The 120040-nt window shown below is 49.1% G+C and overlaps 7 protein-coding genes, 1 long non-coding RNA gene and 1 other non-coding gene across 27 annotated transcripts in view; 4 read left to right on the top strand and 5 right to left on the bottom strand.

Annotated features, from left to right (window-relative positions):
* Window positions 1-4437: 4437 nt before the first annotated feature.
* On the bottom strand, window positions 4438-4544 carry LOC118597551. Its single transcript, XR_004946852.1, has one exon. It is a non-coding gene; the product is annotated as a U6 spliceosomal RNA (small nuclear RNA).
* A 3218-nt stretch (window positions 4545-7762) lies between these two features.
* Ndufa6 (NADH:ubiquinone oxidoreductase subunit A6) lies at window positions 7763-12060 on the top strand. The gene is made up of 3 exons (XM_036208216.1): window positions 7763-7960; window positions 10788-10903; window positions 11856-12060. The coding sequence occupies exons 1-3, from the start codon at window positions 7786-7788 to the stop codon at window positions 11985-11987; spliced, it is 423 nt and encodes a 140-aa protein (XP_036064109.1). The 5' UTR covers window positions 7763-7785; the 3' UTR covers window positions 11988-12060.
* A 1167-nt stretch (window positions 12061-13227) lies between these two features.
* Window positions 13228-17089, bottom strand: Smdt1 (single-pass membrane protein with aspartate rich tail 1). Its single transcript, XM_036208217.1, has 3 exons — window positions 16826-17089; window positions 15218-15358; window positions 13228-13438 (listed from the first exon to the last, which is right to left on the bottom strand). Exons 1-2 carry the CDS (start codon window positions 17009-17011, stop codon window positions 15221-15223), a joined length of 324 nt encoding a protein of 107 aa, XP_036064110.1. The 5' UTR covers window positions 17012-17089; the 3' UTR covers window positions 13228-13438; window positions 15218-15220.
* A 252-nt stretch (window positions 17090-17341) lies between these two features.
* On the bottom strand, window positions 17342-19681 carry Pheta2 (PH domain containing endocytic trafficking adaptor 2). Its single transcript, XM_036208215.1, has one exon. The coding sequence runs from the start codon at window positions 19492-19494 to the stop codon at window positions 18715-18717; it is 780 nt and encodes a 259-aa protein (XP_036064108.1). The 5' UTR covers window positions 19495-19681; the 3' UTR covers window positions 17342-18714.
* A 631-nt stretch (window positions 19682-20312) lies between these two features.
* Naga (alpha-N-acetylgalactosaminidase) lies at window positions 20313-49759 on the top strand. Of its 4 annotated transcripts, XM_036207990.1 has the most exons (11): window positions 20315-23933; window positions 24459-24540; window positions 24630-24775; window positions 25294-25429; window positions 26067-26238; window positions 27403-27580; window positions 27822-27916; window positions 28522-28683; window positions 30566-30763; window positions 32772-32915; window positions 33374-34040. In XM_036207990.1, the coding sequence occupies exons 4-11, from the start codon at window positions 25326-25328 to the stop codon at window positions 33518-33520; spliced, it is 1200 nt and encodes a 399-aa protein (XP_036063883.1). In that variant the 5' UTR covers window positions 20315-23933; window positions 24459-24540; window positions 24630-24775; window positions 25294-25325; the 3' UTR covers window positions 33521-34040. The 4 variants fall into 4 exon arrangements, with proteins under 4 accessions (XP_036063884.1, XP_036063883.1, XP_036063882.1 ...); XM_036207991.1 differs by lacking the exons at window positions 24630-24775; window positions 33374-34040 and adding an exon at window positions 49693-49759 and having other exon boundaries at window positions 20313-23933; XM_036207989.1 differs by lacking the exon at window positions 24630-24775 and having other exon boundaries at window positions 20315-23861.
* Window positions 49760-51694: 1935 nt separating this feature from the next.
* On the bottom strand, window positions 51695-69508 carry Wbp2nl (WBP2 N-terminal like). Of its 6 annotated transcripts, none has more exons than XM_036207983.1 (6): window positions 69447-69508; window positions 59589-59697; window positions 59191-59332; window positions 58722-58814; window positions 56982-57086; window positions 51695-53566 (listed from the first exon to the last, which is right to left on the bottom strand). In XM_036207983.1, the coding sequence occupies exons 1-6, from the start codon at window positions 69506-69508 to the stop codon at window positions 53103-53105; spliced, it is 975 nt and encodes a 324-aa protein (XP_036063876.1). In that variant the 3' UTR covers window positions 51695-53102. The 6 variants fall into 6 exon arrangements, with proteins under 6 accessions (XP_036063876.1, XP_036063880.1, XP_036063875.1 ...); XM_036207987.1 differs by having other exon boundaries at window positions 59191-59303; window positions 69447-69504; XM_036207982.1 differs by lacking the exon at window positions 69447-69508 and adding an exon at window positions 69211-69435.
* A 2525-nt stretch (window positions 69509-72033) lies between these two features.
* Window positions 72034-95002, bottom strand: Septin3 (septin 3). Of its 9 annotated transcripts, none has more exons than XM_036207686.1 (12): window positions 91537-91604; window positions 86673-86864; window positions 84359-84487; window positions 83851-83932; window positions 83388-83525; window positions 81111-81228; window positions 80412-80507; window positions 77760-77859; window positions 76128-76179; window positions 75747-75840; window positions 75356-75421; window positions 72034-73418 (listed from the first exon to the last, which is right to left on the bottom strand). In XM_036207686.1, the coding sequence occupies exons 2-12, from the start codon at window positions 86833-86835 to the stop codon at window positions 73353-73355; spliced, it is 1104 nt and encodes a 367-aa protein (XP_036063579.1). In that variant the 5' UTR covers window positions 86836-86864; window positions 91537-91604; the 3' UTR covers window positions 72034-73352. The 9 variants fall into 9 exon arrangements, with proteins under 9 accessions (XP_036063579.1, XP_036063576.1, XP_036063584.1 ...); XM_036207683.1 differs by lacking the exon at window positions 91537-91604 and adding an exon at window positions 91100-91378; XM_036207692.1 differs by lacking the exon at window positions 91537-91604 and adding an exon at window positions 93592-95002 and having other exon boundaries at window positions 72936-73418.
* On the top strand, window positions 91449-106566 carry LOC118596796. 2 transcript variants are annotated; one of them, XR_004946748.1, is made up of 4 exons: window positions 91449-91950; window positions 101193-101275; window positions 103008-103237; window positions 106450-106566. It is a non-coding gene; the product is annotated as an uncharacterized LOC118596796 (long non-coding RNA). The 2 variants fall into 2 exon arrangements; XR_004946747.1 differs by lacking the exon at window positions 106450-106566 and having other exon boundaries at window positions 103008-103502.
* Window positions 106567-119863: 13297 nt separating this feature from the next.
* The window catches only part of Cenpm (centromere protein M), an 11827-nt gene continuing 11650 nt past the window's right edge, over window positions 119864-120040 (top strand). The window contains exon 1 of one of the 2 annotated variants that reach the window (XM_036208775.1): window positions 119864-119977. In XM_036208775.1, coding sequence (XP_036064668.1) covers window positions 119921-119977 — 57 coding nt within the window. In that variant the 5' untranslated portion in view covers window positions 119864-119920. The remainder of the gene's footprint in view (window positions 119978-120040) is intronic. The other variant, XM_036208776.1, reaches the window with a different exon arrangement.

Below are 120040 nucleotides of genomic sequence, written 5' to 3'. Positions count from 1 at the left end.
ACACCTCCACCTCAAAAAGGAAACAAATTCTGAAGTCACCTGGTCCGTTACCTGTGGAGGTAAGTTTGGTTAAGGTGCCTTCTGTTAGAGTATAAAGGAGCATTGATGATCCAGTGTCCGGGATCCATGTGAGGTATCACCAGATTCCCCTGGGCTGCTTAGGTGGATGAATGAGTATTGGCTACCCCTGGTTGTCTTTCTTTGTGTTTCTGTCAGGCCTGTTGACTACCCCAGTCCTCCTTCCATGGCCCCCAACCTCCCAAAGGCTCACAGGCAATGCTGGCAGTAATGGCGTTCATGAGGTCCACCTAAATCTAGGTTCTTGGCCTCCCCATGCACAACAAGCTGTCCCCATTCCTCTCTTTGTGGGGGTAAGTACCATGGGCTCCCCTGTAATTGAAACTTTAGCCCTAGTTATGGGGAATGAAAACTTTTTAAGGGTTGGGGATTTAGCTCAGTGGTAGAGCGCTTGCCTAGCAAGTGCAAGGCCCTGGGTTCGATCCTCAGCTCAAAAAAAAAAAAAAGAAAACTTTTTAAAAGCTCAGTACTCAATTAAACATAGACTCGAGCCATCTAAAAATTCTGCTTCCAATCTGGAAGCCCAGTTAGATTCTTTAGCCGAGGTTGTTCTTCAGAATGAAGAGGAACTGGACCTTCTCTTTATGAGACAAGGAGGGCTCTATATAACACAAATAAATACATACATACATACATACATACATACATAAATAAAACCAGAAAACCAAACAACAAAAAAACTTGTTACTTCTATGCCAACCAATCAGAAATAATTAAAAAGATTTAGCCACTGTCAAAAATAACCTTTAAAAAAATCAACTGGTACTAGTATTTGTTCTTGACCCCTGGCTAACTACTACACTTAAGGTCATGGCTGGTCATTAATCCTTTTGCTCCTAGCTCTCACTATAGGATCCTGATTCTTCAACTGCCTACTTAGAACACAAATTCTGTTAAACTATTCATGCTAATGAGACAATACAACCCCGTCCCCAGATGAGTCCACAATTTGACTCATGCTCATAGAACAGTGGGAAATGTAACAGCCTCCAGGCCTTAGCACAACTGACACCATGATGGAAGTGCCATTCAGGCCTTGGAACCCAGCCCATAGACAGCAATCCCTGCCACAAAGACCCTCTGCAGCAGGAAACAGCTATAACACCCTGCCCTGCATTTTTCATATCCTCTCAGAGTTTGGAATGAAAGTTTCCTGCTGAAAGACTACACTTCCCAGCTTCCCTTGCAGACTATGGAAGTCATTTCCACCCCCGTAAGAGATCAAATCCCTTCTGTGGACATTTTGGCCATCCACACATGTGGATGACAAGATGCCTCCTCTCTGTGAATAAACATGGTCCCACCTAAGGTCAGAACCTAGATTTAGGTGGGCCTCATGATCGCCATTGCTGCCAGAATTGCCATAGCAACAGTAGCAGCCGCTGCCTGTGAGCTTTCAGGAAGTTGTGGGCCATGGAAGGAAGACTGGGGTAGCCTAAGGTCAGACCAAGCTCGCCTGCCTTCCTTCCTTCCTTCCTTCCTTTTCTCTCCCTCCAGCTGTTTTTAAATAATCTAACACTTGGGAAGACAGGAATGAGCCCCGATACCTACAGGCCTGCCATAGGAAGAGAAGTCAAGCTCTAGAATCACCCAGGAGACAAATCACCAGGCATGTCTGAGGAGTTTCTAGATTAACTGTGGTGGGAGGGACCACCCTCAATGTGGTCCTTCCATAGGCTTGGGTGCAGGGCTGAATCAAAAAGGAGAAAGGGAGTAGAGAACCAGCAATCCATCTCTCTCTGCTTCCTGGTTATAGAGGCAATGTGAGCAGCTACTCCATGCTTCTGCTGCTGGGCCTTCCCCGCCAAGTTGAACTACACCCTGAAACCAAGAGGCAAAGAAAGCCTTCCTTCTTGCTGTTTCTGTTGCCGGGTATTTTGTCCTGGCACCCACTGTGACAGAGTAACTAGTGCACCTGCCGAGAGCCGGCTCTGCCGCCTGTCACACCTCCTCATCACACAGCAACTGTGCTGAGCCGAGCACAGGGTTCGCGCCCAAGAGTGCCTGAGCATCATCTGCTTCCCTGACACGTTAGTGCATTGAGTCACATTCTGAGACAGAAAATGCACAGACATTTAGAGTAGAGAGCCTGAGGCGTATTCCCCCCAGAGGGGCCAGCAGTACTCCAGCTAGGGTCCCTGCCACTGTTCCCCTTGGGAGTGGTACAGCTCATATTTCAGCAACATCTGGACTCTAGTACTGTGTCAAAGGGCTGGCCTGGGCCCCTGTGGATCACTGAAGAATGCCCGCTAGGTTAGAGAGCAGGAGGTATGGCCCTGCAGTTGGTGGGGAGAGCGTGAATATCCCAAGGCAGCTTTGGGACCCTGAAAATAAGACAGTTGGGCTTTCAGAAGCAGCAGATACAGGCTTTACTGGGTCCTTTCTCATTTGTGGTTCTTCGCTTTGGGGGTGTCAGAGGCTGCAAGCCACCCCAGCCAGAACTTTCTCAGGAAATGCAAGACCCAGCCCCTGAACCTTTCATCCTTGCTCTCTACCACAGAAGCCCCTAAAACACAGACAGGTGGGCCCTGTGGGTCACTTGCTGAGAGAAAAATTCACTCAGCACCAAGGACCCCCTAATGCCTGGGGACTGGTCATTAGTGCTAAAAGGTTAGGTATGTAGCCAGCTAAGGCAAGTGGCCTAGAGTTCCAGACAACACACAAGAAAGTAGGAGGTCAAGGGAGGCTCACTCAGGTAGGTCAAGCCTTCTAGCTACCTGGAATTTCTCCCTCTCCTTGCCAGTTCAGGAGGGTCTGGGAGGGAAGGACCTGTATCCCTGACAGGTCAGACAGGTGTCACAGATGGGGAACAAGGAGAGACTTGTTACAACAGGATTGGGCAGCTACCCCGCCAGATGGATATACACCAACTTCCTGTTCCACATTTCCCCTTTCCTGGGATGAGGAAGAGGGGCCCAGCAATGGGAGGAGTCAGAGCTGGTACAGATGGGGAAACCGTAGCCTGGCTCCCAGAAATTTGGGGGAGCCAGGATTCAGACCCATTCCCTGATTATGCTAAGTTTGCTATCTCTCAGCCCCACACAGAGCTCCCTGGCCTACCAGGATGACAACTCAAGCTAGGAGTTTTGGATTGAGCCAGTCCCCAGGGCCTCCTTGTCCCATAATCCCCCATCTATATCCTGCAGTGGTCCACGGCATCTCAAGAGAATCCATGATGGTGATATTCTGGTAGAGACCTCAGATCTCCTTATTTTCCAGCCTAGGGTCCCTGACAATAATCTCTCCCCCTACCTCCCCTCTTCCTCCTTTCCCTTCAGAAAAGGGCAGGCCTCCCAGGGATATCAACCAAACATGGCATATCAAGTTATAATAAGACAGGGCACATCCCCTCATATTAAGGCTGGATAAAGCAACCCAGCAGGAGGAAAAGGATCCCAAAAGCAGGAGGAAAAAAAAGTCAGAGACAGCCCCCATTCCCATCGTTAGCAATCTCACATTACACCACACTACACAACTGTAACATAAGTACACAGGACCTAGGTCAAACCGATACAGGCTCCCTGGTTGTCCATTCAGTCTCTGTGAGCCCTTAAGAGCCCTGGTTAGGAGACTCTGGGCTACTTTCCTGTGGTGTCATTAACACCTCTGGCTCCTACAATCCTTCCTCACCTCTCCCATAGGATTCCCCGAGCTCCACCTAATGTTTGGCTGTGGGTCTCTGCACCTGCTCCCATCAGTTGCTGGATGAAACTCTCTGATGACAGTTACGCTAGGCTCTAGTCTACAAGTATAGCAGAGTATCTTTTTGTTCCCCCCTGGCTGTGTTTGGTTCTATCCAAGACTCCAGTTCCCGGCCCTCCAGGCAGTGTCAGGCATGGGCTCCCTCTTGTGGAATGGGCCTCAAGTTAGACCAGTCATTGGTTGGCCACTCCCACAAGTTCTGTGCCATCTTTAGCCCAGCACATCTTGCAGGCAGGATAAATTGTGGGTTTTGTGGCTGAGTTAGTGCCCCAGTCCCTCCACTGGAAGCCTTGTCTGGTTATAGAAGATGGCCGGGTCAGGCTCTGCATTCCCCAATACTAGGAGTCTTTCCTAGGGTCACCCTCGTGGATTTCTGGGAGTTTCCATTGCACTAGGTTTCTAGCTCACCCTTGAAATGCCCCCCAGTTCCAGTCATCTCTCCCAGGACACCTTCACCCTGCCACCTGATCCCTCCTGTTCATATCCCCTCCTGTTCATATCCCCACCTGCCCCCAGTCCACCCTTGAAATTATTCTATTTCCCCTTCCCAGGGAGATCCATGTGCTGAACCCCCTTAGGCCTTCCTTGTTATTTAGTCTCCCTGGGTCTGAGTAGTATAGCATGATTGCCCTTTAGAATTTGTGGGTTCGCTTATATAAAAATATAAAATGCTTCAGGAATTTGTGTGTCATCTTCGCACAGGGGCCATGCCAATCTTCTCTGTATCGTTCCAATTTTACTTTATATGCTACTGAAGCAAGCACAAGTCTCGATAAATTTTAGAGATTTTTTTTTAATTGGGGGGGGGCACACAGGGGGGAGCACATGTGTTCAGATGCTCAACAGGGACCAGAAAAGGGTACTGGATCCCTTCAAGCTAGAGCTGAGTTATGGTGGTTTGTGAACCACCCAACATGGGACTCTACCAAATGTTCCAGGTTAGCCACGTTAAAAAATAAAGGAAGGGGAAGAAAAGAGAAGGAAAGAAAAAAAATTCATAAAACAAAGCTCATCAGTCATGTGTTAGTTTGGCCCCCACAGGCTCATCCCTAGTTGGTGGAACTGTTCTGGGAAGGATTAGGAGGTGTGGCCTTGTTGGAAGAGATGTGGCCCTTGTTGGAGAAGATATGTCACTAGAGGTGGGCTTTGAGGTTTCAAAGTCCCAGGCCATGCCCAGTGTCTGTCTGTCTGTCTGCAACCTGTGGATAAGATATAAGCTCTCAGCTACTGCTTCAGGGCCATGCCTGCGTGCCTGCTGCCATGCTCCCCGCCATGATGGCCATGAACTAACTCCCTGAAACTGTACATAAGCCCCCAGTTAAATGCTTTCTTTTATAGGCTGCCTTGTTATGGTGTCTTCACAACAGAACAGTGACTAGCACAAGTAGTGAATAGACAAACCAATAATTATTAAATGCTGTGTGCTGAGCATAGTTGTGCATGTTGTACTTCGACTGGAAGTACTGTAAGTTTGTTTACACCACCACAAAGATATCCATAATGCATGGTGCAGTTACTAGATAAGGAAGTCATGAGGCAGTAATTCATCAGCTCTATCATACAGCATGGAATTACAGTTATATATATGGAACACTACTGTACAGATTTGTGTGTGTGTGTTTGTGTATATGAGGGTATGTATGAAAGCAAAGGCCAGTCTCTGATGTCCCTGCTTGGGAACCATCCACTTTTTTTTGAGACAGGGTCTCTCACTGGGACCTGAGACTTCCTGATTAGTCTCCATTAAATGACAATCAAACTCCATGGATCTTTGTCTCCACATTCCCTGCAGACCATCATTTTCAGCCTTTTACACTGGGGAATGGGTTTGAAATCAGTTCCTCATGCTTGGATAGTGTGCTGGCTGGTTTTTATGTCAACTCAACACAAGCTAGAGTCATCAGAGAAGGAGCCTCCACTGAGAAAATGCCTCCATGAGATCCAGCTGTAAGGAATTTTTTAGTTCATCTATTTATTTTACATCCTGGCTGCATAAGGCATTTTTTAAAATTAGTGATCAATGGGGGAGGGCCTAGCCCATTGTGGGTGGTGCCATCCCTGGGCTGCTGGTCCTGGGTTCTATAAGAAAGCAGGCTGAGCAAGCCATGGGAAGCAAGCCAGTAAGCAGTACCCCTCCATGGCCTCTACATCAGCTCCTGCCTCCAGGTTCCTGCCCTGTTTGAGTTCCTGCCCTGACTTCCTTTGGTGATGAACAGCAGCAATGTGGAAGTGTAAGCTGAATAAACCCTTTCCTCCCCAACTTGCACTTTCATTATGGTGTTTCATCGCAGCAATAAAAACCCTAACTGAGACACATAACAAGTCCTCTGCTGACTGAACTATCTCTTCCAGTTCCCGGATACAAGGATTGTATATCCATTAAAATATACAAATACGTGCTGGCAGGATAGCTCCATGAGCAAAGGCATTTGCCACCAAGCCTGATGACCTGAATTCGACCCCTGGGACCCCAGGGAAAACTCTTGAAAGTTGTCTTCTGACCTCTACACACACACACACACACACACACACACACACACACACACAAATACAATATACAAATGTGTTTCAAAAATAGTAAATGAAAAAATATCCCCTATCCCTTGACAAGATAAAGAGATCAAGAAAGACTGGGTGATTGATATAGGGCCATCCCTACACCAGCTGGAGTCACACTCAAGGTCAGCACTCACCTGCTCAACCTGTGCCTTGCTTTTCCTCAATGCTTTCAAAGCTCCTGTCAACTGTACTTTCAGGAAAAGACAGTGGCTTCTACTCAGGAGTCAGGCAAGGAGATGATCTATGTGGCAAGTGACTGAGATTCTGTACTGTTTCCTTGCCTGGAAAATAAGAATGCTAACAATACCTACCTCTGCTATGAGATTAAACTCCATTAAACACTAAGGGCACCACTTGTCGTGGTAGCCATCTTTTTTCTTTATACTTAATGTCCAGTGATAACCTTAATGAGACAAGCCAGCAAAGCCAGAGGTGCTCAGAATAGATGACTTAAGGATCCTTTCAGCTTCCACAGTTTGGGATGGAAAATTCCTCGTCTAAAACAGAGCTGATTAAGCTAGGTGTAATGGCACCCAGTACCGAGGAAGTTGAGGCATCGGGCATCAGCAGTGTAAGCCAACCTAGACTACACAGCAAGTTCCTGTCTTAAAAAAACTTAACCACAGGGGCTGGAGAGAGGGCTCAGAGGTTAAGCACCCTGACTTCTCCTCCAGAGGATCTGGGTTCCATTCCCAGCTCCACAAAGTATCTCACAACCATCAGTTCCAGGGGACTCCATTGCCGCCTTCTGGCCTCCGCGGGCACCAAAAACACACGTGGTGCACAGACATACAAGCATGCAAAACACCCATACACACCACACACACACACACACAAAGACAACCACAGCCAGGCGCAGTGGGCACAAACCTGCAAAGGCAGAGAAGTCACTGCAAGTTCTGAGGCCAGCTGCGAGTTCCAATCAGACGACAATGAACAGCAATGACAATAAGTAAAACTTAAAAATAAACAAATAACCAGAAATGGAGCTATTACTATAATCTGCCTCCGGGGGCTGAGAAACGCCAAAGGGTTCCATCCAGATGGCGCTTTACCTTCGCCACGTCTGGAAGAAACGGTTTTTCGAAAACACATACACAATCCTTGCAGGAGTAGATACTGTTACTGCGGGAAAACGACCGCGGCCGCCAGGCGCCTTTTAGCTCCTCCGAGCCTGCGGCCTGCGGGGCTGAAGGAACAAACTTTTGCGAAGGCCTGGGCGTTCCGCCGACGGAAGCCTCGATCCTGCGCCCCCTGGTGGCTCCGTGAGCCCTCAGCGCCACCCTCGAACGCCCCAACCCCTGGTCCGCCTGGCCGCGGAGGAGCACGCCCTTCGCGGGGCCGGTCTGCCGTGGAGGCTTCCAGCCAATCCGAGGGCCCCCGTCCAGCCAACGCACCGCCCACTCGTCCCGCAGAAGGCGGGGCGTCGCGCACGTAGCACAGCGCATGCGCGCGTTGAGGGGGCGGGGCTCCCTCGGCAAGATGGCGGCCAGCGGCTTGCGGCAGGCTGCGGTCGCAGCCAGCACCACCGTGAAGCCTATTTTCAGCCGCGACCTGAACGAAGCCAAGCGGAGGGTGCGCGAGCTCTACCGCGCTTGGTATCGGGAGGTGCCGAACACTGGTGAGAGGCAGGGGGTGCATCCAGGGCCCTGAGGCACCTGCCCAAGGTCTCACGGCCGAGCTGAGGTCACCGACCAGGGCAGAAACGACTCCTGGGCTTCGAGGGACGAGGGTCGGTCACTCGAGGCAGAAGTGCCCCATACCAGAGCTTCCGAGCGAGCTAGTCGCCTTGGTGGCTTTGGTTCCTGTATTTCTTACCAAGCCCCTGGGAGGGGAGAGCAGGGACTGTGAGTGGCTCTCCATTGTAGCTGAGGACGCCGAGAGACGGATTGACAGGTCCGGGGTCCAGAGCTAGCCCGGAGCTTCTGGAACCCAGGGTCAACTCACAGTTCCAGAATATGTCCCAGATGCCCATTGGATTTTGTAACCAAACTGACGAAGGACTTGAAGTTATCCAATCCCCATTCTGGAAAACAAACCTGGACATAGGAGGGAAACGACTTGGCCAAGGTCATCCAGTAGCTTCCTGGTGCCTTTGGAAGCCTCCAGGCGAAATGGCCTCTCGAGTCCCCTCTCTTCCTAACTCAGCTTGCGCTAGTATTTTGAAGTCTAATCCCTACTGCTAAGGACACTTTTCCCGTAGATGGCGGAGAGTCTCATCTGTTCACACCTGATGTGGGTCCTTGAATGCAGACTGTTACCTTGTTATCCCCGTCAGTGCTGAATTCTAATAGGGGCGAGAGTTCAGATGTCAGGGACATCTTTTGTTGTTGAGTAGACATGTATTTAACTTGGACCACCACAGCTGATCTGAGGGGGAAGGCATTTTCCAGTGAGTGACAGACAGCACCATGGCACACACCTCAGAGCTGCTGAGAAGCAGCAGCTGCACTTTCCTCAGATTCTGCCCTTTATTAGCTGTGTGACCTTGGATAAGATTCTCCATTTGTGCTGCTTGCTCATCTGTGAAAAGGGTATGATACTGTCTTCTTCAGGGAGTTACTTTATTAAATAGGTTACTATAGTAACTGACATAAAGCTTGGAGAAGGCACTGATGGGTGTGTGTGTGTGTGTGTTCCTCACAGTTCTTAGAACAGATTGGAATGAAACACCAAAACCAACCTCAGGCCCGCGTTAACAGAAAGCAGCTATACACCATTGATCACTTCAGTCTCTCTAGGTCTGATGCCTCACAAATAGTAAGATTCTAAATTCCAGGTTCTGTGATCACTGAATTTGAGTATAATGAAGGATTTGAACTTGATTTAGACACAGCATGACCCTAATTAATGGTTTTCAGAGAGTATTATGATGTTTTGGGGGGGGTTATTATTATTTTTTGGTGTTTTTTTGTGACTTTTTGTTGTTTTGTTTTGCTGAGACAGGGTCTCACTTTGTAGCCTCGGCTGTCCTGGAACTTGCTGTGTAGATCAAGCAGGCCTTAAATTCAGAGAGATCCATCTGCCTCCATGTGCCACCACACTGGGCTTGTTTTTGTTTTTGTTAGGATTTTCCCTAAACCATCAGGTCCATCAGCCTGAGTTCCCAATGCTAGAATTACAGGCATGTGCTACCATTGCTGGCTGGTTGCAGTAATTCTATAGATCAGGGTGAATATGTCACAAGAATGCCAGAGCACAAGGTATCCTCATTAACTGAATATACTGATCTCCTTAACCATGTATCTGTAAACCCTTGATATTCTGTCTCAGCCTTGTATGCCTCGATCACTCTGCCCTTTCATCCAACACTTAATAATCCTTTTGTATCCTTGATGACAGCAGCAAATCTGCTAAAGGCTGCATGTCAGGGGATGAAAGTGACTAAAATCTGATTTTCTTTTGAAACAGTATCTTTCTGTGTATCCATGGGACCATACAGGCCTAGGCTAACTTCCAGTTTACAGGCTGGGTATACGGGCATGTTACCACTCAGTAAGTCCAGTTTACAACCTATTTTCCAAAGGACACCCATGTGACACGTTAAGTTCAGTCACTAAGTTTGTGCTGCTGTTTTAGGCACTGATGTAATGGATTGCTGGATATTGTGACTTATAAAATATATATTATTTTTTAAATTGTGTGTGTGTGTGTATATGTGTACATGGGTACAGGTAAATGCAGTATTGGCAGAGGCCAGAGGCATGGATCCCCTGAAGCTGGAGTTACAGGTGTTTTTGAGTTGCCTCATATGGGTGCTGGAAATTAGAACTCAGGTCCTCTGGAAAAGCAATATGTGCTGTTAACAGCTGGGCCACTTCTTCAGGCCACCACTACCCCTTTTAAGGGGAGAGAGGTTTATTTTGACATTTCAGTCCATTCTATTGAGGGGTAGGGGATACAGTGGCTCATGGCTCCATGATGTGTATGGCAGAGCTGAGTATCTTTGCAGTCGGAAATGACTATCTCAATCTCAACAAAGGACTAGAGATGTGAAGCTCATAGTCTTAATTATTTGATTAAAGCCTTCCTCCCTGTACAAACCCTTAGCAATACCCCTCAACTCTCAAATTCATGTAGTACTTACGGCCTACACTACATTATTTTGTGTAAATTTCAACTCTGGCATCTTATTTTGCTGGTTATTCTATAAAGTAATATGGCAGGAATATTCCTCAGTGATAGGGCTCTCACTTAACATATGAGAGGCCCTAGATTCTATCCCAAAACCCCCCGCACACACACATACACAGCACATGGGCACATTTGTACTTCCAGCTTCACTGGAGGCGGAGTCAAGAGCACTGAGCTGCAGGCTGGGCAGTTTAGCCTGCCCTGTGTCTGGGCTGAGGGTTGGGCTATGTGGGAGCCCCTTGTACGTGTTCAGTGACCATCTACTGAAAGCATGTTTAAATGGTCTAATGTCTGGAGTCATGTTTTCTTTTTAGTGCACTTCTACCAACTGGACATCACCGTGAAACAGGGACGGGATAAAGTCCGAGAAATGTTCATGAAGAATGCTCATGTCACAGACCCCAGAGTGGTTGATCTACTGGTCATTAAGGTAACTGACCCTCTCTGATGAAATTAAAAGATCCGCCAGGTTGTCTTGTACTTCTGAGTCCATTAACAAACAGCTGCTGCCAGGCAGTGATGGCACATGCCTTTAATTCCAGCACTCAGAGGCAGAGGCAGGTTGATCTCTGAGTTCGAGGCCAGCCTGGTCTCCAGAGAGAAATCCTGTCTTGAACCCCCCACTCAGAAAAAAAAAAAAAAAAGACAGCTGCTGACTTAGCAGCTGTCGCTGCTTCCCAGTTCAACTGGATCAACTGGAGGTCACCATCTCTTTTATTTTTAAAGCCAGGGTCTTACAGTGTAATTCTGGCTGGTCCTGAGACCCACCTGCCTCTGCCTCCCAAGTACCAGAATTAAAGCCATGGAGGTCTCCACTTTTGAGACACTCATTATGTAGCCTGGGCTGGAATCAGACATCCTCTTGCCTCAGCCTCCAAATAAGCTTGTGAGATTGCTGAAGGGGAAATCCACCAGGGCCTTGCATTTTGTGACTTTAACGATGGCAAGCAGGAAGGATGCCACCCTTGGAAGTCACTGTCTCACCTCTATGCCAACCACCAGAAGAGGAAGGCAGGCTGGCTTTGGGTACAGTACAAAGGAAGTCCAACTGTGGCCCTCATGTTTCCCTGGCCAGTCATGCTCCGTCAGTAGTAGCTCTGTGGTAGACCAGGAAATACCACAGAACTGTCATATGAAAGCAGGAAGTTAAACCAATCATATTGCACAGTCCCGGGGACCTGGAGGCTCCTGGAACCTGTTAGTTGCTTCCGATTGAAAGGCCTCAGGTCATGGAGTCCCACTACCCTGCCAATGCAGACACTTGCCTTAGAAGAGTTACTCACCTAAGGTCAGTAAGAGTCCATGCCACACAGAGTACTGACCTTCAGTATATGCTCTTCATCTGACGGCTTGAACTCACCACCTTCCCTTCACATGCACAGGGAAAGATGGAGCTCCAGGAAACCATCAAGGTGTGGAAGCAGCGGACACACATAATGCGGTTTTTCCATGAAACAGAAACACCGAGGCCAAAGGACTTCCTGTCTAAGTTCTATGTTGGCCATGACCCATGAGGTCACCCCAGGGGAAGGTGCATGTTAATATTTAATTATTTTAGAGTACAAATAAACTCATTATTTGATGGTTGTTTTGTGGTAAACTTGCACTGGTAAACCCATTTCCTGTGGCCTCTCACTTCTTGCCTAAGTATGTGTGGCCTTAGTCTGCATGCCATGTTTACTCCCTTTTCCTGGAGTGTGGTGCTTGCTGTCAACTCTATCAGTTCCTTGCATGGGGAAGCAGGAAGGGGTAAGGCTTCTTCTCTGTCCAGATTCTCTATTATTATTGTTATTGTAGTTGTACTTACTATGTATGTACTTACTTAGGTTGTTGTAGTTGCACTTCCAAGATTGGGCATCTTGGTGTCAAGGCTCTTCCTATCAGAGGCGACAGAGCCCACACTAGGGGACAGCAGTAGGGCCGACAAGATAATCTCTTTTCCCCTGGAAAATGGATGCTCAAGGCCTAGACCTTCTACTTAGAAGCACTGGTCCTTAAAACTGAAATGAACGTCCTACTCATTGTACTCAATGCAAACAGAGAACAGAGTCATCCTACTACTCTGCACTTTTTCCCCCAAACAGGATCTCATGTAGCCAAGGATAGCAACATACCCACTCTATAGCCAGGGATGACCTTGAACTACTGATGTTCTTCTACCTCCTTCCCTGGACAGTCCTGAACGCTGGAGAAAGGTACTCAAGAGTCTTTAGATACAATTACTGAGTGATCCCAAGCACCAAGGATCCCTACCCCCGGAGCCCAAGTTTTACAAAATATTCTAACTATTAAGAAGTAACAAAACTCCACATTTAGCACATGGCAACCCCTCCAGGCTAAGAGGCTGTGTTGGCCTAAGTGGCTTTGAGGAAAGTTTCTGCTGGACTTTTGTAAAGTAAAAAAATGTTTAAAAATCTCAGGGTAGGGGTGGAAAGATGGCTCAGTGGCTAAGAGCATTTGCTGCTCTTGCAGAGGACCAGAGTTGGTTCCCAGCACCTACATGAGGCAACTCATAACCACCTTTCACTCCAGCTCCAGGAGGGCCATATGCCTTCGGCCTCCAAGAGTACCACAAACAGATACAGTTAAAAATAATTAGAAGGAAAAGGTTCTCAGTCCCCCTTGATGACATCTGTGGTTGTGTAGCAGCCAGGATGTCCTGACTCTTAGTAATAAGTAAGATGCTTCTTGGATATAGAAGAGAAAAAACAAAGTGCAGCTGAGACTACTGGGAATGAGAAACGGAAACAGCCATTCAATCATACACCACTCATATTTATTATGTTACTCATAGTTGGCTTGCTTGTTATTTCCAGTGCTCTGTGGACAGCACATTGAGGGATTCTGGGCTCTTGTCACAAACCGTGAGGTAAGGCTGAGGGCTCACTGACCCCTCTGCCCAGGGGAGGGGCTGAGCATGCCACCACCACGTTAGTGCTTTCTCCTTCCTGTGCTTCTCCACGCCCTGTAAGAAAGGCAAGCATCGGTCACTCTTTTTAAAGACAGTCTCATGTAGCCCAGAGTAGTCTCAAACTCACTGTAGCCAAGGATGATCTTGAACTTGTTCCTGCCTCCACCTCCCCACTGCTAGGATTACTGGTGAGTGCCACTAGGCCTGGGACATTTTCCTCTTCTGCTTTCTGAGATAAGGTCTCCTTTTACCCAGGCTATCCTTGAGCTCTGCCTCTACTTGGGACGGGGATCAGAAAACCTGGCAATACCACACCAGGCTTTAGCAACAGTCATTTTTAAATAGGAGGTAAAGGGAGATGTAGCAAAGACAACGAAGAATGGGTGGAGTTAAGACAGGGTAGAACAATGGGCCTATACTTGGAGATGGGTTAGGATGAGGGCAACTCAAGAAATGACTCCTGGGGCTGGAGAGGTGACTCAGCCAATCAGAGCACAGACTGCTCTGGCAGAAGACCAGAGTTCAGTTCTACAAGAAATGGCCCACAGCTACCTGTAACTCCAGCTGCAAGGGACCCAACAGTCTCCTGACCTCCATGAGTACTGTATTCGTACACATAGGCACATAAGTGAATGCTAGTAATAATAAAGTGATGGCTCCTGCAGAGAGCCCACTCTGAAACAACCACAGAAGACATGACCCTCTCAAGGTTACTTCCTCCTATGGTTGGGAATATGGAAGATAAAAATGAGCTAGACGGTATGACCAGATCATGCCAAGAATGCCAGGCAGAAAGGCAGAGTGTCCTGCCTGTGACAGTCTAGCCATGCAGTACACATTAGAACACAGGAAGGCTGAATAGGAAGAGCACTGGGGCCTAAAGGGTTTGTGAGCAGCACACTAGCTAGGCCAGAGCACAGTGGTAGACGGACAGCAGTAACATAGCACAGAGGCAGGCCAATCTGTGGGTTTGAAGCCAGCCTGGTCTATATAGTGAGTTGTAGGACAGCCAGAGCTAACTATCTCAAACAAACAAACAAACCTGACGGCACTGAGGATTTGCTAGTTGCCTTTTAAAAATCACTTATATATGTGTTTGCTATGTGTGTGGGTGCCCACAGAGGCCAGAAGAAGGTGGGTGTATCCCCTGGAGCTGGAGTTACAGGTGGTTGTGAGCTGCTCAAAGTGTGTGCTGGGACTAGAACTCGGGTCCTCTGCAAAGGCTAATGGCTGAGCCATCTCTCCCATCCCCTGCCAGTTTCTAAATTTCAGTATGAAGCTGCTGGCCTCACTATCTTGGTCAAGAACTCTGGATGCCAAGACCTAACTTTGCTGTCAGCCTCAGACACCAGTTTCAGAGCTCTGTCCTGTTCATCTGTGAAAATCCCACAAGATTCCTTGCATCTATCTCAGGACTGAAGGTCCTGCTCTGCATCCCCCCACCCTTTTCCCCATTGTCCCTTTTTATGTGTATTACTTCATTCCCTTTAACCCCTTCATAATTTACTGTTTACTCCTTCATCTCTGAGGCAGAGATTACATGACTTGTATAAAGCATATTAAATCAAGAAAATGTTGGCTGACTGAATGATGGTACATCAAGGACAACAGAAAAGCTAGCTAGGATATTAACCTAGTTGTAAGAGGTAACAGTGAATCTGTTAGTCAAGTTATCTCCATCCAACATAGGAGAAAGACAAAATGTCTGAAGTGGGTGAACTCATTGAGTCTTCAGCCCTGAACGTCCAAACGCTGCTGCAGGCCAGACTGTCACAGATCAGACGATTCACCCTACTCTTGTTCCTGTCCAATTAGAGGAAAGGCAGGTCTTACCCGTTAATCGTCATCGTCGTCATCCTCTGGAACAAAAATGTCATGCTCCTCAAGTAAAGCAGCAAAGTTCTTGCTAATGAGTGTCCCAACATAGAGAAAGGGGATCACAATGGAGAAGACACGGAGGAGGCCAAAGGACATCTGCAGAGAGAGGCCTGCCGTGAGCACTCGAGACCAGCGGCTGCATCTCAAGCCCTGGCTCTCAGTGGCATGTCCTCCAATGACCCCAGATCCAGACATCAACTGAATTTTAAAGTCTTTGGAAAAACTCAGAGCAACAAAGAGATAAAGTGAGTTTTGTGGCCATCAAAATCGATACCAGAAACAAAAGCATAAAACTAAACTAAATTTACTAAGTAACTAAAAATTAGGGCACAACCAATCCCTTGCAAACCCATAAACAACTGGGTGTACACTAGCATGGCTAGACTGATCAGATCTACCCCATAAAAGTGAGTTTCGGGGGCTGGAGAGACGGCTCAGTGGTTAAGAGCACTGGCTGCTCTTCCAGAGGACCTGGGTTTGATTCTCAGCACCCACATAGACTTTCATAAGCAAGTAGCTCCAGTTGCACGGAACACCACACCCTCTTCTGGCCTCTGTAGACATCTGGCACTTAAGTGCTGCACAGACATACATACAGGCAAAACACCCATACACATAAAAAATGAGTTACAAAAGATGTGCAGTGAAGGGTCCTTCCATACAGTTCTCTTTTAAGTAACTGGTTCCTGCTGCCTGAGAAACTGCCACATTAAACTTTAAAAACACGAAAAGACAGAATGGACTGGAGGGAAGCCGGTGACATTTCACTGGCATTTGCTTTCTGGTTCCTAGCTGTGCCTTTTTATAAAGCAGCTGCACCTTCCTGCTTCTTCTGTGGACCCCGATTGTGGTCAGACCACCTCTAAAAGATTTCGTTTCCCCTTCAACGCTACACGGCCCTGCGGTCAAAAAAAGCACACCTTTGGTCTACGAGACTTTCCATTTTCCTTAGGGGCACTGAGGGCAAATGACAGCGTTCAGTGTGGGGAAAAAAAAAAACAAAAAAACGAGACGTGGCCCCTGGTTGTCAAGACCTAACTCTGCTACCAGCTTCGGACGCCAGCTCTGCCCCGATTCACCTGTTAAAAACCCTTCTGCAAGATTCTCTGCACACTTCTCAGGATAGAAGGGCCTGCTCCGCGTCTCCCCGCCCCCATCCTTTTTCCTTTTTTACTAAGTATATTAATTACTTCCGCATTTCCTCTTCTCTTCTTCAGGATGGTTTTATCCCATCACCTCTGAGGCAGAGATTGCCTGACCTGTATAAGTCGACACAATCGACTCTTCTTCTGGCCCTAGAAGATGGGTCATTGCGCCCCTCAAGATAAGACAGTGCACATCCCGCTGCGGCCTTCCAGCTTGTGTCCAGGCACCCAGCTTAACATCTTCCTCCACCTGTCAAAGTCCGCAACCCAACTGCGCAAAGTTGTGTCTTAGGGCCACAACCCCAATCCATGCCAATACTGTGATTGGCCTGTGCGCCTGTCAATCAGCACAGGCCACACTCATTTCCCCCAGTGAGTGGCCTCGACCCCTTTGCCCCGCCTCTAGTCAGACACTCACTTTCACCGGCTTGGGCAAAATGGCTCCGCTGCGAGTCACGATGACCGACCTCGACGGTACCAGGCTGCGACCTGAGCTCCCCAGTACGGCGGAAACATCGCCACCTCTCGTCCCCCTCGGCCCGCTCCACAGAGGCCCTGGTCGGACTGCGACCCAGGCCAGCCGGCAAGCCGCTGCGGACGCCATCTCCAGCTCCGCCCCTCGCAGGGATCCACACCCCGCACGTCCTGCGCGACCCTCTCGCAGAAGACCCGCCTCCAAGCCTCGCGAGACTCTGGACACACACGGGAAACGCAGCCCTCACGCCTGCGCAGTGCCCGCGTTCCTGCCGCGGTGGGAAAGCCCTGGGCGCCCGCCTGGCGGGATGACGTCAGAAGGACAACGACCCCCCCCCCCTCCCCGCCTCCCGGCCGTCCTTCTGGAGCTGACTTTGTAAAGGTATTAGTGACCTTCACCACTTAAAGCCTTGAATTAATTAAGAAACCGAAATGTATAGTGAAAAACTTTACTTGGTATTTGAATTTATAAAAAGAAACTGTAACAATAAAAAGTTAACAAGAGCCCATAGTGTCTGCGAACACTCGAACCACAGGTGCAGTGGGCAGCAAGCTTCTCAGACAGGGCTAGGGAGCAATCAAGCCGCGGGACTGGCCTGCTGGAGGTTGTACCAGCAAGACAGGTTCCCGGACTCACGCTAGCCTCGGACACCCGTCTCGCAGCTCTAACTCCTGACTCTTCATTTGTAAACACAGATTATAATAACTAAAACGAATAATTTTATGAGAGGGAGACCAGTCTAGTCAAAAACCCACTGTGCAGTCAAGGATGTCTTAGAATTCCTCCTGGCCCTCCTCTTCCTCCTTTGCTACCACATCCTGCAAACTTTGCTGTTCTGATTATAAAGAACACAACAAAACTGAAGCCAGATGTGCTAGCACAAGGGGCTAGGCTGGCAGGCCTTCCCACCAGGTCCTGCTACAAAACAAATAACAAAAACAAGTTGGGCGTGACCAGCACTGGCAAAGCTAAGAACGAGTTCCAGGCCTGTATGGGCTACAAAGTGGGACCCGGTCTCCAAAAACCGAACTATTTAAAGGACGAACACTAACTACTGTAGTAAAGAAGTCAGCAAAGGCACAGTACCTGTGCGTACAATCAAGGGCAGCTGGCTATAATGCTACAAGCGGGCCTGAGAAACATGGCTGGCACCACGGGAACTGGCCCTGGCCAAGAAGACCATGAAACTCAGTCTCCTAGAGGCCAAAGTTTGGCCTTTAGGCCTGGATAAATTTTGATCAGGCTGCCCCAAGGCCCCAGATAGGGAAAGAAGGGAGGTCAGGAAGAGGCAGACTTTGTTTGGGAAGTGGGTATGAGGGTTCTTGGCAGACAAGCCTTGGAAACAAGCGATAGGTGACAGGACCCCTAGGAGTGGCCCTGAACAACAGATCGGGAAGGGGGTTGCTCCTGCTTTAAGGCTGTCTGCCTCTCCCAGGGCAATGTCCATCCAGCACTCTACATTGACAAGGGGCCAGGGGAGAGAGGAAGCCCCCCCCCCCCCGTTAGCACCTGAAGAGCCTCTCCTACAGAGACCCCTGCCCAAACCATGTCAATATCAGCCACCTCTGGTGTTTAGATGCCCAAGACTTCGTGTTGGAAATGAGGGCTAGAGTGTCCTGCAGGGGCGGGGGAGCACAGCCCCCTTCCTGCATTACCTTATGTTCCCATCAGCCACCTGGCCTTTCCAGGCCTCAGAACACACACACACACACACACACACACACACACACACACACACACACACCACGGGAAATGAGTAAACATTTAACTCCTGAAGTACTGACCCCGGCATCCCAACCAGCAGGACAGGGCCACAGCTCAAAGGTCCTGGCTCAGGGGCTGTTCTGTGGCTTGCTCCCTGGCTGGCTCCCGCTGGCCCTCTGCTGCCATCCTCGCCTCAGCTCCATAATCTCCTTCCCATACCAGTCATGCAGGGTAGAGAAACAGGAGGTCTCAGGGGACACAGGGCTCTGTCCCCTGCTTAGGAGGAGGCTGGCAGGGCCCTGTAACTCCCACTCAGTCAAATCCCGACCCATTGGCCTGCTCCCCCTTTCTTCCACAGAACCATTGGAGTTTTGGTCCCTGGGGAGAAAGTGGCCATTCTCAGGGCCTGGAGCCCGTCGGTCAGGAGCCTGAGGCTTACTGCAGCTGACAACAGACTTCTGGGACGCACAGCGATGCAAGGCCAGGCTCTGACGGGCATTCTGCAACTGGCTCTCCAGTTCTCGTACCACAAGTCGCATGTAGCCGAAGCTGGCTCGGGACAGTGCCTTCACCCAGGCCTCCTGGGCAACCTGCCCATCCGCGGCCAGCAGGTGTGGGCGCACTCCAGGGGCATCAAAGCGAATGGCGAAGGCAAATTCCTCGGGCACAGGAGCCTCAGCCAGCTCCACCGTGCAGCCCTCCAATACCACCAGGCTCAGAGGGGCCCGGCTCTCTCTACTCTCGAAACAGAATAGCAGGTTGCCCTTGAGGACAAACCAGCATCTTCGGCCAGCACCACTGGAAGTAGGGGGGGTCCCTGGTCCTCCCCAAGTACGAAGGAAGCCAGTGTGGTCTGCTGGAGAATCGCTCAGAGCATAGTGGGCCACGCTCCTCTTGTTTAGCTTCATGGTCCCCACAAGAATGCCGAGATAGAGAGACAGTAGCTCAGAAGACCTGCAGCCCAGTCCTGTGGCTCCTACTGCAGCTCTCAGACTTCATCTGTGAAGGAGACTGACTAGTCTTCCTTGCCATTCATCTCGAAGGTCATGTACAGGTCATCAAAAACAAACAAACAAAAAAACCCTAGATATCAAAAAACTGTAATAGAAAAGACAGTAATTGTATCAGAAGAATAAGAATGAAATATTGTTTTTGCTCTTTGGGGGAACCCACCACCCAGCTCCCAAATAAATCACACATGGAGGCTTATTCTTAATTATAAATGCCCAGCCTTAGCTTGGCTTGTTTCTTGCCAGCTTTCCTTAACTTAAATTATCCCGTCTATCTTTTGCCTCTGGGCTTTTCCTGTTCTCTTACTTCTGTAAATCTTACCCTTACTCCGTGGCTTGCTGTGTGGCTGGGTGGCTGGCCCCACAGGTCCTCCTCCTTCTCTGGCTCCTAGATCTCTTCTCCTCCCAGATTCTCCTTCTATATATTCTCTCTGCCTGCCAGCCCCACCTATTCTTTCTCCTGCCTTGCCATTGGCCATTCAGTTCTTTATTAGACCGTCAAGTGTTCTAGACAGACACAGTAACACAGCTTCACATGGTTAAACAAAAGTAACATAAACAAAAGTAACACACGTTAAAATAACATTCTACAACAATGGCAGGACATTGGCATGGTTAGTTTGTTTGTTTGTTAAAGACAGGGTTTCAGGTAGCCCAGGCTGCTCTCTAACTCACTATGTATCCAAGGATGATCTCGAGCCGGTCCAACTGTCTCCACCTCCCCTGTCCTGAGACTACACACCTGCTGCCAAGCTCAGGTCCTATGACCTTCCTAGGCCCCTACCAGTCTCTCAGTGGTGTCCAGCCCACCTTAATAAGAGCCTGTGATTTCAGAGCCACATGGAGGCAGGGGAAGGGCCAGCCAGTGACGGGTCAAAGGGGACCTGCTCTATAAACTCCAGTGGCACTGGGGACACGGAAGACATACCCACCAAATTCTCTTGCACCAAGGCTCCTTATAGGGCGGCTGAACCGACACGGGTCATAAAATGAAGGAGAAGCAGCACACGGTCTCACACTTTCTAGGTGGGGTCTTGTTGGTGACACACTTATCAGAAAAGCCTACAGAGGGGACAGGGTGGCGTCTTATCTAACCGCACAGCTCAGCCACATGTTTCCCACCCAGGGACCTTGCAACACAGTTCTCAAAGAACGTGAGAATCGCTGTCCTAACGCCAGGGCCCACTGAAAGGGCAGCCTCTTGCAGGAAGCCCTGCCTCCCTGTTTGAATGCCCCACTCATCCCCAGGGCAACTGAACTTCCCTTTGCTTCTCGGCCCACTGTCTCTTGACTTGTAGCTATGGGGCCCCTGAGGCCAGCCAAGGCTTTCCCTTCTAGCACTTGTGACCACAGTAAGGCAGAAACCTCTCCTGGTTGCTGCTGTATCCAAAGTGTTTTGTTCTAAGGTCAGCTGGCCAGCAGTCCTCCATTTCTGGCTTTGCCCCTTTCTCCAACTCCCCCCACCCCCTGCCGCCGTGGCCAATGTTCTCATTTATCGCTGTCCCCATTTGCAAGATGTCTACGGTGGCTTCAGCTTGATTGCCCAGTAACCTCCAATAATCAGCCCTGTGCAGACTTGTTGACTTCGTGGGAATACATCAGTGAACAAAACTAGGTCCCTGTCCTCCTGAAATCTACTTTGCAGCTGGAGAGACACACAGTAAGCAAATACAGTTAAATAAATAATGACTTAATCAAGTAGTGAGTGATGAAATCGCAGCCAGGATGGGCGAGGGGAAGGAGAAGGACTCCAAAGAGAAGCAAGCAGGCCCGGAATAGAGGAAGAGGCCGTTTCAGCCGCAGCCCTTCGTGGGCCCCATCAAGCGGCCGAGCCCATGAGCGCCTGGAAATGAAGCCTCGCCCTGGGACGGCCCTGGTGCCTGGGTCCCTGGATCCCGCCGGGGCTCTCCAGCCACGTCCACAGCCACGCCCTCCAGGTCACCTCCTCCCGGAGCCCGCCCGGCCCTCCTCTCTCACCTGCAGAACCCGAGCCTGGCTCGTAGGATGCGATGCGGTCGCCCCCTGCTCCGAATCCCGAGCCAGCCTCCGCCCGGGCGGCGAACGTGGCCGCAGGAGCCGGGAGACCCCGCCCGTGAAGCTCGTGTTACCGCCCCGGCCTCTCCCCGCCCAGTACCCACCAGGCCTTGGGATCTGCAAAGTCCTCAGCACTCACACCGGAGGGAAACTGAGGCCCTGGAGGGTGGGGACCCGCCTGAGCCTCAGGACTTGTCGGTGAAGGATGACCTCGAACTCCGAGCACAAACCTCAGGCTACCCACAGGCCTGCAGCCCACCACCGAAGGAGAATTAGGGTGTCCTTTTTTTCCCACAAAAGTTCTCCCTTACCGGCCATCCAGTCCCACCCCACCCCGGCAGAGCCAAGCCTGGCAAGTCTTTGGTAGGGCGCTTCCTAGGGCGAGCTCCTACAGAGCCTGCAAAACCTGCCGAGTTTCTCAACCGAGTCCTTGGGTCAGCCCCATCTCTGCCTCTCGAAATTGGCCATTAGGGCTCCTATCACCCGCCGGTGGGGATCTGCAGTCCACATGTGGTCCCGAGGCTCTACCTGGTTGTCTGTCCATCCACAGGCTTGCAGGGAGGACTGCGGGAAAGCAGACAGGATTCCCAGAAGCCCTGAAGGCAAATGCGTTCAAATGCCTGCCCGAGAGCTTGTGGGTTCCCACCTCAACCTCCGCTTTGCAGTTCTTGAAGTCCAGAGGGCCCTTTCTTCTCACCCTACCCCCACCGCTAGCCTCAGGGCTCCTTGACATTTAGGTCTCAGCTGCCTGACCTCACAATGTAGAGAAAGAAGCATACGCTACACCCTGCTTTGAGTTGCGCTGGATGGATTTTTGTGGGGTGCAGTGGGTGTTTGTTATTGTTGTTTACGAACTTTTCTTCAGTTAATAGAAGTGAATATGTTACAAGGTGGAAACTGCCTGGGGAAATAGAGCATGGGCTTCTCAGGGTGGGAAGCTTGTGGTTTAAATAGAATGATCGGAGCAGACCTCACTTTGACAAATAATTAAGGGATATGAGTGTGTCAGCATTCTAGGCAGAGAGGACAGCTAATCCAAACGACCCCCACCCCACCCCCAGGGCTGCTGTATTTGAAGAGCTACAAGCATAATGAGGAAGGTGACCGCAGGAAATCGGGCCAAAAGGTAGAGGGTGGGGCTTAAAAAAGCCATTGCTCCAGACTAAGAGGGTAGACAAAGATGGGCTTGAGAGAGGCATGGCCACGACTGGCTGGGGTTCTCTTTGGGTTTTTTTTTATGTGTATGAGTGTTTTTGCCTGCGCGTATGTCTCTGTGCACCCTGTGCATGCCTCGTGGCCTCGGAAGAGGGTGTCAGATCCCCTGGATCACCACGTGAGTCCAGACACCGAACCCATGTCCTCTTCAAGAGCGACAAGTGCCCTTAAGCACTGAGCCATCTCTCCAGCCCACAGAGCTGAGTTTTCAAGGTTTGCCTTGGCTGCTGTGGAGAAAGTAACCTTAGCTAGAAGAAGCAGGAGGTCACTGAGGGGCTTCTGTGTGAATCATCCAGACAATATGTGAGGAGCCCAGCCTTGCTGTGTGAGACAAGGGGTAAAGTCCCAAGGTGGCGAGCACAGGATTTGGGGAGAATTACACGTGAGGGCTGAGGAAAAGAAGAGGTAGAATGTACTGAGCTTTGGGCTGCAGCACAGAGAAGTAAGTTTGCCTGAGATGCACTGTTGAGTTAGGGACCGGTTATGATTACCATCAGTGTGAAGGCATCCAGAGATAGCATTTGGCACCAACATATGTTCCATAAGTAATTGAATGGATGAATGAGTTTGGGGAGTGGGTGGGCGAATAACCCTTTGGTTGTCAGATGGAGGGGAGGGGACAGCCTCCTAACCTTCGAGGGCTGAAATACCGCCTCTTCACTACGGGTTTTTGAGCAGTTAAGGGCCAGGTTTCTGGGCTGTCTCCTTTCGCCCTCAGTATTAATTCACTGCACCGCCACTTACTGAGAGCGGGCAGTACGGGCCACCACCCGCGCCCTCTGGGGCGGAGCACAGGGGATACCAGTCAGACCTGCGCGTAGCCGAGCGCGCGCAGAGTCCTGGAGCCGATTCCCACGGGGACGCGCCTCGGGAGCGCGCAGAACGTGAGTTTAAATGGGCGGAGCTTATGGAGGCTGGCCTCTGGGCATAGAGGGAGGGCACGGCGTTGCTAAGGGATTCTGATTGGTTGCTCTGGGAGGGTTGCCCCGCGATGCTCCGCCTCCGGGTCGCTATAGGTACGTGTGGCAGCGGCTGGGGGCTCTTGAGGGTGAGCGCACAGCGGACCGAGCGAGCGAGCGAGCGAGAGGGTAAGGACCAAGGGCGACCCTGGACCTGGGATCTTGAGGGTTGAGGCCGAGAACCGGGATCCCACATGGGGATCCGGAGCCTGGCAGGGCCCAACGTCTCCCTTCTTCCGGAGCTTCCTGGAACCAGTCGCTGCCACTTTGGGCACTGATCTGGTAAATGGACGGCGCCCTAGGTTCAGTGTAGTTCTAAAGGAAGAGCCCGGGCTCCAGGAAGTGATGGCTGGGAAGGAGTGACGGTGATGACAGGGACTTGGTACCACAACTGTCCTAGAACTCATTGTGCAGACAAGGTTGTCCTCAAACTTACAGAGTGCTGAGATTAAAGGTGTGCTCCTCAACACCCGGCCATAACGTCTTCTTTTTGAGACAGTGTCTCTCTGTGTAACCCTGGCTGGCCTGAAACTCGCTATGTGGACCAGGCTGGCCTGGAACTCACAGAGAGATCCACTTGCCTCTACCTCCCAAGTGCCAGGATTAAAGGCACGCTGGCGCCCGATGAGACATTTAACATGTTGTCTTCCACAGTTCAACATATTAAGCTGATTTGAGCAGAGAAGATTCGGTTGGGTCCTGAGAGTTGATTCCAAAGCAATGTTGCAGAAGACAGGTACCCACAACCTCCTAGGGTGGCTTTTGGGGGAGATTTGCAGAGGGGGAAGCTCCAGGTCTGGTACTTATTCCTCTTTCTTGATGTAGGTATGTGGGGAGAACACTTCCTCTCTTCTTCTTGGAACTGGGTCAGGAAAAGCAAGGAGATGCTCCCCACCCAGGAATTGTTTCCCCTCCAAAGAGGGGCACTTCCTTTCTCAGCCCTGCTCCAGTGTAGAGGCCCATCCTACCGGGTACCAGCCTGCCATAGCATCCCTGTAAAGTGGGTACAGTAACTTCCATGTAGGGATACTGAACTCCCAAGAGGAAAGGGCTCCTGTAGGTGAGCAGCTGGGTGTGAGTCCATCCTGACCAACCTCTTTAGGCCCTTCCGAGGCTTTGTGAGGTGGAAAGCAAAGAACCCCAAGGCCTCAGAAACCTAGAGTCTGTCCACAATGTGCTGCCACTTCTGTGTAGGAAGAGAAGGGGGGGATCTGGTCTCACATATATTAAGGACATGACTTCTGGGGTCAGTTATGTTGATTCCCAGCCTATGGCAACAGCAAGTGGGCCACCCAGCTTTCTGAGCACATTGCCTTGGCCCACATACCTTCCCCACAACTGCAGGCTGACTCAACTCTAACCTGAACTGGATAGTCTTAGTTCCCACTGGGCTGTGCAAGGTGGGAGGGCCGTGTGGGGTGAGGTAATGATAAGGATGAGAGGCTGTGGGAGCCACTTACATACAAGTCACTGTCCACCTTCCCTCCAGTGCCCTTACTGGCCCTGGTGACCCAGGTGCTGATGCTGGAGAATGGGCTCCTGCGAACACCACCTATGGGCTGGCTGGCCTGGGAACGTTTCCGATGTAACATTGATTGTGACCAGGACCCAAAGAATTGCATCAGGTGAGTAAGATCTATACACCTGGGGCAACCAAAAGGGGGGGGGGGCGGTAGGGGATGGAGGGCACTCACCAGCTAAAAGTGCAAAGTCAGAATCGCCAAGCCTGCAGAGACTGCAGGCTGAAGCCTAACCCCGTGACCTACCTGGGGCCTCAGTGGGGCCTCAGTGGGTAGGGACCCTGAGGTGGACCTGGCCCCTGAAGTAACTGAGAAGAGATAAAAAGTCAATCAGGCCTCACATGCTTCCCTTGGTCTAGTCCTGCCCTTTGGCCTAGGGGCCAGACCACCCCTCTCACCCCACCCTGACACAATCCTGGGAGTCATTTACTCTTTTTATCTGGCCTAGTCCTCAGCTGATAGCAGAGACATGATTTTTTTTTTCCTTTTGGTTTTGCAAGGCAGGGTTTCTCTTTGTAGCCCTGGCTGTCCTGGAACTCACTCTGTAGACCAGGCTGGCCTCAAACTCACAGAGATCCACCTGCCTCTGCCTCCCAAGTGCTGGGATTAAAGGTGTGAGCCACCACTGACTGGCTAGAGGTATGATTTTTATAGCCAGAATTCACACTCAGAGCAGAGGAGAGAGCAGGAATGAGGGGCAGCCTGGGCTACTGAGCAACAGCATCCTCCTATCCCTTGTTAGTGAACAGCTCTTCATGGAGATGGCTGATCGGCTGGCCCAGGATGGCTGGCGGGACCTTGGTTATGTATACCTCAACATCGATGACTGCTGGATTGGTGGGCGTGATGCCAGTGGCCGCCTGATCCCTGATCCCCAGCGCTTCCCTCATGGGATTGCTTTCCTGGCTGACTATGTAAGTCCTACTCCAGCCCTGCCCCTTGGTGTGAAGGCCACACCTCTCCATTCCCCTGGAGGAGGCATCGGGCTGAATTGATCCCAGAGATGAGGCTTTGGGGGCAATAAAATGCCTCAAGGCAAGAGACAGCTAGAAGAAAATGGCCACAGCTGGCACAAGCCAGCGATCTGGGACCTGTCTTTCGGTCCCAGGGTGTCTACTTTAGTTCATTGAGGCGGGGTCTTATGTAGCCCAGGATGACCTCCAACACTCTGTAGCTGGGGATAACCTTAAATGTCTGGTGCTAGCTGGTTGTGGTTGTATGTGCCAGAGGAAGGCAGATCTATGAGTTCAAGGCCAGCCTGGTCTACATAGAGAGAGGTCCAGGACAGCCTGGGCTACATAGAGAGGTCCTGTCTCAAACAAACACAAATGTTTGATGCTCTGGGATTTTAGGTGTATGCCACTATGCACAGTTCATGCAGTGTTTGGGACTAGAACCCAGGGCTTTGTGCAGGTTAGGTATGCACTCTGCCAGCTGAGCTACATCCCCAGCCCTGGGAGCCATTGAAGTGTTTGTTTGTTTGGTTGTTTTTTTTTTTAATGTCTTTATTGATTCTTTGAGAGTTTCACATCATGTACCCCAATTCCTCTCACCTCCTGGTCCCCTCATATCTTCCCCCCAACCAAGGAAAACAAAACACAGTGAGCAAGCAAGCAAGCAAACAAAAATAAAAACAAAAACAAACAAAAAAACAAACAAGAAAAACCTCTTCACTTCTCCTTTTCCGCCTCTCCAACACTTCTTCCTTCGTCCTGGTGGCGTCGGGGGCCTTGGTATGTCATATAGCATACCCTTTTGTCCTGTCAGCTTTCCTAGCAAATGTTCACTGTAATGAGTCACTGGTCTGGTTCTAAGCTTCCCGCTTCTGGTACACCATCACCTCAATGAGTCCGGACCAGAGCTGCAGCTGAGGGCCTTGTCTGGGTCTGTGGCCCTACTGCAGCCAGGGTCTGTGCTGATGTCCGAGGCTCCTGTTACCATCAAAGGCCGTGCAGACCCCCGAGATCGGCAGCCATGTTGGTGTCTGAGGAGCTGTTGGAGGTTTCTAATGGCCTTTGTCAAGATGCCTATGCAGAGGGTCTCCCTTGAGCCACTCCATGTCTCTCCAACCCCCACAGGCTCATTCTCTGGGTCTAAAGCTGGGCATCTATGAGGACATGGGCAAAATGACCTGCATGGGTTACCCTGGCACCACTCTAGACAAAGTGGAGCTGGATGCCGAAACCTTCGCCGAGTGGAAGGTGGACATGCTGAAGCTGGATGGCTGTTACTCCACAGACAGAGAACGTGAAGAGGGTGAGTTCATGCCTGGCTGGACCAGCATGTGAACAGGAACAGCAGCTGTGGAGCTCAATCTGCCCCCACCCAGCAGTGGTAGTCTTCCCATATCCCTCACCCTGCTTACAGCTCCCAGGCCCCCTGACACCATAGTTACCACCTAAAGCTTGGCACCCAGGAAGTAAATCTTTAGGTACGGGGAGGCATTTCCTAGACTATCCCCTGTACCTGCTCAGTCACCAAATTGGGGTTTCTGCAGGGTATCCCAAGATGGCTGCTGCCCTGAATGCCACAGGCCGTCCCATCGCCTTTTCTTGTAGCTGGCCAGCCTATGAAGGGGGCTTACCCCCCAAGGTAAGCCATTCTGTGTACCTGGCTTCTCCCTCCCAGGCCCCCCATCACCTCTTACACGCCAGGCCAGAGACAGGTTACCACTATAACCAGAGTTATTCTCATCATAGTTAGCCAACACACCCATTTGTAGGTGTCTAGAGATGGGGGTTGTTGCACCATAGAGGAGGCCTCAGCCAGCTCATCAAGTAGGTTGTTGGTGTTGGCATCCAAGGCAGGCAAGCAAGCCACAGGTACAATGTTCAGCAAGTGATCAGAATCCTGGGTGGTTCCACGTGGGCCAGAAGACCCAGAAGGTGGCTGAGGCCAGGCAGAGCCTCAGAAGGGCTCACACCTCCAAACCTGAAGAAGGCAAGTGGCGTCACCATCACCGAAGAAATGAGAGTGCACCTCATCTACATGGCACATGGCAGGGAGGGTGACAGCACATCCCCTGTATGGAGGGAAGGCCTGGGCAGCCCCCGAGTGGGGCCGCCTTCCCCGACTACACCCCCCTCCCCCGAGGACCCACACTCTGCCTTATTCAAAGCCTCCATCTGCTAGCTTGCCCAGCTGGTAAGTGGTCCCTGGGCATCAAGGTGACTTGTGCTGGCTTCCCCCACATCCAGGTGAACTACACTCTGATGGCCAACATCTGCAATCTTTGGCGCAACTATGATGATATCCAGGACTCCTGGAAGAGCGTGGTCTCCATTCTGGACTGGTTTGTGAAATACCAGGACATACTGCAGCCAGTGGCAGGCCCTGGACACTGGAATGACCCAGACATGGTACCAGCATGGGGGGGGGTCTCTAGCCCCACCCTCCATCCATCCCGGCAACCCAACCACCCTGTGCTCTCTTCCTTATAGGGCAGGGGTTCTCATCCTTCCTCAGGTTTCGACCCTTTAATACAGTTCCTCATGTTGTGGGGACACCCCCTCCACACACACACACACACACACATACCATAAAATTATTTTCAATGCTACTTTGCAACTATAATTTTGTTACTGTTATGAATCATAATGCAAATATCCGATATGTGACCCCCCACACCTTGGGGTCGTGACCCACAGATTGAGAACCGCTGTTCTAGACAGGGCCTAAATCAACACTAAACTGTGTCCCCGGGTTGGGTGCGTTGGGGGTCTTCTAAGCCCCTCCCTGTACCCCTCTTTCACATCAGAATGTTCAAGGGCATGGTCTGGGAATACCTATTGTTAAGCACCTCCCAGGACATTCCGATGTCCCAGAGAGCTCTGAGAGCCCATCTGTAGCAGCCATCCATCTGGCCTTCCTGTGCTCTGTGTCCCTTTCCCCCTCTGCCTCTGGCTCCTTTGATGCTGTGCCCTCTCACCCTGCAAAGCCCCCAGCCCTGCTGTCCCGCCCCCCCCCATCCTGCTTCTAGTTATTCGAATCTCGATCCTCACCCTAGTGACTGGCACAGATACTTTGGGGATTATTGGTTGTTCAGTGAGTCGGGAAGCATCTCCGATCAATGACAATGATTGATAAGGCAGGAGGAGGGCCAGCCGGGAGAGCTGAGCTCACCTGCCTTGGTGGGTGCTCCTGCTCCGCATCTCAGCGGCACCTGGCCAGTTCCAGCTCCATGGTTTCCCTCTCTCTCTCTCCCTCTCTCTCTCTCTCTCTCTCTCTCCCTCTCTCTCTCCTGTATTTTTCTCCCTCCCTCCCCCACTCCTTTTTTAGACAGGGTCTCACTGTGTCACTATGGAATCCTGGTTGGCCTGGAAGTCACAGATCCTCCTGCCTCCGCCTCAGTGCTGGAATTAAAGGCGTGTGCCCACCCTGGCTTGGATGGCCCAGATCCTCACTATCTTCAATGCTCCGTCTTGTCACTGGGAAAGTGAGAATAATAACAGTGACCACAGCGTTAGCCATGAGTATTTGCATCTTGACGATGGACTGGTTGGTTGCCATGGAGTCAGCATCCCGTGGTCCATCCAGCTGTGGCGGAGGGTGGCCAGCGGCAGTTACAGGCGCTCGCCCTACGCTGGCTTCTGCCCTTCTCCCTAGCATTTCTTCTTTTCACTCCTCCCTCGTCTGTCCTTCCTTCTCTTTTTCTTTTTTTATCGTTCTGTTTAAGACAGAAGTCTCTGATTAGCCCCGGTTGGCTATGTAGACCTTGCTGCCCTTGAACTCATGGAAATTCACCTGCCTCTACCTCCCAAGTGCTAACTAAGATTACAGGCGGGAGCCACAGAGCCTAGCCTCTTCTCTGTTGTTTGTTTGTTTGTTTTCTTCTCCCAGTACTAAGGTTGAACCCAGGCTATATACATCCTAAGCAAGCATCCTACACTGAGCTATATAACTCACCCTTTTTCTATTATTTACTTTGAGACTAACCTCACTGAATTGCTCAGGCTAACTCCGAACTCCCTCTGGCCCAGAGCAAGCCCTGAACTTGTGTTTATTAACCTGCGTCTCCCCACTCACAAACTTTCTGTATCTATCACAGGGGAAACTGATGCCAGATGGGTGGTGACTTGCCCCAGTGCCCCTTGGCTGTGTGTGCTAAGCCATGCCTCCACATGGGTGGTGACTTCTCCCCAGTCCCTGTCTGCTCTTGCCTTGACCACATGTTTGGCAAAGGCCCCGGTGCCCACCTCCCTGAGGAGGCCTGCACTGATTACTCCTTTCCAATGTCCACAGCTGATCATCGGGAACTTCGGCCTCAGCTTTGAGGAATCCCGGGCCCAGATGGCCCTGTGGACAATACTGGCAGCCCCCCTCTTCATGTCCACAGACCTGCGTACCATCTCCCCCCAGAACATGGACATTCTTCAGAATCCACTCATGATCAAAATCAATCAGGACCCCTTAGGCATCCCAGGACTCAGGATCTTCAAGGTATTGGAATCGGGGTGAGAAGAGGAGGAGGCTAAGGAGCTGGGCTCCCCTGAGAGCAGCAGAGCTGGGGGCTGGGTCTCCCTCCTGGTGGCATGGGGTTAGGGATGCTGCTGGGAGCTGCTGGCTTCTTGCCTGGGTCAGAGCAATTCCTGAGAGTCAGGGTGGGGATACATGACGAGCACAGAGATGCAGTGAGTCACAGCAGCCGCACTCAGGTGATGTCCTGCAGACAATGAGTACTTTTCTCCAGAGTCTCAAGAATGTTTTAGCCAAAGAACACTGTATACTGTTGCTACTGCGAGTGACTACTGTATACTGTTGCTACTGCGAGTGACTACTGTATACTGTTGCTACTGCGAGTGACTACTGTATACTGTTGCTACTGTAAGTATCTACTATATACTGTTGATACTGCCAGTGACTGCTGTATACTGTTGATACTGCCAGTGACTGCTGTATACTGTTGATACTGCCAGTGACTACTGTATACTGTTGCTACTGCCAGTGACTACTGTATACTGTTGCTACTGCCAGTGACTACTGTATACTGTTGATACTGCCAGTGTCTACTGTATACTGTTGCTACTGCCGGTGTCTACTGTATACTGTGACTCCTGCTGGTGTCTACTGTATACTGTTACTCCTGCCGGTGACTACTGTATACTGTTACTCCTGTCAGTGACTACTGTATACTGTTGATATTGCCGGTGTCTACTGTTGAGAACCACTGAGGGCTGGGCATCCTGAATGCATTTTCTCAGCAACTCTGTTTTACTGAAATTAGAACTTCCAGAATCTTTCTCCCAAGGCCATGCATTTGTACTTGAATTCAATAGCATCTCCCCGAAGCCTTAGTTCTGCGCATAAATCCCTGCCTCTGATGAAAAGAAATATATCAAACTATAGAGGGGACTTGTAGAGACCCAGCAAGATGGCTCATCTGGTAAAGCCGCAGACCCTGATGGCCTGGGTTCAGTCCTGAGACCCCCCACACACACACACACACGCACACGTACATATACACATGTTAATAGTTAATAAAAGTTGGCACTGGAAAAATGGCCTAGTAGTTAAGAATACTATCCTCTTCTGGAGGACTCAGTGTTCCATTCCCAGAATGCATGTGGTGTGTGTAGCTCCAATTCCAGGAATCTGACACTCTTTTCTGGCCTCAGGCATCGCATGCATGCAGTAAGTTTACATACATGCAGGGAAAACACTCATACATATAAGTATAATAATCTTAGAAGAAGAAGAAGAGGAGGAGGAGGAGGAGGAGGAGGAGGAGGAGGAGGAGGAGAAGAAGAAGAAGAAGAAGAAGAAGAAGAAGAAGAAGAAGAAGAAGAAGAAGAAGAAGAAGAAGCAGCAGCAGTGGTGGTGGCGCACGCCTTTAATCTCAGCACTCGGGAGGCAGAGGCTGGTGGATATCTGAGTTCAAGGCCAGCCTGGTCTACAGAGGGAGTTCCAGGACAGCCAGGACTGATATATAGTGAAACTTTGTCTCCGAAACCAAAAAGAAAAAAAAACAAACAAACAAACAAAAAAAACCAGAAGGCCCTTGTTGAGTTCATGATGTCCTAAGGAGATAACTAGTCCCTGCCAGAGGTGCCAATGGTGGAGCTGTGCCTGGGGATTGTTCTGGATATGAAGCGCTCTCTACATGAGGCTGGCTGCATACCTCCCCTTATGCATTGTCTGCTCTTGGTAGAGTCCCCAGCTGCAGCTCTGGAGTGGTCTCAGCAGTGTGCCTCGGGTGCGCCCCCAGTCCTCTGTGTCCATACCTCTTGTCATCCTGTGCCGGGCCTGGCACACAATTAGTGAGCATCTGCTGAGTCAGGAAGGAAGGGAGAGAAAAGACTGTGATACCACGTTGGCCTCAAGTCTCTGTGACACAGCTGTGGGATGAGATTAAAGAGAGAGCTTGGGAGGGGGGGGGGGTATGGACGGCAGGGATGGCAGGACCAGACTGAACACGGGACTCTAGCCAGTGGTTCTCTTTCATGCCCAGAGTGAATCCCAAATTGAAGTGTACAAGCGGCACCTGTCCAATGAGGCCAGTGCCCTGGTCTTCTTCAGCCGCAGGACAGACATGCCTTACCACTTCCATTCCTCCCTCTTGGACCTGAGATACCCCAGATCCAGAGTGTATGAGGTGAGTGCCCTGTCCCCTGCAGTCCCTGGCCCAGCCTTCTGGCATCCAGGTGGCCCTTGGAGGCCTGGAAAGTGCCTGGGGGTGGGGGTGGGGGGCAGTGGGGGGCTGTGGCTGGTGCTGTTCTTTGCACTGTTTTAGCCATGGAGATGGAGCTGCTGGGTGCGAACGAGCACCCTTGCCATCCCAAGCGGGTCCTCACTCACTGGTCAGCTTTCATGCTTTTCACTGTTCTTACAGTTTTCCACAGGGTGGGGCTCTTTCTATTGTCTGCTCAGACATCTGTCAGCCTTGCTTAATAAGTGAGGGGGACATTCCCACTCCTGTGGGAGTGGGGTTAACTGGAGGTCTAGCACAGACAGGCGCAAGTACAAGCTTCTAGGCATTCTGAGGGCGGATTCTCTGCATAGCTGTTCTCCTGTGAGCCTTGATAATGATGAATCCCTACCTCCTCAACACAGGGCCAGAATGTCTTCACAGGGGGCATCATCAGTGGCCTCAAGAGTGAAAGCAGCTTCAGTGTGGTCATCAATCCTTCCGGGGTTGTGATGTGGTACCTTTATCCCATCAAGAGCCAGGGGCTCTCCTCGAAGATGTCCCGGTTGTGAGGACCCAAGAATGACAGGCTATGGCAGCCCCACTGAGCCCGGACCATGGAGCTTTGGCATGGCCAAGGACATGGCAGGGTTCTGTCCTCCCCAGGCTGCTTGGCGATGTGAACCCCCCATCATACCCAAAGTACATTTTCAGGGGCAGTTTCCATGTCCTGCCAGAGCAGGGGCCCTCTTGGAAACTAATCTTGGGGCAGTTTCCTGTGGCCTTCTAGCCTCTGCAGATACTCCACAGCTCTGCAGATATTGCGGAACAACTTGGCCAGCCTCCTGAGGCCCCCATAGGCAGGGCACTGATGCCCATGGGATTCTAGCCTCTGACTTTGCTGACTCAGAAATCAGGATTTGGAATTTTTCGAATTAAGAGTAGAGAGCCGATTCGGTGCCAGGAACTCTCACAAATCATGTGACTGGCCTCTGGAGAAGGCCTTTACAATTGACACCTTGGGGGCAACGGGTGGATTGGAGACCTTAGCTCCCTTGGGTCACCAATAAAGCTGTTTATTTTTTAACTGTTCTCTAATCAAGTGGTGGTATTATAGACTTGGGGCAAAGGGGTTTGGGTGAGGGTTGGGGCTCAGTGAGGAACTTTGGGTGGCACTACCGGGGTGCTGGCTTCGAGTCTCATCCCACACGGAAGGTGTATAGCACCTTCTACTCCATCGTTTTCCAGAGTGACATTTGGACCTGATTCCTTTTAAGGATCCTTTTCCTGCATTTTCTACTTCCTGGAGATGCCAGGCTTGCCTCCCAACAGGGGGCCGTCCCTGGTGTGCTTGGCTCTGGTGAGGTGGTGGTCACATAGTCAGGTGGGGTGGTAATATGCCGAGGCCCAGCATAAGCTCCACCCAGCAGTGTCCCTTGGTCCCCTAGCTCCTCAGCCTGGTGGCTCTACCACCCCTACTTTATCTCCCAGTCTGGCAGCAGAGATTCGAATTTCCCTGCTGTGTTCACAAGTCTGGGGGTTCTTTCTGTCTGGGGGCCTAGTGTCTCTTTCTTCGACTAAGGAAAGCAGCAGCGGACAAAAATGATGAGCTCTGGACTGCCCATTACTGGTTCTCATTTCCAAGCCCCATGCCTTTATTTAGCTCTGGGACACCTCTTTTACCTGGTGGTTCTAGTTCTTCGCCATTCACAGGGCTGGTGGCAGAGCAGGCTAGCTAGGTCCTCCTCGTGTCTTAAATGCAGGGTGCCCTGTGCTTCAGGCCTTGTATTGGCTCTTGTATTGGTCCTTCCTCTGGGTAAATCTCTACTCCACCTTCAGGGTGTGAGGTCCTTGAATCTACAGTAAGGTGTGAAAAACCTAGAACAACACATTTGACAGTGTCATGTGTGGGTTCTCTAGAGGAACTGGCGTGTGTGTGTGTGTGTGTGTGTGTGTGTGTGTGTGTATTAAAAGGATCTATTAAGCCGGGCGGTGGTGGCACACGCCTTTGATCCCAGCACTCAGGAGGCAGAGGCAGGTGGATCTCTGTGAGTTCAAGGCCAGCCTGGGCTACAGAGTGAGTTCCAGGACAGGTTCCAAAGCTACACAGAGAAACTCTTGTCTCAAAAAACAAAACAAAACAAAACAAAAACAAAAAAACAAAACAAAACAAAAGGATCTATTAAATTGGTTTAGGAAATATGGTCAAAATAGTCTCAGCAGTAGCTGTCTCACACCTGGAATGTCAAGAATCCAGTTGCTAGGGTCCTGAGTCTGAATGCCTCTACAGGCATAATCCAACAGTGGCTGTCTCACATCCTAGAGGCTGACAGCCCTGCAGTTGCTCAGTCCGTGAGGCTGAGTGCCTAGGCAGTCCCAGCCTGGTATGGAAGGCCCGGAGGTTTCTGGAGAGCCACTCTAGTCTATGTTGAAAGCCCAGAAAAGTTGATTCTGATATCAAAGAACTCATCAGCAGTAAATTAACTTGAAATTGATAGGAAAAGCCAATCATCTTCTGTCCATGTCCTTCTGTAGCTGGGCTGCCTTCAAAAGGTACTGCCCGAATTTGGATTGGGTTCTCCCATATGGATGAAGGCGATTGGAGTAGTCAGGATTTCTATTGCTGTGAAGAAACACCATGACCATGCATCTCAGAAAGGAAAACATTTCATTGGGGTAGCTTACCGTTTCAAGGTTTCGTCCTTATCATGGTGGGACATGGCAGGGTGCAGGCAGACATGGTGCTGGAGAAGTTGCAGAGAGTTTCACATCCAGATCAGCAGGCAGCAGGAAAAGAATGCCACATTGGGGGTGGCTTGAGCTTCTGAGACCTCAGAGCCCACCCCCTAGTGACACAGGTCCTCCAACAAGGCCACACCCACTCTCACAAGGCCACACCCACTCTCACAAGGCCACACCCACTCTCACAAGGCCACGCCCACTCTCACGAGGCCACACCCACTCTCACGAGGCCACACCCACTCCCACAGGCCACGCCCACTCTCACAAGGCCACACCCACTCTCACAAGGCCACGCCCACTCTCACGAGGCCACACCCACTCTCACGAGGCCACACCTCCTAATAGTGCCACTCCCTATGGCCAAACATTCAAACACAGGAGTCTCTGGGGGCCATTCTATTTCAAATCACCACAGCCATCAAGACAACGCCCCACAGACAAGCCCACAGGCCAAGCTGAGTGTAAACAATGCCTCAGTTGAGGCCAGGTGATCAGATGACTGCAGGTTCTGGAATGTCCACATTTAAAAGGAACACATCGGGGGCTGGAGAGATGGCTCAGAGGTTAAGAGCACCGACTGTTCTTCCAGAGGTCCTGAGTTCAATTCCCAGCACCCACATGGTGGCTCACAACTGTCTGTAATGAGATCTGACACCCTCTTCTGTATACATAATAAATATAAATAAATCTTTAAAAAAAATAAAATGAACACATCATGCTAAGGTAACTGGAACTTTGCTGAATGAGGCCACCATCTCTGACCAATTGCTGAGTTACAAGAGAAAGCTGCTCTTTCCCCAAAGGCTCTACCAAGGGCCAATTCAATGTTTGTGTGAGAAAATATGGCTCCTTTGTTTCCAGGATAAGATTTTACTGAATATGGCATTTTAGCTACTTCACCACACTCTGTGAGTGGTTTCGGGGGGCAGCTTGTGTTCTTGCCCTTGTTCTAAGGGAGGAGTTCCTTCATCCCACCCCTGAAAGATGCCCCTTTGTTCTGTGAGGGTCTCTTTCTTCCTTGTACTCCTACTATACGTGTCCTACATATTTTGTGACTCTTGCACAGTTTACCTTTCATCTCCTCTTCACCTTTTAGTCTTGGCGGTTACTGTTGTGTGTATGTGTGTGCCCGGGTGCACACTGTCAGGATATATTATTGGGGGAGGGGGGGACTGTTGGTTAAGGCGGCGGCACTGGTGGCTGGCCACTGGCAGAGAGTGCTGGACAGAAGAGTCAGTGCAACATAGTTACCTTTTAGAGCTTTATTGGGAGAGAAAGGGAGAGAGAGAGACAGAGAGACGGTGAGGAGGGAAGAGAGAGGAAAGAGAAAAGGAATGTACAGAGGGCCCACTTTTTAGGCCAGGCCGCTGTTGCAGGCTGATGATGTAATTAAGGACAGAATCCTTACAGGGACGAGAGTATCCTGGGTGTACAGGGAACCATGCTGGCTTGGAGTGCTGCACAGATGCAGGGCGTGGCGACAGCCAGTGATACACAACCCAGACAATATATCCACGTGAAGAGTTTATTATAATAGAGAGATGAAGAGGCAGAAAAAAAAAAAGACAGAAAGAGGGAGACAAGGAGGGGGTCAAGGGATGCACACCTCATGGGAGTGGAGGAAGAGAGAGAGAGAGAGAGAGAGAGATGGGCGGAGTTTCTCCTTAAGAAGAGGCTCATAGGTGGATACTAGATGTAAAGCAAAGGATAACCAGACTACACCCCACAGCTCCAGAAAGCCAGCTAGCAAGGAGGACCCTAAGAGGGACACATGGATTGCCCTGGGAAGGGGAAATAGATGAGCTTTCCAGGAGTAAACTGGGGATGGGTGGGGGGCAATGGAGGGTAGGGGATGGGGGATGAGAGCATAAGGGAACAGGATGGTCAAGCTGGAACAGGGATGGAGTGGGAGAGCAAGGAAAGAGACACCATGATAGAGGGAGACATCATGGGGTCAGGGAAAAACCTGGTGCTAGGGAAGTTCCCAGGAATCCACAAGGATGACCCCAGCTTAGACTACTGGCAATAGTGGAGAGGGTGCCTGAGCTGGCCTACCCTGGTTATCAGATTGGTGAATACAATAACTGTCATCATAGAGACTTCATCCAGTAACTGATGGAAGCAGATGCAGAGATCCACAGCCAAACACCAGGTCAAGCTCCAGGAGTTCAGTCGAAGAGAAAGAAGTGGGACTCTATGAGCAAGGGGCAATCAAGATCATGATGGGGAAACACACAGAGACAACCGAACCAAACTAGTGGGAACTCATGAACTTTAGACCAACACCTGTGGCGCCTTTACGGGACTGGACTAGGCCCTCTGTATAAGCGAGACAGTTGTGTAGCTTGATCTGCTTAAGGGGCCCCCAGGCAGTCGGATCAGGATCCATCTCTGAAGCATGAGCTAGCTTTTTGGAGCCCACAACCTATGGTGGGACAACCTTGAGTCAGAGGCAAGGGCTTGGACCTGCTTCTACTGAATGTACAGACTGTGCTGACTCCCCGTGGGAAGCCTCACCTTCTTGTAGGAGGGAATGGGGGGTGGGTGAAGGGGGAAGCTGGAAGGGCAGGAGGAAAGAAGAGAAGGATCTGTGATTAATATGTAAAAGGAATTTTAAAATTTCTTAATAATTAAAAAAAGGAGAGGCTTCTACATCAGGACACTGAGTGGCCCCAAGGGGTGGGATCAGAATATTAACATGCACACTTTGTTAATGCCACCAGTCGAGAATATTTTAAGTTTATAAAATTTTTATATTATATCTTTAGTAATATGAAATCTTAAAAAATAGCCAGGCAGTGGTGGCACATGCTTTTAATCCCAGCACTGAGGCAGAGGCAGGCAGATCTCTGTAAGTTTCAGGACAGTCTGGTCTACAAAGAGAGTTCCAGGACAGCCAGGGCTGTTACACAGAGAAACCCTGTCTTGAAAATCAAATAAATAAATAAATAAATAAACAAACAAACAAATACCTGGCTAAAGAGTTAGGGTCACAGATATGAGCACCAAACATTAAACATCAGAAATTAGGATATCCCTATCTTATGATGGCGCAAGACAATGGCCTAAGCAGTCTGGCAGAGCCTGTGCAGTGTGTCTCCTTACCCAAGGTGTACTCAGGTTACCACATACTGACATAGAGATATGTGTCCAACTACGTATGCCTTTGCCAACTGTGTTTAACACCAGGCTGCTAGAAATTTTCAAATAAGGAACAACATAGATATGTTTGATAAATAAAGTTTATAAATTCTTGCCGGGCAGTGTGGGCACACGCCTTTAATCCCAGCACTCGGGAGGCAGAGCCAGGCGGATCTCTGTGAGTTTGAGGCCAGCCTGGTCTACAGAGTGAGTTCAAGGAAAGGCGCAAAGTGACACAGAGAAACCCTGTCTCGGAAAACCAAAAAAAAAAAAATATATATATATATATATATATATATATATATATATATATATATATATATATATATATATGTATGTATTCTTAAAGTCTACTTATGATCACAGCAATATATGTCTAGCCTCTTTGTCTTTGCTAACTTTGTTAAGGTTAAGCTATATGGATAAACAACTGTAGTATTTTGTAATGGTACACTATAAAAGGATCAGGAAAGTTTCCAGTCTCTGTGGACTGTATTTATGGTTTAAAGCTTTATTTTAATGCTAAAAGATCTCCAATTAAATCTTCAACTAAAATTAAGCATCAAACTTAACAGAGACAAAGCTGTAAAATCCTAATCTTATAAAAGCTACTAACTTCTTATAAATTGATACATATGAGTTAATACTCAGTCACCTGGTAAATAATCAAAATCTTTTGGATTTTTTATTTTTTATTTTTTATTTATTTATTTATTTTGGTTTTTCGAGACAGGGTTTCTCTGTGTAGCTTTGTGCCTTTCCTGGAACTCACTGTGTAGACCAGGCTGGCCTCGAACTCACAGAGATCCACCTGCCTCTGCCTCCCAAGCGCTGGGATTATAGGCGTGTGCCACCACCGCCCGACTGGATTTTTTGAGATAGGGTTTCACTGTATAGCCCTGGCTATCTTGGAACTCTCTCTGTACAGGACTGACCTTGAACTCACAGAGATCTGCCTGCCTCTGCTTCCCAAGTGCTGGGATTAAAGGTATGCACCATCACCTCCTGGCACTATAATCTAATTCTATTTTTTTGTTGTTTTTGTTTTTCTTTTTGTTTTGAGACAAGGTTTCTCTGTGTAGCTTTGCACCTTTCCTGGATCTCACTCTGTAGACCAGGCTGGCCTCGAACTCACAGAGATCCACCTGCCTCTGCCTCCCGAGTGCTGGGATTAAAAGTGTGCACCACCACCGCCCAGCCTAATTCTTTAATGTTTTCAGTGTTGGTTAAATTGGCGCTGCTCCTGGCTGGCTGCCACCTGTGGCAGCCATGCTGATGGAGGAGCATACTGGAGGAAAGTCACGAGCCATAGTTACCTTTTTAGAGCTTTATTGAGAGAGAGAGGGAGAGAGGGAAAGAGAGAGAGAGACAGAGAGACAGAGAGAGAGGAAGAGAGAGAGAGACAGAGAGACCATACAGAGGGCAGAAAGAGAGAAAGGAACACAGAGGGTCTGCCCGCTTTTTAGGCTGGCCCTTGTCCCAGGATGATGACATAATTAAGGACAAAACCCTTACATCCCAGACTTTCAATTATAAAAAAAAAAAAAAAAAAAAGCAGGTGGATGGGAATAGGGGCATTGTTCCTCTCAAAAACTGCTTCCAGCTGATTTGTTGGGCGTCAGTTGGCTCTTGGAGGGAATGGAGAAGGGGAGTCTTCTGAGGTAGACAGGTGTTGTGGGATACTGTCTGTCATCCATTTGCTTTGGAGACATGTATCCCTCTTGGCCGTGGCTGGGAACAAGATGCTGGTGATATAGAAAAAAGCTGAGAGAGAAAACAATCATTATTATTTTATGTTGGTAGATCCGGCCTGTCCAGATGGATTTTGAAACATGTTAAGCTTTATCAGAGATTATCAGATTATTTTAAAGCACCTGTTTCCTTTACTAGTTTGGCATCCAGGAGACAGGTGATCAATTGTTAAAAGCATCTCACAGTAATAGATGTTTACATTAAAGTTTTTTTGTAGTGCCCAGACACTTTTGGGCCTGGGGGTGTAAATACCTTTTAGCTGTTACAGTTTCTTACTTGATGATCTTTGGACTCTGGTTCTGTGGTGGTCCTGTATCATTGGCTGAACAGTAACTTAGAACAGGGAACTGGGAAGAGAAAAGCTTGTGGTGCATGAGAACTTTTTTTGGAATTAGGGACAAGGCAAAAATCATGGCCCTGTCTGTATGCACATGAGAAACACAGGCAGTAACTTTGAAGTCAGACAATGAGCTCTTATCTTAGTTGGAAATCTTTCTCATTAAGTAACTCTGAAAGTGCAATTAAATCTGGTGAGGTAAGTAAGGCTGTCCTCTGTACCTGACGATAGAAAGGAGAAGTGACATCCTAAAACTCCCAGGACTGAGTCAGTGGCTCTGGTGTCCAGAAGGAAAGAAACTGATCGCTTCCCTGCTGTGTTCTGGGTTCCCTGCTGTGTCTGTAGCCAAGCCTAGGTCTGCTGGAGGTCTTAGCTTGATGTACCCATGCATCTTGGCACCTAGGGGCAGTCAGCTGACTGGTTGTCTTTCTAGGAGGCACTTTTAACAAGGCTGTTGATGGCCTGGCAGGGCATTCGCTAGCCCATGGACTTTTTCACTTAAAACAGGGACCCAACAGCTTTCAGGAGTCAGTGAGTGCCAGCACTTGGCAATTTTGTTTTTGGGCTTTTATCTCTTCCCTGGTACACCTTAAATGCCACAGATGACTCTTTTGCCCGTGGGGTCATGAGCCTTGCTCTCCAGATGCTTAAGTTTTAGTCAGGGAGGTCTGAGGAACAAGAGACGCATTTTACTCTGTGTCCTGAATTTTTTTTTCCTGATGGTTGGTGGCTTAAGGACAGCTTTTGGAAGATCTGCCAGTAGGCAGACTATAAACTGATCCTTTTGGAAGACTTGCCTAAGGCTATAAGCTGATTTTTGGGTTTAGGAGCCATCCTGACTACTGTAAACTTATTTGTTTAGATCTCAGCCGCTTTCAGACCTGTCCGTGTCTCTCAAGGCAGTTTGAGAATGAGTGGGTGGAGTTAAGGTGAGTTAGGGCAAGTGTCTTAGAAGCTGCCCAAGCCCACCCACTGCCGGTGGAAGTCAGACAGAAAAGATTGCACATGGCAGATGCAGAAGTGGGAAGGGAGAAGGGTTTAGAGTTTTAACAGAAAGCTTGGAGATAATGTAACTTTTTATTTGGCCGTTTGCTAGCAGAAGTTCCTGTGACTCTGTTATGCAGCCAGATTTACTGGTACCTGCCCCATCCACCAATGTAAGTGGGTGGTATCTGCCCCTTTGTCCCATGGCTGTAGCTGAGACAAAAATTAAAATAACAAACTGGGATCAGACTTCAACTTGGACATCCCCGAGAGTGGAGTAAGATCTAAGAACCAGCTCAAGTCCACCATCCTCTTTGTCAAGGGATGGGAGAGCTGCAACTACGCTGCCGTTGGTCCACCTGGTAGACCCGAGAGACATTTTTCTCCTTGTCAGGAGCAAAAATGTGCCTGCTGTTGCCAGCACTGACCGAGGACAACTGCCGGGGTGTCCATCCCAAAGAATATAGCTCAGACTACAGCCGCGAGAATGGCAGACTCACTGTGAAGAATCATGGCAGTGCAGTATAGGGGTCCAGCGGAGGTGAGGGACACACGCGTGTGCTCACGGTCTCCTGGTCTCGCTGCACGGGGAAGGAGGCGGCAAGCAGCAGCAGTCAGCAGTTCCTCGGTGGTCTATCCGAGTCACGGCACCAAATGTTGGTTAAAGCTGCTCGTGGCTGGCCACCACCCGTGGCAGCCATGCCAACAGAGGGGCATGCTGGAGGAAAGTCACGAGCCATAGTTACCTTTTTAGAGCTTTATTTAAAGAGAGAGGGAGAGGGAAAGAGAGGGAGAGAGAAAGAGAGAGACACCACACAAAGGGCAGAAAGAGAGAAGGGGGGAACACAGAGAGTCCGCCCACTTTTTAGGCTAGCCCTTGTCCCAGGATGATGAGGTAATTAAGAACAAAACCCTTACACTCAGAACTACGCTTGTAGCCATGCTACGTTCAAATGTAATTCATTTACAATGAAAAGCATTGTATGTGTTTTCAAGATTAAGCCTAAAGCCAGTGTAATGACACTGGGGGCGGGGCCTTGGCAGGTTGGGCCAAGGTGCCCCATGGGTGAGGGAGACACGTCATGCAGACATGGCAGGTAGTGGCATGGCAGAGTGGAAAGTCACTCATACCATGTAGACACAGCATCCACATGGAGAGTTTATAATGGGAGAGAGGGGGAGGGGGAGGGAGGGGAGAGGGGGGGAAAGTGGAGGTGTGCACACCTCACAGCAAGAAGAAAGAGAGGAATGGAAGAGGAAGAAGGGAGGGGTTTTCCCTTAAAGGAGATTTTGCATCAGGACGAAGGGTGGGTCCCCAAGGGGTGGGCCAGAATGCCAACAGCCAGTAACTAAAACAAAGTTTGTTTGGTTCTGATGTGTTTAACAGATTATGGTCCTCAAAGTCTTCAAAGATCTACTGAATATGTCATTTAAAATGTTTAATGAAAAAAGTTTTCCATGATAGACATAAATGCAAACACTTAGCAGTGACCCTAAGGCCTCCAAAGAAGATTATGGGGCACAGACAACGCTACCTGATTTGTGGCAGCACTAACCACTGGACTATGCTGCCCCATGCCTCACCCACTGCCAGGACCCTTGCCCAAACTGCGGACAAGCCAGACGCTGGAGAATTGATTGCTCCACTCTAGCTACACAAGGTGGGCCAGATCTCCAAGTTCCTCCTCCACAGGAAAGTCTCTCAGATCTTCTGGGCCTATGATGGGCTGGGACATTTGTTCCTGAGAAAGCCATTGAGACCATGGGATCTTAGGGTAACAGTCTAGGTAGTGGGTAAGTCTCTGTCATTTTAATTGACACATATGTGTTTGGGTTATACTACCTGCTATAATTTATCCCTCTCAGATCTCCGGTGGCATTGATGGCTAGGCTAACTACAGCTTTGTCAGTTTAACAGCAACAGACAACCAGCTCCTTCCCCCAAGGCTACAGCTACCTCGTTAGTTCATTTCATATGTGAAAACCGGGCCTTGCTTGCTTGTTCTGGAGCTCCTAGGTCTCCTGTTGAGAAAAGGCAGACAGGTTTGCCTTGCTAACAGGCGTCATATGGAATATGAAGGGTGAGCATAAACAGGATAAACAGATTTCAGATATAGATTTTTACTATTCCTTTATTTAAAAAAAAACTTGCTTTGCAATTGACTGCTTTCGGTATTAACTACTTGCATCTCTGGTAAATGATTAAATGGAAAGAAAAAAGTTTAAAGTTTATGTATGTTCTGAGGGTCTAAGGAAGTGCTCTAAGGTAAATACAAGTTGTAAAGGTCTGAGGATGGGAAAGCTTAAGTATTAGAGTCTAAAATGTATAAATTTGAGTTCTAAAGGTCTAAGGAAGTGATTTAAGGTATATTTTATAAAATGAGAAGTGTTTCAGATTTCTTTCCTCTATGCTATTGTGATAATAGGATTTCAAAAGTTCAAGGTTTTGGTTTTTTGGTTTTTTGGTTTTTCGAGACAGGGTTTCTCTGTGTAGCTTTGTGCCTTTCCTGGAACTCACTTGGTAGCCCAGGCTGGCCTCAAACTCACAGAGATCTGCCTGCCTCTGCCTCCCGAGTGCTGGGATTAAAGGCGTGCGCCACCACCGCCCGGCAAGTTCAAGGTTTTCACATTGATCAACGGAACTATGATAACTTGGTAAAGCACTGATTACTATTATTAATCACAGTTCACAATTTCAGATTTGCTTTGGTTGTGTACTGGCTGGTTTGTGTCAACTTGACACAAGCTAGAGTCATCAGAGAGGAAGGAGCCTCAGCTGAGGAAATGCCTCCTTGAGCTCCAGCATCTTCTTATTAGTGATCAATGGGGGAGGGCCCAGCCCATGGTGGGTGGTTCCATCTCTGGGCTGCTGGTCCTGGGGTCTGTAAGAAAGTGAGGTGAGAAAGCTAGAGGAAGTAAGCAGTGCACACACACACACACACACACACACACACACACACCCATGACCTGGGCATCAGCTCGTGCCTCCAAGTTCCTGCCCTGTTTCAGTTCCTGTCCTGACCTCCTTCAGTGATGAACAGCAATGTGGAAGGGTAAGCCAAATAAACCCTTTTCTCCTCAACTTGGTTTTTGGCTATGGTGTTTCATCAAAGCAGTGGAAATCCTAAGACAGTTGTTTTCTAAGTATAGACTTAAATATTCTCCTCACTGGGCTAAAAACATCTCTGTCCAGTCTATACATCCAGCCCTCAGGACAGAGAAAAGAATGTTCATGCTTTTTGACCCAAAGCCATAACTTCTGCTACAGCTCAAAGGTGAGTCTAATCCAGCTGTTCTACAGACACTTGTTGGCTGCTTTTTCTACAGTGTGAATTTCAGTACAGACTACAAACAAATGGTAATGCTAATATACCCAAAACTTCCATCTCTTCTGGTAAACTAAAAATATTCACGTACACTTTAGTGAGTTAAGGAAGTCATAAGACTTGGATCCACTTCTCCAGATAAGTAGCCTAAGTGTTGTGGGGTATTTGTACACTGTGTGAAAATGTATCGCTGTGATTGGTGTAATGAAGAGCTGAACAGCCAGCGGCTAGGCAGGAGGTATAAGGTGGGACTTCCGGGCAGGGAGAGAAAGTAGGAGGAGATAACTAAGGCACAGAGGAGAGGCCAAGGAGACATGGAGGGAGTCGGACATACAGGTTGAAAGAAAGACAAAGAAAGCCACATGGTAAAACGTAGACTAATAAAAGCAGGTTAATTTAAGTTATAAGAGCTAGTGGGACAAGCCTAAGCTAAGGCCTAGCTTTCATAATTAATAATAAGTCTCCATGTTGTTATTTGTGAGCTGGTGGCCCAAAGAAAAATTTGACAACATCTAAGTTCCCCTACTTGCCTATTCCTGAGGGTGGGGGTGCTCTCTCTCTCCTCTCTCCCCCCCCCCCTCTCCAGACTTAATCCCAGGATTCAGGAGGCAGAGGCTAGCAGATCTCTGTGAGTTTGAAGCCAACCTGGTCTACAGAGCAAATTCCAGGACAGACAGAGCCACACAGAGAAACCCTGTCTTGAAAAACAAAAACCAAAACCAACAAACAAAAACCCTATATGGTAGCCATAACTGGAGCCAGAATCCTCCACACAGAGACTTTGGTGTGGTTTTTCATAAGATGGTCAGTAGATTCTTGCTAGGAAAACTTGGTGACCACAGTCTCTTTCCAGAGGTCAGCGTCAGGCAGCTGTAATTCTCAATCTGCAGTCACAGCTGGCCTGGTGTTCACTATGTAGACCAGGTTGGCCTTGAACTCACAGAGATCCACCTGCCTCTAGATTTAAAGGTGTGCACCATCACACCTGTCCTCCTCCACCTTTGAATGGTTCTAGACTCTCTGGTTTTCTAAGGTCCTCAAACTTTATTATGCTTAGCTGTAACATGAAGCTATGAACAGCACCTACCTCATTGGATCACTGTAGGCTTAAGTTGGCATGTTGCCTAGCAACCAACTATGATAGCATTTTCAAAAGCCTTTTGAACACAGGATCCCGTGGGACCATAGAACTTGCCAGCTTTGGCCAGCTGGAACCCTGTAAACCATGATTGTGGCATGGGAGGAGGTGCAATAAAGGCCTGTCTCCAACACAGAACATCTCTAGCAGCCAAAGAGCACAGCTCTCGCCCAAATCTGAAATTTTTTTATTTCTGATCTCTTTAAACAGTCTGACGAACAAAACTGATTCTACCCATTATAACCTTCATCTGGAGGCTAGAAGTCAGCAGTGTGTGTGTGTGTCAGAAACACAATGTCTTTTTTTTTCCACTCAACAAATCCTTAGTAGCCACCTGCTCTATGCCAAGCCCCAGCAATGAGACCTAGCCTCTGTTCCCCAGGAACCTCCAGGTTGCAGGGGAGAGAAGTCCACACACAGTCCCTACATGACTGACACAGCCCTTTGCTGGAACACACAAAGGGCACTCCACAAGCTCAGCAGAAGGCAATTAGCTCACAAGCAGAGCTCAGAGCACACTCTCAGGAGAAAGGACTTGTGGGCTGTTTTGAAAGGTGAGTGGGATGATGTGGGGAAGAAGACACAGAGGCAAAGCCAGCTCACTTCAGTGTCTGCCTGTGTTCAGCACAGCTGGATCACACAGCTGGAGAGGTCAGAGTAGGGCAGACAGAGCATGAATAGTAGTAACAAGGTCCTGTATACACAAGAACCAGAAGTCTAGCCTTTACCCTGGAGACTGTGGCGAGCCACTACACAGTTTGGAAGCAAAGTGGAACTAGGCAAGTTATTCACTCATCTTTTAAATTATTCATTAAAAAAATGGGTTTTACATGAACACGGAACAAAATTCAAAGGTACAAATGGAGTTTATAGTCTCCCTCGGGTCTTTTCCCTAATTCTTGCATCTCCCCACCCAGAAGCAACCTGTTGACTCTGTCGAAGTTCTCCCCAAGACCTGCTCGGTTACCACATACATAAGCATAGTGGGGACATAAATGGGATGAACTGTGACTCAGTTTTTCTCATTTATTATATTTTGGAGGTTCGAATATTGCCACGCGATGGCAATGGTTGTTTTGTAACAGGGTCTGACTGTACAGCTCAGACTGGCCTCCAGCTCACTACCCTCCTAACTCAGCCTCCCAAGTATGGCAAAATGGCTCAGAAGGCAATGGCAGCGGCCACTGATCCTGCGGATCTGACTTTAATCCTGAGGATCTGCATGGTAGGAGGAAAGCATTGACCCTGAGTGCTGTGCACTGCTGTGCCTGCCTGGATTATTTGGGGAATTTTCTAACATCTGCCAGCATTCCTGCAAGAGATGATTAGAGGGGCTAGAGAGATGGCTCAGAGGTTAGAAGCACTGGCTGCTCTTCAGAGTTCCTGAGTTCAATTCCCAGCAACCACATGGTGGCTCACAACCATCTGTAATGAGATCTGGTGTGCTCTTCTGGCACACAGGCATACATGCAGACAGAACACTGTATATGAAATAAATAAAACTTAAAAAAAAATTTAAAAAAGGGCTGGAGAGATGGCTCAGAGGTTAAGAGAACTGGCTACTTTTCTGGAGGTCCTGAGTTCAGTTCCCAGCAACCATGTGGTGGCTCACAACCACCTATAATGAGATCTGGTGCCCTCTTCTGGCATGTAGGCATACATGGAGGCAGAATGTTGTATACATAATTAATAAATAAATCTTTTAAAAAATTTTTAGCTGGGCGGTGATGGCACATGCCTTTAATCCCAGCACTCAGGAGGCAGAGCCAGGCGGATCTTTGTGAGTTTGAGGCCAGCCTGGTCTACCAAGCGAAATCCAGGAAAGGCACATAGCTACACAGAGAAACCCTGTCTCAAAAAACAAAAACAAACAAAAAAAATTAAAAAGAGATGCTCAGATTGTTCTAGACTAGTGTGTCAGATGGTGCCTGCCTGCCTTTCAACTGGAGTCTGGAGAACAGACTAGGACTAGGTACCAGCGGCAGCAAACTCCAGAGCGCAAGAGAGGTTACAAGTGAAGAGACAAGGTAGGCAGCATTGGAAGGGCAGAGGCTCTGGGATCAGGAAGGAGCTGGGTGGTCAGTACTAACCACCCACAGGAGGCAGGCGCTTTTGGTCACAGGTGTAGGCTGGAACTCACCCCCACCCTGCGCCATCCACGATGCTACCTTTGGAAGAGTGTTCTCCAGCACTGTGGGATGAGTGTGTCCTACGCTTTCCACTTTCCACTCCCCAGAATTCGCTCAAGCGAAAGGCCAGGACAGACGCTACATCCCGCTTGCTACCCAGTGTCTAAGTAACCTCTTTAGCAAACTGAGATTTTGCAGTATTAATCTGGATTTTGTCTCTGTTTTGAAGATATTCACACATACAAGATTTTCAAACCATTGGCCAGGTTCTGAACAAGGACGGGCAAGTCAATGTGTACTCCAAGGCCCACCCCTATGTTCTGTGGAACTCCAAGGTTATACCTGGGTACTCAGGAGGTGGAGACCATACAGACCCATAGCAGCTGAGAAAGAGGGGGATCTGGGAGTCTGGAGAGAGTCTGGGTCTCTCAAGCAATGGGCAGTAAGGCCGTTACACCATGTGTCTTGAGCAGTGTTGGCCTAAGATTGGATCTCTGACACACAGAGGTTTAACACTTCCCCTAGGTCCCCATGTCACAAGCCCTTAGACTTGATGGAACTGTAGGACCAAACCATAGAGGTCTGACATTTAGATACGTCTGCAAAATCCCAAAACACATCAGCTAACAAGATGATGAGGGGTGCCTTAGCAACAGAATTAAATTTGAAGAAAGAACCACATACACGGTTTCTTTCGTATGTTAATTTATGGATTGAAAGCACACCAGCTACACAACCTATATATTTCTCCCTGGATCTCTCAGGACAGGAGAGCTCTGTCTGGCAGGCTGTTGGGCATGCACTCACCTGCCAAGAGGAGCACATGCAGGTTCATTTTGTGAGTCCGCTGTCAGGCCAAAGGGCAGTCATTCTTTCCACTCCTTTATATTCCTAATACAAACTATGTGAGCAAGTAGACCACAACTTCTATATGGAAGGTAAAAGAGACAAGGAAAATGAGAGAACTCTGGCAACCCAGGAAGTGTCCGTGGGCTGCTGTGGGACCCAGCACAATGCTTTGAGTAAGCAGTAGGCCCAAATAAATTCTTCCTGGATCTGTTGAAGCAGAGTGTGGTGGTTGGAAAGAAAATGGCCCTCTAAGAAAGAGGCCCTATTAGGAGGTGTGGCCTTGTTGGAGGAAGTGTGTCACTTTGGGGACTGGCTTTGAGGTCTCTTTTTCTCATGTTTCCTTCAGCGTGACAGTCAGACTTCCTGGTGCCTTCTGGTCAAGATGTAGCCAGCTCCATGTCTGCCTGCATGCCGCCATGCTCCCAGTCATGATGATAATGGACTGAACCTCTGAACTGTAAGATACCACCTCAATTAAAATTTTCTTTGTAAGAGAATGTCAAGTTCTCTTTTCACAGCAATAAGAATAATAACTAAGACAATGTCCTATAGAAAGAGGTGAATCTGAAGATGTGAAGGCCATGAAGAACATGGTGTTGCCATGGGGACCTGGTGGTGTCAGTTCCTAGGCTTCTACCAAAGGCCATGTCTGGGTCTATGAACCTACTACAGCCATGGTGGTGTAGATATCTTTGGCCTGTTACCACTAAGGGCCCTGAAGAGTCCTGGGGTCAGGGCTACCACACATGGCCAAATAGTGCCTGAAGGCCAAGCTACAGAGGAAATTATCCCTATCTGGTTGTCCTGGGTTGTTACCCAGGGCTGTGGAGTCCTCCAGGCTTGAGCTGCAGCCAGGGACCATTGGTGGGTCTGTGGCCCTGCTGCAGCCAGGGTCTCTGTTGATGTTCATGGCACCTGTCAACATTAGGGGTCATGTAGATGCCCAGAATCTGGGCCCTCACCTGGGGCCATTGTGCCATCTGGCCCTGGGCTGCTTCCAAGGACCATGTCTGGGTCCATGGTCCCACAGAAGCCAGAGTCTATGTTGAGGTCTGTGGCCTGTGGTACCACTGAAGGCTACACAGATGCCTGGGGTCTAAGCTGCAACCTGTGGCTATGTTGGCACCATGCTGGTCTGGGTGGCTTGTGCTGCCAGTGGGGCTATAGTGAGGTCTGAGCCTGAGCTGATGCTGAAGGCTGTGTCTGGGTCCATGTTCCTGAACATGCAGCAGGGGTCTGTAATGAAGTCCATTGCCTGTGTTGCCATGAGGGTGGGTCATAGGAACCATGCATGTTGAAATTGGAGGGCTGCATTGAGTTGGTCCTGCCCCTCACTGTCCCTGGGATGCCTGGCCCTGCCCCTTGCTGGACACTGGCAGCAGGAGAGCTGACCCTGCATTGGGAGAGATGGCCCTAACTTTCATCATGGGCATGGGAGAAGTGGTCCTGTCCCTCACTGGAGGATGGCGGTCCCGGTGGCCTGACCAACCAGCTCAAGTACCACCTATACCCACATCTTGAGCCTTGGATTGGCCTACCCTAACATCTACCCCATCTATGACCTGCTGGAGCATGTGAAGGGACCAGTCCTATGGAACAATAACCACAGGATCTGCATGACTTGGGGCAATATCGGGATATCCAAGAGGAGTTATAGTGAGGGTCCATGCTTGCTGCCATGATGGTCATGGACTCTGACCTCTCAAAGTGTAAGTCTTTTTTAATAGATTGCCTTGGCCATGGTGTTGTATTGCAACAATAGCAAAGCAACTAAGACAAACAGGGTCGCACTGTGTTGTGCTAGACAGTTTTAAGTCAACTTGACACAAGGTAGTTATCTGAAAGGAGGGGACCTCAACTGAGAAAATGCCTCCACAAGAGCTCGGTGTAGTGCCAGGCAGTGGTGGCACACGTCTTTAACTCCAGCACTAAGAGGCAGGTAGCTCTCTAAGGAGGCGGAGAAGGCATCTCAGTGGCAGAGCAGTTGCTGGTGTGTGCACCACCCCGCGTTCAATCCTCAGCAGTGCAGGACAAACCCATTCAATGTTTAGAAATGTTTTATTTCAGTCAACTCTCCCTACTACTACTTGAATTGCACATTCTTTTAAGTATTTTATCATTAATTTTATGACACAGTTATTGCTTAATTTGGTAACTGGTAATTCATGTTTTTTGCTTTTGTTTTTGTGTGGGTTTTTTGTTTGTTTGTTTGTTTTGTTTTTTGTTTTTTTTGTTTTTTGTTTTTTTTTGGTTTTTTTGAGACAGGGTTTCTCTGTGTAGCTTTGTGCCTTTCCTGGATCTCGCTCTATAGACCAGGTTGGCCTTGAACTCACAAAGATCTGCCTGCCTCTGCCTCCCGAGTGCTGGGATTAAAGGCATGTGCCACCACCACCCGGCGGTAATTCATGGTTTATACATCTCTTTCCATTTAAAGTTAAAAAATTGTGTGTACAGATGTACATGCCTATTTGTGCATGCGGGGTCAGAGGTCAATGTTGGGTATATTCCCCAATTGCTCTCCACCTTATTTGAAATAAGGTCTCTGACCCAGGAGCTCACAGATTCACTGATTGCTGGCCAGCAAGCCTCAAAAATCTTGTCTCTGCACCCCCAGTTACAGGTGTATGCTTCTTATAAGTACTAATGTTCAATGGCAGGCCCCCATGCTTGTGACAAACAGGTGAGCAACTTAGCCATCTTCCCTGATCCCTGCTTCTTTTCCTAGCTCTTTGCATATTCTGACTGTAGACTTAAAAGTTTTAATACACATGTAAGAAATTATTCCCTCCTAGTATGTTGCTTTGGACCTGTGATCTTTTTCCCTTATTTCTTTGTTTCGGTCTTAAAGACTGCCTTCTCTATAACATCTACATACTCTTCTAGTGTATGCATATGCTATAATTTATAAGATCCCCTCTCACTGGAAATTAAGGTTGTTCCATTTTTGTCTCTAATATAAAGAATACTGTAAAAAACAACTGTGTCGAATGTGATGCTTTGATTTTGTTGAGACAGGTTCTAATGTAGCCCACCCAGGCTGACATTTAACTCCCTACATAGCCAGAGATGATCTTGAACTTCTGAACCTCCTGCCTCTTCCTCTCAAGTGCTGGGATTACAGGCATGTGCATTCATGCCTGGCACCTGCAATTTCAATTAATCAGTTAACTTTGGTACTGGGAATTAAACCTAGGACCATCGGCACACTGGGTAAGCACACTACAACTGAGCTCTATCCCTAGACCTTTCTATAGTCTTTGAGACAAGCTCTCACGAGAGTGCCCAGGCTGGCGTTGACTCTGCAGTCCAGGCAAGCCTTGAACTTGCCATCCTTCTGTGTCATCCTCTATGGCAGCTGGTGTTACAGGCCTGCACAAGCAGGCTCGGCTCTCAGCATGACATTTTAGCAGATCTTAGTATCTAGCAAATAGAGTATGATAAAGGTTTTCTAATGCAGATGAGGAGAGAGGCAGGAGGCTTCTTTGCAAGCTCACATCAAGGTATGTTTTAAAATGCATCCAATGCCAACTAAGTCACTAGGGAATTAGCCCTCTGGCGGTATTCCTCCTTTATCCAGCTAATGGAGAGTTGACACTGCCTCTAAAATCTAGGCATGGAGATCAAGCTTAGTTCTGCCCTATGTCTGAACTTCCAAGGTGGGGATCAACTACCTAGGATGGGTCTGGGATCATAAACCTAAGTGTTCTTTCTTGACATCGATGCTAGGGTGCAGTTTTGCTTGGTGAACATCAAGGTTTACATCTTAGAAGTGGGAGAATGGGCTTGTGAGGATGAGGTAGAGGGTAAAGATGCCTGGAATTCAGGAGTCTGGGCTGCCACAGAAACCGGATGCCCTGCTTCAGACCCAGCAGGTGGAGCTTCGTGTGCTGCAGGTGAGGCACTGGACATAGGAGGTATGAACCTATGTCCTGAAGGAGGAGTCTCATAACTCATAGGTGGGGCTTCATATCTAGGAGGTGGAGATCCAGATCCCACAGCTGTACTTTCGTATCTGGGAGGTGGGACTCCGTATCTGGGAGGTGGGACTCCGTACTCCATAGTGGGGGCTTCATATCCAGGAGGCAGGACTCCATAGCCCATAGGGGTAGCTCCATATACAGGAGGAGGGAATCCATATCCCCTAGCTCCGTATCCAGGAGGCAGGACACTGTAACTGGGAGGTGGGGCTCCGTATCCCGCAGGCGGGACTCCATAGACAACTGGGAATGGCAAAAAGGAAAAAAATTGTTACCCCGTGAGCAAAGAATAACTAGAGAACACAAAACACAATGCCAAAGGAAACACACACGAGAATCCTTTGTGCTAAAACCTTTTCTTTAGCCATGAGCTGACGAAAGCCTTAGCTTTCCTCTGGTGAGGTGATCAGAATTACCTGGAAACAACCTCTGGTCATTACTTAGAGCTGTACAGATACATATTTTATTTGCTAAAGTGTGTTATGTTATGAAAACACCCTCAGTGAGGAGTATGGTTTGGAGGGAGTTGTAACTATAACTGGAAGGGAAAATGTGATTTTTAAAGGAGAGGTGGCTCAATAGTTAAAAGCACTGGCTGCTCTTTCAGAGAACCCAGGTTCAATTACCAGCATCCACATGGCACAACCATTTGTAACTACACGTCCCCCACCTCCTCACAGATCTTCCCACCTCCCTCCCTACTTCGTGTTCTCTCCCTCTTTTTCCCCCTAAACTCATAAAATAAAAAACAAAGGTAGAAACAAACAAAAACAAAACAAAAACTGTTTGGTGTTGCTTGCTACTCCTGGGCTCAGGGTGTGCCCTGGAGGGTGGTTGATATCCCAGTGACACTCCATTGGAGAAAACTGATTTCCCTTTCCCAGAGGGTATTTGTTACAAATAGCCGCTTAGTGTCCTCTTCCCCTTCTCCATGCTGGGATTTTGTCTGGTTTGAACCTGTGAGGTCTTGTCTGTCTCAGTGAGTTAAATGCATCAGTCCTGTGTGTCTAGACGACACTGCTTGGTTCTTTGGAATCATCTATCATCTCCAGCTCTTACAATCTTTCTGCCTCCTTGAAGAATTCAAGGATAAAAAAAGAACAGTTGGGAATTGTGGCACACATCTTTAATCCTGAGGCATAGGCAGGCAAATCTTTTAATTTGAAGACAAATTTGCCTACATAGTAAGTTCTAGGGTCAGCCCAGGCTATACAGTAAGATCCTGTCTCAAAATAAAACAGAAAACCACAAAAAGAAAAAAAAAAAAAACATTCAGCTGGGCGATGGTGGCGCACACCTTTAATCCCAGCACTCGGGAGGCAGAGCCAGGCGGATCTCTGTGAGTTCGAGGCCAGCCTGGATACAGAGTGAGTTCCAGGAAAGGCGCAAAGCTACACAGGGAAACCCTGTCTCAAAAAACAAAACAAAACAAAACAAAACAAATTCGACAACAAAAATAAAAACAAAGGGCCAGCGGATGGCTCAGTAGATAAAGGTGTGTACCACCAAGCCTAACCACCTGTGTTCAATCCCGGGGCCCACACAGTGACAGAGTGAACTGACTCCCACAAGTTGTCCTTTGACATCCGCACGCGCGCGTGTGCGCACACACACACACACACACACACACACACACACACACACACAAGCTGACACCCATAACCTCAGCACCAGGTGATGCAGAGGCAAGGAGGACTGTCACAGTTCGAGGCCAACCTGGACTACATAATACATTTCAGGCCAGACTAAACACATTGTGAGATTTTCTCTTAAAACAAAATAAAAACTAGGTATGCTATTGGGCACCTGTAATTCCAACACTTGGGAGTTAGATGCAGGAGAATTAGAAGTTCAAGGGTAGCCTTAGCTACACAGTGAGTTAGAGACCAGACTAGGCTACTTGAGACCCTGTCTCAAAACAAAAACAACAAAACCTTTACTTTTAATAATTATCTCAGGTATTTCGTTACAGTAGCAGAGCTCTAACACAGAGAGATGGAACTCTGGAAAAGAATCAACATTTCATTTTCTGCACCCTGAAGTTGGGGTCTGACATCAAAGGCTCTTTTTAAAAACAGTTTTGTTTTGGTTTTTTTTTTTTTTTTTTTTTTGAGACAGGATTTTTCTATATTGCCCTGGCTATCCTGAAACTCAGTATGTAGATAAGACTAGCCTTGAACTTGAAGAGATCCAGCTGCTTCTGCCGCTGGAGTTTGAGTTTAAAGGCCTATGCCATGACACTCAGCATTTTATTTATTTGTTTGTGTGTGTGTGTGTGTGTGTGTGTGTGTGTGTGTGTGTGTGTTCCATGAGTGTACTGGTTGGAAGGAAGCATCAGATAGATCCCCTGGGGATGAGTGCAGGTAGTTGTGAGCCACCCAGTATGATGCCGGAAACTGAACTCCAATCCCCTGGATGAGCAGCAAGTACTCCTAACTACTGAGCCCCTCCCACCTCCGTAAGGCTCTCTTGAAACTCGCTGCAGTTCATTTTCGCGTCCCCATGACTTTGCGTTCAGTGCATCATCAGCCCTTCCGACACTTGGCAGTCTCATTTGGTTTCAAGTCTGCCTTCGAGTGTGAAAACTACTGGTGGGTATTCCTAGTCCAGGGAAATGTTCCTGGGACATGGACACCTGTAATCAGTGTGTGGCAAGCTATGTATACATTTTTTAAATCTTGGATTTCAAAATGATATCATTTTTAACACACCAGTAACATTTATCTCAAAAATACCACAAATAAAAGGACTGCTCATGCTGTATTGAGCAGGCCAGGTCTTCACCGAAGCCTGCAACTTTCTCCACCTAAGGAAGGCCAAATGTTAAAGGCATAGGTCATGAAGCAGGGTGCAGCTGGAAGATAGAGCAGGCTTGATGGCCGTGATAGTGTAAACCAAGAGGAAGGAGGCAGAGCTGCATTTTCTGCTCAGGCTCTAAGGAGGAAGTGAGCTCCTCATTAGCAGGAGTTGCTTAGATGTGCTGCACTCATACATCATCGTCAAAGTAAGTCTGAAACAGCACACAGGCCACCTCAGCATTCAGGAGGCTGTAGCAGTGAATTGCAGGCCAGCCCTGTCTCAAGCACACAGATTACAAACACATAGAACGTAATCTGAAATGCAAGTCCAATCATTTGCTTGATCACTATTGGGTTTCAACCAAGAAACAAAGCCATGAAAGCCCCAAACCCTGGGGTTTCTCTTGAAGCAAACCTGAAACAAGGCTGTGGTGAACTGTCTTCAAGTCAAGGCATTCTTTTCTACCTCCTAGGGGGCATCTCTCCCTACTTTGGCATGCCCTGTGGGCCACACATGCTCCTCTCCCCACACCTCACCTGGGCATGCCCTGTGGGCCACACATGCTCCTCTCTCCACACCTCACCTGGGCATGTCTGTAAGGCACACATGCTCCTCTGCCCACACCTCACCTGGGCATGCCTGTGGGCCACACATGCTCCTCTGCCCACACCTCACCTGGGCATGCCTGTGGGCCACACATGCTCCTCTGCCCACACCTCACCTGGGCATGCCTGTGGGCCACACATGCTCCTCTGCCCACACCTCACCTGGGCATGTCTGTGGGCCACACATGCTCCTCTCTCCACACCTCACCTGGGCATGTCTGTAGGGCACACATGCTCCTCTGCCCACACCTCACCTGGGCATGCCTGTGGGCCACACATGTTCCTCTGCCCAGCTATGACAAAAATTCCTAGAGGGTGCATCCAGAAACTTGGAACTATGAGTGGAAATCCTTGGGCAGCTGAGAAGACAATTTGGCAAAATAAGAACTCTTTATTATTTTAAATTCGATATATGAGCAGCTATGAACTGAATAATGTATAACAATATTAACTATCACTTTACATGGGAGCCAACAATACTCTTGTTACCAAGTAAAAATACATGTGGCCTTTTCCTTAAACCACACACTTCTTGAGAGCAGAAATCCTGTCTTTTGCCTGTGGCTATTTAGCACCTAATCCAGTCCTTACTATACGATCATCACTTACTTGGTTTTCCAGCTTTCCAGTGAGCATAATATCAGTGTGTATGTATATATATATATATATATATCATAAGGGGTTTCTCTCTCTCTCTCTCTCTCTCCTCTCTGTCTCTCGGTTTTTCAAGACAGGGTTTCTCTGTGTAGTCCTGGCTGCCCTGGATCTCACTCTGTAGACCAGGCTGTCCTCGAACTCAGAGATCCACCTACCTCTACCTCCCAAGTGCTGGGGTCAAAGGTGTGCACTACCACTGCCTGGCTGTATCATAACGTTTTATGAACATTCAACTGATAGTTGTAAAGGGCTTAGACCACTATCCAGTATAGAAAACATTTAAAAAGTGCTAACTAAATTACATGTTCTTAAATTGAACTCATTTACTTTCAGACTTCACTGCTATGGCTCTTGACCATGATATACAGCATCATAGTTCATTCTCTTACCTAGACACTTCTAGATTCTTCTGTTGTATCTGGGGCACCATATTCAATGCTTCCACTAAAGCAAATATATATGTATCTGCAAATGGTCATCTTTCCTGGGCTGCATTTTCAATATCTAGACTGGGGTTGAGGTGGACAACAGAAGGGAAGGGGAAGGGCCTTCCTGAAGAGCACAATGACAGCTCAGGAGAAGAGTGGACAAGGCCCAGAGTGTGGTCTGACTGGATTGTAAAGGACTGTGAGAGCCATGAAGTGAAGCTAGCTGGGTAAACACAGCATAAACAAGCATCTCAGTCATAGAAAGCGTTCTCTGGTACAGCCATTAGGTCAGCACTGTAGGGAAGTAGACATCCCTACTCCCCTCTTAGGGACAGTAGGAGCACACAGAAGGGAAGAGGATGAAAATGCAGGTAGCAAAGCCCTCCCCAAGTGAGGCTCAGGGAACTGGAAGACTTCCTCTGCCCCAGGCACAGGTACTGACAAGAGGGTACAGAAAGCATGCCCCCACACTTCCTCGTCTGGGCTGTTCAAGTCAGAGACCCTACCTGGATTACCTGCCTCCACTGTGCCGTTCACATAAACACTGAGTCTCTGGGCTGCATGCTGGTGCTGCTCCATCAGGGCCAACAAAGCCCACCATTCCCAGCTTTTAGTACATGCGTGGGTCTGTTCACTCCCAAGTCGCTCCAGTCCAGTTTCAGGACCAAGCCATGCAGGAGGCAATTAGTCACGTAGGATGTCTAAGCACAGGCTCCCAGCTACTCCAGGACAGGGTGAGGTAAATAAGCACACAGTGTGGATTTCATACATAATAGTAAACTCAGGAAATGCTTGTTGAATTCACGTAGAAATACCAAATGCCTGACCACAGGTTAGCCATTCTCTGCTGAGTAATAGTACTGTTCCAACTCCTTAACCACTGAAGCATTTGCTGTGTTTATCACTCACCAGCATAAGCAGCTTTGGCCATCAGCTGGGCAAAGTCGACGGCACCTCCTTTCCTGAAGACCATTTTAAAAGTGGCCGATCCTTCCCAGCCACCTGGGGGAAGAATGGCAAACTTCAACAAACCTGAGGAAGGCACCCTCGGACAAGCCCTGGGGAAGGCACCCTCGGACAAGCAAGCCCTGGGGAAGGCACCCTCGGACAAGCAAGCCCTGGGGAAGGCACCCTCAGACAAGCCCTGGGGAAGGCACCCTCGGACAAGCCCTGGGGAAGGCACCCTCGGACAAGCCCTGGGGAAGGCACCCTCGGACAAGCCCTGGGGAAGGCACCCTCGGACAAGCCCTGGGGAAGGCACCCTCGGACAAACAAGCCGATCATCTCTGGCTTGAGTTCTAACATGAAACAGGTCAGAATCTTGAACTCTCTAGGGTTTTGTTGAGATAAGGAAACACTTCTAGGAGGAAAACCGTACCATCTGGAGCTGCCTGGATGGTCCCTTTAATGTAGTTTGCTCCAAGGATCGGTTGTTCAACAGTGCAGTTACTCATTAGATGAAATGGCATCATAAAAGACAACATGGGGTCGCTGAGTGAACGGGAAGTCACAAAAATCACCTAAGTGAGGAAGGAGACTTTGGAAAAGGGATACAGAATTCGTCCAGGGGCACAGGCTTGCAGAAGCAAGGCCAGGGTCACGAGGGTACTGTGACCTAATTGAGAAACATCACTTCTTTTCTTCCATCCTTCTTCAAGATGGAAGTCTCAAAGTACAAGTGGTTTTAAACACCTTAAAAGCCAATGTTTAACTTTTTTCAGCTTTATGGAAAATAAATGTAAGCTTAATCAGCCAATCAAGAAAAGTGTAAATTACCCGGTATGAGGTGAGAAAGAGCACCCCCCTTTTTGTACCACTGAAGAAGTTGGAGCCTGGCGGTGGCTGAGGGAAGGAGAAGTCCACATCTGGAGACTTCTTCAAGACACTGCAGAAAGGCAAGGCAGGCGGCACATGTTAAGAAGTACATAAACCAACACACACAGGCCTGGGGATGCAGCTCTAGGCTAGAGCACCTGCCTAGAACATGCGAGGCCAAATGTGATCCCCAACACCACCAAAGACGACACCAAAATGGTACAAACAAAGGTGTCAGTCAATAAATATTAGCTGCTACTCTTATTTTAGGGAAATGAAATGGATTCAAGCAATATTATTCTTGGGCAATTTATTCCTGTTCTTCCTTTTTAAAGGGATTTTGTTTAGACTGGAACAATGGTTCATCAGTTAAGACCACTGGTTCCTCTTCCAGAGGACCCAGGTTTGATTCCCAGCACCCACACAGCAGCTCACAATAGTCTGTAACTCCAGTTTCAGGAGATCTGATGCCCTCTATTGTGTGTAAACATCCATACACACAATAATTTTTAAAATAAAGTGATTTTACTTTTATATATACATTTAAGTGTGTGTGTGTGTGTGTGTGTGTGTGAATGTATGCACATGTGTGTGGATGTTCACAGAGGCCAGCAGAAGGCTTTGGATCCCCTGGAACTTGAGTTACAGACTATTGTGAGCTGACTAACATGGGTGCCGGGAACCAAATTTGGGTCCTCTAGAAGAGCAAGAAATGCTCTTAACCACTAAGTTATAACTTTAGCCCCTCTTCTCCCTTTTTATCACTGGATTTTCTGTCTTCTCAAACTTAGACTTCTATTCTCAATGCCTGTCACCAATTCTTAAATTTCTTGTGCACTATCCAGGAAGAACTGGGCTCTTGGGATGTTTAGCTGGTACAGAAAGCAAAGCACACAGACAGATACCCCCACTCCCCCCATCCAGTCCCCTTCCAGCCCACACATTACTCTGGCTTCACTCTGAATAGACCATTTGGACCTGAGTCCTCCTCACTCATAGAATCTGGGTGTTTTTGAGATTATTTGTTCAGTGCCCTCCCTGATGGTTATTAGAGACAACAACTGCTTCACTACTATAGCTCCAGCGAAGCGAAGTTACTAAATGTTTATTTTAAGAAAATGAAGAAGGTGAAAGGGACAGAGAACATAATGCAAGTAACATGTGACATGTACCATCTAAATGGCACAAAAATGTCCCAGTAATTTAATGGGAGGAATTATTTATGGTGGAAACAACTGTGAAAGGTCTCATAGAAAGGATGCAGCTAGAGCTGATTCTTAAGAAATAGGTAGTATTTAAACAGGCAGAGGTAATGGGACAGGACAATTCACATGGGGAGTCAACAGCAGTAATAGACATGGAGATGCAAATGAGGAGAGCAAATTGCCTACTTGGAAGGAGATGGGCCACATGGATGAACACAGCATGAGTAACAGCAGAACAGTGAGGCCAAGTTGGGAAACCATCTGGGATTTGAGCTTGGGAACTCAGTGTACAGGCAAGAAGGACTGCAAGCTCTGGACTGTTCAGCAGGGAAGTTACGTGACTGAGGAAGGGGTGATACAGTGGAAGATCAGTTTAAGATCATAAAATAATAATTATACATCTTTAGTGATAGTGGTAATATATAAAACTGTAATTGTGACAGTACAGTTTTGGGAGTGGGCAGAGCTACATAGGACAAAAGATGTTGTATATTATTGAAAGTAAGTTGGTACTGACTTGAGTTCTATGACTGTAAATTAAGATGTTAAATATAATCAACAGGTCAAACACAAAGAAAATCACTAAAATATATTCAAAAAAGAAATGAGAATGGATTTAAATGGTATACTAGGAAAACTCTCAAGACACAACAGGCAGAAGTGAAGAAGGAACACAGAAGATAGAAATGTATAGAAAACAAATAGAAAAATTGCAAATGTTAAGTCAATTATATTATATATAAATATTAAATTATATTAAATATAAATGAATTAAACTCTCCAACTACCTGCTGGGCATGGTAGTACATGCCTGATCCCAGAACTTGGGAAGCTGAGGCAAGAGGGCGGCAGAGTTCAAGAAGGCTAAGAAGATGCCTCAGTGGATAAGAGCACTTTTTGTGAAATCAACAAGACCTGAGTTCAAATCTCCAGCACCCATTCGAAATATAGGAATAGCCACATGCACCTATAATCCCAGCATTGGGGAGAAGAGACAGGCAGATCACAGGAGTTCATTCACTGCTCTAGCTGAAACAGTGAGCATCAGGTTCGGTAAGAGATCCTGCCTCAGAAAATGAGGAGAGTGAAGAGGACACCCACTGTACTCCTCACAAAAACACATGCATGCATATCCACTATACTTACAGCCCAAACACTCACAAACATGCAAAGAGTTCAAGGCTTACATCCTCGGCTAATATAGTGATCCACTGGGTTCTGTAGTGAAATCCTGTCTCAAAAACAAACAAACAAAAAACCAGTGCTAGAGAGATGGCTCAGTTGTTAAGAGCACTACCTACTCTTGGAGGCAACTTAAGTTGGATTTCCAATACCCACACAGTGGCTCACAACCATCTGTAACTACAGTCCCAAGGGATTCTACATCTTCTGGCCTCCACTGGCATTACACACATATGGTACATAGACATACATGCAGGCAAAACACCCATACAAAATGAAAATAAATCTCAAAAAAATAAAAATGTCTTAAGAGTTTTATTGCTATGAAGAGACACCATGACCATGGTGTCTCTTCTAAAGGAAAGAATTTAGTTGGGGCTGGCTTACAGTTCAGAGGTTAGTCCATGGTCATCATGGTGGGAAGCACTGTAAGGGTTCTGTCCTCAATTATGTCATCAGCCTAAGACGTGGCCCAGCCTAAAAGGGGGGTGAGCCCTCTGTGTTTTCTCTTTCTGCTCTCTTCCCTCAACTCTCTCTCTCTCTCTCTCTCTCTCTCTCTCTCTCTCTCTCTCTCTCTGTCTCTCCCTCTCTCTCTCCGTCTCTCTCTCTCTTCGCCCCCCTTTCCCTCTCCCAATAAAGCTCTAAAAGGGTAACTATGGCTCGTGACTTTCCTCCAGCAGGCTCTCTGGCATTTGGTGCAGTAACTCGGATGCACCACCAAGGACCTGCTGACTGCTGCCACTTGCCGCCTCCTCCCCTGTCCAACGAGACCACCAGACTGCAGGCAGACACCTGTACAACTACCACTACTGATACGGCCATGATTCTTCACAGTGAGTCTGCTGATCTCGTGGCTGTAGTCTTTGCAACAGACACCCTGGGGGTTGTCCTCAGGCTGTGCTGGCAATGGCAGCACAGCTGCAGCCCTTCCCATCCCTTGACAAAGAGGATGGGAACTTGAGCTGATTTTTAGATCTCTCTTCATTCTCTGGAACACCCAAGTTGAAGTCTGATCCCAGTTTGTTATTTTAATTTTTAATTTTTTATTTTTTTCTTGGCTACAGCCATGGGACAAAGGGGCAGATACCACCCACTTACATTGGCGAATAGGGCGGGTACTGGTAAATCTGGCCGCATAACAGAGTTGGGAAACTTCTGCCAGTGAACAGGCAAATAAGAGTTACATTATCTCCAAGCTTTCTGCTAAAACTCTAAACCCTTCTACCTCCCCACTTTTGCATTGGCCACGTGCAACCTTTTCTGTCTGACTTCCACCGGCAGTGGGCGGGCTCAAATGGGCAGGCTTGGGCGGCTTCTAAGACACTCCCCCTAACTCACCTTAACTCCACCCACTCATTCTCAAACTGCCTTGAGAAGCACAGACGGGTCTGAAAGCGGCTGAGATCCATACAATTAAGTTTACAGTAGCCAGGATGGCTCCCAAGCCCAAAAATCAGCTTATAGCCTCAGGCAAGTCTTCCAAAAGGATCAGTTTACAGTCTGCCTACTGGCAGATCTCCAAAAGCTGACCTTAAGCTACCAACCATCAGGAAAAGTCAGAGTAAAATCAGTCTCTAGTTCCCCAGACCTCTCCGACTAAAACTTAAGCATCTGGAGAGCAAGGCTCCTGACCCCACGGGCAAAAGAGTCATCTGTGGCATTTAAGGTGTGCCAAGGAAGAGATAAAAGCCCCAAAACAAAATTGCCAAGTGCTGGCACTCGCTGACTCCTGAAAGCTGTCGGGTCCCTGTTTTAAGTGAAAAGGGCCATGGGCTAGCGAATGCCCTGCCAGGCCATCAACAGCCTTGTTAAAAGTGCCGCCTATAAAGACAACCAGTCAGCTGACTGCCCCCAGGCACCAAGACACATGGGTACATCAAGCTAAGACCTCCAGCAAACCTAGGCTTGGCTACAGACATGGTAGGGAACCCAGAACACAGCAGGGAAGCGATCAGTTTCTTTCCTTCTGGACACCAGAGCCACTGACTCAGTCCTGGGAGTTTTAGGATGTCATTTCTCCTTTCTATTGTCGGGTACAGAGGACAGCCTTACTTACCTCACCAGATTTAATTGCACTTTCAGAGTTACTTAATGAGAAAGATTTCCAACTAAGATAAGAGCTCATTGTCTGACTTCAAAGTTACCACCTGTGTTTCTCATGTGCGTACAGACAGGGCCATGATCTTTGCCTTGTCCCTAATTCCAAAAAAAGTTCTCATGCACCACAAGCTTTTCTCTTCCCAGTTCCCTGTTCTAGGTTACTGTTCAGCCAATGGTACAGGACCACCACAGAACCAGAGTCCAAAGATCATCAAGTAAGAAACTCTAACAGCTAAAAGGTATTTACACCCCCAGGCCCAAAAGTGTCTGGGCGCTACAAAAAGACTTTATTACTATGAAATGCTTTAAAATAATCTGTCTCTGATAAAGCTTAACATGTTTCAAAATCCATCTGGACAGGCCGGATCTACCAACATAAAATAATAATGATTGTTTTCTCTCTAAGCTTTTTTCTATATCACCAGCATCTTGTCAGACAGAAGGTTCCCAGCCACGGCCAAGAGGGATACATGTCTCCAAAGCAAATGGATGACAGACAGTATCCCACAACACCTGTCTACCTCAGAAGACTCCCCTTCTCCATTCCCCCAAGAGCCAACCAACATCCAAAGAATCAGCTGGAAGCAGTTTTTGAAAGGAACAATGCCCCTATTCCCATCTACCTGCTTTTTTTAATAATAAGTGAAAGTCTGGGATGTAAAGGTTTTGTCCTTAATTATGTCATCAGCCTAGGACATGTCCCAGCCTAAAAAGCGGGAGGACCCTCTGTGTCTCTCCCTTTTCTCTTTCTGTTCTCTTCCCTCCCTGTGGTCTCTCTGTTTCTCTGGCCCCCTCTCTCTCTCCCTTTCTCTCTCTCTCTCTCCCTTTCTCTCTCTCTCTCTCCCCCCCCCTTCTCTCTCCCAATAAACCTCTAAAAGGGTAACTATGGCTCATAATTACCTCCAGCACGCTCCTCTGGCATGGCACCAACTTAACCAACAAGCAAAGCAGCACATAGGCAGACATGGTGCTAGAGAAGGAGCTGGGAGTTCTAGATCTGGGTCAACGGACAGCAGAAAGAGAGAGTGACACTGAGCTGGGCTTGAGCTTCTAATACTCCAAAGCCCACCCCCAGTGACATCCTCCAACAAGGCCACACTTCCTACCTAGTAGTACTACTCCCTATAGCCTATGGGGGCCATTTTCATTCAAACCTCCACAAAACACAAAAACTCTCACATAAACCAATCAAAAATTAATAAAGCTTTTATGATGGGACAATAGCATTAGTGTGATAGTTATTGTTTCCCTACTCTTATTAAAATTAATTCAAGATTAATTACTGACAAGTCTTGATTTTTAGTATAACTTGAGTATTCTCTCTCTTCTTGGTTTTTCGAGACAGGGTTTCTCAGTGTAGCTTTTGATGCCTGTCCTGGAACTCACTCTACAGACCAGGCTGGCCTCGAACTCAGATAGATTCACCTGCCTCTGCCTCTCGAGTGCTGGGATTAAAGGCGTGCACTACCACTACGCAGCTTGAGTATCTCTTAATGAACTATTTAGGGTCTGAACAGTTTTGGGGTTTTGGAATACTTGCATATAAAAGGGATTTGGGAGCAATGAGACCCACTTCTAAATGTGACATTCATTAGTTTCATATATACCTTACACATATAACCTGAAGGTTATTTCATATGATATTTTAAACAATGTTATACATAAAATAAAGTATTATGGAGTGAAATTTTCTAGATGAATTATTTAGTAGTACTCAAAGATTTTGGCTTTTTGTTTTATTTTTTTTTTTATTTATTTACTTTTCCAAGACAGAGTTCTCTATGTGACAGCTCTGGCTGTCCTGGAACTTGCTCTGTAGACCAGGCTGAAAGGTTTTGTTTTTGAGACAGGATCTGGCTATATAGCCCAGGCTGTTCTGGAACTCACAATCCTCTTACATCAACCTGAGTGCTGCAATTTTCAAGGTAGCTTTACCTTTAGATATGTACCGCCACACCCAGAATAATTGTTTTTAATTGTGTGTGTGCCCTCTGTGTGTGTGGGTGGGGGGGGTGGTAATAAGCATGTCTGCAGGTACTCTTAGAGGACAGAACCCTCTGGAGCTGGAGTTGCAGGCGGTTGTGCTCCATCTAGTGTAGGTTCTGGGAACTGAACTTGGGTCTTCTAGCAGAACAGGATATGCGTTTAACAGATGAGCCATGTCTCTAACCCTATCACACCTGAATTTAGTGGAGCATTTTTGATTTTAGATTTTTAGATTAGGGATGTTCAATGTATACTGGGCAAAAATCGAGATAGAAACATAACACTTTAAAGTTCTTTAAATGTTTTCTATGAACCATTTTTAAAAAATTTTTTAAACTATTTGTTTTAAAAAACTATAATCTCTAATTTTTGGCCAGCTGAACTTGGTACTCCACAAGACCTTTGTCTTAATGATACTAACACAATTATAACACCAGACCCTAAGTTCTTCCTTTATCCTTGGCCATCTTGAATCTGATATTGAGGGGCCTTTGCCCTGGTTTTCCATTCATCTTCTTTGGTTTTGTTTGTTGGGATGCCTTGACCTGACTCAGCAGGATCTTCCCTTCATACCAACTTCTCTGCTTTCTTTTGTTCCTTTTTGGAGACTGACGTGCTTCATGCATATTTCTAGGACAGAAATGACCTGAAGGTCCCCTTCTTCCACAGTCCCTAACTGATTTTCAAAGTAGTTTCACCCTCAAATGAACTCAGCTTCTCCTCTACTGTTGACAACAATGCTCACCTTTACCACTTCATCAAATAACTGCTTGTTTATCACTCGGGTGTCACTTTATCCAAACGTCTGATCAACACAATTCCTCCACAGTCCTTAGCATCTTTGCCATTCAATGTGGTCACCTTCACAATTTTCTACACTTGGAAAGTAACCAGTAAGTTTTTGTTGGCTGAAAGGACAAATTAGATGCATACACTGTGCTATTACTGGAAACCAAGTCTCTACCGGTTTTTTCACATGGGAACGATAGAACACCAAAACAGAGTCTCAGCCCAGGCTCTTCCTTGCTTCCCACAGCATCCTTGGCATCACAGGTAAGGCACAGAGTCAGGTGGTACCAGCCTCAAAGATACATTGTGACAGACTGGTAAAGATACATTTTCAAGCAGGGTCTGGCAAGATGGCTCCGTGAGTAAAGGCACTTGCCACTGAGCCTGGTAAGCTAAATTTTATTTATCCCTGGGACCCACATGGTTGTCCTATGACCTCTATATGTGCTGTGGCACGTGCACATATACACACATGTAATTTTAATTTTTTAAGAATTCCAAATAGTATCACTTATAAATGAGGGGAAAGCCTCAGAATAGTTCATATTGAGAATTAAGCAGATTTATGCACACTGGAGTATCAGCCACTGAGAGTAATGATATGGATATGGGTACTGGAAACTGCCCCACTATACTGGCAAATGAGGAAAATTAGTTACAAAGCTGGTGTGAGTTTCCACAGGGAGAAGTGCAGAGAAAGCCATACTAAGATGCAAAATCTACTGAGTGTTGAAATCTGGGTAATTATCTCCCCCTGATTTTCCTATTGGGACATCAAGTATTTATTATCTGCCCATTTTTTAAAAAATGGATGAAATAAAGCAATTTAATCTTTTCCATTTTTACAACACACCCTGGCCCGTACATACATTTATGATCTCTCAGCCATGATGACAAACTCTCTACAAGCCAGATATGGCGGCACAGATCTGTAATCCCAGCAGACTTGCATCACCACATCTGGCTTCAATAGAGCATTTTAGGTTTTTAATTAGGTCTGTTCAACATGTACTATATACCAAGGCAAGATACAGACAAGACACTTTAACTCCAACTTCAATCACTAAATTCTTCCTCGTCACTAAAATATGTGCTCCCTCCAACCCCTTTGTAACTTATTTTCCTCATTTACAAATACATTGGGGATGCTTTTTAATGTCAGTATCTATTTTATTACTGCCAATGATTGGTATCCCATTGTAAATAAACCCTTGCTCAAATCTAAGACATTCTAGGATGTCTTGTTGTCCTTGTTTAATTACTACAGACACTCATTGGGAGGCTGAGACATAAAAATCACAAGTTAAATAGCTAAATAAATAAATAGCAAGACTTAAGTCTCCACACACCATAGATTGTAACTAGACTCTCCAATGTGTATCGTAACTGTAAGGAACACTAAAAATAGAGCCAATCCGCACCCCCCCACACACACCCAACTATTTCCTTACAACAGTTTGTATCTGGGAAAGCCAGATAATTAGGGTCTTTGATAGAGGGAAAGCAGAAAATACTTTTCTAAAGGATAGCAAGAGAAATGGATGCATGTCATTTCAAACCCAAATCCAGGCTTTCCCATATGCACTGAAAATGATTCTGAGCAAATTATTTCTTATATTCCTACCTGTGAAACGAGAGAAATAGTTCTGATCCTCACTGCAGACACAGCAATTAGAAGCACAAAGAACAATGCTTGCCATAATTAGCTGTTCAATGAAAACTATCAGTACCTATTTAAGAGCACAGATTCTAAAGGAACTTCAAAGGAACAAAAAAAAAAAAAAAAAAAAATCAAGGTTTTTCTTTTCTTTCCTTTTTTGAGACAGGATCTTTCTACTATACAGCTCTGGCTGTGCTAGAACTTGCTATGTAGACCAGGCTGGCCTCGAACTGACCTCAGGGTCCTATTAGAGCCCGGCATTGAATTTGAGTCTCCCTGCGGGGTGGGAAACTAAGGAAGATCAGCAGAGATTATCCAGAGGAGGTGGAGGCAGGGTGTAGGGAGAGTGGGTGAGGGGCTGACTAAAGAAGGGACTGGGGTCAAGGTCTTGAGTTCGCCTGGAGATACAGAAGCCACCGTGCAAGCCTCAGCCGGTGTAAGAGGTTGACGGCGCCATTCTTCCTGGACACCCCTACTTTTTGTTCCCAATCTCTTCTATAAAGGTGACGCCGTCATCTCCCAGGCTGAAGCCACAAGAAAAGGGAGCTTTGGGGAACTTCTGAGAAAGGCCTCGACATTTCGGGGTCTTTCTACAGTCATCTACACGCCACACCCCAGCCCCTCTTCCAGCGATGCAAGGGCTGACCCGCTCTTTACACACCCCTCGCTCAGCCTTCCCAGGATGCTCGCCCTGGAGCCCAGCGCCCCGCGCACGCGCCTAAGGCTCCCGGAACGCGGGCGACGGCGCATGCCCTCAAAGGTCAGGGGCGGAGCTCAGAGGAGCGCGACCGGAAACGGCGGGAAAGTCGTCGATTGGCGGAGGGCTTTCTAGCGCGCAAGTCTACCCTTGAGCATCTCCTCCCTCCTCGACAGCAGCCTGGAAGTCCCCTCAGGCACCTTTCGCCATGAGGGATGAGGGCCTCACGGCGGTCCGCCGAGTGGTTCTGGTTCACCGCCATCTTGCTCTTGGTCCCCTCCCGCCACCGCCCGCCCTTCAAATGGGGAGGGGGCGGGGCCTACAAGGCAGTGGGCGGGGCCCTGAGGAGAGGGCGGAGATTATGGCGCAGAAACGTGGAGTTGAGTGGACAGCTGTCACAAGAGGAACTTCTGGAGTCAGGGGCCAGAGAGCTCTGATGAGGGAGAGGGGCATGTTCGCGGAACTGGTTCCTCCCCTAGCGCGGGGAGGCGCTGAAGGATGGGTGTGGAGATCTATCCCACAATTCGCTGTGTAGACCTACAGCCAGGCCCCGCGTGGCCCTGCTAGGAGCTGGGGGCTTAAAAAAGCTTCCATTAGCCCAGAGTCTCGGCCCAGATTACCGTAACCCAATCCAGACAAGGGTCTACATTCCTCCACGCTTTCTTCCATCAAAGAAGGCCTAGAATCAGAACCAATGGTCTTGTGAGAGAACATTCAGAAAAGGTGAGCTAGGTCAGGAAGTGAATTTCAACCTTCAGTGGGTCCAATTCCGGGATCCACTGGGCCTTTGTAGGTGTCACACTCATTGTATTACTCAAGACACTCTAGAGTATTAATATGCCAGTGAAGAAACAAAAATTGCCAAATAATCAGACATGTCATTCTAAGACATGTCCAGATTTCAGATTTTTTTTTCCCTTTTGTTGTTTTTTTTTTTTTTTTTTTTTGAGACAAGGTCTATGTAGCTCTGGCTGTCCTGGAACTTGCTGTGTAAACCAGGCTGGCCTCAAACTCACAGAGGTCCTCCTGCCTCTGCCTCCCAAGTGCTGGGTTTAAAGGTATGTGCCACTACATGTAGCACAGATCCTTTTTTTTTTTTTTTTTTAAGTTCAAGACTTAATTAGAATTAAAAATTAAATTCGGTAGTATAGAGCAGAGGAGCAAACATCAGATCTAGCCTCTCCTGCCTCAGCCAATGCAACCTTCAACAAGAAGATTGCTCTCTGAACTTTACCTTCGGCATGTATGGTGATGTTGAGTCAGAAGGGGGCTTGGGTTTCCCACGGCTGTGATAGTTGATGTCCACCAATCAAATTTCATTTCATCTGCATTGTGTTGCCACGAGTTGCCATCTTCATTATTTGACCTGCATGGTTTCCAGAGCCTCTTGACCCATCCTCTTCCATTCTGACCCCTCCAAATTGTGTCTCCTCATTCATTTATACCACATGTTCACATCACAGAAAGTCAATGTCCCAAATGATTGCTTACAGTTCACATTAACATTTAGGGAAATAATCAGCAGACAAGAGTTGTGTTAATAAGCTCAAAGTGAGGGGAAGATTGTCCTAAACTCAGAAAAAGGCTAGTGTTTAACTTCCTTTGTGTGTACAATTAGTATATGTGTATGTGTGTTTGGCTGTGCATGCCTGTGTGCACTTGAAGAGGTCAGAAGGGAGTCCTATCAGTCTCCTCTCTACTTCCTTAAAAGAATATCTCACTGAGCCTGGAAGCAGGCTGGTGACCAGCAAGCCCCAGGTAAGCATGGGGCCATACCTGGTGGGGTTTTTTTTTTTTTTTTAAATGGGGGCGTTAGGGATCTGAATTCAGATTTTTTTTAAATCTTTTTTCCCATTTTTAAAATTATTTATTTTTCTATTATAAGCTTGATACAGTATAAATTCTTATCCTAATAGTGAAATGTTTGATTGAGGCTTGCCCAGTGATTGAGTAAAACCAAAACTTATTATAAGCCACAGTCACCCTAGGGTCCCCCCTGCTATGTAGCCTCCCTGGTCCTGTGGGTTGCAGTCTGATTGTTCTTTGCTTTCTATCTAGAATCCACTCATGAGTGAGCACATACCATGTTTGTCCTTCTGGGTTTGGGTTACCTCACTCAGGATGATATTTTCTAGTTCCATCCATTGCTGAATTCAGGTCTTATGATTGTACAGCCTTCACTCTTGCCAGCTGACTCACCTCCCGTGTTCCTTGTGAAATTGTGTGTGTGTGTGTGTGTGTGTGTGTGTGTGTGTGTGTGTGTGTACACATGCACAAGAACACATGTAGGTCAGAGGACAACTTATGGAAGTTAATTCTCTCCTTCCACCATGTAGAATCCAGGGATCAAACTCAGGTTGTCAGCTTTGGCAGCAAGTGCCTTTCCCAGCTGAGCCATCTCACTGGCCTCTTTATATTTTCAATATGTTCATGGTAAAATCATTTTCTAGGCAAGACTAGGTTTTCATTGGTTCTTGTGCCTTCAGGGGTAAAAAGAACGAACACTAAGAAGTTAAGTAAATGGGACTGAACCCTTTTCTGGGGAAACACAGAACCTGTGAGATCAAATGTCAACTCTCCCACTCACTGGGGTTACAAAGTTCCAGGAAACGACCAGGATATGACCTCATGTCACCTGAAAAATGAATAGATGGAACATGTTAAATCTCTAGAACCTGTGGCTACTTCTTGCCAAGAGGGTCCCTAGTTCACACACGGGTGAGATGATGTCACTCGTGGCTGATTTGGTCAGGGAGCAAGGGCACAAATAACACAAGGACCAGGCCGTTATTGTTCAAACAGCAATGTTTAGTTGTACAACACAGAGGCTAGCAACATTTACATGACCAGTCTGAGTGTCTGTTGGCTTGTTTTCAACTGGGAAATTAAACCTTGAATATCACCAAAAACAGTGGCTGGGACCAATTAACATTTTAAAAAACGGGTCATTCCTGCATCCTCTAGGCTTGGGCCTCTTGTTCCAATGGGACTTGTAGATGAATGGCCCACAAGTCACCAGCCTTTGAGGGAGTTGTATCCAGGTGGTGATGGCAGGTGAGGCGGCCAAGGCAGGGTTCTATAAAGACCCAGTGTATGGGGCAGTGGCAGCCAACATTCGCGAACATTCATGCATCTGAGGGCTTGGCCCTCCATTGAGTATTTTCCATTAGCCTATAGCGACCACCTGTGGTCAGGCTAGTGCATTGCTCACATTAATAGGGTGGGGGATGGGCGTAGGAATGGTCAGGGTAGGTGGAAAGAGATCCCTCTTATTGCTAAATGTACAAAGGGGTGCTAGTTTTCTTCCTAGAGTGTATAGCTTGTGGGTTTGGGGTGGTTTGTGTGTGTGTGTTTAATTCACTTTTTTTTTTTTAAGTTTGGGGATAAGGAAGTCAAACCCGGCAACATCTTTTCAGGAAAACCATTTCCCAAATGGCCGTACTGGGGGGGGGGGGAGCGGGGGAGTAAACAGGTTCTCTACACATACACACACACATACATACACACACTGGGCCAGCCACCAGTGGTGGTTTGTTGTTTTTGTTTTTGTTTTTTAAGGGACGCTAGCTCTCTTGCTCCCCAACAGCTGCAACGAATCATCCTTATAAATACCTTTAAGCAATGAAGGAGACACCCTGGTCCCACAGGAGGGCTCACACAGATGACCTCAGTGACTTTGACAAGCAGAGAAAAAAAAAATTGCTTTCTTGACCGTTTGAGGGAGCCAAGAAGCGTACTCATGCAGATGAACGGCTAGGGAGCAACACCGGGTCCCTTCAAGATGGTTGCAAGTCGCTGGTATGGGCTTGCAAGGGCAGGAGAAGCTCTCCAGAGTTCCTTCTCTCTACGCATGGGCGGGGGGCTGCTGACAGACGATGGAGCAGGGCAATGCTGGCTGGCAGGAACTCCAATCCATTAGGAGGAGAGGGGTGGTTTGGCTACGTGGAGGAAGCTACTATCCTAACGAGGCAGCCGGCCCCTCCCGCCTGTGAGGGTTGAGAGAGGCTGTGGAGGTGGGGATGGGCCAGCACGGCATTAAAAGGGGCTCGGCCCTGCAGCAATGGCAGCTGGAAGGCATGAGGGAGAAGCAGCGCTTGAAATGGCCTTCACTCAGCAGTGGGGCAGGGGGTAGCTGGCACAGGTGGAAGGACAGTACCCAGGAGGCCTTCTCCCTGCAAGGGGAGTTGAGAACGGTTGAGGGTGTGGAGACCAGCAGCTCACAGCAGACACATAAAACAGCTTCTCTAGGGAGAGTGAGACCATGGCGGTGGGAGGGGGCGGGGGGGGGGGGGGGGCGCTAGGCACCATTCTCCTACTTAGCCTATCCAATGCCCACCATCCTTATCCCCTGCTGGCCCTAGGCACCCAGTTCCATGTCACCATACATGACAGCTAGGCTACCACTCTGGCCTGACAGGTGCCTACTCTGGAGTAACTTTATAGGGAAGTAGGCATGAAGAGGGAGGACCCGATAGCTGGGGTACAGCAGTCTCCAGGAGAGGCTAAGACCATAGGATAGGGGTCACATGATCTGATCATCCCCTCCTCTTTCACTTGGTCCACTGAATCATGGGTCTTCCTTCTTTTTTTTGTTTTTCTTAGCACCTGAGTGATAAAGGGCTGGGATTATAAATGCTGGCATTCAGTGAGGACCAGTTAAACACCCAGGCTGGACCAGGGGATGGGATAGTGGATAAGACCAATTATAAACAGAATCCCTTGGTCCCTTCCCTTCCTTTTCCTAAAGCCTAAACTGTTTTCCTTAAAGCAGCTTTAGAAACTACAGGAAGAAAAAAGTGTGTGCAAGGAGCAGTGGACGTGTGCATTAACCACTACAGGGCTCCTGAAAGAGGCAAGAGAAGGCTAAGTGTACAGCTGTGGTGTTCTCGGGAACATCCATAGGATCAGAAGGTGGGAGAACTGGGTCAGGGAGAGAAGCAGAGAGAGACAAATGAGAACAGAGAAAAATGAGTCAGGTTTATCTGAGGCGGAGCCACAGAAAAGCCAGCTTACCACAGAAAGAGGCTCTAGAGAAAGGGAAACGTGTCCTAGAATGAGTCTCCAAAGCCCAGCCTCCTAAGAAATTCCATATATTGTTTCTGATATTTCAGAATTAGTTCGAAAACGTAATGCCCTCCGCTCAAAAGTTGCCTCACTTGGCCAGTGTATGTGCCTCCTTGAACAGAACACTGGGGGCGTGTTGGCAGCCCAAGTTACCAAGTTCCCCTATTTGCCTAGGCTACTCCCAAGCAAATTTCAGTGTTCAGCTGCAGAAACTGACGTTGATATTCCCTGTAGCTCTGATTTCTCTTCCTGTCTCGTATGCATTGTCCCATGCTTTTACTTGTGATTTTTTTAAAAATCTGCATATGGGAGTTTGTCTGTGTGTGTGTGTGTGTGTGTGTGTGTGTGTGTGTGTGTGTGTGTGTGTAGACTATGCTCATGGCAGCTAAAAGAGGGTTTCTGATCCTCTGGAAGGGGAGTCACAAATAGTCTCGAGCTGCCAAGTACATGCCTGGAACCGAACCTGGGTCCTCTGCAAGAGTTAGAAGTTGCTCTTAAGCACAGAGGCATCTCTTCAGCCCCCTAGTTATAATTTTATTTTAGGGCAGCAGAAAGTCAATGAAGGAAGTAGGCTGGGTATGATCTCTAAATATAGAAACGAAGCTAACATAGATTACTCGAAAAGGAAGTGGAAGGTCAGAGGCAGGCAGGAGAGATGGAGACTGTAGAAGGGGTGGAGAGAGAAATCCGGAAGAGGAGACAACCAGCCAGTCTGAAATGCGAAGTGAACACAGAAAGCAATGGCCTGTAATGGTGATGGCGCTGCTTGACAGTGACCTTGACATAGACCCAATGTCCACAGACTCCATGTCTAGGCACTAATCCTGCAGGAACCCCCCACATTCTTCTCTGCTCCCCATGGTCTTTCTTTTCATCTCTTCCAAGAAGCCCCAGCCTTCCTCCAGGGCCACCCCAACTTACAACGAAGGTTGTTCCAAACCCCAACACCCCACCACGGGCTAGCTCAGCCACCTGTCTGTGAAAACTATTTGCAGCCCCAGTTTGTGGGTGGGTCAGAAGTAAGAAAGAGTTGCCTGTGGCTCACCTGCTCCCAGCATTTTAAAACAAAACCTTCCCCAGACCTCCTGAGTGAGGTGCACAGCTTTGTGTTCTGGAGCACAAGAGAAAAGGAGACAGAATGGATAGTCATGGAGAAGGCAGACTAACGAACTTTCCAGAGAGGGCAATGAAAATACCTCACTCCTGAGCACACACACTCAGGCACTCTCTCATACACACACACACACACACACACACACACAGGACAAAATACTCCACAAATACCAGACAGGCCTGTGGGACAGAGCTGAAAGGAAAAGGTGGCTGGAGGTGGTGTCTGGGACATGTGTGTGTTTGGAGAAGTGGGATGTGTGACAGATAACACAGAGAAGGAGGCATCATGGATTACTGTCGTGGCTCTCTGTGTCCACGCTCACCGGAGGGAGGCCTCCATTGTCATTGAGCCTCTTGGCCCTGTAAGTCTCATAGTGGATGTTGTGGGTTACTTCTTTGAGGTCCTGGAGGTGAGTCCTGAAGGACAGAGTAAAAAAGAGAAGGGGATGCAATTAAGCGTCGGAAGAGGAGGAAGAGATCCACCTCTGAGGCTAACACATCTCTCTGGGAGACCGGACTCCATGACTGGGCCCCACTGAGGGCCAGTGACACTTCTTCAATCCCTCCTTCACTGAGACAGGGGCTAGACCTGGGCCAGAAAGCTCTGTCAGAGAGACATGGAAGCTCAGGACGTGAATCTGAGCAGATGGCCCTCAATCCCAAATAATTAAACCTGCCCCCTGGGGAGAGGGGGACCATCTTACCTGATGATGAAGTGGCGAAGCAGGGCAAACTCACAATGGTTGAGGTTCTCCACTACGGATAAAACAGAAGAAAGGGGGGGGGGGGGGTTCTAGACAGGTTCTTTAGTGGCCTGGTTCCCTTCCTTCTTCTTCTTTTTTTTTTTAACTTTTTAGTCAGGTATAATGGACACAATACTATTCTATTCACCGAAGAATGAATCTCAATATAGACTGGTTTTTCCCACATTTTACAAAAAAAAACTAATGTGGAAGTTTGAAAGAACTTGTGAATGCCTAAGATGAGCAAAACACACAGGACCTCATAAGTGAACCAGCTCTCAAAGGTCACTCTCTATACAAAAAGCCCAGTTAGCAGAGATGGAGAGACTACTGTCTATAAACCACACACCAAGAACTGTGGGAACGGGGGGAGGATAAGGCAAGACTCTGGTCCCACAATGTGTATATAACATTCTCACCACTATTTCTAATCCAAGGCGAACAATGAGATAATGCTACTTTGAAAATCCTGAGGTACTGGGTGTGGTGAGCACAGCAGCTCACCACTGCAATCCCAGCATGTAGGAGAAGGGGCCGAAGGATAACATGTTCAGGGCCAGCCATGGATACAGAAGAAAAACATGTCTCCCCCCCAAAAAAAAACCAAAAAACAAAAACACTACTTAGGGGCTGGCTCAGTGGTTTAGAGCACTGGCTGTCCTTCTAGAGGACCTGGGTTCAATTCCCAGCATCCACATGGCAGCTCACAACTGTCTGTAACTCCAGTTCCCAGGTACCTGACATTCTCACATCAATGCACATAAAATAAAAAATAAATTATATATTAAAAAAACACTAGTTAAGGATTTAGCTCAGTGGCAGCACACTTGTTTAGCACAGCAAGGCCCTGAGTTCTATGACCAGGACCACAAAAATTATTAACAATAAACAATTCAGTACAGTGGCATAAATCTCATCAAAATATCCAAATCTGATATTCAAGTTTCACTAGCGCATTAAAAGCACTGGGTTTACTCTCCAGGGCAGCTGCTGGTGGTGGTTGGGGACTGTGTGACCTTTGCAAAGCAAAGCATTTAACTTTTCTGAGATTCATATTCTCAAGACAGGAACACCTGGCGTGCACTCCTTACGGGGCTACCATGTGAATAAAGGGTTGTTTTCTCGGTTTGGTTTTGTCTGTACTGTGCAGGGGATCGAACCTAGGGCTTTGCACATGCTAAGCAAGCACTCTATCACTGAGCTGCTACTCCCCATCCCTGAATGAGACCCTTGAAGTAACTTCTTGAAAACTTTCAGAATCATCAGGGCCCTCCCGAGGTCACATCTATCCATAATAAATGGTAGACCAAGACAACAGCCAAGCCACCCTTTGGCACTTTGCCAGGTCACATATGGAACCCTTTCTCTGGTTGGTTGGTCTGTCTGTCTGTCTGTCTGTCTGTCTGTTTGTTTTTCTCCACCCTCAATAGTTTCTCCAGGTTCTAAATTCATTTGACAGGCCAAGTCATTGCCACCTGGCCACATGTTAAAAGGTACCGTTGCTTCCTGCCTGTGACTGGCATCCCAGAATAGCACTTAGACCTCCCGATGCTTAACTGGAGAGCCACTTCTTCCGGAGATGTAGCGGCTTACCTTCGATGATCCCCCAGGGTGTTTTTCTGCCCAGGACCCTCTTGCCGTTCACTTGGTATTCCTTATCACTCCCCACCACAGCGAAGGGCATGCTCTCCTGCTGGATGGGGGAAGACACAAACCAACACACATGCTCAGTCCTCTTCTCCACACCGAATGTCCGAGGGCAGGACAGCCTTTCACAACTTCCTTTGTTGCTCATTCAATGATGCTCCTGGGGGTAAAGTCAAGACTCTGCCCCTTGAAAAGACTGAGCTAGGACTCTCTGGGATCCCTGACTACACTGTGGTCTGGCTGGTTAGCCTCAGAAAGTTGGCTTTCCTTCAACTAAAGAGCACTTTGTTCAGTTCATTGTGCCGGAGCACATACTTTCATTTGATTTGGAACCGCTCTGTGAGCTAGCTAGGACAGACTCTCACAAACAGCACCAACCCGCCCCCCCCTCCAGGCGCCAGCCAGACTCCGAGATGTGTTATGTGGCTCCCATGGAACCTGCTGGCAGATGCCCAGGTACTAAACTCTCAGGGCTCTAGGCTGCTCTGTTCTATCAGGACAAGCACCCGAATGTATCTACCCAGTGTGTGTTACTGTCATCTGATAAATGAGTCATGTATTGCTTAATGACAAAAAAAAAAAAAAAAAAAGGTTCTGAGTAAAGTTCATGGGTGATTGTGCCATGGGGTGAACTCATAGCATAAGAAGTATGCAAACTAATAAGACAGCTACCATGTTACCAGGTGATATGATTGCAGGGAAGCACTGTCTGGCCCTTCACAGACCAAAATCTCTTCATGCAGCACATGAATGCCATATGTAAACTGAGGACACATAGATGTAGAGCTGTCTTCGTGCAGAAAGATGATGAACATGAACTGCTTTGGCATTAAGGATGGACTCTGGGCTGAGAGTGCAGGTCAGTGATAGAGTGCTTGCCTAGCATACCGAAGGCTCTGATCCTCAGCACTGCACAGTGTGTGTGTGTGTGTGTGTGTGTGTGTGTGTGTGTGTGTGTGTGTGTGATGATGATGATGCCATCCCCAGCACCACAAAAATATGAAGGCTGATGGATGTGACTCATACTTTAACATTTTAGCTTCCTAAACTATTTCTTTTTAGATATTCAAGATTTGTAGACATCACTTTTAAAGGTGATTATCTGAGGCTGATGAGGTGGCTCAGTGGATAAAGATACTTGCCACAAGTCTGATGACCTGAGTTAGATCCATAGTAGAAGGAGAAAATTAACTCCCCAGAGCTGTCCTCTGACCTCCACACATGCCACAGGCATGACCAACTCCCACTCCCTCACCATCCCAAAAGTAAATTAATGTCATTTAAAGGGTTTGTTTTTTTTTTTTAAATGCTGGGCAGTGATGGCACACCTTAATCCCAGCACTCAAAAGATAGAGGCAGTGGATCTTTGTGAGTTCAAGGCCAACCTGGTCTACAAAAAGAGTTCCAGGACAGCCAGGGCTGTTACACAGAGAAAACCTGTCTCAAAAAAAAAAAAAAAAAAAAAAAATTTAAGTGATAATCTTGATTCAGTTGCCTCTTTCAAAACTGAGTATCTGTCCAACTATAAGGGATAAAAGGACTCTGCTATATTATTCAACTTTCTAGAAGAGTCTAGAAGGGTCTTAAAACCTAAGCTGTGAGGAGAGAGATTTGTCACAGATTAGACTGGGTTGGGCAATGGGCCCAGGTTTCTGATGCAGAATCACAGAATTGTAGCAATTTTGAGTTGGGGGCAAGACCTTAGAAGGCATGGAGCCGATAGTCTCCAAATCTGGTTCCTGGTGGGGCCAGAGCCACAGAGGGCATCTTAGCACCTGCTGGGACAGCAGAGCTCTGTGCCCATGACACGCAGCCAAAGCAGTTCTGTTCTGGTGGTTTGTATATTAGAGCTCTAAAGTTTTTTGTTTGTTTAAAGATTTATTTATTATGCATACAGTGTTCTGCCTACATGTATCCCTGCAGGTCAGAAGAGGGCCCAAGATTTCATTACAGATGGTTGTGAACTGCCATGGGGGTGCTGGGAATTGAACTCAGGACCTCTGGAAGAACAGCCAGTGTTCTTAACCTCTGAGCCATCTTTTCAGCACTTGTTTAAAATTTTTAATTATATAGTGTGTGTGTGTGTGTGTGTGTGTGTGTGTGTGTGTGTGTGTGTGTGTGTGTGTGTGTTCTCTCAAGTGTGTACAGAGATCAAGGAGCAAAACATCAGGTCGTCAGCTTGGCAGCAAGAGCCTTCACGCACTAAGCACTAATCTCATTGGCCCTTGGTTGTTTTTTATATAGTTCTTCTAGGGAGAGAGAAAGCCTATAAGCCACTCACCAGCTTCTGTATTTTATAAAGGGAGAAATTGAGACAAACTTTGGCTAGAGCATAATTCCCTGGGCACCTTCCCAATGCTTTCACTGCCTGCTGCCCCATCTCCTAACACTGTGGTTTTGCCAGGTCCTGGGAAGGAAAGGGAGGCTTTCTATCATCATCTGGTGGTGGAAGGGACTGGGTACAGGAAGCCCTGCTGTGTGTTCACAGTCCTAGTGAGGGTCACTGTCTTCCCCGCTTCCTGACCAAAAGAAGCGGCAAGGGGAAAAGCGAAGGAAGGGCCTGAAGGCACATCCCAGAGGCACCGAGGAGGCACCTACCCTGATCTTGTCATTCTCTGTCTTGTCCTCCAAATCCTCATCAAACTCCTTCTGAGGGTAGAACTCGATGCCATTTACTTCAAGCTCTTTGCGAACCTAGAGGAGGTGCAAGGCACGACAGTGTTGATAATCCCTAGGCCCTAGGCAACAGAAAGACCCCAAGAAAAGACACCACCCAGCCTGAGAGGAAAGAGGAGGAGTCTGTGAGAGCAGGCTCAGCCCCCGGCCCCCCCACCCCGGGGGGGGGGGGGTCAGACAAACAGCACAGCTGAGTCCAGCCACCACAGGCCACGCTCACAACCTTGACCTTCATGCTCTAGTCCCCTTTGCAAGGAAGGGAGGTAAAGCCCTCCTGGGCTCTCTGTTAGCCCTCCAGGATTTCTTCAGGGTTCTTTTTGGTTTCTTCGTCTTTTTTTTTTTCATCCAGTGAGTGAGTACTAGTGTGGGCTGGCTACTGGTTAGTGTCTTTCAAGTCTTTCTAGTAACCCTACCATTGGAGAAGTAAGATCGAGGGTTCCCAGTGATGAGTGTATCTGGGAGCCTTTGCAGACATACCTTTGGCCCAGGAACTTCTAGCGCTTGCCTCCTGGATGGTTAAGTGGGAGGGAGTGAGTGGAAGACATGGCAGGTAGGAAATGGCTTGGACCCAGAGGAGGGGAAGGAAGCCCTAGGGAGGAAAAGGGCAAAGGGGCGGCTCACCCTCTGCTTGAATTCAGATTTCTCCTCCAGGGTCATGGTGTCAGCCTTGGCAATGACAGGGATGATGTTCACCACTTTGCTGAGGTGTTTCATGAACTCAAGATCAAGAGGTCGTAAGCTGGAGCCCAGAGAAGGCAGGAAGGTCAGAGCCACCAACCCTTCCCACCTCAGCCACTGCCCTCCCGACACCGTCTTTGGGGGAGCACCGGTCTGGGGATCTGGCTGAGGCCACGCAGCTGCGGCCTCTCCTCCGGCACATGTCCACTTCAGCCCCCACTGCGTTGACCCCAACACTACCCTCAACCCATCGCAACCAGGCTCTCCTCTGTTTCCATGTAAAGCATGTCTGTCCTCAAACCCCCTCAAATCATTCCATGACACCGTTTCTGACCTAGGAGTTTCTTCTTTCTTTTTTTTTTTCTTTTCTTTTCCTTTTTTTTTTTTTTTTTTTTTTTTTTGGTTTTTCAAGACAGGGGTTTCTCTGTGTAGCTTTGCACCTTTTTCCTGGAACTCACTTGGTAGCCCAGGCTAGCCTCGAACTCACAGAGATCCGCCTGCCTCTGCCTCCCGAGTGCTGGGATTAAAGGTGTGCGCCACCACCGCCCGCCCGGCGGAGTTTCTTTCTCTGGGGGACATACACGGATGGCCATTACCAACTGAACTCCTAACAGCCTCACCTTGGCCTCCACATTCCATCCTGCAGAGCCAGGCTCTAGAGCCCCAGTCTGACTCTAGTTTGCAGTTGGGGGGATTCACTGATTCTGATTGTCTGATAGTTCCCACTAACTGTGGGCCAAGGTCTCAGAAAAGCTAAAACTATGGTTTTAGCCGAAGCAGGAAAATCTCAAATACCAAGCCAGTCTGGGCTACCAAGTAAGTGCAAGGCAATTTTGGACAACTAAGTGAGACCTCGTTTTTTTTTTTAAAAAAAAAAAAAAAAAGAGGGGCTGGGGAGATGGCTAAGCAGTTAAGAGCACTGACTGTTCTTCCAGAGGACCTGGGTTCAGTTCCCAACACCCACATGACAGACAGCTCACAACTGTTCGTAATTCCAAGACCTGACACTCTCACACAGACATACATGCAGGCAAAACAGCAATGCACATAATTTTTTATAAAAATTAAAAGGGCTGGACATGGTGACACATGCCAGCACTCGGGAGGCAGAGGCAGGCAGATCTCTGAGTTCAAGGCCAGCCTGGTCTACAGAGTGAGTTCCAGGACAGTCAGGGCTTCACAGAGAAACCTCATCTAAAAAAAATACCATAAGTAAATAAATATTTTTTTAAAAAAGTAAAAGGAGGGCTGGAGTATATATAGCTCAAGGGTAGAGTTCTTACCTGGCACATGTGAGGCCCTGGGTTCAATTCCCAGTACTCATTCTTAAAAACAAAACAAAACCAACAAAAAAGCCCTCATTTTTTGAGGTCCTAGGTCTGACCCAGGTTTATTATTTCACAACCTCTATTGCTCAACACTGGCTGGGAACCCCTGGATCCTTCAAAATTCAGGGTCTACCTTGCTGTATCATCCTCTCCAAAACTTAAGTTCTGACCCTGCAGAGGGACTTAGAGAGAGACACTGTCCTGCGGGAAGGTGGCTAGAAACACCACTGAGATCCCTGACCTCTGCCTGTTCCCACATTGCCCATCGTGGGGCCCACGTGCTACTTACAAGTTAAGTTCCCAGCACATCCTTCATCTCTGGATGTCTGGCTCCTCCTGCTGGAATGGCCACTGTCTAGAAACCTACAGCTAAGTTCCACATCTTGCCTAGATGCCAGCCCCAATCCAGTAGCCCTGATTTCCCCTACGTTACCTTTCTTGCCTCCCCCACACCCCAAGTCTTGTCCAAAACAAGTATCTATTGAACAAATGAGGTGCTTTCTGCCCAAGTTCTCTTTGCTGCTGGTATAGTTGGGCTGTTCTGAGTACCAGTAAACAGAATGGGGGCAGTGATGTGCTAGGTACCAGTAAACAGTATAGGGGGCGTGATGTGCTGGGTACCAGTAAACAGTATGGGGGTGGTAATGTGCTGGGCACCAGTAAACAGTATAGGGGGTATGATGTGCTGGGTACCAGTAAACAGTACTGGGGTGGGGGAGTGATGGTGAGCTTTACTCTCTTTCTTATGGAAAGTCTAGGGAACCCTAAGGTCACGGGGCCTCCCAGCCATCTGACCCTCCCCAGCGAAGTCCAGGTATGGATTCTCCCATCCTTGGCACAAATGGCACAAACCGGAGCCAGGCCCAGTAGGAGGAGCAGGTCTGGTACATACGAGTGTCCTGTGGGGGAGATGAAGTAGAGACAGCAGTGGACACGAGTGTCGGGAATGCGTTTCTTCCTGGCGATGTTCACCTCTTCCTTCAGGAACTTCTCATACTGCTCATTGATGTATTTCTCAATGGGCTCCCAGCTGAGGGGTTGGGGGGAGACACAGATGGGATACATCAAGAGGAGAGGCTCAGGAGCGCCTCTTAGGCTCAGTCAGGTCCCAATCCCGTCATCTCACGTCCTAACCTCCTTTCTCCCTGCCCCCCCCCCCCCCCCCACGACAAGTTCGCCCTCAACCTCCCCCATGGATGGCTTTCCACAGGTGGTTAGCACGGGTAGATTTTGCCCAGGGGACCCAGCCTCTCTCCCAGGAGGATGCAGGCCGTTCTCAACGGGAATGAATCTGCACTGTGTCTTCCTGGCGGCGCAGGGCGCTTGGGAAGGAGATCTCAGGGGCGGACACACACCAGTTTTCATTGTTGATCTGGTCCCCGAAGCCTGGTGTGTCGATGACAGTCAGCTTCATTTTGACACCGCCTTCCTCTATCACTGGAGAGGACGGAAAGAGCACCACATGGGTCAGTCCTCCCACTGACCCCAGGGGCCCTGCAGCCTGCTGGCCAGGAGCACCCAGACTCTTAGAAGCAGCCAAGCCACGTCTCCCACTCAGCACTTCTACGAAGGCTCCTCCCTACACCTAGAAGACAGAGTCCTACTTCTTCTGTGTCTACTTCTGTCTGAATCCTCCCTGAGCCTTGTCACCCAGTTCAAGACCCACCTCTCAATTCTCCACACACTCTCTCCTCCTACCCCCACCTCACTCGCTAGCCTATGGAGTTTGCACTAACAAATTTGGGGCTTAATTCCACTCTGTAGTTCCCTTTCACATCTTATTCCCCAGTAGGCCCCCTCTCCCTTACTTAGCATCAGCCCCCTCCAAATGATGCCCACCGAGGATGCTGGCCTAATCCTCACCATGCCCAATCGCTTTGATCTCGACTGTTTTAGGGATCTTCTCCTCCCGGGTCCAGCTGGAGGCCTTTCGGCTCACTTGGGACTTGAAGAGGGTGTTGACCAGCGTTGACTTGCCCAGTCCACTCTGGCCTGTAGCAAGGGAGGAGGAGACGGAGAAAGGGAGACAGGCCGCACATCTACCTCCTGAGCTGCAGAGCCCTCCGGTGAGCTTACAGGGCTCCAGAGCTGTGATCCAAACCCTATTTGAACGCCCCTTGGGGATGAGCAATTAGGTAGGAATGTCCAATGGAGAGGACCCTTGAGAAATGGAGTTGGATTCCATGTTCCTTCATGGACCCCAGGACCATCGGAAGAAGGCTCAGCTTGTACATTTGTGGTGTGTGTGAGATGCAGTTCTCTGGTTTGGTCTGGCTTGTGTTTTTGTTCAGCTTAGCTTTTCCATCTTTAATAACACTTAAAGTGAGAACAGAGTTACTCTGCATGCACATCCTGCCTCATGGTGCCTGAGCGCTTCCCAATCTGTTAGTAAAATTGGTCTTTTTTACCCCCCCTCCTCCGGTGCTGGGGACTGAAAACCAGGGCATTGTGCTTGACTGTCAGGCTCTTTAACACAGACTGAATCCACACCCGACCCCACCCCCCAAAATCACTCTTCATACCATCCCTGCGCATCGCATAGCAGAGCTGTCTACCTCCCCTAGCTGAGATGTAGCACGTGTGAAAGAATAAAGCTAGCAGATGCAAGATCAGGGTTCACATCCCAAGAACCACGCTTTTTACATTTATTCATTCTGTGTGTGTATATGTGTTATATGCTCATGTTGTCTGTGTGTGCATGTGCATGTGTGGCATATGTTACATGTGTATCCGTATATATGTGATGTGTGTATTATGTGGTATGTATGTATATGTGGTGTTTTCACTGCTTTGGGCTTGCCATGCTATCCCCTTAGGCCATCGTCTCTTCACAGATGGGTAAGGAAGGAGGGAACTGACAGAGACCAGGAATGGTGAATAAAAGTATTTTCTCATCCCACCTGAGGAGTTGGCAGAAGCCACTTAAATCATTATGTTGAAAAGGCTCTGTCGGAAAGAACACGCAAGTCAAGAGACTCTCTCTGTGCGTGAGTAGAATGTAGATGGGGGTTGCTAAGAGTTGCGTTGGAGCAGTTCCCAGCCAGGAGAGAAGTCTAAATTTATCCCGAGGTTAAAAGAGTTATGGAATTAGAATGGATGAGTTCGGCATGTTGGGAAAGCCATTGGGTAGCCAGCGGACAATGAATTGGAGAGGAAAGGAGATGGAGAGCCAGGAGGGTCAATGTCATCCCAGCTGGCACAGCCATAAGTGTCCATGAACCATCTACCACCTACTTCTGTTTTTTTGTTTTGTTTTGTTTGAGGGTTTTTTGTTGCTGTTGGTTTGGTTTTTCTTTTCTCTGTGCGACAGTCCTGGCTGTCCTAGACCTTGCTCTGTAGACCAGGCCGGCCACAAACTCACTGAGCTCCACCTGCCTCTGCCTCCCAGGTGCTGGCACTAATGGTGTGTGCCACCACCACCCAGCTTAATTAAGAACTTCCAGTTCTTAAACTATGACTTTGGTACCAGAAAGTTAAAACAGCCACGTCACAGGGCACACTGTCAGCTCGGCTGGTGTGTTTGCAGCAAAATGGCTACCCTGGCTGAGGGGCCTAACCTTCTGCAGATCAGCACTGCATCAGGCAGCTGCCGCTCCCCAGGTGAGCTAGCCTAGGGTGGTGGTGGGGGGGATGGGCAGAAGCTGACAGGCCTGGGAGATCTTTACAAGGTTAGAGGGACAGGGCTTGTTGACTAGATGGGGGAAGAAGGAGGGAGGAGGCTGCCTCACTCCATTTCCACACCCAGTGAACAACTCAGATGAAGCAAATGTCCCTTCCTGCTACATACTGTGACTCACGGATGCTACTCAGTGACTAAGACCCTGGAAAATCTTGAAGCTTTAAGGTGTGAACGGTTAGACCATCTTTCTCACAGCTCTTGGAGATGGGAAAGGGCTGACGATGCCCTTTCCACAAACCTAAAAGCCCACTCAGAGTGATGAAGTGGCCGCCTGTCTACATTCAGCTAGCGGCGAAGCCAGGCTGGCCATCCACCCAAATCTCCCATCCTTGAATCAGCCGGTTAGGAGGAAGGAACCAGACCTTCATGATCAGCATGATGAAATCCTCCCTCCTAGAAAGAGCTCACCCTAGAGAAGCCAGGTCATTCGGGGGAAAGAAATGGGATCCTTGGCGCTGCCCACCACTAGGCCTTCAGTGACCCCATGGCTTTCCATACCAACGACCATGATGTTGAAGTCAAAACCAGTCTTCATGGTTTTCTTGCGCATCTGTTCGATGATGGTGTCAATGCCGATGTAGCCTAGCAGGTTAGAGTTGATGCTGACCGGCTTCATGGGCACCGCCGGCTTAGGCCTGGGCTCAGGTACCAGCTCTGACATAGCTGCGTCCGTCCTGGCCTCTGGAAGCCCTGAAAAGCCACGGTAGGAGGAATAGGTAGGTTAAGTGGCAGGAAAACAGGTTTCATGAAAGGCACAATAGTATTTGATATGGAGTCATGGAGTTGGGACTGGAAGAGACCATAATATCATCCAGTCTGGGTCCCGAACTGTGTAGACGAAAAACCTACTGATGCCCTGTGGGTGGGTGGGTGGGTGGGTGGGGGACTTGCCCAAGAACACTGTTTACGTCAGTTGCAAAATCTGTACCAGTACCAGGTTCTCCAGTTTGTTTATTGTTGGTGAAATTGCTGAATGTAAGTATATGCACCATGTGTATTCAGTGTCTACAGAAGCCAGAAGAGGACACTGGATCATCCTAGAATTCGATTTACAAACTGCTGGGAGCCGCCATGAAGGTACTGGGAATCAAACCCAGGTCCTCTGCTAGAGCCTTCTTAACCACTGAGCCGTCTCTCTAGCCCCAACCAGGTTCTCCAGTTGCTGGACACTTTCAAACACATCACTGCTCCAAAGCGCTGCATCTGCATATGCAATCCAGGAGCTCCTTCACCTCGGCTCTTCTGCTACCTGCATAACTATTGCAGCACGGCTGTCTTGGGTCTGCAGACGGTTAATAGCATCCACAGTCTCTGCTAGTCTCCAGAAGGACCTCTCAGATGCAAGCACCAAAAGTATCTCTACAGAGTACCAAATGTTTCTTGGGGGGCAAGTCCACCCCAAAGGAGCACCGGTCTATAAAATGTCTCAGTCATTCAGATCTGCATCTTGCCTTGCCAAGTAAGGAACAAGGAAGCTTTAGGGTTCTAGGTCTACTGTCTATCAACTGTCAATGACCTGTTACTTGGTCTTTTAGAAGCAATCAGAGCTGCCTTTCTTTGCAGAGCAAACATGACTCCACCCTCGGCCTCAGCCTCCCCTCTGCGCCATGAGTTTCAAAGCTGGTGCGCAGCACAGGGTCTCCCAACACCTCCCATGCAAAGTTTTGAGCCTGCGGAGCCAGCAAGGAAGGAATGATACCTGGTCAAGGACTGTTACTTGTATAAGATGGCGCTCTCATACAAGTAAGCAGCAGAAGGGGAGGCTGAGGAAATAGCCCTCCTCAAAGAAGGTCAAGGGTCTCCTTGGCAGCCCAGGGGCATGTTCACACACAGGAGAGATGTGGCAGGTCACTGTCCAGCAGGGTAAGTTCTAGGAGAGATCAATTCCATTTCCCTGTCTGAAAAGTGAAAAGGATCTCGGCTCTGCTATTTGTCAGCTGGTCCTTGGGCAGGCCACTTCCCTCCTCTGAGCCTGCTTCTTCCTCTGTAGAATACTAGGATCATGACTAAGGCTGTGGTGAGCATCACATGAGCTATGATGCTCATAAGCCCAGAGTCCAGTCTCACAGACCCATGCTCTCTTGCGCTTGCCTTTGTCTCCCCCCCCCCCCCCACCCAAATGCTGGGATTAAAGACACGTCCACCACCGCCCAGCTACCCTTCACCTTTTCAAGTTCAGCTTTCTGGAAGGGGATTGAACCTGAGCACATGAAAGAAAGTATTTCTGAAGTGGAGGTGCCCCGGTTCCTAATTTCACAAGCATATTCTTTACAGCCATGCTCTAGAGGAGCCGTGGCGTTTTTAAAACCCTATGGTTCATGATTACCACCCTGCGTCTCAGCCTTGTGAGGAGGGTTGATGCAACAGCAGATGGGCAGGAGGAAGTGGGAACATGTCTCCCGCCCCATTCCCAAGCCCAGCCAGGAGTCTGCTCCTGTACCCCCACCACCTGGTCCTTCCCCTAGTCCTGGCAAGATGTTCTTTCCTGATGGAAAACTTTCCCATGTTCCCCCTCGGGCACAGCTAAACCTAACAAAGCCTCAACACCTCCCCAGAGCCTGGCTCTGCTCCCTCTTGCTTCCCAGGAAGCTGTTGCCAACCCAAGTGGCTCCAGAGGGCAGCAGGATTGGCTCGGCCCTGTGACAGCTGACTCTGAACAGGCTGAGTCTGCTCCTCCAACTCCACACACGGTCCATGTCCCCCTTTAGCACATCTGCCCTGGGAGCCAGTGCCCCGTTTCTCCTTCCTGCTGTTCTCACAGCCTGGCCCTTTTGGTTTCCTATGTGCCAGGCACATTTGGTACCCACAGCCTGTGTTGTGACATAAGCCACCCGGGCGGCAGGCGAAGGTACTTGTATATGTGGAGGTTGTAAATACTTATAAAGCATGTGTCCTCGCCATGGCCTACTCAGCTCTGTCTGTCAGACCCTGGTTGAAGGAGGGAGCTGACCAGATGCCCAAACAACTCCTAGACTCTCTGGCTGGCCTGATGTAAGCCCAGGGAATGAATGGTTCTCTCTTTCATTCTTCCAAGGAGCCGCGTTGGCATCCATGCTGAGGAAGGTACAGGGCACCCACTAGCAAGTCAGCCTCCTCCCGACCACATGCCAATCACATGCCAGTCACAGGCCAACGGCCGCCACTGATCAAGTACCACAAATACCGTAGACGCCACTGTGCCACAAGCTTTGCTGGAACACCCTGTACCCCCTCCTCAAAACCCCAGCTAAGTCACTTCCCATCTGCTGTGGATGCCTCAGACCTCTGCAGGTTCTACAGTACTTGGCATGTCCATTCACTCCAGGTCATTCTAGGTGCTGCCAATGGAAACCTCACCAAACCAAGGGCTACCTTACATGCCAAGGATATATTTGTATCCAAGACAAGGTCACTGCCCCCTGAGGACCCACTGTCTATGAAGGTGCCTAACAAGTACGCCAGGACCTCCAGGGTCCAGAGCAAATGCTGCTCTGGAGTTGGCCTCTGTGGCTCCACGCTCTTCTCCCTCCACGCCCCAGGTCCCACCAGGCCATCCTTGGATGGGCAGTTGATATAGACATGAGTCCTGGCTAGCTGACTCCTAAGAGAGGGGACTGTCCCTGCCTTCCTGGGTTACTAAGTCATACAAAAACATGAATGTAAATGACCTGTCACTGGATGGGTGCTGCTTTCCAGCCCCCTTGGAGGTCGGAGCCATGCTTTATTGTTCTCTGTGCTCAGAGCATCCTAGCATATCATAGATACTCAGCAATGAATGAATGGATGGTAGGTGAATGAAAGCCCCACAAGGCAGGAGTCCCTGCAGACAACACTGCTTCCTGTCCAGAGCGCCGGGGACCCCACCAACAACAAATAGCTGTTGTGTGAGCCATGGTCAAGGTAGGTAGGTACACCTCTAGAGACCTCCTCCATCCCCTGCATCCGAGATTGGACTGGGGGCTTCCCAAGAGTGGGGAAATACTTTGTAACTGCTCACAGCAGAATGCAGCTAGATGGCCCCTGGGGGCCCCTCCTAAGCTCCCAGCTCTCCTAGAGAGGGTTGCATCTGTCTGCAGCACCCCCTGCTAGGTACCACCTGCCACATCAGTGCTCCAGGAAGAGAGACAGTCCACCTGACTCAGCTCTGGCCCACAGGACAGCACACTCCATCCCTAAGGCAAGCGAGGATGTTGTGCTTTCTCCTACAGGAAAATGAATGGCTTTGTCTTTGTCTGGTCCAGAGACCCCACCCCTCTGTCGGAAAGGTAGCAATAGGAGAAAGGGAACTTTCTAGAATAATACCTGCCTGCTTAGCTTAATGCTAGGCTATCTCTTCCTTCCCAAGCTGAGGGGTCTTCTCCGGCCCCCTTGGTAACCAGCGGCTTTTAAAACCCCACCCCCACCGCAGACAGAGCCAATTCTAGTTTATCCCAGCTCCAGCCTCGGGCAGCTCAAAAAAAAAAAAAAAAAAAGAAAAGAAAAGAAACAGGTCCTTCCCCATTAAAAGAAGCAAAGGGCCCTGGGACACCCCCTTCCCCCATTCTAGTTAGGAAGCCAATGAGTTCCCTTGGAGACCACCAGCTGGTGCCTGTCTCTGCGCTTGGTCTCTATGTGGGGGAAGGGGACTGACTGTCAGCGTACAGGTCTCTTACTGGTTGGAGGTGGTCTGGTACCCATGCTTGGAGTACATGCTGTGCGTGTGTGTGCGTGTCCTGGTGTGCTCCAGCGGGGGCTTTCCCTAAGCATCTGGGTCTCCATACCTCCCCGAGCTCCTGTGTGTGCCTTTTCCCGAGACTATGCTTCCAAGTGTGTGCCACCCGGTGTGCGTGTGTCCATGCATATGTCACTGCACGTGGGGTCTTCAGCACAGCAACCCCTCCCTTTGGTAGCGCTTGGGGCCGTAGCCTCCTCCCGGCCGGTGCCAGGCGCCCAAGCGACAGCCCTACCTTTGGACATGAATCCTCCTTTGTCTCGGGTCCTCCGGGAGATGCTCAGGGCGCGGGGCTGCAAGGCTGAGCCGGGCGCGGGCTCCCTCTGGGCCAAGCGGCCCCTGCAGCCGGGCCTCGCCCCACGGCGCCGTCCGCCTACCCGCCCGACCCGCCGCCCCTGCGCCCCGCGCCCGCCCGGGACCTCGCCTCCGCTCGCTCGGCGCCGAGCCGCCCCTGCCCGCGCGCACCGATGCTGCCGCTGCCACCGGCACCACGTGACCCGCGCGCTGGCCGGCCCCGCCGAGGGCCCCTCCCCTTCCCGCGGCTCCCTCGCCAGCACGCAGGAGCAGGTACGCGAGCTCGCGTTGCCCCGCCGGCAAAGGTGCCTGCATCGCAATACCTGTCTCTTTCTCTCTCTCTCTCTCTCTCTCTAGAACCTGTCCCCAGCTCCCTACCAGGTCTGGGGCGCAAGAGCTCGGTAGCAGCTGCCGGTGACCGTGCGCGTGCGTGAGTCACGCGCTGATTGGAATATTGCGCTGGCTCACCGCGGTTCTGCCCAGGCGCGGTTGCTGACAGATAGAGCTCCGAATCAGAGGACCGGGTTCCAGGCCCACCTCCCAGCCTGGATCCTGAACCCTATAACCTTGAACTACTCAGGAACTTCCCTGAGCCTCCTTTACCCACCCCAGAAGTCTTGGATGCCTTGACGGTGGCTTGTTGGTCGACCCTGGGAGCACAGGGCTGAGGATGACCAAACCTTCTTGACCTTAAAGGTTTGGGGTCTAACAGAAATCCGAAGGCTGGTTCACACAGGTGCTGTGGAGGGCACGCAAACAGGCACCATGGAGATAATGGAAGATTTGGAGCAGGTGAGGGCCAACGTGAAAAAGCAAATGGTGGTGAGCAAAAGAAATGAAAGGGCATTCTCCAGAGAAGGGCAACGGGGCCTGCGAAGCCCAGAGGAGGCAGAGCAGTGCAGTGGATAGCTCCGAACGCTGACCTGGGCTGAGGCAGGAAAGATAACGTACAAAGACTGTCCCCTGCTAAGAGGGTGGAGAGGCGGGCAGAGCAGTGGGCTTTAGAGGTGATAACATTGAGACTTTAAAACTCTGCCACCAGATGGCTAAGTCTCTGTGGCAGCGTTGTGAGGATGGGAGAAGCAGAAGGGTACAAAGCTGTGACAGCTGCGGGGTGTGGTGGCACACGTCTTTAATTCCCGCACTCAGGAGGCTGGGGCAGAGCCAGCTGGATCTCTGTGCGTTTGAGGTCAGCCTGGTCTACAGTAGTTAGTTCCAGAACAGCCAGGGCTACATTGATACATTGTCTCAAAAGAAAAAAAAAAAAAAGTGTTGACAGCCACATGGTCAAGTGCAGAGGAGGCGCATAAATCAGATTGAGAAAAGACAGAATAGGATGAAGACAGACAATGAGCAAGGCAGGTACCTGGGGATCTAATCACCGGATCAAAGGTGGGTGGTGCCTGCAGCTGAGAGAGGGAGATGGGGGAAGGGCAGCAGCTGTTTCTAGAACAGTGGTTCTCAACCTTCCTAATGCTGCAACCCTTTAATGCAGTTATGATGACCCTCAACCATAAAATTATTTCATTGCTACTTCATAACTGTAATTTCACTACTGTTATGAATCGTAAGGTAAATATCTGATGTGCAGGATATCTGCTATGCAACCCCTATGGGGGTTGAGAACCACTGTTCTAGAAGAAAAAGATCTCCCTGCCTCTAGATATGTCCGGGAGATGCCCTGATGGAGGAGTCCAGCAGATGTAGCTGTCTGTATTTCCGAAGAGAGCTGAGCTGACCATGGAGAGCCAGGGTCAGACAGCAAAGACTGAGGACTAGGCTGTGTGGCTAGTGGGATGAGAAAGGCTTTGACAAGCCCAGGACCCAGTTCAAGCACTGGACTGGGTACTTTCCAAACCTTCTTCCTGACCCAGAACCTGAGCTTTGGGAATGTTGAGAATGAGATTGCTCCAAGTTGACCAGGTCTGGTTTCCAATTGATGTATTGCCATCACTGAACTTTGGTGTGACTTCGGTATGCCACAAACCTCTCCGAGACATCCACAGTATTTCTACTTGTGCTGACCTGTTTATAGATCTGTGTGTAGGATGTATACGTACACACACACACACACACACCCTTCAACTTTAAAGAACTGTAGCCAAAAAAGACTTCCAGTTAAGACTGGCCTTGAACTACTTATCCCCCAGCCTTATCCGACTTTTCAGAGAACTAAGGAACAAGCATAGGTCATGGTCAAGAGAGGGCTCAGTGTAACTGCTTCTCCACAACTTAAGCTGTAAACCTTCCTCCTGGTCGCTTCCCTCAGCCTGACCTCCAGGAGCTTAGCTCAGGGGACATAATCCTCTTCAGACCCTCAACCCTTGCCTACTTTGCTGCCACCCATTCGATTCTGACCCTAGAGTCCCCGCTCTTTCTCAACCTATCGAGACTGTTGGACCCCTGCTCCCCCAACCACGTTCTTGCTCTTACCTTTGGGTTCTCTGGCCAGGTTCAGCGAGGTAGGTTTGGTGGCACTGTCTGTGGCAGCATCCACAGTGGCATAGTCCTGGCCTGAGTCTGTGCTTCTGCTTGGCACTAGAAAACAGCTGGCAGCGTCAATGGTCAGGTGATTGATGGTGTCTAGCTTGGTCTCACCAGTGGCTGGGATTGGGCAGAAAGGCACAAGTGAATCTAGGGCTGTACCCAGTCCACTTGTGTCCAACACAGAAGAATCTGTAATTGTATCCAGGTTGGCTATATCGGCTCCAGCCAAAGCCGTGGATGTGTCCAACCTGGTTATGCCCAAATCAAACTGATCTGGTATTTCCAAAGCTATGGTCGAGCCTGCCATCGCCCCAACCATGACATTTTCCAGGTTGTCTGAGTCTGCAGTTACCAGCTTCAGAACTTGGCTTGGCTTGGTTGTCTCTGCTCTAGCTAAATTCATGGCAGGGCCTAGTTTGGCTGGGCCTGCTATCACCGAATCTGTGGCTTTTCCTGCCTTGGATGCTATAGGTAAGTCAATGGTCATGCCCATCTTGGCACCCAGAATAGGAAGCTCAGTGCCTCTGACCATTCTAGATGGGTTTGGTGTGGACGTATTGATAGCCAGCTCAGGTCTGTTGATGGCCATTGTGCCTAAATTTCTGGCTATATCTAGTTTTGTGCCCACGGCAGACAAATTTGTAGGAGTAGCAACCCTTTGGAGGTACGCTCGGGATCTGGGAATACTCCTGGGCTTGGATTTGCCTCTTCCTGGAGAGGTTCTGGTTTGAACTTGACCCACAGGGCCTGAACTCTGAGTAAACTGAGATTGGAACGGTAAAGCCAGACATGAAGACACCAGTGGCTTATCCCCTGAGGGTATCCTGTTGGATTTGGTAAGATCTGGCTTCCCATGGCCTTCAGAGGAGGTCCTGACCTCTGGAATTTGGGCCATGGGTGGTGATCTTGAAGTGAACAGCCTCTCTTCTCCATGGGTGACAGCCTCCCTGCCCAAATTGGGCAACTCTTCCCAATGAGAGAGTGAAGCATCCAGGGGCCGAACTGGGACATTCTGGCGAATCGTTAGAGAAATAGAGCTGAGTTTCCTGGGCATAAAACTATTGGGAGGCAGGGAGCTTAGGGGCCCTAGGGTGCCCCGTTGGGACATACTCCAGGCCCTGGATCTAAAGCTTGGTTGGCTGGAAGTCTGTAGGACACTGCTTTGGGGGAAGGCATCCAAATGGACAGTCTTCTTGATGGCAGGGATAAGAGGGGACACATCTCCAGTGAGCTTTTGGTGGGTATGGCGCCCCAGCATGTGGCTTCGAGAGAAAGAAGTTCTGGGGCCTGGAGCCCTGTGCGGCTGCATCTCTGGAGGAGGTGGTGCAAAGTCGTGGTCCATCCAGGCTGTTCGGCTTTCCCTGAGGCAATCACAAGAAAGGAGGGGCAGACAAGGATGAGGTCTTAGCTCTCCTCCTCCCAACCAGCAGATGGCGCTGCCAGCCTGAAGGGACCGTATTTGGACACTTATTGAGTCCTTAATAGAGTGTGGTTTCCTAGTCCAACAGCTTCCACCTGCTAGAGATTGACACACACCTCATACACCTGTCCCTGCAGCAGCCCAATATGGGCACTGCTGATGAGCAACTTGCCCCTGACATGAAAGAACCCAGGATGGGATTCAGCTCTTTCTTTTCTTGGGTCTGAGTGTGGCTGCTCTCCCTGGGAAGCTCTGTGGAGGTTGCATACCTATGCAGGGACTCTGGAGGAGGACAGTCGGTCTCTCTTCCAGAAGCCACCCGCAGCCGACAAAACAAGAATCCAGGTGTCTGGGTTAGAGGCCTTGGAATGGCCAAATGGCCTCTGAGCAGAGTCTGAATCAGGGGATTCTGCTCCAACCAGGAAAGAACCTCTGAGCTGGGCTTGTGGTGGGAAAGATATCTGGAGGAAGTCTGAGTCAGTTTGAGTGCATTGGGCAACTCCTAAGTATAGCCCAAAAGCGAGAAAATAAAGCCTCCTTTTGAAAATCCAACACGGGGCTCCCAGGTTGTGCCTGGTGGGGTGGAGATATGGCTGAAAGTTAGCAGGGGCCAGACCAGGCTGCAAAGTTGTTCATGTCCTGCAAGTTAACCTGGGCCCATCTGTTGTTAGGAACAGCCATTCGAAGGCAGGCTGAAAGAGAGATTGTTGGAAATGGGATTGAGAGTAGGCAATCTGTGGGGTGTGACTGAAGGACTCTATGGGCTGTGAGATGGGCCAGGGATGGCATTGGAGAGGCTGCCTGGGGGCAAGGAAATGAGAGAGAAGAAGGTACCCAGGTTGATGCTCCAATGCTGCCAGGTAGTCTAGATAGATGAACCACATTCCCCAAGGAGGTCTTCAGGGTCCCCCAGGGGGCTGGCTGGTGGCCTCTCTGAGCTGCATATAACTCAGCCTCTGGGGCAAAGATATTTCCACTACTTTCAACACCACAGGCTAGACAGGCTGCTTGGGGAACCAGGCCAATGCTGGTGGGGAGAATTATCTGAGTGTAAGGGGCTAGCAGAGGAGAATGATGTCATAGCCATCTCTCTGAGGTTTGGAACAGGAGGCAGGAAAGGCAGGAAGCCCAGGCATCCTCACTGCACCTTAAGGGACATCCTCAGCCCTCCTCTCTAGCCATGCATTTGTATCAAGACTATCCAGTCTTTGCTCCTTCTCTATTTGGCACATCCTCGCCGCTCTGACCTCTTGTCCATTGTTCACACCACACGCATTTGGGCGCACCATGTTCACACTGCACTTAGCCACAAGCCCAAGGACAGGAACTTCTGAGATGACCTTGTTCTTATGCCACCAGATCCCTACCTCCTCACTGAGCCCCATGTACCATGAACACCTTGGTTCTATCCTTCCCAGTGTGCAAGTGCACATATGCGCTCTCTCTCTCTCTCTCTCTCTCTCTCTCTCTCTCTCTCTCTCTCTCTCTCTCTCTCTCTCTCTCACACACACACATACACACACTACACCTACCTTGATTGGAAGACAGAAAAGTGGCCAGTAGTTTTCAGTCAGAGAAGCTGGACCAATTGCAGACCCCGCCCCCTTTTCTGCACCTGGAGGCCGGCCATGTGGCCTGGCTCAGAGACCTCTTTTCCCTGGGTCCTCTGGGGAGGGAGGGGGCTTTCATTCAATCTCCCAGTCACAGTCCACAAGCTGAGGGGCCTGTCAGCTCTCTTCTGACTTGTCCCTCCAGCTATATCCCCAGCAGCTGGGCTGGGCTCTGGGCAGGAAAGATCTGGCTGGAGAGTGGGTGGCAATGAATGGCTGCTCTGAGTCTCTGGAATCCTACAGAGTTATGGGAGTCAGCCAGCTGAGCTGCCCTGAACACAGGGCCATGCAGGGAGGGGATGCCCTGGCGTTCTACCTAACCCTTGACTGGCCCCTTGAGAGGTATCGCCATTGAGAGAGAACAGGGTTACTCCAATGATGATGCCATTGTTTGCCCCATGCCAACTTCCCTCCTGCCTTCCTTCTGCAACCCCCTATAAGTCTGGTGACCTGTGCCCATGCTCCTGAGTTCTTACCTCAAGTTGCAATTTTTGAGTATGCATCTATACCCTTCAAAACCATTCTCTGAGATCCAATTTGCTCCAGACAGATCCTAGACTAAGACTCAGGGTATGAAGGTAGCTGGCCCTGACCCAGACCGAAAAGAAATCCACAAATCCATCCAAACTGGCTCTGGTGAGGCAGATTCTCAGCAGCCCCTGGCTGCTGGACTGGAATAGGTACCCTTTCCTGTGTCCCCCAGCACCAGGCTGCCTCTGTCACACAATGGTGTAATAAGGACTGTGGTGGGAAGAGCCACCATTGGCTGAGTACTTACTTTGTGCCAGGCACTGAGCCAGGCTCAGGGAACTCAGAGTCTGCTCGGGAAAACAGACGTGTAAGCAGATCCTCACAGTATCAGCCACAGAGTACATGACAGGGACATCCCCCAGATGCTCACTCTGACCCAGGAGCTAAGCTAAACATTCTCCTGGCATGTCTCCTAACCATCACCTTGTCACTTGCTTTTTGCCAGTGAGGACACTGTACCCCCCACAACACTGTGGGGTCCTATGTACTACTGCTACTCTCCTTGGCGAGTGGCCCTCTGGCTTGGCCAATAGAACTTTCTGTGATAATGGAAATGTTCTATATCTCCACTGCCCAATAAAATGGCCACTAGCCACAGGTGGCTCCTGAGCACGCATCATTATTCTCTGATAGCCAAGGACCTGACTATTTCATTTGACTTCATTTGAATGTGTGTCTCCTGTACTAGACAGCACAGCTCTGAAGGAGCTGGCTCTTACTCTTCTCTGGGCCCAAGGACCTGACAAGAATCACTCAGCATGTTTCTGTACAGTATCTAAAGGGTGACTATGTGGGGCTGGGATCCTCCCCTCTCATCCCTTCTCTCCCCTTCAAGGTTTAGGTTTCCAAAGCTGGCTGTGCTCTGGTTACCAGGGCAACCTGCAAGAAATCACAGTGGAAGGGGGAGGGGCACTGTCTGAGTTCTCCCCCATCCCTGCATGTTTTGAGGCCCCGAGAAAAGAAAAAAAAGTAGCTGGGGAAAGACACAAAATCTGCCTGGACAGCCCAGGGAGCAAGCTCTGTAGAGCCCACCCCTGCTCCATTACGTTACCTCCTGGGAATCAAGCAGCCTGAGCTGGAGTCAGGGGCCCTGTGGTCTCCTTGCCTCACCACTTACTATAAGACTCCCGTCTGCTAGGCTAGTTCTGGTGGATCTCTGTGAATTCGAGGCCAGCCTGATCTACAGCGTGAGTTCCAGGTGAGCCAGGGCAACACAAAGAAACCCTGTCTTGAAGAAAGAAGAAGAAGAAGAAGAAGAAGAAGAAGAAGAAGAAGAAGAAGAAGAAGAAGAAGAAGAAGAAGAAGACTCCTAGGTCTTAGCTGTCTTTTCGGTTAGAGATTAGATGCCCTCATGCGATTTCTTCCAGCCTAAAGATCTAGAATCCTCCCTCCTCCCTCCTCCCTCCTTTCAGAGCAGGACCTGAGTCTCGTCCATCTCTGTTTTCCACATGCCGGGCTGCCTCTCTCCTTCCCCTCCAGTGTTGGCTGGCTCCAAGCAAGCTGTTTAGGATTTTGTCATCTGCAGCCCCTGTAGGCAGGAAACGTGTATTCAACCTCGTGTGTACAGGTGTATAATGTAAGTATATAAACCCAGTACTTACTGATAAATAATTCAGAGAGAGATTCATTTTACCTGGGGGTATAGTGCAGTGGCAGAGCACTCAACAAGCATGTATTAAGGCCACAAGTTCAATCCCCAGAACCACAAAAAATAAATAACATTAATTTGAAAAAGAAATTTTAAAACAACTCTTTGAGTGGGGGAGGCTGATGAGATGGCTCAGCGGTTAAGAGCACTGGGCTGCTCTTCCAGATGTCCTGAGTTCAATTCCCAGCAACTACATGATGGCTCACAACCATCTGTAATGAGATCTGGTGCCCTCTTCTGGCGTACACGTGTACTTACAGACAATGCACTCATATATAGAAAATAAAAAACAAAACAATTCTTTGGTACACATAAAATTTTGCCATTTGTTAAAGACAGCAAATTTGCATACTAATGAGATATATATGATTGTTTATTTTCACATAAAGGACTAAATCTTAGCTGTTTACTCAATGTTGTAGAATGTAAAGCATCATCAGTATTTTTTAGACTTGATGGATATTTTGATTTTTTTTTTCAAGATGGGGTTTCTCTGTATAACAGCCCTGGCTGTCCTGAAACTCTCTCATTATAGACCAGGCTGGTCACAAACTCAGAGATCCACCTGCTTCTGCCTCCTGAGTCCTGGGATTAAAGGTGTTCACCACCATGCCTGTCCTATATTTTGATTTTATAATTCACAGTGCTGAGAATGCCACTTTGCATAAATCCAAAGTATAATAATGGCAGGAATGTGTTCAGAAATTACTAGAAATTCTTCTCCACTCCCAAGTCAAATTCTCCTTAATGACTCTTTGAAACTCTGGACAGCAACAGAAACAGCAGTGTTGTGTTTTAGACAGTTTCTCACATATACCAAGTTGGCCTTAAACTTCCAAGAATGACCTTGAGCTTCTGCTCCTCGGGGCCTCCACTGCTGGAGGATACGATTGTGGATGAGCACTCCAGCATCTGGTTTACGCACTGCTATGGACGGGGCGAATTTTATACTTAGACAATGAGAAACGACATAGGAAAACTGAACTGGCGTCGCTTCCCTTCTATGATAGCACTAAAAGTGCTACATACATATGTGTACTATGTACATACCATAGTCTCTGTGAGGTTTTAGGTGGCATTCACTGGTGGTATATGGAATGCTGGCGTGTGCAGGTCAAAGTGTGCACACTGAATGTTCAATACCAAGGATGGACAGTGAGAGTACACCCAGCCAACACACAGGAATTGGCCGGAAACACCACAGATTCATTTCGAGTTTGATTTTGAATTAATTTGTGACTGTTGTGCATTCAGAAACCTTTTACTGTTGCCCAATTTTTACCACCCCCACATTCAGTTTTTACAGTCTTAGTAGAGGTCACTAGCTGTCCAACCATTGCAAACTTGGGTCTAGCTGCCCTCTAGTGGCCGAAGGTGACAATGCCCTCCTTTACATCCGTGCACTTTTCCCATCAAAGACTGAGAAATTGACAAGTGTCCTCCGAGGACAGAGACCTCCACTCCCTGACAAGAGGTGCAGGCTATGAGATTTCTCAAACATGTGATTTCGAGCATCCCACTTTGTCCTGTAATACGGGCTAGATTAGACCACATGGGTAACAAACCATTCCAAAACCCTCAAGGCTTGTGACACCAAAGGCTGGTTTCTCATTCATGCCTCCTGCCCACAACACTGTGGACCAACTAAGTTCGGTGTCATCTCCACTCCAGGACCTGGTAGAGCCTTCCAGAGCTTTGCCTAATTACAACCCATTGCCCAGAACTAGCAAAATCCTGCTGCATGCTGAGAGCTGGGGAGCCAGGGATGTTTGTTAAGCAGTGATATAGACTCACAGGTTGCTGTAAGAATGACCTCAGGGAGCTTCTAAGACTCACATGGCCCTGTTAGTGTATGTCACACTCACTCAATGTAAGCCGTGAAAATTGGGCTCTCTGGAGCTAGGGATAGCTTGGTAGTAGATTGTGTACATAGCGTGTATAAACCCTGAATTCAGCCATACACACACACACACACAGAGTTGTGGCCTTGGAATTCCTATTTTCTTGTCTATTCACCCCTATAATTTTTTTGGCTTCCACGAAGCTGTGGAAAGCTGTTCAAAGCCGCAGAACCAAAAGGGGAAATGGACTTGCTGAGGTCACACGGTGAGTCATTGGCGAGACACTCAGATCTCCATACTTCAAGTTCTGAGGCTCTCACTTTATGGGGTGAGAGGGAGAAGATCGTTAACTGACACTGTGGCCACCATAGGTGCGGCCCTGTTCACGTGTGCGTAGGTATGCATAGGTTGTGCTTGCATGGGTGTGTGCCTGTGTGTAGAGGTCAGAGGTCAATGTGGATGTCTTCCTCAGTCTCTTTCCATCTTATTTATCTTAGAGTCTCTCAATGAACATGGAGCTCACCGATTTAGCTGGGGTACCTGCCCTGTGAGCTCCCAGGAACTTCCCATCTCCTTACAGGTACACCTGACTTTATCTATGGAGTATTTCCCCAGCCCCATGGCTGTGGGTTTGTTTGTTTGTTGTTGTTGTTGTTTTGGCGGGGGGTGGTCTTGTTTTTCAAGACAGGGTTCCTCTGTGTAGCCATGGTTGTCCTGGGACTTGCTCTGTAGACCAGACTAACCTCGAACTCACAGAGCTCCGCCTGCCTCTGCCTCCCGAGTGCTGGGATTAAAGGTGAGCGCCCACCGCCCGGCTTTCCTCCGAGTTTCTTATGGGGTAAGGAGGTGTGGCGACCTATAGCCACAGGCCAGTACTGGTGAAGGCAAAGGTTTTCCATTCACCTAGGCAGCCAGAGGACAGGGCAGGGACCAGCCTGAAGCCAGGGCCTGACGACAGGAAACCCAACAGAACTGGAGACTGAAGTGGTATATCCTCAGACAAGCTGGCAGAATCCACAGAGCATTTCCGTGTGCCTCTGTTTCTTGAGTGCTGGGCTCAAGGGTGTGCACCAATGTCCAACTCCCGTGGCCACCCTTTAGAGGATGCTGACAGCCTCCGCTCTTCTCTCTAAGCTGGTCTTTTGGCCTCTTGCAGCCCTCGAGCTCAGGCGCAGTGGAGAACGGTGGGGGAGGGACAAAGGGAAGCCTGTCCTGCCCTCTCAGCTGCAAGCTGAACATTGCATTCATTCCTACTCGGGACTCTGCACATTCTCACTCCCTGTCCTCTCACTCCGGGCTGAGCCCATACACACCCACCCTGCCGTACCCTGCCAGCTCCTGGGACTCTGCAAAACCTCATAAAGCAGCTGAAAAAAAAAAAATCCCCTGCCATCTTGGTCTCTAAACAGATGGCAGCCCCTGGTAAAGCTCCGGGATCCCTGCTTGAACACCAGGCCCACTGGTCACCATGACCAGACACTTCTCCATGACATCAATAATATCACATATAAACTAGGGCAGATATAAGTTGCTGGTGGGGTGACAAGGAGGTAGCAACAGGAAGTTGATCAGGTTCCCTCCTGGGTCTAAGCTGTACTTGAAAAGATACCCTCTGGCCTGGTGATGGTGGCGCACACCTTTAATCCCTGCACTCAGGAGGCAGAGGCAGGCGGAGCTCTGTGAGTTCGAGGCCAACCTGGTCTACAGAGCGAGTTTCAGGACAGCCAGGACTACACAGAGAAACCCTGTCTTGAAAAACAACCAAAAAAAGAAAATACATAGGTGTCCACAGAGAACAGTGGCAGAGCTGAGTCTGGGGCCAGATGTTGGCAGGGGCATGTATCAGGCCTGACTCATCTGTGATGTCGGTGCCTGGCACACGGAAATGCTCTGTGGATTCTGCCAGCTTGTCTGAGGATATACCACTTCAGTCTCCAGTTCTGTTAGGTTTCCTGTCGTCAGGCCCTGGCTTCAGGCTGGTCCCTGCCCTGTCCTCTGGCTGCCTAGGTGAATGGAAAACCTTTGCCTTCACCAGTACTGGCCTGTGGCTATAGGTTGCCACACCTCCTTACCCCATAAGAAACTCGGAGGAAAGCCGGGCGGTGGGCGCTCACCTTTAATCCCAGCACTCGGGAGGCAGAGGCAGGCAGAGCTCTGTGAGTTCAAGGCCAGCCTGGTCTACAGAGTGAGTTCCAGGAAAGGTGCAAAGCTACACAGGGAAACCCTGTCTTGAAAAACCAAAAAAAAAAAGAAAAGAAAAGAAAGAAATGCTGAGGATACAGTTGGCTCTGTTGCTCTTTCTATCCCATCAGGAACACGTCCTTCCACCGTTCAGGAGGCAGAAAACACACCTTGCATGAAGAGTCACTTCCTCTCTCATGTGAAAATAATCATCGTCAGACTTCCTTGAGTTTCTCTTTTCCCTCCGGCCATCAGGAAACTGGAAGACAATAACAGTATTGTGGCAGGGATAAGCTTTTCAAGAGGACAAACACTTCATGACACATGACAGGGTGACATCACAATGAGTCTGTCATAAGATGTAAGTGATGTCATACATCGCCTTGTGATAACAAAAGAAATGCGGGTCGGCTGAGAAAGGAGCTGAGAGGGTTGTCCTCCAGAATGAGCTTCATTAGGAGACAGCCTCGTCACCATGGCGGCCGGATGAAGAGGGAGAACATTAAGAGGGACAGTGTGTGGAGGCAGAAAGCACAGCAAGCCTTAAAGGGAGAGGAGCTACATCCATTTAAAACCTGGAGAGGATACTGGGGGTGGAGGAGCACGCCTTTAATCCCAGCACTCAGGAGGCAGAGGCAGGCGGATCTCTGTGAGTTCAAGGCCAGCCTGGTCTGTAAAATGAGTTCTAGGACAGCCAAGTCTACATTTTTAGAGACCTTGTCTCTAAAAAACCAAAGCAATAACGACAGCAAGAAAAATAGAAAGTATGCTTTCTACTGTCTACTGGGCTTCTGTTGTTTGTTTTGTTGTTCTTGAGACAGGATCTCTCCCACGCAGCCCAGTCTGGCCTTGAACTCTCGACCCTCCTGCCTCTACCTCTTCAGGTGCTGAGATTAACAGGAGTAGGTGGTCGTGCCCAGTTTATAGCGATTGAATGCCAGGTTTTGTGCACACGAGGCGAGCACTCTAGCAACAGAGCTATTCCCCACCCCACCCCCCAGCCCCTGTGCCGTGTTCTGTGAATGGTCAAACCACAGTGAGCTGAGGGTTGCTTGCCTTTCCTCCTTGGCGACATGAGAGGGATCAGCTGAAACCTTCCACGGGCTCTTTCTGGGAAGAACAAATGTGAGTGAACATTTATATAACAAGGCCCACGATGAGAACGGAAAGAAACCCGGTCTGAGACCAGAGGGATTGATGAATCCCCAGCGCCCCCCATCCCCACCCCACCCCACCCCGCCAATCATCCCCAGCTACAGAATACTTGGTGGTGGACATTGGACCAGGCTACTTCAGAGACTCTGGTCAGAGTCCAGGCAACACACTCCTTGCCACAGTCTTGCTCAGAATCGTGAATTTCACACTTCAGACCCAGAGTGGCTCAAATTCTATTTTTAAAGGAGTTCGGAAATGAGGTTTTAATGTGAAACCCTGACCGTGAATGCCAGCAGCCAACTGCATCTTCTCAAAACACTGGAGAATCAACCAGACTTGGCTGCAGGCCACGTGGGAGCCCAAGGCCCTCCACAGCTCAGCTGGTCAAGCCCAGGCTACTCCCAAAGGGCCTGTTTGATATGGCTTGGTGGACAGGGGGTGAGTTATAGTATTCTTTCTGGAACCTACCTTCCCCTCAAGACAGTCTGAGAGAGCTAGCTGCCTTGTTCCGAGATAATTTAGGTCCAGGGCTTGTTGTTAGTCCAAGTGGGCCCCCACCCAAGCTGGACCGTGTGTAGGGCCCCGCGCCATATCAAGGGGATCATTTCAAAGTGGGCACTTGGCCTAGGGTAAGGGATGAGTCCCTTTCCTGAGCTACTGGTCCTTCAGCGAGAGCCGGAACAGGTGTCCAAGACGGTTGGAGATACAGGACAGAAAGCGTGCTGGCCTGAAGACCAGGAGACGGGCACATGCCTGAGATCCCAGCACCTGAGAGGTAGAGACAGGAGGAGGGCTAGGCGTTCAAGCCCAGTGTCAGCTACATGGTGAGTCTAAGACAAGCCTGGGCTGTATGAGACCCTCGTAACTTGATGGAGGGAAGGAGGGAAGGAATAGAAAAGTTGCCAGCAGTTCCCACGGTGAAAGGATGAAGTTAATTGGTGATTAAAAGGTACACAGGGGGCTGGGGATTTAGCTCAGTGGTAGAGCGCTTGCCTAGCAAACGCAAGGCCCTGGGTTCAGTCCTCAGCTCCGGAGGGGGGGAAAAATGGTACACAGATAGCTGGGTGCTTTCTGTGCATGCCTTTAATCTCAGCACTCGGGAGGCAGAGGCAGGCAGATCTCTGTGAGTTCGAGGCTAGCCTGGTCTACAGATCGAGTTCCAGGACAGCCAGGACTGCTAACACAGAGAACCCTGTCTTGAAAACAAACAAACAAACAAAAGGTATGCAGAAGCAAGATTAGAAGGTGGCTGGAGAGGAGCAGAGGTGTGGTTCTGGGACCGAGACCTCTCCTAGCATGCCCAAGACTCTAGGTTCCCTCTCTGAGGCAGGTGAAAGAACCCTACAGGATCTGCCTGGTTCTAGAGATCCTGAGGCCTCGTGAGCTTTCTTGCAAAGGTACAGGGCTCACAGTGCCCTCTGATACCTTCCCTTCCCTGCTCAAGCTGGGGGGAGTCAGGTTTCTGCCCCCAGAAGCCATCATTCCTAACCTGTGCACATATATGGCTTCTGCTCGGGCCCTCTGCAGCCCTGCCCCAGGACATGGCTGTCTTCTGAAAATGAGGACAACACTGAGCTTCTGGTCTCGGCTTCACACCCCCTGCCATTTAGATTAGCACGAAAAGAAAAATGTCACAAGTGGCTTGTGAACCCTGCCACCTCAAGTGTCAGAAGTTTAACCTGTAGAGAAGGAGTCTCCGAATACATCAGGGCCTAGCCTGAGGCAACACAGAGCTGGGTACCCAGTGAGTGGGTTGGCCCCCATGATTTTGTGGGGTGATCTGAGAAACACAGGAAGAGTTCTACCCTCTGGGGAGGGTCCTCATAGCACCCACTCCCCTTGCTGACCTCTCTGCCACAGTCTGCTTGCCAACAGCACGTACTCAGACCCCTGACTCTCAGGTTCACCTCATACCCTGCCCTCAGACTTCCAGACCCTAACCCGAGTGGCAATAACCAGGGGTGACCCTAATGATCCTTCCATTCTGCAAGCTTGTTTCCTCTCCGTAAAATCATAACCTCCTCCTTCTTCACTCATCCAATATCTTCCTCTCTCTCATCATGGTCACCTTCCAATTATAAGATCAGCCCAGAGCTGTCTGGCCAATCAGGGTATCCCAACCAGAACTCACAGGCTTTGGGGGCCAATAAGAGTCTATCTTCTGAACATTCTCACTTTTTTTGTTTTGTTTTGGTTTGGTTTGGTTTTTTGAGACAGGGTTTCTCTGCACAGTTTTGGTGCCTGTCCTGGAACTCACTCTGTAGCCCAGGCTGGCCTCTAACTCACAGAGATCCACCTGCCTCTGCCTCCCAAGTGCTGGGATTAAAGGCGTGTACCACCACCGCCCGGCTGAACTGTCTCACGTTAAGTGACCTCCTCATGTCCCTCCTCTTATTTTTTTTTTCTTTTTTTTTCTAGAAGATTCCTTATTGAGTACACTGCAAGGAAGTGATGTGCTGGGGAGTCACTAGAGTGCTGCTTACTGAGACTTGCTCTTTGAAATCAAGATGCTGGGGCTGGAGAGATGGCTCAGTGGTTAAGAGCACTGGCTGCTCTTGCAGAAGACACGGGTTTGATTCCCAGCACCCACTTGGTGGTTCACAACCTCTGTAACTCCAGTTCCGGGGGATCAGACACCCTCTCCTGGCCTTAGCAGGCTCTGCACACATGTGGTACGCATACATTACATGCATGCAAAGAAAACACTTCTACACATAGAATAAAAGTAAATAAATTTTTTTGTTTGTTTTTCAAGACAGGGTTTCTCTGTATAGTTTTGGTGCCTGTCCTGGATCTCGCTCTGTAGCCCAGGCTGGCCTTGAATTCAGAGATCCACCTGCCTCTGCCTCTGCCTCCTCAGTGCTGAGATTAAAGGTGTGTGCCACCACTGCTAGGCTTAGTGAAGAATTTTTTTTTTTTTTAAGACATGAAGGTACTGAAAACTGTGTAAGCCTGGAATCGGGAACTGGAAAGAACACCTGGCAGTCACATAGAGACATGAAATCTGGGGGGGGGGGGGGGGAGGGGGAGCAGAGAAATTCAGGGATGGAGAGAGAGTGTCCTGATAACACCCTGAAGTTCTTACCCCAGGCAAGCTGAGTCTAGATCTGAACCCCTCTCTCTCAGCTGTCCTGTTTGGTCTCCATCACCTACTGGAAGGGTCTTCAGCAGTGAGGAGACAGGTATGGCCACTCATCTGCTGTGCAAAGGAAGGTGGGCAGTCTCTCAGAGCTGCTGAGTAAGAAGACCTAAGTCGTGAGGGCCATCCTTAGAGAGAGGACACGAGGTTTGCTGGAATGTGACCTTGAGGTGCCCATCAAGCCTCTCTCTAGAACCAGCTCCGCAAAATAGCTCATGTTGTTCCTGGGTCAGGCCTGTGGACAAACAACAGCCCAGTCTCTCAACCTAAAAATGGCTGCTTTTCCTCTCCCTGCCTTTAAGACAGGGCACAAGGCCTGATCTGGAGTCAAGAGGTTGGGGTAGGGGTGATGTACAGATGGGCCAAAGAACATCATGCAGGAGCCAGTTTCCACCATGAGATCAAACTCAACTTGTCAGGCTTGGAAGTAGGTGCCATCTGACCTGCCCAAGGTGGGCCTTTTTTTTTTTTTTTTTTTTGAGGGTTATTTATTTTAGCCAGGCAGTGGTGGCACACGCCTTTAATCCCAGCTCTCGGGAGGCAGAGCCAAGCAGATCTCTGTAAATTCGAGGCCAGCCTGGTCTACAGAGCAAGATCTAGGACAGGCACCAAAGCTACACAGAGAAATCCTGTCTTGAAAAACAAAAAAATTAAAAAAAAATTAAAAATAGAGTTATTTTATTTTTATGTGTGTCTAAATGTATGTATATGTATCATGTGTATTCCTGGTGTCCTCAGAGTTCAGAAGAGAGTGTCAGATTTCCTGAAACTGGTGTTACAGATGTTATGAGCCACACTATGTAGGTACTAGGAACTGAATTCAGATCCTCTGCCAGCATGCTCTTAATGAGTGTCTTTCCAGCCCCGTATTTCCTTAAGGTTTTTTGTGTTTGTTTGTTTTTTGTTGTTGTTCTTAAGACAGGGTCTTCCTGTGTAGCCTTGTCTGCCCTGAAACTTACAGAGATCCATCTGTGTCTGCCTCCTGAGTGCTGGAATTAAAGGCATGTATTACCACTCCTAGCCCTAGATAGGCTTTTTAATTAGACACACAGCCACCCAACTCAAGGCTACACTCCCAGACTCTCTTGCAGCTAAGATAGCCATGTGATTAAATATCAAACAGAGGAGATGGATACCATTGTCAGAGTCCCTCCAGGGAGTATCAAACCCCCCTCCCCCCCCCCCCCCCCACCCACCCACACATTCATCTCTCTGCTGCTCAGCTGCTCAGGATGCATGGAAACCAGTTCACTCTGAGCAGGCAGCATCCCACACAAAGCGACATAAGGAACCCTGAATGGAAATGGCTACCAAGCCAGCTCTGGATGGCCTCCTTGCCTTAGGACCCTGTTGGTCTTCATCTCGGTGACTGACGTTTATCTTCTAGCCTCAACTCCAGGGATTCCAGTTAACAGGTTTGATTGATTGTCCCCAGGAGCTGGAGAGACAGCTCAAGCTCTTCCAGAGGACTCCAGTTTGGCTCCTAACATCCATGTCAGGTGGCCCACAACCACCTCTAACTCTAGCTCCAGGAGATCCAACATCCTCTTCCGGCCTCCCAGGGTACCCATATACATGTGGCATACACATACAAACACACACATATAAATAAAAATAAATCTTTCAGTGTTTGATCATCCAGATACTTACCTGTGTTTGTGTGCACACTTATGGTGTGGATGTGTGTGCACATGTGGACATGTGGACCTAGTGGTCAGCCTCATGGACCATTCCTCAGAAGCCATCCACCTTATTTGTGTGTGTGTGTGTGTGTGTGTGTGTGTGTGTGTGTGTGTGTGTATGCGCAGATATACACACCCATGCAGGCACATGTAGGGGCCAGAGGTCAACATCAGGTCAATATCTATCTCAACCTTATTGCTTTTGAGAGAGGGCCTTTCACTGAGTCTAGAGCTAACCATTTCGGTGATGTTGGCTGGCCAGAAGGCCCCCCCAAGGAGTCACTTGTTCCCCCAGCCCCTCCACCCACGCAAGGGATACAGATGCATGCCACTGCACCCAGATTTTAGGCGGATGCTGAGGTCCAAACTTATGCTTTGTACAGTTTGCAGCCAACCTGGGCTACATGAGACCCTGTCTAAAACAAAACAAAGCAAGAAAATTTGAGGATGTAAAATAAAACATTTTGATTGTTCTGGTAGGAAAAACAGCTAACGCTGCTGGCTTCTTGTGGGTAGAGTTCCAGCTGCTAGTTATCTCCCTGCAGTCCCAGACACTCCCCTGCCCCAACCACCAATGGTCCATGCTGTCAGTTGAGAAACTCTGCTCACCTTTGTTGAGATTTGCTGTTCCCATCACCAACGTGAGGACCACCAGGCTGTTGTATTTTTCACACAGCCCCAGATAGGCCCGATCCTGCTTTTGAGAAAGAACAATCCTGCACACGTAGCCATGAAAACTTTATTAGATTTGAATAAATGTAGATGGAGGCCCCACCTGAAGAGAGAGATGAAGGCTGCCCATTCGTACCACAAAGTCAAGTACTGACGTCTCCACACAGGAGGAGCTTCCAGAGTGGGTAGGCAGGGCTAGGCTCAGCCCTGGAAGTGCAGCATTGGGCAGAGAGGGAGCATGGGCAGGGGCTCCTGTGGGCCACCTCAGTCTAGGGGGGAAGTGGAAGTCCAGCAGAAGGAAGGGGCTGGAACCTGCTGTGGATAGTCCTCACACAGCCCCCACAGAGCCCACTCCACCCCTACCACTCTCTCTGCCCGGGGACCCCATTCTCTTTCTCATACACACGTAACTTCTCACCTGCTAGTGCCTGACACACACACACACACACACACACACACACACACACCCTTCCCAAAGTCTTGCCCTTCTGCACACTTCCACCATACACTATCACTCATTCTAAGCCTGAGCCCACGGAGGTGGGTGGGGCTGGTGTGAATCAAGTTGGCATTCTTCTGATGAAAGCTTTTCCTGGGTCAGCTTTGAGGGCAGCCCGGCAGCTGCGAGGCGGAGATGGGAGCTGGAAGCAACTGGGAATTCCGTGGGACAGTCATAACTGACTCCAGATGGAGGTGCAGGAGGTTGGACAGCACTTAAAGGCACTGAGGGCCAGTGGAGGATGTCCCCAGAGCTAGGAAGGGAAGGCATGGGGTGAGCAGGCTTGATGCCGAGCTTTTGAGCCTGGAGTAGCAAATGATAGATATTCAAGTGCCTGGTTTCTACGCAAGGGGCCTCCCTGAACAAGGGCCTCAACTGGGCTTCAGATGCGTGGTTGGAAAGATCAAGGGATCGCGTCCTTTGTCTCAGACTTCTGGACCTCCGAAAGCCAGGTTGTCCCGCACCATCAGCGTCTTGCGGAGATCACGGTCCACCAGGGGGCGCTGCATGCGCCACTTGTGCGCCTCCTGCAGGCCAGGCTCGAAGTAGTAGATGCAAGCTCCGAAGCCCATCAGGATGAGGACCGAGATGACCAGGTAGACAGGCACGAACCAGTCCAGAAAGTGCGGCATCGCGGCGGCTTTGGCTGCCAAGACACAGTCATGAGGACACGAGAAGGCTCCCTGGTAGTTCCCACCCAGAGAGAGAGACCCGAGTGCCTTCCAGCATCATATTACAGATGGGGGGGGGACCGCCTAGGGGAGTCGGGGACAGTGCCTGACCAAGACGTCAGGGTGACTCAGCAGCCTTCCCCCATGCACCATGCTGTTCCCTTCACATGAGGACACTCAGCTCCTACTCATCAAGAAAGAGATTCACAGCCAAGAACTGTGCTGGCTCTGAGTCTGTGCCCTCGGTGTGCTTCCGCGCGTCTCAGCTTCCTCGGATGGAACGGGAAACTAGTCCAACCCCAGCACAGGTCATGGTGAGCATTCACTGAGTGACTGACTGATCTTTGCGGGAGCACAAAGCATTCACTGTAAGAGGACAAAGTGGGAAGGAGCCTCCTCTGGTCTCCCCGCACCCTGAGGCCTGGCTGAACCCTGTCTTCTGCGGCTTGCCAACACCCCCCACGCACCCACCCACTCACACATGCAAGAGTGACGGAGGCCACCGCTTCATCAGGCAAGGTGTGGCCTGGTGAAAATATAGTGTTCAAACGCCGGTCCCCAGAGCACTCGGCCTGCTATCAATAGCATCTACACAGCCCAGTTTTGGAATTACGAGGCCACCGTCGCTGGCTCCATATAACTTGGGTAAGATCGGAGCTTATTTGGCTACAATAACAGCTCCTGAGTGGTCTAGGGCTCCGGGGCTGTTAAGTGGGTTGGTGCGCGGAAGATTTCCCATACCAGTGCCTGCCTTATGAGAGATGCCGCACTGTCGTTCCTAAGCTCTGACCTTCAGTTGCCTTATCTGCAGAAAGAAATGCAACTAGGGATCACTTCCTAAGTACACTGTAAACTAAACGGAAACACGCGTTCAAGCATGCGTGAGTCTCATGGCATGAGTGTGGCGGTAGGAAGAGATAACTCCCAGTTGTTGAATCGGGAGATTAAACTCAGGTTGCCAGGCAAGACAGGAAGGGACTCCAGCTGCTGAGCCATCTCACCAGCCCCATCGAAAAAAGAAAAGAAGGGTTGGGGATTTAGCTCAGTGGTAGAGCGCTTGCTAGGCAAGGCCCTGGGTTCGGTCCTCAGCTCCAGGAAAGAAAAAGAAAAGAAAAGAAATGTTTTTAGCCAGACGCAGTGGCGGCGCATGCCTTTAATCCCAGCACTTAGGAGGCAGAGCCAGGTGGATCTCTGCGAGTTCGAGGTCAGCCTGGTCTACAGAACAAGATCCAGGACAGGTAGCAACAAAAAAAAAGTTTTGAGACAGGATCTCATATAGTCCCAGCTGGCCTCAAATTCACTCTGTAGCTGACAATAACCTTAAACTTCTGAACTTCTGGTCCTCCTCCTGTCTTTACCTCCTTAGTGCTGGGGTTGCAGGAGTATGGCACTCTGCCTGGTTTACAAAGTGCTGGGGACCAAACCCAGGGCTTTGTGCAGCCAAACAAGCACTCTACTAAATACACCCCAGCCCTAGTCTGTGGGTTTGGAACAATGCCATCTCAGGCCAAGCCAGACACAACTGTTAGCGACTGTTACTCTGGGCCACAAAAGGACAAAGCAGGAACTTGGAGAGGAGCCTGTAAAGTGCTTCACAAAAGTCATGTGAACCCAGACTCCTAAGAATCTGTCCTGGTGGTGCCTTGGATGAGAATGGTCCCCACAAGCTCATATGTCTGTACATTGGGTCCTCAGCTGGTAGAACTGTCTGGGAAGGACTAGGAGGTGTGGCCTTGTTGGAGGAGGTGTGAAAGGCTTTGAGTCTTCAAAAGCCCACGCTAATCCCAGTTAGCTAGCTCGTTCTCTCTCTCTCTCTCTCTCTCTCTCTCTCTCTCTCTTTCTCTCTTTCTCTCTCTCTCCTCTCCCTCTCTGCCTCCTCTTATGGATAAAAATGTGAGCCGTCAGCTGTTCCTGCCACCATGCCTTAGTTCCACCGTTATCTGGCACCATAAGCCCAACTCACTCTCCAAGTTCCCTCGTATTTTGTCACAGTACTAGAAAAGTAACAAATACAGCCACCATCTGCTCTCTGCCAGCCTCCTACCTCGTGTCCCACGCTGTGTGCTATCATGGAACCGAGTGCCAGTCACCTGCTGCCATGCAGCCCCACCCTTACGGCTGCTTTTATCTGCCTTGGTTCTTTCATTCTCAATTATTGGGCTAACTTCACAAGCCCAATCACCAATCGCCTTCTTCAGGGATAGAAAGAGGCAGGGTCTGCTTACCACACCCCTACACCTCCCTTAGGTCTAGGGAAGCATGGTCTGAGGAGCCCCCCCTTCTGCATAGCTGGCAGGGACAGCATTTTCACAGGCTTAACCAGTGGCTGGGTGTCACTGTCTGTAGACCAAGGGCAACACAGACGCCTAGACAAGCTACTGTGCAAAGGATTACCCAACTGAGAAGTAGCAGAGCTGACTCCCAGTGAAGGCCTGAGGCTTGAGTCCTCTGCGACAGGGAAAAAACTTCCCAAGCATGAGGCAATGAGCCGCCTTGGCTTCTGGTGGTGAGTGGGGCAGGGGAGTGGACAGGGTCACCCCCAGAGCAGGTTAAAGAGAAATGCCATTATTCTGACCCCCAAACTCCAGCTCCTCCTGGGCCCTCCATTCCCAAGTGGCCTGTAGCCTTGGGATAGGGAGAGACGCTGCTTCCTGGTCCCGTGTCTATCTGGATCTCCCTTCCCCGGGCTCCCCATTGGCTGTCCTGAAATACAGCCAACAGCTAAAGGTGCCCTGTTTCTGGAGGGACGTATTAAAGGTGGGTTATTGTCTCGAGTCAGGACTAGAGCAGCCGAAGGTGGAGACAGTGTGCAGGGCCCAGCACCCTCCCACACATTGTCCTTTCTGGAGAGCCAAATAAAGAGTTCAGAACTGCTGGGTGCTGATGCTGTGGTGGGAGGCAGAGAAAGGGGCCCCAGGACCAAACAAACTTAAGTGTGAGAACGAGAGTCTGGGACAAAGCAGTATCTGTCTATTTTACTTACAGAGATGGGGGCCCCTGCTTTCTCAATACTCTAGACAAAAATCCATGCATGCTGGGGCAACAGAGGACTCCTAGACATCTTCCCGATTTCTCAGGGAATTTGACTTAAGTGAAGAGGAAAACATTCACAGGCTCTCTCTGTGACCTTGGACCACTCCTCACCCTTCTAAGAGGCTGCAGGGTTCCCTGTGCACAATGGCAGGGTGGGGATGAGGGTTGCCAGACGATCTCTAAGAAAATCACCCAGCCGGTTTGAGCCCAGGCTCTGCCTGGGCTGGTGTGAAGGTTACAGAGCCCCACTCCCTATCTCCCAAGCCACTAGCAATACTCATGGCCCCAGCATGCCTGTAGACTCACCTCATACCCGTAGATGCCTGGTCTGCAGTCTCTGCACAAAGCACGCTGCCTCAGCCTGAGTGGCTCAGTGTTGTCCAGTAGACTCGGTCGCAGCTGCTGTCCCCAGAGACACTGCCATCTGTGGCCGCTGTGGGAGCTAGAGGCAGAGAGTGACAGGCCAATACTCCCATGGGAGATGAAGCTTCTCTGACCTGGAGGCCTCTGAGTCAGCCAAAAGACAACACAGTCCTGAGCCGGCTTGGCACACTGGTACCTCAAGACCCTTCCCTCCGCACCCCCACATTCAGGATGGCAGGAGGTGGGACCTGTCTCAGCCAATCAGCAGCCAGACAGGGCAAGGGCTTTATCCTCTGTTGCCCCGGCAACCAGCTTTCTTTTCTGGATCCCTCTACTGTACACGTGGTTCAGCAGAATTCAGGGAGGGACGAGAGTCACCGAGCAGGAACTAGGTCTCAAGGATGGCAGGCAGGAAGGAGGGAACCCAGCACAAATTAGGGTCTTTGTCAGGTGAGCAGGGACACACCAACAGTACCAGACAGAGCTAATGAGTGTTCCGTGTTATAAAGGGATGACCCAGAACTGAGAGTCCAGTGTCTAGCTCCTGACTAGACACTTTCCAGTTCTTCATTTCTGTGAACCCCTTTGTTATTCACCTAAGGTCACAAGGCTGGACAAGAGCAATACCAAGGTAGGTATACTAGCCTGCTTTCTGGGCCCTTCTGACAGCTCCCCACGACACACACCTCCTCACACACACCCCCCCCCCACACACACACCTTATCATCTCTACAGCTCACCAGGCACTAACATCCCCACTCAGCCCTCCTGCTGACTGGGTGTTGGCCTACGTGGCCAAGGCAGCCCAGGCTCAGAAAAGTGAAGTTGTTGGATTCAAAATCATGGGTGAGGGTTGGGGTTATGAGACCCAAGTTCTAAGGCTGGATCCTCCCCTGGAGGCTCAAGATGGAGTCTGTAGTCGATGAGCTGTCTCATCCAGGGCACATTCTTTGAACAGCAATGGCTGTTGTCTCAAAAGGATAGAACAGCCCCCAGAGACCCAGACGGTGCAGAAGGACCCAGTCCTCCAGAGTCTGTTCCCAGAAAACCTGAGGACACACAGAGGTAGAAGGTGGCTCTGGGTGAGGTGGTTTGGGGCCCTCAGTACCCTGACATGTCACCATGCCATCTGGGAGCTCTGCAGGTGTAGTGGGTCCATCCCGATGCATGTGAGTTAAGGAGTGAGTTGAGGCTCCAGGGGATTTTTAAACTTCAAGTACACTTGAAGAGATAATATACTATCAGGTGAAGTACACCTGTTATACCCTTAGATTTTTTTTTTTTCCTAGACAGGGTTTCTCTGTGTAGCTTTGCGCCTTTCCTGGAACTCACTCTGTAGCTCAGGCTGGCCTCGAACTCACAGAGATCCACCTGCCTCTGCCTCCCGAGTGCTGGGATTAAAGGCATGCACCACCACCGCCCGGCCCATAGACCTTTTTTTGAATTATTGCATTAATTGTGTGTTATCCTTTTATTTTATTTTTGTGTCCTGCTGTGGTCTATGTGTGGAGGTCAGAGGACACCTTGCATGAATCAGTTCCCTTCTACCATGTGGATTCCAGGAATCGAACTCAGGTCATTAGGTTTGAGGCAGCAAGCACCCTTACCTGGTGAGCCACCTCACTGGCCCATTGTTTTCTTCCTTCAGTGCTAGATATGAAATTCATAACCTCTCATGTGTTAAGTGAGCTCTGCATCACCAAATCTGGCTGCTGCTGCTTCTGCTTTTTTTTTTTTTTTTTTGACTATGTAGCTCTGCCTGTCTTGGAACTCACTACATAGAGCATCTGGCCTTGGTCTACCTGACTCTGCCTCTCAAGTGCTGGGATTAAAGGCTTGAACTACCTATTCTCAGTACATGTGTACAGTAACTTTGGCTGTGTCAATTATGTCTCAACAAATATGTAAAGTGTGTAATAAATGGTCTGTAGGTATTGTTTTAGCCACTTTCTTAGTCAGGGTTTCTGTTGCTGTGAAGAGACACCACGACCACAGCAACACTTACAAAGGAAAGCATTTAATTGGGGCTGGGTACAGCTTTAGAGGTTTAGTCCATTATCATCATGGTGATAAGCATGGATGGCAGCCTGCAGGCAGTCATGGTGCTGGAGAAGGAGCCGAGAGTTATTACATCTTGATCTACAGGTAGCAGGAGAGACTGTGTACCACACTGGGCATAGCTTGAGCAACAGAGGCCTCAAAGTTCACCCTCATGGTGACACACTTCTTCCAACAAGGCCACACCTCCTAAGAGTGCCTCTCCCTATGCGCCGAGCATTCAAACACATGAGTCTTAGGGTTATGCCTATTCAGACCACTACAGCCAGTGATTCATAGAAAAGCTTCATGGAAACCTGTAACAGAGGTAAAGCTGGGGTGGCTTCTGTTAAAGGGTAAGATCTCTGGGCCCCAACACTCAGATTCCCCCTCAGGTGTCCCACGAGGGCCTCATAGAAGCCAGTCTTAAAAAAAAGTTAGCAGGACCATGATGGCGCCACTCAATTAACTCCAGTTCCAAGGGAATCTGATGCCCTCTTCTGGCCTTCTCAGGTACTGCATATATGTGGTGCACTTACTGGCAAAACACTCATACCTATACAAAAGAAATTAAAACATTTTTAAAAGAAAACAATCTGCTATGTGCCCTGAACATTTCAGGGTGTTTCTTTCTGGATAGGCCAAGAAGGCAAGATCCCAACACCTTTGTACCCAAGCCTTTGCTCAGAGTTGTATTTGTAGAAAAGAATTGGAAGGGTAGGGTCATATCCCCTCCTAAGCAAAGAACAGACATGTTTACCAACCACTATAAAGCTACTCACTAGGCCAGGCAGTGGTGGCACACACCTTTAATCCCAGCACTCGGGAGGCAGAGGCAGGAGGATCTTTGAGTTCAAGGCTAGCCTGGTCTACAGTGAGTTCCAGGACAGCCAGGGCTGTCTCAGAAAGGGGAAAAAAAAAAAAAAGCTGCCCACTAGCTTCACAATGTGCCCACTGTGGAGTCCAAGAGTCATGGGGAAGTAACACTGGTGCTTTTAATTTGCTTTTACTTTAGAGACAGGGCCTCATGTAGGCCAGGCTGGCCTCAAATCATATGGAACTGAGGACCTTGATCTTCGGATCTTCCTGCCTCCACTTACTTCCCCAGTGCTGGGATTATAGGTGTGTGCCCCCACACCCTGTTCTTGTAACTCTGGGGACCAGACCCAGAGTTTTGTATCTTTGAGGCAAGCGCTCTGCCAGCTGGGCCACATCTCCAGCTCATACTGTTCCCATAAAGGAAATAAAGCTATGTGCCCTTCATCTCTTTCTGGAAGGGCTTGTCTTCTGGAAGCATCCAGGAAACAGGGATGAGCTAGATTACTAGTTTGTAAGTAGAACAGACTGCGGGGCTGGGAAGTCCGTGACAGTGACATAGAGTTGAGTGTAATGGAGAGCAGAGAGCAGGGACAGCAAGGGACACTAAGAGGCAGAGAGGGGGTGATTTCAGGTAGGGTCAGTAAGAAAGGCTCCTCAGCCCGACGGTGGTGGGGCACGCCTGTAATCTCAACACTAGGGAGGCAGAGGCAGGCGGATCTCTGCGTTTGAGACCAGCCTGGTCTACAGAGCGAGATCCAGGACAGCCAGGGCTACACAGAGAAACCCTGTCTCAGGAAAGACAAAAAAGAAAAAGAAAGAAAGAAAAGTCCTCTCTAGGAAATACTTCGGAAGAGGATACAGCTGTGGGGGAGGGGGGACACCAAAACACGTACACACATTTCCTGATGAAACCCATTATACATGTAACTAATACGCGCTAATAAAAAAAAAAATTAAAAATAGGCCAGTGAGACAGCCTCCTGGGTAACTAACGGTGTTTGCTGCCAACTTTAACAATCATACACAGTGGGGCTAAAGCACTGGACACCAGATGTTGTCCTCTGGTCTCCACTCACACACCATGGCACTCATGCCCATACACACAAGATAAGTAAGCAAAATGCCAAATAAATAGGTGAAAAGGAAAGTCCCCCCTCTAACTGGTCATGGTGGCTCCTGCCTCGAATACCCCAGCACTTGGAGAGGCTGAGGCAGGAGGATTGCCCAGAGTTGGAGGTTGGCTGGAGTCTCGGAGTAAAACCCTGTCTCAAAAAACAAAAGAAAAGCCAGAGGAAAGAGCAAGCCCCTGTGATAGGTTGAAATTGGAGCCGAGGAGTGAGGAGTGAGGAGTCAAGCTCTGATGATCTGGGGTATTTCATCCAGAGGGAACAGGAGGAACCAAGTCCTGAACAAGGAGGGCCAGCGGCTAGCACGCTGGTGTGACTATTCATTGAGAGCCCAAGAGCAGAAGATGAGGTCAGGGAAGCTGTCGGCAGCCAGGACGCCTGGGAGTCATGCCAGATGTTTGCAGCACGCTGAGATGGGATTCCTGCGCTGGTTTGGATCAAGGAAGTTGCGTGTTCTGATTTTCTGTCTCAAAAGGACCCAGATGCTGTGTGGGGGAATAGCTGGCTGCCCTGGGAAGCTTAGTGAGAGCGGGAGCTGGTGAGAAGGTCCAGGTACAGATGACAGCAGCAGTCCTAGCTGATACTGCAGTGGTGGGATGTATCTTTAAAATAGAACAGAGCCGGGTGTGGTGCAGCACACCTTTAATCCCAGCTCTCGGGAGGCAGAGGCGGGCAGATCTCTGTGAGTTCGAGGCCAGCCTGGGCTACAAAGAGAGTTCCAGGACAGCCAAGGCTGTACAGAGAAACCCTGTTTGGGGGAGGGGGGAGGTAAAAACACACACACAGGTTTGCTAACTCACTAGATGTGGATCCTAAGTAAGAGTCAAGACCAAAGAGCTGGGCTTGGTGCAGCACACCTGTAATCCCAGCGTTCAGGAGGCAGAGGCAACTCTGGGCTACATAATGAAGTAAGGCCACCTGGAGTATAGGGAGTGAGTAGTTTCAGCAAGTCCAGGGTGTGAAGCCAGCCGGAACAGTTTGTGGTCCACAGCTGATTCCTGGATGGTGTCTGTCAGCCAAGGGGAAAATCTGCTAAGATGGACATAGACTAGGAAGAGACGTTAAAGCTGAGGAACTTAAAGAAAAATCATACATTTGGAACTTTCAGTCCATAGTCCTATTAGTTGGGGGAGGGGAGCAGTCCCCAGACCAGCTGGGAGAGAGATCACACCATCAGGAATAGGCAGATGGGGAAACTTAGGCTGTACTTATCTGGAGAGATGGCTCAACCTTTAAGAGCACCGGCTGTTCTTCCAGAGGACCCAGGTTGGATTCAGAACACTCACATGGCAGCTCACAAAGATCTGTAAACGCGTTTCAAGGTATCTGATGCCCTCTTTGGGGCACAGCGCACGTGATACACAGATAATGTAGGCAAAACACCCATACCCATGAAAGAAAAGAAATTTAAATAGAAAACTTTAAAAACATAATGAAATAAAACCTTTTTAAAAGAGCCTCCTTTTAGGTAGGGGCTGGAGAGATGGCTCGGCAGTTAAGAGCACATACTGCTCATGCAGGGGAGCAGGGTTAGGTTCCCATAACCCTTTTCAGGTGGCTCAGAACTGCTTGGAAATCCAATTCCAGGGAGTTCAACTCCCTCTTCTGGATTCCGCAGCCACCTCTACTCACATGAGCGCGGTTGCACACACACACAATATGCACATAATTAAAAATAAAAGACCTCTTTGGGGGACGGGCCGGCAGCGAGGTAGTGGTTTCTTTAAGAGTACGCGCTGTCAGAAAGCCCCGCCCAGACTTGTAAGCCCCGCCCCGCCCCTGGGGGCGGGACTCGGGACGGTTTGAAAGACCGGCGCGCTGAGCGGGGTGGCTCGGCTGCCGCTGAGATGTCGGTGCTGAGGCCGATGGACAAGCTGCCCGACCTGAACCGGGCCACCATCTTGGTAGGTGCGGGCGGCGCCCCTGGGCCGGCTTCCCGCTAGCCCGGGTCTGCGCGCTTCCGTAGC

Source organism: Onychomys torridus, chromosome 16 (assembly GCF_903995425.1).
Source record: "Onychomys torridus chromosome 16, mOncTor1.1, whole genome shotgun sequence".
In the NCBI taxonomy this organism is placed as follows: domain Eukaryota; kingdom Metazoa; phylum Chordata; class Mammalia; order Rodentia; family Cricetidae; genus Onychomys; species Onychomys torridus.
The sequence above is the reverse complement of the archived record's forward strand: the minus strand, read 5'-3'. Positions and strand labels throughout refer to the sequence as shown.

What these genes read in the sequence shown, in the direction of transcription:
- Pheta2 (XM_036208215.1), bottom strand. Translation starts at nt 19,494, where the DNA reads ATGAAGCTAAACAAGAGGAGCGTGGCCCACTATGCTCTGAGCGATTCT.
- Smdt1 (XM_036208217.1), bottom strand. Translation starts at nt 17,011, where the DNA reads ATGGCGTCCGCAGCGGCTTGCCGGCTGGCCTGGGTCGCAGTCCGACCA. An exon ending in TTTTGCCCAAGCCGGTGAAA is followed by an intron (nt 15,359 to 16,825) that starts GTGAGTGTCTGA and finishes CTCTCTCTGCAG; the next exon opens with ATGTCCTTTGGCCTCCTCCG.
- Septin3 (XM_036207692.1), bottom strand. Translation starts at nt 94,987, where the DNA reads ATGGACCACGACTTTGCACCACCTCCTCCAGAGATGCAGCCGCACAGG. An exon ending in ACCCTGGGGGATCATCGAAG is followed by an intron (nt 76,180 to 77,759) that starts GTAAGCCGCTAC and finishes TTTTATCCGTAG; the next exon opens with TGGAGAACCTCAACCATTGT. An exon ending in CTTCGCCACTTCATCATCAG is followed by an intron (nt 75,841 to 76,127) that starts GTAAGATGGTCC and finishes TCTGTCCTTCAG; the next exon opens with GACTCACCTCCAGGACCTCA.
- Naga (XM_036207989.1), top strand. An exon ending in AGACAGAGAACGTGAAGAGG is followed by an intron (nt 27,581 to 27,821) that starts GTGAGTTCATGC and finishes GGGTTTCTGCAG; the next exon opens with GGTATCCCAAGATGGCTGCT. An exon ending in AAGGGGGCTTACCCCCCAAG is followed by an intron (nt 27,917 to 28,521) that starts GTAAGCCATTCT and finishes CCCCACATCCAG; the next exon opens with GTGAACTACACTCTGATGGC.
- Ndufa6 (XM_036208216.1), top strand. Translation starts at nt 7,786, where the DNA reads ATGCGCGCGTTGAGGGGGCGGGGCTCCCTCGGCAAGATGGCGGCCAGC. An exon ending in TCGGGAGGTGCCGAACACTG is followed by an intron (nt 7,961 to 10,787) that starts GTGAGAGGCAGG and finishes TTTTCTTTTTAG; the next exon opens with TGCACTTCTACCAACTGGAC. An exon ending in TTGATCTACTGGTCATTAAG is followed by an intron (nt 10,904 to 11,855) that starts GTAACTGACCCT and finishes TCACATGCACAG; the next exon opens with GGAAAGATGGAGCTCCAGGA.
- Wbp2nl (XM_036207982.1), bottom strand. Translation starts at nt 69,299, where the DNA reads ATGCGCCGTCGCCCGCGTTCCGGGAGCCTTAGGCGCGTGCGCGGGGCG. An exon ending in GGCCAAAGCTGCTTATGCTG is followed by an intron (nt 57,087 to 58,721) that starts GTGAGTGATAAA and finishes TTGTCTTCTCAG; the next exon opens with CTGCCCAAGGATTTCCACTC. An exon ending in TGGCCCACAGGCATGCCCAG is followed by an intron (nt 53,567 to 56,981) that starts GTGAGGTGTGGG and finishes TGCCATTCCCAG; the next exon opens with TTGTCTATGGAGTCCCGCCT.